The 144,179-nt window shown below is 44.0% G+C and overlaps 1 long non-coding RNA gene and 10 other non-coding genes across 12 annotated transcripts; 8 read left to right on the top strand and 3 right to left on the bottom strand.

Moving 5' to 3' along the window:
* Positions 1–11,033: 11,033 nt before the first annotated feature.
* TRNAA-AGC (transfer RNA alanine (anticodon AGC)) lies at positions 11,034–11,106 on the top strand. Its single transcript has one exon. It is a non-coding gene; the product is annotated as a tRNA-Ala (tRNA).
* A 7,741-nt stretch (positions 11,107–18,847) lies between these two features.
* On the top strand, positions 18,848–18,921 carry TRNAT-AGU (transfer RNA threonine (anticodon AGU)). Its single transcript has one exon. It is a non-coding gene; the product is annotated as a tRNA-Thr (tRNA).
* Positions 18,922–33,274: 14,353 nt separating this feature from the next.
* On the bottom strand, positions 33,275–33,347 carry TRNAA-AGC (transfer RNA alanine (anticodon AGC)). The gene has a single exon. It is a non-coding gene; the product is annotated as a tRNA-Ala (tRNA).
* Positions 33,348–64,103: 30,756 nt separating this feature from the next.
* Positions 64,104–64,177, top strand: TRNAT-AGU (transfer RNA threonine (anticodon AGU)). Its single transcript has one exon. It is a non-coding gene; the product is annotated as a tRNA-Thr (tRNA).
* Positions 64,178–78,519: 14,342 nt separating this feature from the next.
* Positions 78,520–78,592, top strand: TRNAA-AGC (transfer RNA alanine (anticodon AGC)). Its single transcript has one exon. It is a non-coding gene; the product is annotated as a tRNA-Ala (tRNA).
* Positions 78,593–78,734: 142 nt separating this feature from the next.
* On the top strand, positions 78,735–78,807 carry TRNAA-AGC (transfer RNA alanine (anticodon AGC)). The gene has a single exon. It is a non-coding gene; the product is annotated as a tRNA-Ala (tRNA).
* A 142-nt stretch (positions 78,808–78,949) lies between these two features.
* Positions 78,950–79,022, top strand: TRNAA-AGC (transfer RNA alanine (anticodon AGC)). The gene has a single exon. It is a non-coding gene; the product is annotated as a tRNA-Ala (tRNA).
* A 3,896-nt stretch (positions 79,023–82,918) lies between these two features.
* TRNAA-AGC (transfer RNA alanine (anticodon AGC)) lies at positions 82,919–82,991 on the bottom strand. The gene has a single exon. It is a non-coding gene; the product is annotated as a tRNA-Ala (tRNA).
* Positions 82,992–88,620: 5,629 nt separating this feature from the next.
* TRNAT-AGU (transfer RNA threonine (anticodon AGU)) lies at positions 88,621–88,694 on the top strand. The gene has a single exon. It is a non-coding gene; the product is annotated as a tRNA-Thr (tRNA).
* A 21,190-nt stretch (positions 88,695–109,884) lies between these two features.
* Positions 109,885–127,943, top strand: LOC146174733 (uncharacterized). Of its 2 annotated transcripts, none has more exons than XR_014702375.1 (4): positions 109,885–109,922; positions 112,304–112,424; positions 116,536–116,633; positions 127,802–127,943. It is a non-coding gene; the product is annotated as an uncharacterized LOC146174733 (long non-coding RNA). The 2 variants fall into 2 exon arrangements; XR_014702376.1 differs by having other exon boundaries at positions 109,905–109,922; positions 112,337–112,424.
* A 13,154-nt stretch (positions 127,944–141,097) lies between these two features.
* Positions 141,098–141,189, bottom strand: TRNAY-GUA (transfer RNA tyrosine (anticodon GUA)). Its single transcript is given in 2 exon segments — positions 141,098–141,133; positions 141,153–141,189. It is a non-coding gene; the product is annotated as a tRNA-Tyr (tRNA).
* Between the last annotated feature and the right edge of the window lie 2,990 nt (positions 141,190–144,179).

Here is a 144,179-nt window from a genome sequence, read left to right as displayed (position 1 = left end):
AGAATCAAAGAAAGCAGGATCGGATTCAAGATAACAAGGGAAATTGTTTAAAGGGAGACAACGCAGTGAACTACATTACATCAGTTATAGCCGAGTCATTTAAGAGCGACGATAGGGTAATCTCCGCAAATCAGGAAGCAACACAAGGTAGCAGAATAGAAAGCAGCTAAGAACTGACCAATCTAAACTGAGAAAGGCAGCAAAAAATATTCCTAAAAACACATCTACAGAAATATATAAAATTCCGATCAAACTGATTAATGAACTTGGTCCAAAAAGTAAGGAAACGTTGTTAAAAGCTCTGGAAACAGTCATAAAAGCAAATTCCGGACAGCTGGTGGCAGAGTAAAATGAATTTGATTTATAAAGCGAAAGGAGAAAGGATGCACATAGAATCCTACAGGACGATTACCATAACACCTGTTATATATAGGTTGGCCATGCAGGCGGTGAAATTAAAGGTGCAAGCATGGGTAGAAAGTGACAAGATACTCGGAGAACTTAGAACGGCCTAAGAAATGGTAGGCGCTTAGATGATAGCCTGTTCGGGCTTACCCAATGCATCGAAATATCTAGAGTGGAAAATAGACCTTTGTATTTTGCCTTCCTGGACATTAACGGGGCGTACGACAACGTAAACAGGAAACTCCTCTGGAATATAATAAAAGAAGGAGGTATCGGGTATGAGATAATAGAGTTCATACAGGAAATGTACCGGGATAACAAAGTAGAAATTACATGGGAAGGGATAAGAAGTGCTGAAGATGTAAAAGTATGCAAAGGATTAAGACAAGGATGTCCTCTATCACCGCTGCTGTTCATGCTTTATATGATAAACCTGGAACGGAGGATACAAGACAGTAACCTAGGTTTTAACCTGCCATATAGATTAGGTGGAAAGGCGGTAGAGCAGTGCCTCCCCGGTTTTATGTATGCAGACGATATTGTGCTGCTAGCTGGCAGTCTGGAAGAATTGCAAACTCTAGTTAAGTATTGCGGAGACGAAGGGGACGCTCTAGGCTTCAGTTTCAGCGCAGTTAAGTCGGGTCTGATGATTTTCAACGGCTCAACTGATCAGGGTGTTAAAATACAAGGCCATGAAATACCCAGAGTAGCAGAATATAAATATCTGGAGGTATGGCTAAACGAAGGACTGACATACATTGGAAAGCATGAGCAATCACCTAAGGCCCAAAGGGCGAAGGAATGCCGGGATAATGAAGCATAGGGCATTGTGGGGATACAACAGGTGTGAATTTTCGAGGGGTTTTTGGAAAGGAATTATGGTGCCCGAGCTTACTTCTGGAAATGCGGTTTTGTGCCTAAAATCGCCCCGCCGGGTGGTGCAGTGGTAAGACGCCCGACTACTGTGCCGGAGTTCCCGGGATCGAATCCCGGCCTCGGCGGCTGCGTTTCAATGGAGGCGAAACGAAGAGGCGTCCGTGTGCTGTGCGATGTCACCGCACGTTAAAGATCCCCAGGTGGTCGAAATTACTCCGTAGCCCTCCACTACGGCCCCCCTTTCTCTCTATCCACTTTCACTCCCACCTTCATCCCTTCCCTTAAGGCGCGGTTCAGGTGTCCACAGAGCAAGTGTGACAGATACTGCGCCTTTCCCTTGCTATGAACCAACCCCGACCCCCAACCCCCCTAAAATCAGAGGTACAATCGACATTAGAAATAAATAAGAGAGCCGTTGGACACTAAGCACTAGGTGCCCACGGCAAAACCAGAAATGAGGCGGTACAGGTAGATACGGGCTGGGCATCTTTCGAAGTATGGGAAGCTCAGAGTAAAATATTATATGAGGTATGCCTGAGGAAATTGGACAGTAACAGAAGGGCAGCTAAAGTATTTATATACCTGTACATAAAAAGCGCTGACTCACAATGGATGGAAAAAAACTAGGAAACTAACTAGTAAGTAGGTTAGTCACAAGGACGGACAAATAAAGAGCATTAAGTAACAGGTGAAAAACACAGAAGGCAAAAATTGAATAAATTCGATGGAAAAGAAACAGAGTGTGGAATTATACCGAAAGTGGAAAATGCAGATCAGGAAGGAAGCTTTCTTTGATAACTCAAGAAGCAGTGCCCTACTTTTTGAAGCTAGACCAGGGTTCCTTAGAACACGCAGCTACAAAAAAATTTAACAATGAAGATGACGCATGGGCTGTATGTGGAAACTCCAGTGAAACAATTGACCATATTATACTCGAATGTAATGGCATCCATCAGGAAGTTGATGTAGGCGCAGTCACTGTTCCTGAAGCTCTGGAATTTAGAGATACCAGTGGCCGGGTGAATAAAACGGCGGTAGAAACTAGCAAAAAACGACTTGAAGATTATTGGCTTAAAAGCAGAGAAGTGACATGTTAAGAATGTAGAAACGAAAATTTAATAAATAGAATGATGGTTTACTTAACCAACCTAAATCAATAATTAAGATATAGGGAGAAAAATGAGCACGATAGCTGCTGCTACCACCCCGTTTCAATGGGGACGCTCCTGTATTCCATCCATCCATCCAAGGTTCGTATACAGACAACATTAATACCCAAGAAAGTAGCAGGTGGGACAGCGGCCTATGTAGCTCAGTTGTAAGAGCACCGGACGCGATATTTGGAGGACTTGGGTTCGGTTTCCACCATCGACACGTTGTTTCTCCGTCTAGTTTGTGTTTAATTATCTTTCCCCTAAACAGATTACATTACTAATTTATGTGATTACCGAAGCAAAAATTAAAAAAGGAAAAGTACAATCCCCAATGCTTTCCTTGGCCTCGCCGACTGTTGGCATCTTTTCTTCATACATTATAACCAGCACCCTCATTTCCCCTTCATTTACCTGCTTCTAGCTTACGGGGTCTCGGTTCTGGCAGTCTTGAAGCCATAGCCAGCGTAACAGGGTTTTAGCACAGCTTTCGCCCTCGCTCTTGATCACGTTCTACGTGACGCTGGCAGTAAAATAGGACGTTCCACGTCTACACCCATGGTTGAGGGTGGCGCTGGTGAACACTCTCAAGGTTCGTATACAGACAGCAATAATACCCAAGAGAGTAGCAGGTGGGACCGCGGCCGATGTAGCTCAGTTGTAAGAGCAGTTCAGTTCAGTTCAGTCGTTCAGTCGTGTCCGACGCTTCGTGACCCTATGGACTATGCCACGCCACGCTTTCCGGTCTCTCACTCTCTTCCTAACATCACATAACTTCATCTGCAGTGCCTCGAGAATGCCATCTAAACATCGCGTTCGCTGTCTACCCCTTCTCCGGCGACCCTCAACCTTTCCCAACATCAAATCTTTCTCCAGCGACTCCTCTCTTCTCATCAGATGACCAAAGGAGCTGAGCTTTAACTTTAGAATTTGACCCTCCAATGAACAGTCAGGGTTTATGGTCGACAATATCGACTGGTTTGATCTTCTGGCAGTCCAAGGAACTCTCAAGAGTCTTCGCCAGCACCACAATTCAAACGCGTCAATTCTTCGGCGGTCAGCCTTTTTCACAGTCCAACTCTCGCTTCCATACATCACAACTGGAAATACCTTAGCACGAGTTATACGGATCTTGGTTGGCAGACTAATGTCTCTGCTCTTTACTAGGCGGTCGAAGCTAACCATTCCTCTCTTTCCCAGAAGCAGGCGTCTCCTAATTTCATGGCTGCAGTCTCCTTCCGAGGTAATCTTGGAGCCCAAGAACAGAAAATCTGTCATAACTTCCACTTCTTGTCCATTGATGCTCCAGGACTTGATAGGGCAAGACGCCAAGATCTTTGTCTTTTTAATGTTCAGTTTAAGCCCAAACTTCTCACTCTCTTCTTGTACGAGCATCAGAAGTCTCTTGAGTACCGCTTCACTTTCTGCCATTTAAAGTGGTATCATCCGCATATATAAGGTTGTTGATACGTTTTCCAGCAATCTTCACTCCAGCTGAAGACTCTTCCAGACCGGCCTTCCTCATGATGCACTCTGCATATAGGTTAAATAGGCAGGGCGACAGTATGCAGCCTTGCCTCACTCATTTCTCGATCGGAAACCAATCAGTAAGACCATGCCCAGTTCTGACCGTGGCCTCTTACCCGTCATACAGGTTCCTGAGGAGACAGATGAGGTGAATTGGAACTCCCATCTCTTGGAGAGCTTGCCACAATCTGCTGTGATCTACGCAGTCAAACGCTTTCACATAATCAATAAAGCAGAAGTCGATGGGTTTCTGGAACTCTCTTGCTTTTTCCATGATCCACCGAAGGTTGGCAATATGGTATATAGTTCCTCTGCCCTTGCGAAACCCAGCTTGCACGTCCGGAAGCTCCCGATCCACATACTGCTGCAGCCTACCTTGGAGGATTTTCAACATCACCTTGCTAGCATGCGAAATAAGCGCGATCGTGCGGTAGTTGGAACAATCTTTGGCACTGCCTTTCTTTGGAATGGGGATGTAAACTGACCTCCTCCAATCCTGTGGCCACTGCAGGGTTTCCAAATCTTCTGACATAATGTATGCAGAATGTTAACAGCGTTATGGTTGAGGTTTTGAAGCAACTCAGCTGGAATGCCATCAATTCCCCTAGCTTTGTTCTTAGCAAGGCTGGCTAAGGCCCATTCAACTTCACTCTTCAGGATGCCCGGCTCGAAATCAGTAATCACAACCGTCTTATGTTGGGTTTGCACCTCCGGGTCCTTCTTGTAAAGTTCCTCTGTGTATTCCTGCCACCTCTTCTTTATCTCTGAGGCTTCAGTGAGGTCCTTGCCTCGTTTGTCCTTTATCACGCCCAGCTTAGCACAGAAGCTTCCTTTGATATCTTTGATATTCTGATACAGAGCTCTTGTGTTCCTTAATTGGCTAAATTGTCCTCAACTGCTTGGCACTGTATGTTCAGGAAGGCATTCTTATCTCTCCTTGCTATTTTCTGAAAATCTGCATTGAGAACCTTGTATCTTTCTCTTTCCCCCATAACTTTTGCCATCCTTCTTTCCTCAGCTATTTGCAAAACCTCTTCAGATAACCAGTTTGCTTTCTTGCATTTATTTTGCTTTGGAACTACCTTATTAGCAACTTCATTTATTATATCACGAACATCAGTCCACATCTCTTCGGGCTCTCTGTCTTCTAGATCTAATTTATGAAACCGATTCCTTACTTCAACAGCATATTCTAATGGATTTTGATCCAGATCATACCTGAAAGGCCTTCTAGTTTTCTTCGTTTTCCTCAATCAATTTGGGCAACAAGAAGCAGATGATCGGTGCCATAATCGGCCCCAGGCTTTGTTTTTACTGCTTGTATAGCGCTTCTACATCTCTGCCGGAAAAGAATATAATCGATCTGATTCCTGTACAGACCGTCCGGTGAAGTCCATGTGTACAGGCGCCTCTTGTGCTGTTGAAAATGAGTATTCGCTATGGTCAGGTTGTTTTCTTGACAAAACTCTACTAGCCTCTGCCCAGGTTCATTTGGCTCGCCAAGACCGAACTTGCCTATATTTCCGGATATTTTTTCACTCCCTACCTTGTAAGAGCACCGGACGCGATATTCGGAGGTCGTGAGTTTGGTTCCCACCATCGGCACGTTGTTTCTCCTGCTATTTTGTGTTTACTTATCTTTCTCCTAAACAGATTACAATACTAATTTATGTGAATACCGAAGTAAAAATTAAAAAAAAAAGCAAAGTACAGTCCCAAATGCTTTCCTTTGTCTCGCCGATTGTTGGCTTCTTTTCTACTTGTAATGTCCCAGTGAGATACCAGCTATGAGGAACGTCGTTGTGAAAACGTCTTAACTGATTTGGCCTATCCGAGTTACTTCAACGCAAGCTAATGTTTTATTGCGAAGACTACAGAACTGCCAAATTTGGACATTGGCGTGCAGGTTAAATGTGTTTAGGGCATTGCCTCAGACTTGAGGTTCGGGCGAATGGCTGTTTGTTATTGAAAGAGAAATGCTCAAACATTGTATTGCACGGTGTACTTAAGGAGGAAATGGCGAATGCCACTTTTCAGGACTTTTTTCCATGACTACATCGTCATTGTCATAGCTACTATCATCATTACTTTTATCAACAAAATGCACCTTCAACAGCGTCATTTTTGTCGTTATGATCATTTTCTTTCATTTTTCGTATGAACCATGCGTTAAAAAAGGAAGCCGCACATCCAAATCCAATTCCTTCCGCTGGGCAACAAGAATTACGATTTGTTTTTCACAAACTCGGCGCAGAGGGAAGAGATTATTTTCTACCGTGAAGAACGGATTGTGTAACCTGCAAAAAAAAAACAGCGAACAAAAATGCACAATTTTTGTTACATTATCGGGAAGTGGTTTATTTTCGGGGTGTGCGGAGATTACAATACACTAGTATGCGAGCATTCGGTATTCAAGCATACATAGTGAGACAAAACTTTTTGTTGGGCCAGTTAGTCCATTATGATATGAAAACATTCGGTGGAAATGAAGTAGCTCAAAGACGAAAATAATATGGGACAGGAAAGAGCGCTGACTGACAACTAACCTTTATTGAACAAAACGTGCACAATATCTACAAAGGCAGTGGCAGGAGCGATCAGATGGAATCAACGTCACGTGGTGTAAAGGGCCATAAGAGCAATAAACCCAATATGGTTGATAACGCTAAAAGATGTTGGAACTCAAAATAATGGTGGAACATTCCGTTGGTCTGGACGAAGTAAAAAAAACCAAGCGAACGCGGTCGATGAAAGAATCAGACATACGCAAAAGCAGTGTTAGAGAGAGAGAGAGAGAGAGAGAGAGAGAAAGAGAGAGAGAGAGAGATTTTAATGGCAACAGGAGATGTCTGCCTGGTGGTAAGCCTAGCATGCTACTCCTGATGAGGGATGAGGGATGAGGGTGACAGAGTGTTAGGAAAATCAGGTGAGTCAACGCGACATGTTCAATGTTCAATTTATCGCGTAAGAGCGATAAATCAAAGACAGGGTAATAAGCTAGAAGAAGATGGCAACTCAAAATAATTCCGTTATTCTTTACAAAGTATACAACAAAAGCTACATAGACGAAGAATGAGTCAGTCATGAGCAGTCAATAACTAAAATTTAACAAAGTACTTTTAAGAAGGCAAGTTCGCACACATAGAGCGATTTCGACGCGTCACTCACACACGCTGAACTTTTTTGGTTTGTAAAGAAAGCTTCCTTCAGTTCACGAGGTAGGCTGTCTCGACTTCTATCAAGAATCACGGTATCAAGGAACCAAGACATGCATTGACATTTGCTTCAGTGAACCGCTAGATTGAACCAGTTCCTTTTCCGAGCATGTTCCCTCAACCGTTCATTCAGGCATCTTTTCGTTTATGCTATGTGCACTTTGCCACATCTTAGCGGAATCTGGTAGATCACCCCTTCTCTACAACTGCAAATCATATAGGGATGCCTGACGCCACATGTTTGTTCTTAAGCGCGTTCCTTGTTAATCCTGAAACACAATGTAGCCAGCTTACCAGGGGCGCAAAACAATAAATGTACAGCCGTGGTCAAAAGTCCTAAGGCGAAATGCTTTTTGCCTCAGGTGCGAAATAAAGCCATCACGTCGTCTTGATTAGCTAAAGGGCCATGAAATGCTATGAGATAGTTCCTTGTTGTGATAACAGATAATGCCCTAAAATTTCAATAGCATTTGTCATTGAACGATGGCGTGACAGCTCCATTTTGCGGCTGAGCTGAAAATGAAATCTTCTTTGAGGACATTTGACCAAGACCATACCTTGAACTTACTGGCGAGTTTTTTCCTAATTATGAGCTGAACAATGGGTGTACGGAACAACAACTGGCCTCACCCTCTTGTTATTCTCTAAATTGTAATTTATTTTCTTGCCCTTGACCTTCTGAAGCAGGGATTCAGCCACTGCCGAGATTACGGTCTGTGGCAACCCTGCTTCTTTCAGCTGTGCAATCTGCAACTGAAAACATTCCTGCATGCAGTGCTGAGAGGATATTTTTATTGCTGAATCTAATCCCGATGTCGCTATAGCCCGCTAAAATCTCTTGGATTGGGAAGAGTGGTAGGACAAAAGTTTCTTCTGGCTACGAGGGTTCTACATCCAACAGACTCTGCTTTAATTGTTCGAAGAGAAGCTCCGAGTCCAGACAGTGTAGGTTATTATCTTATGGGAATTCGAAGGTGCACTTCAAACATGGTTAAGGTCTTTGAAACCAGCTAAAATTCCTGCAGCAGTGGACTGATAAGTAGTTGTGTCTTGCCTGGTTAACAGTACTAACAATTCGTCGACATAGCCGGAAATTTTGAACTCCTTGCAATTGTCGAACCTACTGTTGAGATTCTTGTCAACGGCCTGCATTGAAAAGAAAGGTGTATTTTGGTTGGAAAGCTTTCTATTCATGTTGGAATTTTACCTTACGACAGCTGTCAGGCCGTTTCACAATGCAATAAACTTCACAGCACTATTCTCGCATTTTTCATTTTAACTTGTTCCTTCTCAACTATCGCCATCTATCGGCGTGTCTCTAAGGATAAGCTCCGCGTGAATAACGCGGCCTTCAAGGTCACTTGGAGGTGCTATGAGAACAGATTTGCTAGCACGAATCGACTGCTATGGAATACCGCAAAGCGTTCGTTTATTCATCTTTGCACTGAGTGAATGCAAGCTCTGTCATTTAGCTCTGCTTGCAGTTGTTCTGGTCACAGGAGTCAGCGTTGCTCATATGCAGTTCTAGCTAACTAGCATTCGTCCAGCGAAACATTCCGAGTCAGCAATCAAAGTTTGTTCCAGGCTACTGGCTATTAGCGTAGAGCGTTGAGGGAATCACTGATTATAATTTGCGTAACATGATAACACAGGTGAACAGAGAGCACAAGAAGTCGCTCAAATACAACTCCGTTATTTATTTCCCAAAACAGAAGCCGAGAAAACGCATTGTAAATAAAGCTAAACATTCCTCTTTTTTTTTACTCTTGCATGAGAGATTAAAATAAAACACAGGATATGTTTTGACTGTGTTTAAAATATTTAGTGTTAGCGCAAAATAGTAGAGTACACGATATAATGCAAAGAACCGTACAAGATGTTTGTAAAATTTATTATGGAAAGTGGGTGGACAGCAGCTGCCAGGTATATTTTATTTTTGTTTAGAACTCTTTTACGTGATATCAAACAAAGGCAATTCAGAACTAGCTGATAGAGTAGGGCAGGAAAAGAAATCGAACTGCTTTAATTAGGACCTACAGTAAGTATTCATGTCCCGATGAAGTCAAATATTTTCGCCTAGCTGTGGTCGATACTACACCTTCTGGTGACACATACTTTCACGTTCTACATCTTGTATGAACATCGTTGGTCAAACTACGTTCGCTGCTTCTCCAAGACACAGGAAAATAGATGAATATACACACTTGCTGTTTTTACGGGCAGTTAGCACATGACACTGTTGTTGCCGCGAACGCCACTATATATTTATCTCTTCGACCGCTGTTCAGGTAGTTTGAAAAGAAAAAAGCTTAATGCATTTCTTAGTTTTGTTCAGGAAATGCATTTCTGTGTAAATTTACAATAAACGTTGCTTGCGTTTTCATGGCGCAAGAAGATTTTGTATAGCATAAAAAATTCCATGCTAAGCGGCATTGAAAAAGCATAATGTTTTATTTCGCTCAGCTCATACAGATGCCTGAAATGAAGCATCAAGAGATTACTCGAGAAAAATAAAGACTTCGTCGAGCCGGATTACAACCAGTGACCTATGGATGTCCGCAGTGAGAGAACCTCTACAGTCCACCGCTCTACCAACTGAGCTATCGACGGGACGCTCACCTCACGCCGAGTGGCCTCTGGCGATGTGCTCTGAATGACTACATTAACTAATGCTGAGCGCTTTTCCTGTGCACCGTTGTTAACGTGTTCAACCGCACCATGACGTGGGCTTTCTGTCGAAGGTAAAGAATTCTGGGGTGCGTGGGATCTTTTCGTAATTGGAGAGTCTGTCTGCCGCTCATTTCCGGTCTTCTTTACAGCTTCAATGTGCACAACTTTTACATTGATAAACATGCATATTGAAATTCATGCCCAAATGGGTTTTTCGCATGTAAACAAAATTCTGCGGGTGAATAAAGAGGCAACTCTATAAAAAATGGTTTCACCACGTGCCAATGTTTCCCCCTAGAAGTACACATCGCTTTCAAGCGGGAGATGATGTATTTTATCGCTCACAGTCTTGAAGCAGTGAAAGTTCACTGTGAAGACTGCAGCTTCGTTGTAGAATGCTACATATGCCTCGCTAGTCCCCTTAACCTGTCCAAGACTTATGACACGTGATAAGACCTCGATAAGCGTAGCAGGGCGAGGCAGCAATATGCTATTTGACTTTGCCGCAAAAGTCAGTGTGAAGTGTTGATGTTTTACGGTAGGACATGTTCAGTGTTGGGAAGGCTTGAATAGAATGGTACACCGATGTAAACAAGCTTTATAAAAGTTTGCATCAATCTGTATCATTCAGAATGCAGCCACTTGAAAACGCTAAGTAGTTTGCAGGAAGTGGTATCCTATATCCATGATAGGTGCTCTGAAACATCGAAAGCTCTCTGATGAAGCGTTCACAGCATGTAGGAATTTAGTTTTTATAGAAAGCCCATAACAAAGAGTACACTAAGGAGGGGTATTTCCTTCTCCTCTAATTACCTTCACCCATGAAATGTTTTGCTAGCTGGAACTAATGTTGGTCAATATTCCTTAAATATCCTTTGTACACTAAAAATGTCTTCAGCTGAAGGGACCACACAATATGACACTTTTATAAAGAAGCTGTTATTTGAAGAAAGTCTCAGCGATATACGAGTGTGTATGAATCTTAAATGATGAAAGTGCGGGAGAGTATGAATGTATGGCGGCTACGTGACTGTGGTCGAGAACGCAGAATCCGCCAGCGAGACGCTTAGGACACAAAGAGAGAGCGAAAAGCGTCTGCATTTCTCGTTCGGGCGCCCTTGATTGTGGCGTAGATTCTTCGCGCAACTCTCACCGCCCAGGCAGGTGCTTTACTGTTGCTGCTTCCAGGGGGGGTGTAGCTCAGATGGTAGAGCGCTCGCTTAGCATGCGAGAGGTACTGGGATCGATACCCAGCACCTCCATATCTTTTGTGCCGTACGGTTATTTTTATGTATACTATTGTCGTCTCAAAATAACTTTCTTGTGAAAAACAAAAAACAAAACTGTGTTACGGTTCTTATGGTACAACACGGTGTAAGTGGAAGCTTTTTCTGCACTGTAAGAGTTCCCTCTCTATGTGCGGTGGGAATCCAAATCAATTATTCCTTATGTGCATAGGGCCCCTAGAAGTTTCATGGATGACAAAATAAATAAAAAAATCAATCCCAACTTGTTTGATCCGAAAACACTGGTTTAAGGGTCCCTAGGATTGTAAACTAAGACAGCCTGGGTTTCACGACAGCATAATGCAACCGTTTTTAAAGAAAACACGTTACAGCAGTAGACAGTGATGAACTATGCAGAGTTTAAGAATGCACATTTATTCACACAGTACGAAAAACAAATCAGAACATAGCGAAATAGAAACTAGGATAAAGCGGTGAGGAAAAGCTGTAATGTTTTTTCTTAAATTCGTAAACATAGTTAAAATTGAGCATTATAGTCAATACTTTTCCACAGGTTTTTTGTAACAGATTGTAGTGTTTGCCGGCCGTAAACTTCTTGGTGTGTGTTTAGTGACGAAAAGATACAGTTGGTAATTCATTACGGCTTACAAGTAATCTTAAAAAGGAAGGAAGTAATATTATGCTACCATGTCGTATATATTGAAGGAATTGAATGCAACATTATTTGATCCATGTTGCCTTTCTGAATATTAGGGTCAAATGTAATGAATACTCGCACACGCAAATAGATCCAGCGGAAAGCACGTGGATCTAATCCATATTGTGCAATGAAAGTTAGGCATTTAGAAAGTGCATGAAGGCTTAATTATGTGTTTATTGACTGAGCGGACGAGAAAACAATATCTAGATTGCTGCCTTTCACAATTCCTAAGGCTTTTCTGATAAGCATGTGCTGATTTCGCTTGCTGTCATAAATTACATTCGAATGATTTAAATAATTGATTTTTCCGAGTATAAGGCCATTAAAATGTTCTGTAAGGAGTTAGTGTCTCTATATTCAGCATTTAATATATATGTTTACTTTGCGTGTTCATGTTTACTGTGTTAAGTCTAATACTCGCCTATTGTAATACACTGACCCGTTTTGTTTCTCTCTTTTATAAATCCGCTACAACAAATTGTCAATAATTGTAGTACTATGCTCAGTCGCTCTCCTAGGCGAGTCAACAAGTCAATTGTAACCTGATCTTCTATAGCGAGAAATATACTTATGAGAGAGTTGGCGTTTCTCCGTAAAGTTAATATCAAAAGCCCCTATAACTTTTACAGATGCACGTTAATCGCACGTTTTATGCATAGCAGAGCGGCCTTGCATTTCGGTATATTCCTGTTTGAGAGACCTAAATACATTTATTAGCGTCCCTTTTAGTGGTAATGTCATCGGGACAGCAATGCGGGATCGTGGTCTGCACAAACAATCAACGAAATCGCCAAATGATTGCCGACAGCGCATGCGGGAAGCAGCGAATGTGGCGGTAATATGTTGCTGCTTCACCGCTTTGCAGTCTATCCTGATTTGATTCGCCTATGAACGTTGTGTGTAAGCCACACAGACTAAGGTCCAATGAAGGACTCCCGAATATGATGCCCATTTTACTTCCTCCACCGTAGTAAACACTTACGCTGGGCAGGCCGCGCCTCCCGCAAGCCCTCCGCGCCAACGATACGGTGGATCTCTTCTGCAGCGCAAGAAGAGAATGATAAAATCTGTTCTTCACTTAAACAATAGGCCGACAACAAAACAAAAATCTTTCTTGCGGATTTGTGACCCATACCGTGTTATTGATAATTGCAATACAAACAAGTTTCGCAACACATTACCGCTGGTGCGGCGCGCGGCTCATCGTCTGCAGGCTGGCTCCGCTGCTCCTTAATAAAATATGCACTGTGGCTTTAGAAACTCCAGTGACTTTATACATTAGACTCATTTGTATGTCTAATGACTTTCTTGTGAGCTTTCCTTATACATTCCTAATGGCATTCAAAACCATATTGGCCACCGCGAGTCTAGTGTGTTCCTAATGCATGCTTTTCTGATGGCAGGCTAATGTGTGCTTGGTGTCATGACGGAGCTTATGCAATTGCATCCTTGATGCTCACGAGTTGCCATCATGATGTCTTGTACGGCTATTTTGCTCCCTGTAAACACTGCCAGTGCAGCAGGACGTTTAACTGTTTGGGTTGTGTAAAGTGGCTACCGATGTTTTGGTCGTGCAAACAAACACGCAAATATAAATACCCATATGTTGTTCGGAAATGTATAATAAATACTTCAAAAGAAAAGCTGGCTGGCAGAGATGGGGGCCCACACATAGTATGTACCCTCTATTTATTTCACGGCTTAACATCGACGACAGGCTATTATTCAGCTGTATCATTGTTGCCGTCGGGAATCGGCGGCAGGTATTGCCTGCAAGAAAGAAAAAAAGTTTGCCACTTAGGCTGTAGTAAAAAAAAAATTCATGCCGCATCGATTCAATTCACAAACCTCATCATATTATTATAGATCTCTGCACAAAGCAGTGAACACTATGAAAGGGTTGAGAGGTTTGTAAAACTGATTCAGTAATCAAAACTGCACTCATGCAAAGATGACTTCAACAGTACCAAACTTCACAAGTACTATATACCAGCAACACACTGCTAAAGAGAGGTAATATACATGAATACACAGCCGCTACACAATACCGCAAAAAGAAGCAAATGCACTAAAGGATGCATACTAAAAAATTTATTTAATGCAAAAATACATTCAATGCATCCATTTATTGTTTGCACTGCACACCTAGCTTTGAGAACCAGCACGACTCAACTAGTGGAGGTAAATATGCCTGCAGGAGTCGCAACCCTATTCCAGAATCCAGTGCCACTGGGTCCCAGTGCCCCAGCGCCATACCTGATTATGGGCCCAGTATGACGCAGAAGACTGGGCGCACTGGGACGCGACATACTGGCACGATCCGCACTGGCGGCATTGGTCGCCCGGAGAAAATGCCTAGGATAAAAATTAAAAGCTAAAAATTAACGAAGCATGTCGAGTACTATAAAAGAAGCTTAAAAAGTAAAAAATAAAGAAAAAGAACGGCACCTAGCGCGTTTCGAACTCGGTACCTCTTAATCTAGCTCGCTAACAACTCGGCCACGCCGAGAACTAGAAGCCTTTGAAAAATTTTTGCATTTGATGTCATGACCGCATTTATAAGGTCGAGACTTCATGTTTTGCAGTCTACAGGCCATTGCTGGCGCTCTAACAATTACAACGTCTTGATCATTGGAGCTTGGTGCCTGCTCTCACGACTGGCAAATAATGTTCTGGATGCCTATGCGCTATATTTTGTGCACTGGAATCATTTTAACATGTGGAGTTTGACATCACTGGCAAATTTACCAGCCCCGACTCTTCGGTGGTGCTCTGCTACCGTGGGCGTAATTTTCAGTGAACACGGAGCTGTGGCACAAACCTTCAAGGAAAAAAGTGCGACCAAGCTGTTACAATGTTGGCCCCTGAGGGAAGCTAACTGGTCGACGCCGCGGGCCGCACCGTTTATACTGGGTAGGAACAGTGCGGCCCCAGCACACATAAAGAGCTTCTCCCAGTGCATCGCGGATGCCAGCGACACACCCAGCGTCCAAAAGCTAATCCCAGAATTTTTCTCCCATCGTACCAGTGCAACCAGTGTCTTCCCGTCACTGCTCCAGTGATTATTGCAGACCTCCAGTGTGCCCAGCAGATCCAGTGCAAAACCAGAGCGAAAATCTTACTGGTTTCGTACTGGAAGACGCTGGGAGACGCTGGTTCTTGCAATAGGAAACTAATACATTAACCAATGCATTACATGTCCGGCGCAGAGCTCCGGAAAAAGAAGTAAAAGTCGGGAATGACACAGGTGCCCCAGGCCCCCAAATGCATACCTAGCACAGCGTTGAGCCGCACAGGGTCCAACGGGTTTTTCTGTGTGCCATCTTTATGAGCGTTGCTGCCCTTCCTATACAGAGACTTACCTTTCATTTCTTCCTCGGTAAACACCTGCCTCAGCAGGCTTCTGGCAAACTTTTTGGGAAGCCCTTGGCTGTGCACAACTAAGCGGTCTATAGTAGACTTTTCTACTTTGATTCCATCCCAGTGGGAAAAAACTACAGAAAATCTTCTGATGTTACAACAGAATTTCTGTGCCGTTTTTGACGGGAAACCTGTTGTGACAACAGAACATTCTGTAGTAACGTCAGAAATTTCTGTACTTACAACAGAAAAGTGCTACAGAACTACAGACAACAGAAATATACTACAGAAAAATCTGATGGTTACGACAGAACTACAGGATATTTTGTCGTATTTTTGACACAGTTCTGTAGTTTTTTTCGACTGGGATTCCCAATGTCAACCTGCATAAACAAAGAAACAAGCACAAAAATGCCGTAGAGACACATCTGCTGTTAATAGGCGAGAAATGCTCAGTACCCTTAGGGGTTTAATCTGGCTTGTAATTCGTTGAACATCAATACGTTTTCATCTGAAGGACTCCACCTGTGGCACACAGTGACAGCCCAGGGACTTGTGAAATGTGGTCATAGGCTAGAAATGATAACACTGCAAAGGTATGAGTAGAACCACTTCCACTCTCCGAGGCTCTGCTTAAAGCAAGGAAACACATCAAGGTGACATTGACCAGCCACGATATTTCATAGGGGTGAAAGCAAAGCACTGACAAGAAAAGTAAAAATTTGGCTTATCTAAACAGCATACAGATAGAAGGCAATTTACCTTTGGCTGTCAAATATGTGTCTGGACTCATGCTCAATAAAAAACTCAACTGCCAGACATATTTTCATTCACAATTACTGGCCTGCTTCTAGAATCTGTCATAAACATAGCTTTTGACATTTTTTTTTAACTTGGTGTGCAGCCACTGGTAAATAGAGGTCAACATTGAGTGCTTCTTAAGCTATGTCTTATTTTCTATATGTAACATCCACTGCAATTCAATAAAAAGGTTTAGCATACAGGAGACCTATACCTGTTCACCACCATGCACACATAAATAAAATTAAATGCACATAAACAAAAGTGCATAAAATTAAACAGCAATGAAGAATCTGCATTGGAGTGATGCGAAAGCACGGATGCCGCTGTTAGTTACTTCTAGTTGCTTCTAGTTGCTTTATTAACTTCTTGTTTACCCATTTTAGTCTTTGGTACTTTCAAAATACACAATTCCTTCCTATGCCCTTCTTCGCCTCTACTTCCGGTTGCGTGACGTCACATCCTCTACCTCACATTAATTCAATTCTTGTTCAGCCATTTTAGTCTTTGGTACTTCCAAATTGCACGCCAATCCCTTCCTGTGTTCTTTTTGGGCTCTACTTTAGGTTGCGTGACGTCATATCCTTGACGTGACATTAATTCATGCCTTGTTTACCCATTTTAATCTTCGGTACTTTCAAATTGTGCGCCAATCCCTTCCTATGCCTTTTTTCGGCTTTACTTCCGGTTGTGTGACGTCACGTCCTTAACGTTACTCAATTGACTGCCTTAACTACTGCAGGCTTTGGTACGCCAATCCCTTCCTGGGCCCTATTTTGGCTCGACTTCAGGTTGAGTGACGTCACATCTTTGATGTCACCTTAACTGACTGATTTAATTAACTATTTCAGTATTTGATACATTCAAATGTGGCATCAATCTATTGGCTAATGAGACCGTTTTCGCCTTTACTTTTACATTTTTGCCTCTATTTATTCACCTAATTAACTTATTTGCCTAATTATTTTTTTCGGACACAACAATACGTCACCCTCTATCGATTGACACTGCTCATTAACCTCTACCATTTCTCAATCACTCACAACTGCTACGGACATGATTTTGCGGACGCGGTCAGAAATCTGAACATAGCCAAGTAATGCTCCCGCAATAATAAATGTACATGTGTGCATGTGCACATATGCACATGCCATGGCTGGAGAGGGGCAAGGTGTGGCCAGTGAGCACGCATAGGAGGAATCCAGTAAAACCAGTACATGTCTCCGCTATGCTATAAGTCTCTAATGCAATCTCGAGAACATGGAACACCAGTCTTGCGGATTGCACTTCATGCCAGTCATCATTTCTACTATCATGACTGCCATAAACACTCAAGTTACAATGAAGCACTATATTTCTCACAGGCACTGCAGCTCTAAGAAGTATGCACTCTTGCAATGCCTCCTTTAGGCAGTGTCTGCAGTAGGAGTTTGAGTTACTGTGAGTAACCCTCCCCCCATCCTCTCCCACAAAACTGGCTTGCAGCCTAGCACTCCTCACTATCACGATGCCAAAATACCCTTTAACAGACATTTTTCAAGGATATGCGCATTTCCTATTAAAACTGGTATTCCAACAGTTAAAGAAGACTGTCTGCAGTAATAACATTTATTAACAGCAATCGTTAAAGATAAAAGTTCAATGGGTAATCGACTAGCGCCCCCAAAGAGTACCTGATATATAGGCAAAACAATTTTAGTACCGTGTAAACAGGCTCAATCTTGCAGGCATTGATTCAAGCTAAAGCAGCGGCCATTTTGGCAAACATGTGGCACACACAGAAACACCAAGTGTAGCTCGCCACTCTGCGGACCTAATTATACTGTTACAGGCTACTACAGCTCACTGTAACTGGCTGAGACACCTCTTTAGTCCTGAAATCAGAATGACTGGCAGATTGGATTACCATGGCTTGGGGACATCTGAAGCAGCTAAACCGAACTGTAGTGAACCAAGGTCTTTAAAGGCTATCACAATACTGTGTAGTGTTCTTTCTCTCTTTTTACTTTTTCTGCGGCTCTGACGAGCATGTGCCAAGAGTCTAAAGGGATCCGACCCTCTCACTTTGTTAACTAAAAATCAATTACTAAAGTTACATTTTTAGAGTCTTTTCCTTTTCCTTTCCAAAACAGTCTTTCTTAAACGCCTCCTGAATATGCAGTACATTACTGGCTTGCTAACAATGACCTAATAACCATTTTACACGCCAATTTTCAAGCCTCCCAAGTTGCTTACGAACACACTGCACTATCTGTCTCTCAAGAAATTGCACACAGGAGAATTGAGAGCAAAACATTAACTCAGTTCGCCGCCGTGAACATAATGCAGCCGCGGCAGCTAGGACCCTAATGTGCAGTTGGAAATTTAGCGCCAAAGATACGACACTGTGAGGCAGTTGCATGTGAAGAATAAGTTTATGAAGGGATTAGTGACACTGTAGACTAAAGCACCTTTGAATTCTTACCACACACGTGTCCATAAACATATTTATTTGCGGCCACCTTTAACGCATCGAAGTAAAGAATGCGAGGCCTGATGAGAAAATTGAGCGAGTAAAACTGCTTTTTAAAACAAAAACACAGCAAGCACTCTGTGAATGCTTACCTGCACAATCAAGCTTCGCCGTCTTTGAGTTACCTTCAGAGTGCTCCTTAATATTCATCACAACGTCTCTCCTTGACTAGGTTGCGCAATATTCGACCGTTGCTTCCATTGTAATTGAGCTTGCCGTAGGGAGTCTCTGGCATCTTTTGCGACTCCTCGCTCTTGCGAAATGGTGCATGATAACGAGTTACAGCGTTGATAAAGCCTGCTTTTGTTGTGATTTTTAAATGTATTTTATTGCTCGTTGAGAGAGAAGGGGAGAAAATTGGAAATTTTCTCACTCCTTCCGTTGGCGCCGTGGCTTAGTTGGTTAAAGCGCCTGTCTAGTAAACAGGAGATCGTGAGTTCGAATCTCGCCGGTGCCTCATTTTTTTTTCTTTGCCATTTTAAGGTTCGATATCACGCTTCTGCATGGGCCACAAGGAAAGATCATAGACAACCGCAGCGCAGGCACCTGTCAAAGGCCTAGCACGAATGTCGGAAAATGTGGTTTGGTCTGCAGCGATAGTCACCCGGTGCGATATAATTATCTCGGTTCGACTATGGCAGAAGACGATAGGTGGCTCACTCGGTTTTTTGGGCTGTTTCCGATGTTCAAGTAAATTGGCTTTCCTCCCCCTTTTCTTGCGGATGAGGCATTGTACGCGCATGCAACGTGCTGTAGTTGTCTTATAGGGAACTTGGACTGGCTCGGCTACGCTGCATTTGCTCCGCAGCGCACCTAAAAAAAGTTGCTGTTAACCGCGTGGTTCGCAATAAACGACCCAGCATCTTCATACTGTTATAGATACTCCTGTGACAGATAACGTCCTTGCCTAGGCGCTCTCGATGTTGCCCAGTTATCTGACACGCCATGCAAAGCTTCGACAGTGCGTGCAATGTGATCCCTGTAAGCTCATGCAAGTGGCTTGAAAACACCTCATAAAAGCGCCTTAAAAGTATTTGCTGCTCCCGCTGGGACATGTGTTACGGCGCGGCGATTGACCAAGCAAACATCACTGCAGGCTGCCTATTGCGGGTGCCCAAGATTGCGCGCAAAGCGGGCCCAGCTCGCGCATTTCAGCCGAGGGCTGCGGATCGAATAAAATTAAAGTCGTTGATAGTGTGGGGCGCCTCCAAGTGAATTCCGCGAGAAGTCACGGGTGCTGTGTCTTAGACAAGAGAGGAACAAACAAGCAGCAATGCAAAAGCGGGCTTGTGCATCCGATAAGTCTTGATAGCAAAATAGAACTGGCACATGAAAGTATGCCAGATTCTTCAAATTTATCTCATCCTTCGACACTCTGCGTCGGCCCGATTTCACACACACACACACAAAAAAAAAACAGAAAACTCGACGTCCAGATCGCTCATTCGGGCGAGATGTGGCTTAAAAGAGCTGCTTATTTTTTTAGCATGGAAACATTTGATAAAAATTGATTTAAACTGAAAAGATAATTTCCACATCGCGAGAAGTGCTAAAAAATAAATATTGCTGCAAAAAATTCAAAATTTTTATTCGACAGCTGCGGCAGCGACCTAATCACTTTGATTCTAGTGCACTGACCGATTTTGTATTCTTTGCTTGTTCATGCTCGTTGTCGCGAGATGCTGCTTTATAATATTCTTTGTCGGGCTAGATAACTTGAGATGCATCTAGAAGATTCCGGTCACTTGAGTGTGTTTCTGCTATGTTTCAGGTTATGCTAGTCACCGTCTGCGGCTTTGTCTAGATGTTTCTTCGCCGCCTTTAAATTGAGCGTTGACGCGTGCGACGGGTGTTCCCAGTTCGATGAACAGAAAGCACGTTGGCTGCTATCGCCGCCACCGAATTGTTTTGTTCTTTCGCGTGCGCCAGTCAGCCCAATAAAGAGTTGATTCAAGTGCGATTGCACCTGTCTTCTCTTTTGGTGCCAAGGGTCTTGTCACCATCACGCGACGATACGTTGTTTGAGTTAAGAATACGCTTGCTATCGATGCGAAGTGTAGAAAGATATATGCTATGGGAGCCTATTGCACTATTGCACTTCGAAATGGTCTACTTAGGTTTTGACGCTCTAGCGATGAGGGTCACGTGTCGCAGAAAAGCCAGCGTCTGCGTTGTGGGGGTAACGTGAAAATAAGAAGAAAGTAAAGAAACAATAAAAGATTTGAGAAAATCCGAGGAAGCGAAGACGGTTCCTTCGAAGTGCTATGCGAGCACGCAACCACTCCGCCAAAAAACCGCATTGCTTCTCTCCGAATAAAGGTGGACTTACTGTATGCATTGTCTTATGGCTTTCAACTAATGTTTAGGTGTGTCGTTAGAAGAAACGAACTACGGAAATAATAGTTAAGCCAGTAGTAAATAACATTTCCGCTCTGCTTGCCTACGATGAGGAGCTCACTGGAAAATTCCTTCGGTAGTACGGCACTGCTGCAACAGATGGGGCGAGCCGTCAACCGATTCAAAGCCTTATGCATTCATCTATCGTCTTCAAAGCAGTGGGTGTAAAACGCTGTCAAGGTGAACTATCAAACGCGAAGCTTAAGCGTCTTCCAATTCGTTTACTGCTGCTTCTATGTCTAGTGCGGGCCAGCTTTAGACAATGTTTAGATAATCTCGTGCATTCCACGACATATTACGCATAGAATAAATGCAAGATATATGCAAGATATAGCTATGGACACCACCGTATTGAAGATGTATTGACTTATTTGGGCTGCCTGAGGGGCTTCAACACAGGTTGAAATCGCAGTGCGAAAACTGCAGAGGTGTCATATGTCCACGTTGGCGTCCAGGTTAAATGCTCAAGGCATTGCTGCAGACGTCAGGCTCGAGCAATGCCTGTTAACCTAACGCCAACCGCCTCTGCGGATGCACGTTATCTTCTTAAATTTAACGTAGTGAGCATACTGGAGCTAAATGTACTATAAACAACGTGTAATAATACGCGTAGTTGATTAATATGTTGCGATACGTCGGTTTATTCTGAGTGATTTTATTTCAAAATCTAGCGGCACGCTTTCGATAGCGCCCTTCGAAGGAAATATATCGCCAGCACCGTGTGTCTGCTATGCAACTCTTTTTGAATACAAGTCTTTTCACGCGATAAAAGACCGCTTTGTGAAAACGTTTTTGCTTGCTCGAATGACAGAGGTATAATTTGCTGAAAGAGAAGTGCCGAAAAATTCCGGGACTGCGCTGTAGTATCGTTAAGAGCGGAAATGGGGAATACAACTTTACAGGGCTGTTTTCAAAAACTGCATCGCTACTATTGTCATTATCGACATTTGCATCGTCATTGTTATCGCTACTGTCATCATGATCACGATCATCAACTTCACCATCAATCTCATTGCTACTATCATCCTCTCTCCTTTTCTTTATTTAGAACCACCCGCCGCAATTAAAGGGAAGCTCCATGTGGAAATGCAAGTCCTTATAATAAACAAGAAGAATTACGATCGGTTTCTCACGAGCCTGGCGTGGGGTAGCGGATTGCACCTCGGCTGGTGATAGTAGTTCCATTCCCAGTTGTGACAGGTTTTTTCTTGAAGTTCCAGTGCGAAGGACGTTTTCTGGTCACTCTTTCTGTGGGCATTTTGTACTCATGAGGCAATGTTTTGACTTTGAGGTCAGTGTTTAGACATTATGGGGCGAGAAAAGGCTTTCGCCTGAAAAAGTTCGATGAAAGAACTGTTCTTTTCAATAAAAGGTGATTCTGGTTCTAAAGCACTATAAATTTTTTCACCAAAAATATCTCACATTTACTATTGCCTCACGTATCGGCATATATGGATCACCATGAATACACTATAGTAGTTCGAAACATTTATTTCGGTTTATCTGGAGCCTTCGAACTGAACACGTAAGTCACGCGAGTTAATATTTGTTTATTTATTTATAACTCGTGAGGCATGCGAGGGGCCGGAGATTAGGGTGCATTTTTTATTTCTGGTGGTAAGAAAACCGCAAGGGGTTTCCCGAGCGTGTGATGCCGCATCCCGCAAGAAAAATACAGACAAAGGCCTGTGTAAGGATCGAACCATCTACATGGCAATCGGGCACACTCTAAAAAGCACACCAGCTATTGTCAGCCACCGCAATCGTACCGAAAGCATTACCTCTGCACCCAATCACTATCGCTTCGCGGTGCACGCGGCAGTCCAAGCCAAGCTTTCCGTCATTAGATTTAAGCGCGCGAGGATAGCGTAGTACATGCTCCCGCCGTCCGTGTAGCATTGTTTACGACCACTGTCATTCCATCCGATACGGCAGTTGACTTTACAGGACCATTCTTTTATTTTTATTTATAACTTTTTCCTCACTGACCATCTCACTCCGCATGCCTCTGAGGATACAACCTCTGCGTGAACAACGTGGTATTCAAGAACATGTGGAGGTGTCGTGGAGAACATCGATGCCAGCAAGAATTGGTTAGTAGTGCGATTCCGTAGAGTGTTTTATTTTTTTTCGAACTCTGTCAATACCAGCTGTCCCGTTTAGCTTTTCTGGTAATTGTTAAGTTTAGTAGATGCAAGTATCCTCATAAGAAGTTCACACGCACCAGCATTCTTTTAGCGACACATTCCGAGTGAGCAATCAATGTTTGTTCTTGGACGCTGCCTTTTAGCGTAGAACGTTGTAAAATTTACTGATTATTCTCTGCATAACACCATCTTTGTGCGAAGCATGGGAAATCGCTAAAATACAACTCCAATATACGTTTCCCGAAATATAAGCCCAGAATACCTAATGTAACTAGCGAAAAAAATCGCTCTGCGTTAATATTCTTCGACAAGATAACAAACTAACCGACAGGAGGAAACAGATTGTGTGCAGAAGTTGCTTGCTAAAAATGACCTATACTAATCTGGCGATGTGCTCTGAATGCCTACGTGAAGGAATGCTGTGCGTTTCTCCCGCGCGCAACTGAAAACGTGTTCAAACCAGAACTGCCGAAGTTGGGGAACCACCCTAGGGCTGACGCCGCACGCGGTCATTTTTCCATAGGCAGAAAATGCGCCGGTTTCGTTTTTCGCGATCTTATCGTTCGCTTGATTTATGCTCACGGACGCTAATCGGCGGGATTTGCATTGAATGTGCATTACATATTTATGTGCACAAGCAGAAAAGAAAGGCTGAGGGAATACATTCCATTTTTAAGTACACTAAAACTAATAAAAACAATGCGTGCTGAAGTTGCTGTCATATTGCACTCAGACTGTCCATGTATAGAGATACGCGGTTTCGTTCACAGATTTTCAAAAAATGAAAAGGTGCGAAGCTTATAGAAGCATCCATTCGAAGAGACCACTGAAAACCAAAAGACTTTGCTTCCAGTGCTTTCGCAGTACCTAATTGCTGTCTTTATTCCGAAAGTAATACAACCCAACCGAGACGCGCAAAATATACCAAGCGTGTTTTCATTTTTGTTGCTGTGGTTGTTAAGCTGTGCATTTCTTGCTTTAATCGCTCAACTTTAGCATTACAGTGCGAAAGTGCGCCTCAAAAATGGAGAACAGGCAGGAACGTTTAAGCGTTTAGTTAAAATTCTGCGGACAGTGCCACCACTCGTTATTGCTTGCGCTCAAGTGGAATTGAAAAATGCTATCTGCAGCTCAGGTGTAAACATTAGCCCAAGCTAACTAATGGGATAAATTTAATTATTTCATTATAATTTATATAAATGTGTATTGTATTTTTGTTTTTCTGTGTGTGATTGTTACCTGGTATGCCCCTCCTGCTTGGGCCATAAGGCCTGCAGTATTTTGAAATAAATAAATAAATAAATAAATACATTATGAATTTCTTGTAGTCAAACAATTGTTTATTTGTAATTCGCTATCATATCTTTCTTCCCAGTGCACAGTAATGGCCGTATACATGTTAGCAGTACTTCATGTATTTGTAGTCTGCATAAGCGATTACGTTGAAACACTAGCTTGCAATCTGTTTATTGGAAGTAAAAAGGAAGAGACCATCATTGACTATGATGGCCTGGACAACTACAACTTCAACTTGAGCAAGAAGATAGTGGAACTGGAGAAGTAAATCATGATGAATGAAAATGAAATATTGGCAGGGGTTTAACCATGGCTGAACCGAGCTAGGGGAATGATAACGATCAGATTTGCAGATTTCGGGTCTGGTCGCGCTTGTTTTTGGATAAATACATTCATATGTTATGAATGATGTGGACTATGCTTTATCGAAAAATTAGGCTATAATTGTATTCACAATAAATATTTCAATATGCAACGTTAATTAATTAGGACATGCATTAAATCCACTACAGTTATACTCGACACGAGGTCTCCAACGTTGTATGAAGATGTAGCGTAGAGTTTATTTTAATCAAAATGAATTAACTGCACGTAATCACACAACTACTCAGTAAAGATATATTCTTTACGTAAGCTAACTATATAACATTTGTACTGCAATTATACTCGACGTATTAAGCTACACAACGATATAAAATTCGTGTTGCTGAAGCTTGACTTGGATGTTCATTATTGTGAAGCAGCAGGTTAAGCTCACTAACAGAGCTGAAATTCATGAAGGGCTGAAATAAACTACGCTTTCGCGACAAAGGTAAACGAGTTTTTTTAGCTTAGGTTGAAACCAATGCGCTAAATATGCTCAGAAGCTAGTACACTGCGTGTTTGTCTCTTTTCCGTCTTTAACTGCTCTGAGCTGAAATTATCACAGATTTTTTAATTTAAGAAAACTTTTCTAGCTCAGCTTTAAGGTCGCCTGTTCTTCTATAGCTAAACATCCACGCTATAAATGCACGGCAATATTTTATTTATAAAAAAAAGAAACCGCCCCCTCTCACTAAAAAATCGCGTCGAGAAACAGCGAAAAAAGCCCATATATTTGAAATAAACGTACTAAATGCAATGCTTGAACAAAATAAACCTACTACTCTTATCACCCTTTCCATGAATCACGCGTAAATCCGCCTGATCACCAACGATAGCCATCACTTCCAAGAATTACCAACAAATCCACTCCTGATCCGCATCAATGACCGCTGAAATAATTCATACGAATGCGCTAAGTATTCTTTCTAGCCTATGGCGAGATGGCGCCGCGTGCTCGAACAGGCTTCACCTCCGAGCGTACGCCAATATAGGCGGCTTGCACTCCAGCAGTTATATTATAACCTCCTTAGTTCAACCGCAGTACTGCGGCATAGTTTTGCGAACGTAAGGAGATTTCTAGGGTATTTCCTAGTGAGAAAGCCAGTCTGCTGCTTACTGCCTGCGTCCTTTTGTACAACCTCAATGTAGAAGTCTTTCCATCGGTCAGTAAAAGCGCATTTGAACTTCGCGCGAAGGTAGCTTCTTCGCAATGCGAACAAAATTCTTTGTTTTAATAAATACAACCATCTATTAAAAGGATCGCACCACCTGTCATTCATTTTTAAAATAACCTACTATAGCAGTTAACCAGCGGCCAACAGAATGAAGCGATTGTATAATCTTGAAGCAGGGAAGTGTAGTGTAAAGCCTGCTTCGTTGTAGAACCGAGTTTACGTATCGCCAGTACACCTAACCTGCGCTAGACTTATGACATCCAGATTTGTACGTTTTATTATAGAAAGGCTCATAAAATAGGCGGATGTAACGATATATTAGGAGGCAACAGTATGAAAATATGTTATTTAATTTTGAGTCAAAAGTCAGATTTTAGCGCTGATGTTTCAAGATAAGACATTTTAAGTGGCTGGAAAGCCTGAGTATAAATGTACATTATTGAAAACAAGCATTACAAACGTTTTCACCAATGCATCATCATTCAGAATGCGGCCGCTGAGTAGTCTACAAGCAACTGTCTCTTTAAGGGTACAGGTGCTCCGAAGCATGGAGGGCTATGTTATGAAGAGGTCACAGCGCCTAGGAGGCTAGCCCTTCATGATAACAAGACAGAGAGGATGCAAAGGTCAGGTAATTCCTTCTCGCATTTTTCTTTGCCAATGGATTGTTTTGCTCAGCCGGAACTAATATTAGTCAGTATTTCTTGAATGACTCTTGTCTTCAGCAGGAAGAGTTTAGAGCACCCCTCACTATCATATGTTAGTCAATAAGCTATTGATTGAAGAATGTTCCGGCCTGGGAAGGCGATATATCATTGTGGAGGAAGCGTGAATGATGAAAGGGCATCCCTGTAGGAAGGTGTATAGCAGAGCAGCTACGTGATCCTGATCGGAAGCGTAGATTGCGCCAACAGACGCTTACGACAGAAGAAGAGAGAGAGCAGTGGGGTGGTTATGAAGAGTGAAAAGCGACGGAAGTTCTCGTGGGAGTGCCCAAAAGCGTTGCGGACTCTTTGCTCAACTCTTCCCGCTCGGCGCGAGGCTTTACTACTGCATTTTCCGTCGTGAGTGTAGCTCACATAGTAGAGCGCTCACTTAGCATGCGAGAGGTTATGGTATCAAAACCCAGCACCTCCACATTTTTGTGAAGTACGGGTACTTTTGCGAAAATATTGTCGTGTCCAAACAGCTTTTCTAGAAAAAAAAACAAATAGTACTGCCGCTGTTATGGTACTACGTGGTGAAGGTGATATGTCCTGTTGCGGTGAAAAAACTCATTATGCGTTTGTATGGTCGGAACATTACGAAATGGTTCCACTGCGTGTGTGTATAAGCCTGCCGAAGTGCACTAAGGACGAGCGAAAACGTATGTAGTAATCGAGCAAAGTTGGTGTGAGGGCACCTGGTCAGGAATAGAGCATCCAAGATAATTGCCACATGCAATGTTCCCTGCAAAGAGTGAGCAAGAAGCCGGTGAATTTTCCATTGTATGAAGTCAAATTAGGAGCACGAAGGCTACATATTAGGCGAAAAGCTGGGGCTCGATCTCGTAAGAGGGCAAAGCAGGAGTTTGGCTTTGCAATGATCTAGTGTTCCATCCTGTGTTGTCCCTAGTTATGCTTGAACTGTCATAACCCAAGAACGAGAAGCAACAGGCCTTTCGTTACACCAGACGAATAGCGGCTACAGTTCAAGGAACGTCGATGGAATCTGCACGAACCTTTTCCACGGCTATGGTCTTTGGGTAGGATTTCGCAAATGTATGTATCCAACCTCCTATGCCTGACCTCGGCTGCGCACCCTAGGCTGCGGCATTGAACAGATTGAAACAAATCCGGAACGCAGTGGCAGAGTGTTAGAGACTGTTTTTTATACATTGCAAATCTGTCAAGCATTTTATTTATTTATTCACACTGCTAACCATCTATATGAGAGTAACTACAGGGAGGAAAACACATACAATACAAGTACAATTCTTTTCACTAAAATACACTCTACAGAACAGAATTACAGATTTGCACCGTAAGGCTCCAAGAACATGTTAACACCTATCTCAAGTTAACACTGGCACACTAATCGCATACTTGAAGGTAACATTGTTCACAGTGGCGCCATTCCATTTTCGTAAAATTGGCCCCTTTTTTTTACAGGCGGGTCTCTCGGATGCGAGCGAGTAGAATGGGGAGGAGCTGGCCCCCCGAAAGACTAAATGAAATAAAACATCATGTTAATTTATCGCATATTTATTTCGTCGTAGAGAAGATTAAACGGTACAAAAGTGTTATAAACAGATGGTTTAAGATGTCGCCTTCTTTCCCAGAGAAACGCAAGAGGGACAAATTCACGTTGAATTGAAGGCTCCTGTGCAGAGCATATGGGGTCAAGTTTACAAAGTATTTTATTGGCGTATTTGGTGGGGCCCGCCCTCGATCCCTTCTTAGGGTTTGGTTAAAACTGGGCTATGTATTTATGTCGTTGGTGGTCCACATAATGTGGTAACTTGAAAACGTATCCTGCTGCCTATGTGTGAGCCAAGGGAGGCCCAGGAGCAATATACATGCATGCGAACAATGTAGCGGAGCCGCAGTTCCACAACCGTCGATTAAATAGAAGTACGCAGAGTATTCTTCTATGAAAAGGATGATTACGTGTCACTCTAAAGCAAACCAGACGTATCTAACATATTGAAACAACAAAAGACACTGAAACACAAGTACACGGGAAGTACTAGCCCAAACGGTTACCATGTTAAACCTGACGCATTTCACCCCCGACTTCCGCTTGCATATTTCGCACCTATATACTAGTGGGCTTTGCAATCTGCTTAAAACACGCATTTTCGTTTTGGCACGAGCCTTCACGCATTTTAAATATCGTTTATTCCAAGCGCCGTATTGATACGTAATGGGCAAATAGGAATATTCGTAGCCTGATAAACAAAACCATAGGCTTTTTCCACAGTATTGCTTGTTTCCTAATCCAAAGTTGCGCTCGGAAATTGAAGATCTTAGTAACAAAACTGATGCGGAAAGCACATGCGCAGGACGCACAGCACATGCCGTTCCTATTTAGAGCACAGACTTAAATCCAACTTGAAGCAAATGCGGCAGTATGTCAAAAGCACCAAGTCAACCATTCCGAATTTTTTTGATGGAAACTCCAATGGCGGTAAAAAGGCCTCTTTATATTAACCTGTAGGCGCTGTTATCGGTTCGCAATGCACTTCCAGCTTCCCTAGGATGAACCATGTATCTCTTTCCGAACGTGGCATCGCATCTTTACTACGGGACATTACTGTCTACTCCGCCCTGGTCCAGATGGGATATCGGGCTTTGCTGTGAAGAACTGCGCTCTATCTGCTGCTATTTTTTACTAAGGTTGTTTGTAATGTCCTTTGAGCAAGGAGCTTTGTTCTCGACTGGAAAAACGCAGCTAGCCCACAAAAACGGCGATAAAACGAAAACATTTGCAACTGCGTGCTTTTCTAATTATTAAGTTCATCATGTCAAATGCTTGAGCATGTCATTTTACCATATCGTAAACAATCACCTACGGAGTAACAACTTGCTTGCTCCAACAGAGCATGAATTTAGGGCTGGCTTTTCTCGCGACATAAAAAGAATGTGAATTATTCGCGATATAGCAACCTCTAATAACACAGTCACATAGATTAAATTCATACTTCTGGACTTTGTCAAGCCGTTTGATTCTGTTTCTGAGACGATTCTTATAAGCAAAGTTTCCCTCCTTAATCAACCGGCAAATCTTTTGACGTGCAGTGTAGCTACCTATCTGAAAAAAAAAAAAAAAGAAGTGCTTTGTTCAGGACGATGAGAGCGCATGAACTGTTTTCGTATAGCGTCCGGGTGTCCCGCATCGGTCCCCGCTTTGGGACTCCTACTTTTCTTCATCTATATAAATGACCTTAATGAACATATCATCAGCCGTGTAATATTGTATGCTAACGGTTGCCGTATTTATAGCGAGATTACTTGTACCGTGGATAGGCAACATTTACAGATTGACATAAACACTGCTTTGTCATGCCAGTACTGGAAGATGAAGCTTGATTTATCCGAAAGTAACCAACGCTCACTATGTCAGGGGCGGAACCTATCTACCGATTGTAACATAATACAAATACTTCGAGACTATTTTCTCTGCCAACCTGTAATGGGATTCTCATGCTCATCACATAACATTGAATGCTAGCCGAACGTTAAATGTTTCCCGATTACATTTTAAGTACACACCGCTTAGTATAAAGAAATGGTGGTACTTTTTAAGTGTACGTCCCATCCATAGTACATAATACAAGAGTACACGAACAGTGCACGCGATCCGTCAACTCAGTCAAACATACCAAAGGTTGAACTCGTGCAATCACGTGTTGCTCACTTCGTCTCAGGCTTTCATGATCTCACGAAAAAGATCTCGCGCTATTTCGAAGCCGCTGTGGTGGCCGTGGCTCCCAATAAGAATGAAGTAGTTCGAATACAAACATTCTAAAAAATTTATAAACTCAAGAATAGACATCTAAAGAAAAGCCAATGCATGTATCTGCGCGCCCCAATCATTCATCGAAGGTACCTAATACACCTGCACAGAAAATATATTCAAGCACAGCTGCTTTCCCAAGACAATACACGAACAGAATGGTTAGCGAGATTCAAGTTTTACAAAGAACCCATCACCTTTCACCTGAGCTATGACAAATTTCTGTTTTAAACGATAGTGACCTTAGCGTTTTTTTTCTGTTATATAAATTCTTGAAGCGCTTTTTTTTTAACTTTTGCAACGTGCATATGATCATTGTGTGTGTGACACTTGCAATCATCATGCTAAGTACTTTTTTGTTGTTATTTCGCGTCGAATCGTATGTGACCTTTACTGCCATGTGTATTATCGTACAGTTTTTTTGCATGCCCCCTAACACTAATGCCCGTAAGCGGGCTATAGTTTTTCGAAGAAATAGCTAAATAATTAAACTTTAAAATTTCATAAAGCGCACAAGCCAATGGCAAAATTCAGTTCTCATTTTTAATCCTCCGTATCTCTTGACGGCACCTAATTTGACAAGACGTCCTACTTTTCCTACAAGCTACGCGCAGCGCCTGCCTGACGGCATGGTATTTTTTTGGCATCAGGGTCAATTTCACAGGAAAAGTTTTTCATTCGTGCATATCAGTCTACGCATGTTTTCACAGCCTATTCACACAATATTGACACCGTAATTTTATTAATTCCAAAATCGTAAAAGAAGATATTAATATCCGAGAATAAAAGTGGAAAGATCCACAAAACACGCAGACAGCCTCACCAACATCCTTTTTGCCATCGACATGCACGCTTTTGCTGAGGCACGGCGTAGTAGAGCTTGGGAAGTGTTCACTCAAGCTCTTACAGGGAGACTAACTATTTCTCTCACACTGCTTTACCATCATCTCGATGATATTATCAAAATTCCTCTTCTCGACGATGTTCTTCTGGCTGACATGATTGCGTGACTGCCTAGATACATACACTTCACAAATTTCACGTTGAGAATTGTCAAGAGGAATTACACGCGAGGGTTGCTCGAAATATTCAGAAAATATTCCACCAGAGTTGTCGTAAAAAATGTGCCCTGAGTATTTTCACAGTTTTCTGCTAGAACAGGAAGTTCAAGATGCCCGCTTTAAAGAAACAAACACGTGTTTCTGCGGCCCTGGAAGGGTAAGGCGCAACTTCTAGCAGCAGGCAAAGAGAAATAAAATGGCGCACTGATTGCCCAAAGCGAACAGGACAAAATGCGGGATGTTATTCATTGTGACCTATTTTGTGACAGCAAATGAAGTAGAATGAAAACATGGATCATTTACTTTGAATTCTTCAAGTGAGATGTGCGAACTATTTATATAGGGGAAGGGAAAGCACGTTGAGTATTTTTTTTCTTTATTGCCTGACATCGGCACAATACACAAAACCACTTACAGGGCACAATGAGCACAATGAACACGTTGAGTATCGTGTTGACGGAAGGAACACTGAGTCGAGCCATACGGCAGCAGCCGCAAAGGCAATGAAAGCCTCAGTATCTGAGACCCTGCAGTTGACGACAATAGCGATGGGTTGTTTTTCTACGCTGACACAATGTTTTGAACCGCTTAGAACGTCCTTTATTGATTAAAATACTTAACTTTTGAGCGAATAAGAAAATTTTCATAAAATGGAGCAATACAAGAATAGATCAGTAGCTCTCACGGACAAAGCAGGTGTCGCATGGGATTTTAAAGATGAATGTTCAACAAAGCACTCTTTCACGCTTCAAGAAAACCTGAACAATGCTTCTATGCTTTTGCGCTAAATCCCACCATTCATCAGAAAGTAGGTAATTGTATCTAGTTCATAAAACATCACCTTTCATTACAAAAGGTGTCAACTCGCTTTGACTCCCACAGTTTCAAAGCCGCTGAGAGGACGTGGGAAAAGATGCAATTTGATTTAACTCGCTACATGAGGCGGTGCTTTTCTAATGAACGCTGTTGAAAGCTTTTAATGCAGAAACCTATTTTCAAGGCTACATCTTCATTTGGTGGGCAAATTTGTTATCCAATATTTTTAATAGCCAGGCTGCAGATTGTACCTTTACACTCATAGCGAAGGTACAATTGCAGTGATAAAGGTAAAAGTGAATTATCGTACATAGCGCTAGTCACGTCACGATTTGTGAGGCAATTTTCGTTTGTTCTAAAACAAGAGTTAAGGTCCTGAACATGTTCCTGTTGAATAGTTCCCAGAAAAAGTGGCGCAACAAACACAGTCACATGAAAAGAAACACAACACAGGAAAAAACAACACTTGGCCCCTTAAGCTTTTATTTTGATGTTTTTTTTACTTACCTTAACAGTGAATAATTGACAGCGACTATGAAAACGCATGGCATCATCGGGACTTATCAGCCGCGTCATATGCTTGCATGTAATCCGGTATTTAACATGCATATTGTTTTCAGAGCTTGTATTGTCATTTTACCATAGTGTGGAGAATGGCCGCGGCCCTTCTCATTTTTATTCCTTCCCTGTACAACCACTGTGGCAAGTTTACCGTAACAGCCTGCATAGAATTAACAATCCAGCTTCAAAAGAAACACTTTGTGTGGCGAACTAAAGCATAGAGCTGGATGGTTAGTCATAATGAAGCAACCTCACGTGTGACTTCATTAGTACAATAAAGAATTGGATGGCGAAAAAAAAACGCTTAGTGCTACTTCGGATGGCGGCAGACATAGACAGTACGTGTATAAAAGACAGTATGGAATATAATACACGACACCCTTTCTATATTGGATGGAAGTGTAACACACCTGTGCACAATGAACTCTCAAGTTTTGAACTGACGGAAATACCTTATTGCCGGACACGAGATCAAAGAAGAAAAACAAAAATATCCGTGGAGGTGCTGGGTATCGATCCCAGTACCTCTCGCATGCTAAGCGAGCGCTCTACCATCTGAGCTACACCCCCAGATACTCTCAGTACGGTAACAAGACAACGCCAAGAGCGGGAAGCAGAGTGGGAAAAAGATCTAGGTCGAATGACACCATCTGAAGAGGTTCGGAGAAACTGGTTGCGACCGGAATCTCGAATAGCGTTCAAACGTAAAAGTATGAGTGTTTACCCTTTTGCTTGCATTTTCCGGCAGTGAGACTGAAAGTCGTGTCCTAAATAGAAAATGTTCAGTAGAAAGGATTTAAGTTAATTATCAACCAAAAGAGCGAATACAGTATACAAAAATGAATGTACTGGCAGCCACCACGAAGTTGTTTAAGGCAAAGCATTTATTAGAAGATTTCCCTAAGAACCTGTATTAAAAACGGAGGTTTTGATTGATAAAAAATCTGGTGTCGCGGATAGTTTCGGCGGTCGTGGCCTTTAAAGGACACTGTGCCTATGGTGCAAACTATCAGGCAGGCCACTGGGCTGCGGGGCTAGGGTATCACCAGTCTCCGAAAAGTTTCAAGAACTAATAAATTTTTCAATGAATCTATGAATCGCAACAGTTTGATAAAAAACTCTGGTTTAATGATCCCTACCAGTAAACTATAACAACTTGTTTTCCGTGACAGCATAATACAGCTGTTTAAAGAAAGAACGTTAGAGCAACAGACGCTGCGAAACGATGTAGACGATATGTAAGCACATTTAGTCATACACAACGAATAACAAATCAGAATACAACAATATAGAAACCAGAGTAAATTGAGCAGGGAAAGGTTTAACTTTTTTTTCTGAAAACTTGTGAAACGTGAGTAAGAAATCGAACCTTTTACTGAAGAGTATTTCTCAGGTTATTTTGAAAGGACTGTAGTGTTTGCCGGTCGTAAACGTATTGGTGCCTGTTTAGGAAAGAAGTGCTGGAGTTGGCAAATATTTATAAGCTGTAAGGGATTTCATAAAAGAAATAACATTATTTTACCAGGTCGTATATATTGAAGGTACTGACTGCGGCATTATTTGATCCATATTGCCTTTTGAATATTAAGGTCGAATGGAATGAATAAATGGATGCTCAAATAGATCTAGCGGAAAGTATGTAAAGCCGTCATCAAAAGGGTAGAGCTTAGGGTGTCGTATTCTGAGCTGTCTAGTAGCGCCGGTTTAGCAATTGTGGAGGTTCTTCCTATTTGAGAGGGTGGGACGAATAAATCTTGACAAGGACTGTACATCAAGTACAAGCAGTACAAAAATTTTGGCATTTAAAAAGTGAATCAAGGCTTTATGACATTTTTAATTACTGAGCGGATGAGCAAGTCGAAATTTAGATGGACACCTTTCACAACCCCTTGAACTTCTCTAATGAACGTGTGCTGAATTCGCCTGTTTTCGTGAAATAGATTCGAATGTTAAAAAACATTTATTTTTTCCTACTGGAAGAGCATTAAAATGTTGTGATAAGATTTAGAGTATTTGCATTCACCAAGCACTGTTTATGTACATTTCGTATGTTTGGTTAAAGCGCCTTTTCAGTAAACAGGAGATCGTAACTTCATATCTCGCCTGTGCCTCATTGCTTTTCCTTTTCCTCTGTATCTGAGTGCCCATTAGACTGCGCGCTCTTTACGTAGATGTTTCTCTGTTGTTTTTTTTTCTTTTTGTCGCGGATATGGCTTCGCACGCCCATGCAACATGTTGCAGTTGTCTTATCGTGGGTGCCTGAGATTGTGAGATTGAGATTGTGTGCGCAGGGAATTCTTTTAAAATGAGCACTTTTCATCGAAATAAATCAGTTGCATGTCCCGCATTGTGGTATGTGCCTTCTTTGCACTGGCCCTGCGTCTGTTTTCCTATCTATATAATATGAATAAACTAGCCAAGTAGTTTACTCTCCGCACTAAGCTTCCGCAGATCTGGAGTTTCATCCGAAGGCTGCGTATCGGAAAAAAAAAAAACATGGGTACTGTGGTGCACTTTTAAGTGAATTCCGCAGGAAGTCACAGGTGATGTGTCTTAGTCAAGGAATGAAGAAACAAACGAGCCGCAAGGCAAAAGCGAGTTGGTGCAGCAGGTAAGACTTGACAGTTAAATAAAACTGTCACTTGAAATTATGTCCCGATTTTCTCACTTATCTTATCCTTCAACAATCTGCGTCGGTGTTGTATAGAAAAAAATATCTCGTCATCCTGCTTGTTCCACGGTGTTCTCGAGACCACTCATTATGTCGAGACGTAGCATAAGAATTGCTCATTTTCGGAGCACGAAAACATTCGCATGCAATTTGTTTAAACTGAGCACGCGACTTCGCAATAGGGACAAGCGGTAACTTGTCACCCGCATAAAAAATAAACATATGGTTTAAGCTAAATGGGAACACTCTTGCTGTCGATGCATCGTGTCGAAAGATACATTCCAAAGAGGGGGATTGATCAGTTCTGTGCGCTATTGCACTTCGTAATATTCTGCTTAATGTTTTCACCACTGCCTCTCGGTCTTTTGGGGGACAGCTTTAGATCATGTCTAAAGTATTGCTCATGCGTGCGATGCCAATTGACGCATGGACTAACGGAAAGTATATGATATGTAATGTCCCAGTGAGACACCGGCTATGAGGGACGTCGTAGTGAAGACGCCTTTACTGATTTGGCCTACCTGAGGCACTTGAACGCAGGCTAATATTTTAATGCGAAGACTGCATAGTTTTCAAATCGGGACATTTTCGTACAGGCTAAATATTTTACGGCATTTCCTCGGTCTTCAGGTTCGGGTAACGGCTGGGAGTTATTCGAAGAGAAATGCTCGAACATTGTATTGCACGCAAGTCTGCTAAAAGCGGAAATGGGGAATGCCCCTTTGCATGACTCATTTCAATGAGATTGACGACTGGGCGACTTGGTAACGGTTAATTTTAAACCAGCCAAAGGACGAGACACAGGGAAGATGAGGACAGGACAAGGCTGGACATGCATTTTCACAACAAATTTCGAAGTTGTTGGCGGCAGGCTTTCCAAATTTCCATCTCGCTCGTCTGTCAGAACGTGTTTTAAAACGTTACAGGAAGAGCAAAATGGGGCAGGTTGATGTTGGTGCGGCGCCGCGGCGAAAGAATGTGGCTGCCATACCTTACCTCCATGGCGTTTCGCACTGACTCAAGAAACCTGTGGCAGGATACGACGTTTACGTTGTATTTACAGCGAAAAATAAGATAGGAAGCTTGTACGCCAGAGTTAGAAAGGGACTCTACAATGCAGCTTGTGATAGTTTTCTTTGCACAGTGTCACATAAGAAAAGGTTCACCACCTGCAGAAAGAAGGTGGTTTATCGCATTCCGCTCAATTGTGGCCGATGCTACTACGGGCAGACAGGTAGATGTCTAAATGTGCGCCTGACGGAGCCCTCTAATTTCCTAGGAGGGAAGGCGAATTCTAATCTGGCGCTACATGTGCAATCCCGGGAGTGTAAATAGGAGGATGACCCGTCTCTTTATACGCCTGATTTCAGTAATACGAGAGTAGTTTACAGCAATGGTAAACAATTCTGTCTAGAGTTGGTTGAAGCGTATTACATTGCTAAGGCTGAGGACAAGTGTGTGGCTAAGGCGTCGGTTAGCCTTCATTGTAAGGAATTCGCTCTATTAGAAAAGTCGTTAGTTAGGACTTGACTTTGCATTTCCTTCTTCTTCTTCTTCTTCACAATTTCCTGCCATTTCACCGGTTGGGTTGTGCGCGTGCTTTTCAGAACGAGTCTTCGTTGTCTTCTTTCGTTCAATTAACATTCAGTTATTAGTCCAGCTTTGTCCTGTCCTCTTCATCCTGGGGTCTCGTCCTTTGGCTGGTTTAAAATGAATCATTTCAATGACTGCATCCTCATTGTCACAGCTACTATCATCATTGCTGTTATCAACGAATGCAAAATGAAACTCATCGCTACCATCATCACTATCACTAACTGCAGCGTCATTTTCATCGTCACTATCTTTCTCTTTCATTGTTTTCGTATGGACCATCAGTTACAAGCAGAAAATTACATATCAAAATCCAATGTCTTACACTGAGTAAGAATAATTACGATCTGCTTTTCACAATCTCAGCGTGCAGGGAAGAAATTTTTTTCTACTTTCAAGAACGGATTGTGTAACCTGCAAGAAAAACGCAAACAAATAGACTATGTTTTTTACATTGTTGGGAAGTGGTTTATTTTTGGAATATTTTGCAACGGACAATTAAGAAGTTTCTAATACACTCGCGCGGCATTCGGTATTCAAGCATATATAATGAGGCAAAACGTTTTATTGGGGCCATGGTCCGTTATGATAAAAAAATAAAATTAATCGAAATGAAGTAGCTCAAAGACGAAAAAAAAAGAAGGGACAGGAAAGAACGCTGACTGGCAACTAACCTTTATTTAGCAAAACATGCACTATATGCACGAAGGCAGTGGCAGGAGCTATCAGATGCAATCAACGTCACATGGCATAAAGGGTCGTAAGAGCGATAAAACCCAAAATAGGTGATAAGGCTAAAAGATGTTGGAACTCAAAATAATAGTGGAATATTCCGTGTGTCTGGATGAAGTATATAACAAACGAACGCGGACGATGAAAGAATCAGACATGCACGAAAGCAATGTTAAGAAAATCAGATGAGGCAACGCGACAATCATGATGCTAAGGGGCATAAGAGCAATAAATAAAAAAAAAAGGGCAAAAGCTAAAAGAAGATGGCTACTTAAAATATCGTCGTTGGTATGTGTAAAGTATACAACAAAAGCTAAATGAGCGATGAATGTTTAAGTCATGCTCGGTAAACTACTAAAATTTAACAAAGGCCTTTTAAGAAGGCATGTTTGCTCTTATAGATCGAATTTTGGCGCGTCACTCACACACGCTGAGCTTTTTTGGTTTCTAAAGAAAACATCCTTCAAATCAGGAACTACGCTGTCTCGACTTCTATAAAGAATCACGGTATCAAGTAACCCAGGCATGCATTGACATTTTCTGTAGTGAGCCGCTAGATTGGACCCAGTTCCTTTTCCCAGCATGTTCTCTCAGACGTTCATTCAGGCATCTTTCTGTTTGCCCTATGCACACTTTTCCACATGTTAGCGGAATCTGGTAGATCACCCGTCTCTACAACTTACAAACATATGAGAATGCCGTAAGCCACAAGTTTCTCTTTAGGGCATTTTTTTTTATCATGGAAAACAAAGTAGCCAGCTTAGGGGGGGGGGGGGGGGGAGGGGGCGAAAATCACTTAAGGTACACCCTTGTTCAATAGTCCGAAGGGCAAAGGAGTTTTGCCTCAGGTGCGAAATGAAGGCATCACGGCATCTTTAAAAGCTAAAGGGCCATGAAATGCTATGAGATATTTCCTTGCTGTGATAACAGATGATATCATAGCGTTTTAAATAATATTTGTCTTTTGACGATGGCGTGACAGCTTCATTTTTCGGCTAAGATGAAAATGCTCTGGCTTATGGACTTTTGACCAAGACTGTACCTTGAAGACACTGGCATCTTTTTTCAAATTATGTGCTGCACAATAGCTGTACGGAACAACAACTGGCCTCACCCTCCTGTTAACCTCTCCGTTCCGTTCAGTCGTTCAGTCATGTCCGACTCTTCGTGACCCTATGGACCATTCACGCCACGCTTTCCGGTCTCTCACTATCTTCCTAACATCACATAACTTCATCTGCAGCGCCTCGAGGATGCCATCTAACCATCGCGTTCACTGCCTACCCTTTCTTCTCTAACCTGTCATTTATTATCTTGCCTTTGACCTTCTGAAGCAGGAATTCAACCACTGCCGAGATTACTGTCTGCGGAAGCCCAGCTTGTATTGGAATTGTAAAACCTGGAACTGAAAACATTCCTGCAGGCAGTACTGACATGATTTCTTTATTGCCTAATGTAATCAGGATGTCGCTATAGCCCATTTAACTCTATTAGATTGGGACGAGTAATGGGACAAAAGTTCCTTCTGGCTTCGAGGTTTGGACATCTAACAGATTGTCCCTGGTTCCAAGAGGAGCTCCATGTCCAGACACTGTAGGTAATTATCTTGTGGCTATTCGCAGGTGCATTCCAAATCGTGGCTGAGGTTTTTTAAAACCAGCTTAAATTTTTTTAGCAGTGGACTGTTATGCAGTTGTTTCTTGCTTGCTTAACAGTACTAAAAATTTATCGAGGTATCTGAAAACCTTTAACACCTTGCTGTTGTCGCACTTACCGTTCAGATTGCTGTCAACGGCCTGCATTGAAAAGAAAGGTGTATTTTTGTTTCAAAATGCAGCCTGTATTTATATGGACAGCTCTCCGGTCTTGTTCGAATTTTACCTTACCACAGCTGTCATGCCACCCAACATTGCAATGAACTTCACAGAACTATTCTTCTATTTTTCATTATAACTTCTTCCTTCTCAACTTTCACCATCCATCCGCGTTTCTCTAAGGCTAAATTCCACCTGAGAAACATGGATTTGAATATCATGGAGGTGCCGCGGATAACAGTGGCAATAGCAAGAATCGACTGCTGGGGGATTCCACAAAGGGTTCCTTTCTGCATCTTTGAACTGAGTGAATGCAAGCTCTGTCATTTAGCTCTGCTGACCATTGTTCCGGCGAGATGATGCAACGATGTTCATATGACGTTCTCACGTACTAGCATTCCTTCAGCGACACATTCCAAGTCAGCAATCGAAGTTTGTCCCATGGTACTGCCTATTAGCGTGGAGCGTTGTAGGATTCAGAGAGTATAATTTGCGTAACATGCTAACACAGGTGTACGGAGCACGGGAAGTCGCCCAAACATAACTCCATTATTTATTTCCCAAAATAGAAGCCGAGAATACCTATTATATATAAAGGTAAACATTCCTTTTTCTTTTTGTTCTTGCATCAGACGATAAAATAAACCACAGGATACATTATTATTGTGTTTAAAATACTTAGTATTAGTGCAATATAATACATCACACGATGCAGGCAATGAACCGGGCAAGATGTCTATAAAATTCAGGAACGAAAGGACATGGCAGGAGCTTATTTTTGTGTAGAACTCTTTTACCTGATATCAAACACAGGCAATTCATAACTGGCTAAGAGACTAGGATGGGAAAAGAAATCGAACGGCTTTAATTAGGATCTACAATAATATCTATGTCTGGATAAAGTCAAATATTTTCGCTTAGCTGTCGTCGCTACCACTCCTTCTGGTGAGAAATAGTTTCAAGTTAGACATCACTCAGGAACATCGTCGGTCAAACTACGTTCTCTGCATCTCAGATACAGAGGCAAACAGACTAATATAAAGGCTTGTGGCTTTTTGGCAACGCAGCACATGACAGTCTTGTTGTCGCGAAAACGTCTTAATGTATTTCTTAATTTTGTTGCGGAAATGAGTTGCTTCGTAAATTTATGAATAAACGTTGCATTCGTTTTCATGGCGTAAAAGGATGTTGCATAGATTATAAACTTCAATACTGAGCGGCATTGAAAAATCATATTGTTTTATTTTGTTGTGATTATGCACATGCAGGAAATGAAGCTTCAAGAGATGGAACTTCCCTCTAGAAAAATAAATGCTAGCCGGATTCAAACCAGCGACCTGTGGATGTTCCCAGTGTTGAACCTGTACACTCCACCGCTTTACCAACTCAGCTTGTATATGCCTCTCGGAATTTCGATGTGTGATCAAAGTGAAAGCTCGATGCTGGTGTAACTGTGTATTAACAGGTTGCTGAATGCGACCTGGTTAAATTGCTCGAAGTACTTCCATGCAATAAAGAAAAAAAATTTGGAGGACGCTTAAGCTTCGCCTTCACGAGTGGAACGCGATAGCGTTATTGCACCTCGTCGAGAAAACTTATTAAACGCAAGGGTATTGGGGCATCCTCGCACCGTTACCCGCGCGGCCCGAAGGGGAGAAGCGGGTGAGCGAAGATAGGGATCTAAAGAAAGGAAAGACGCTTGATTCTGTAGAAGAAATGTAGCGGAAACGTACTTCGCTACTCGTGTAACTGCGACTTCTGTAGGTAACATGCTCATAATTACCGATATACACCGCAGTATAACGTTCTACGGCACGTTTCTAAGGCAACACCGAAATCACTAGAAGCGCTTTTGTACCGATTTCAAGCATCGAACTCGTGGCTGAGTGGTAGCGTCTCCGTCTCGCACACCGGAGACCCTGGTTCGATTCCCACCCAGCCCATCTTGGAAGTTGCTTTTTATTTATGAAGTGCATGTTTATTTATGAAGTGCATGCCGGGATTTATCGCTCACGGCCAACGCCGCCAACGACACCGGCATTTCTGCGACACGAGCTCCTTAACGCTACCGCGTTAAAAACTGAGCTATCGACGGGACGCTCACCTCTCACCGAGTGGCCTCTGGCGATGTGCTCTGAATGCCTACGTTAAAGAGTGCTGGGCGCTTCTCCCGTGCACCGCTGACAACGTGTGTTGCAGATTCGCGCTGTAATCAGCAAGCAGAAGGACGAGGAGGAAGAAGTGGCTTCAGGGAGTGGGGACATCTCGTTTCAACACATAAGCCAGACATAGGGCTCTTACAAGAAACTTAGCTCTCCCCCGCAAAGTCATTTACCTTAATGGAATTTCGTGTTTTCCGCACCGATCGTGTAAACGGTAGGAGCGGTGGCTCATTGACTTTGATATCGTAAAACTTATGTCACCAGGCAAAAACAAGCAAAACAATAATGAATTCCGACTGTGAGCTTTTGGCTGTAGATATCACATTGCCGCAGTGTGGCCCTGTCACAGTCGCTAACGTCTACTGCCCCATAGTTGTACGTACACTGTAAAAACAAAAACACCTTTTTGGGCATTTGTATGATTCAAAACACCCTTACACCCTGAGTCTAGTGTGTTCGTGCCATTGGAAATCACCTCTTGCATGCCAAAGGGGTGCTTTGGTTGGAGAATATGCCTTAGGGTGTTACGGGCAAGCAATATCACCTAACATGCTGGGGGTATATGGCTGCGTAACTTCGTAGCCTTTTATACACAAGCGGCGCTGCTAATATAACCCAACACCTAAACAAAGCACCAAAAGTAACGCTAAAATTAAAATTACACACGACTGTTTTCAAAAAATGAAACAGAAACTGAAACAAAATTTCACCGCCAGGAGGCCGCCGGTAGCTACGAACGCTCTTTTCAAATTTCACAATATGGCCGTTAGCATTGTGGGGTGCGTTTCGACAACGTTTCGGCGAATGCTGAATGTGCTTCTTCGATTGTTTACCCTCGTGAAATGTGTTGCATTTCCATGCATATGTGTTACAGAAGTGTGTACGCTTGTGAAGTGCCTTCTACATGTGGCGTTTAACGCAAACGGGCATTTATCGTGTCGGCAAGTGTCCGGAATTCTTTTTGCTTTGCTCAGGCCGAAGGACTGCTGCACCGCTTTATGTTTGAGATGTTCGAAAGAAGAAGGCATGGACGATTTTTTTTTTCTGCGTGACTAAGAGGTATATGCGCCGACTACATTGCACTCGCGCTGAAATCGCACTGGTTGCTTCGGTGCCGGTGATGCGAAGGCGGACAGCGTACTTTGCGGCTGACGCAATCGTCTGTAAAGGTAAGCATATTCTCACGCATATTGCGCTTGTGGGAACAGTGTCCTATCGGATTGCTGCATTCTGTGTCTTTTTGTGCCGGAACGCACCAGAATGTGCTGAAATGAAAACGTGAGACACGCGCTTGTTTTCACCTGGCTGCCAAAATGACATCGCATATGTGGTAGATGTCGCGGCGAGTTAAGCAGATTTCGCGCAAGAACATCAGTCTCAACTTTCTTGAACAGAAATAATGTATGTGCTACGTTTCCTTGCATTTTGTACGCGCAGGAGGTTCACGAAACGATTTTCGTTTCTTGACAGTTTGATACTTGTGTTCAGTTCGCAACGACTCGGTTTTGTTTTACCGTTTCCGTTCGTGCGGCACTCTCGACTCCCCCCCTCCCCCCTACACTTCGCGCTCGCTGTCCTGAAACCTCCTTCATGCTTCATCTTCTTTCACTCGGAGCGGCGACCCCCCCCCCCCCCCCCCCCCCTTTTTTTTTTATTTGCTCGGAGGATAGGCGCGCGCCGTCCTGCTGCTCGGGGAGCGTCCTCCCGCAGCCCTTCTGTTTAAACTTTTTGTTCGAGGAGGCTATGTTCGTTCTCGGCGGCCGTTCAGCTCGGCACACCTCTGGGCTCGTGCTCTCGGCATCGAAGTGCGCTGGTCGTCCGGCCTGGTTGCATAATAGTTTATTCCAAACTGCGTAAACTATATGCCGCTATCATCAGCCTATGTTAACTTCCCCGCGTCTGGATTTGCCTTTTTTAATCACAATGGGAGCATTTTTCATTTTACGGGGACCATATTTTGCGGTTGCATGCAGTGTGAAGTTGCATTTTTGCTAAGCTGCTTTTGTTATGGCGTTTACTTTCGCTCTCGAAGAATCATTTAGGTACGTATTTTATTTCCAGCAAGACTTCAATTAAGGCACTTGTACACGTGCTAAGTCAGCTGATGTGGTTCAAACCATCCAGTTTTCATTATTTTTGTGGTCACATTTCAACATAACTGTTTGACCGCATTACTTGATTTTTGTAAGGTTTTTAGACTAGAATAAATGGATATTCGATACTGATGCCTCAGCATTCAAGTAGAGGTCGACAGCTTGAATTCTGTGGCCAAATATTGTACCGGATGTTGCTATTACAGAGTTTGATTCTGACCAGATGTTTACTTTTTTTGTCTTTTGCTTAAATGTACTACATATGAAGCGGTTATCATAGCCTTAGTCGCATATGTTTACCTTCTTTGCTCATCACAGTGCGCATATTGCAGGCAAATTTGTAGCTTACTGTTATTAAAAAAATTTTAATGTATGTGTTGAAAGCAGTTTACTGATTTAAAGGGCCCAGAAAAGAATTTGACTTTCATATGCTAACAATGCATGTCTGTAGATTGTCTTTAAGAATTGAAGCCTACTTTTTAAAGCTGAGCGGGGACCCTTAGTTTAGAGATATATTACATATTTTATTGCCATTCAGCCGTGTGCCAAGTTGAGGGAAGGAGGATCATAATTTTTGCTTTGTTACTTTTTATATTAGACTTTCCTTAATATTGCTTGCAGTTTGGTGATGAGTGGCAAAATACTGATGGTTTTTGCAGTTTTCTAACCTTAGTAAATATTTGTATTTGCTGTTTGCTAGTGCCAGTTTTTTTTTTTTCAGATATATACAAAGGCATCAATTGCATTAGCTTTTGTACAATGATTTTTAATATTCAGTTACTTAAAACATTGAGTAAAATGAATTCTTTATGGCTACCATTCACACAAACTTGCAGTTATTACATGACGTCAACATGCTGATCAAGAAGGACGGCAAAGAGGCAGTTGAAATTGGTCTTAACAGGACACTTGTCTTGGTTTTGAAGGACACCATTTGCCCGGGTGCTCGAAGTATATTCTGAAGGAATACGTGAAAGGAGAAAGAAGAGTAAGTATTAAGCTGTTTCCTTTGTGTTTGCTGCATGTGCTATCTAATTGGCAGTTTTTCGCTAAATGCCTACATTTTTGCCATTTTGCATTGCCTTATAGATATACTAAAAACATGACTGAGCATCAGAAAGAATAATGAAACCATAACTAGCCTGTGCATTTCTTCATATGTAACAATTTTTGCGTTAGCTAAATTTAAATTACCTATTGTTCTCCTCCATTTTGATGCTGCAGCCTTTTCGAATCTGTTCAACTAGTAGCAGAGAATTAGGTGATACCTGATTCAAATCTTAACAAGCTTTGCTAATTTTTGCTGTAAGATGTTTGGCTTTTGAGTTTGCATGCCTCTACATGTTTTCAATTTTGTTTATTTGCCTTCCTAAATTAGACAATAAATTATCGCCTCAAAACTCGGCTGTCTCTTTTTACCTGCAAGGAGGTACACCATTGCTGTGTTTCTTATTTCTATTGTAGATGTACAGACAGTATGCATTCTGCAACTCTTGGCAAACATTGGGAACCAACCGGGAGCTCTGGATGTTGTTTGTATCATTTGTAAGCTTTCTCTTTGTCATTTGAGTATTCAGGCAGCCTACTTGAAACCGACATTATTAGCGAATTTTCTTTGTTTCTAAAATGGCTTACAGTCTAACTTGTAATATGTATTAGTGATTCATAATTCAAATAGAAATACTACACAAGTTTTCATCACAACTGTGAATTCTTTGCTGTGAAAGGATTATTTGCACTGTAAGTACAATCAAAAGCACTTTTAAGAGACTCCTGTCATCACATGCTTACCACGTCATTTTGCATACAAGAGTCACCTGATGAAGCACTGGTAATGTCAAGATTGGTGCAGTGTGCCATTTGACTAAGCACTCTGCTGCAGTGGACCAGCAGTGCTTTATCAGATGGCTCTTGCAGGCAGCTTGGTGGGGTTTAGCATTTGCTGGAAAGGGGTCTCTCAACCTGCACATGCATGCTAGTACCTAACATGTTCCTAATGTCTGGAATATATAATCTGAGACTGCTTCAAAAGAAATATTTGCCACATTGTCTTATCCTACAGGCTTCTGAAGGTGGGTAATGCAGTTTAATAGTGGTTTAAAAAAAATGCTGTAATTTGCTAGCCAAGTTTGAAATGAAATGATGTAATAATTTTAATTCTTCCGAGATTAGCTTTACCACATTGGTTGGGAGAAAATACTGCTGTGTTTCAAGGTTCATGCATTATAAATATAATGCCTTCAACTACAGATGCTAACATTTCATGCATTAACCATGTGGCACTGTCATAGATATTCTCATTTATAGTAAACATTCTCAATAAATCCAAATTGGTATTTTTGAATTTCAATTTAGTCAACATATTTTTAGTATTCGAACTTTTAGTATTTCAAAGTGCTCAGACTGCCTGCCGCGATAACGATTACAACTTCTTGAACACTTGAGCTTTCTGCCGCCTCTTGAGGCTCACCACTGATGTTCTGGATGTCTATGCATACAATGTGCTATGCGTGGAAAATGTTTTAACATGCCATGCTTCAGTGTTGACATTTTTTAGAGCCTCTGCTGTTTGGTTGTTTGGTAATGCTCTGCTGTTGCACATGTAATTGTAGCTCAACTCAAAGCTCCAGTGTACACTTTCAATGAATAATGTGTGAAGAAGTTGCAGAACTGCCACATAGAGCAGCGAGAAGACTTTTTCCTTGTTACTAAACCTTAAATGTAAACACTTCAGGAAGCATTGCGATGACCTAGGGCTTGGCTGGTTCATACTTAGCACAAGAAGATGTGCAAAAGTTCAGAAATGCGTTATGTGTTATGTATTGCCGCGAAACCTTCAAACAGTATTTGTTGTTTTTCAACAGCTGCCGGCATACAGGCTTATCACTCTGATTCTGGACCGCGTATCGGTTCCGTAATCTTTGTTTGTTAATGCTCGATGTCGCAAGTCACACTTTTATCAGTTTTGTTGTAGCGAAAGATGCACCGAGATGCACTGTCACCACTGCGTGACAGTATTACATGCACTTTGTTTTTTTTTTTGTAGTGCCCCATCACTAAGTATGCTCTTTCCACGTTTTTTGTTTTTGTTTGGTTCTGCAGTATCTACTTGGCCAGTGCAGGGTATGCTGTAGGCCTTGTGTGAAGCCTTCGATTGAGCCAGCTGTTAATATTTTAGTAGTAAACATCGTGTTCCAGTACTGTTTATTGTTTATTTACATTTTTAACTATCATAATAAGCATTATAGTTCATGTGAAATGAAAAGTTCGTGGGGCAGCATAGAAGTTCTCTAACCCAGGTGCTTTTGATGAGTGTAGCCATTTTTGTTTGATAAAATAGCTTGCATAATCTAAAATTACCATGCAACAGCATGCTGCATGAATAAAAATGGGTTGACCTTACGTGCTCTCATTTATGACTTGATCAGACTGCCGGCTTTGTGCCTCCTGAACCAACCATAGCAGTATACTGTGCATTGTTAATTGTGAGATAACCACCAGTGGTTTCCGATGGGGCCCTTTTCCAGCACACTGCTGTACACTAAAGGGGCATTGGCGTATTTTAAATATAGAGTAGAAAATATGTTGAATGTACTTTTTGCCAGGTGCAGTGCACATTTATACAGCTGCTCTGTTATGCACTTATTTCACAATTTTATCAAGGAACAAGAAGAAAAGCCTGCCACGCCGTGCGTCGGATATACTGGGAGCAGCATCAAAGAAGCTGAAGAGCATTTCCCCTTCATTGAGCAGCGGAAGCTTCTTCGAGTCATCGACTCTACTTAGGGTATTGTTCCAATAATGGGTCGATTTTGGCTGTTCAGTCTGACATATGACAAGGGGTCCGACAATTTGTGCTGCTTTATAGAGCACCTCTTTTTGGGCGTCTGTGTGTCGAAGCCAAGATGCGCTGCACGACGCTTTATTTCATCGCTTAAGGCCCAATTTTATGCAAGCGCACGTGTTGACACTGACAAAGCATAGGATTAATATTGTGTACTGCGATTATTGTTGCATACGACTAAAAGTTTTGTTGTTGTTTTTTAAGAAATGTCACCATGCTGTTGTGTTCATTGTTCGGTTCTGTTTTTGAAAAAAATTGTATACTTTGTTGTCTGCATTTGTTGGAACTGTTTTGCATCTTTCATTTTTTTAGGTATTTACGTACATACCATGTATGTTTTTGCCCGTCTGCTTGGCTCTCGGTGGAGAGTGGCAGTATTGTAAATAAATGAGGTTCCATAGCGTGCATCAATGAAGAAACAGAACACAAGTGCCCCCCTGCCCGCCCCCCCCCTCCACCAGCACCCGAGCCCCCACTAGCCCGAACCCTGACCCTTCTATGCCGAATAAAAGACTTCCAGTTTCTTTCTGTGTGACATTTTTTTGTAACATGCTCTGTGAATTTGAAAAAAACAATCATACTGGCATGGGCCATTCGAGATGTCAAAATAATGGCATGCAGCATCTCTTTACATGCTCATTTGGTATTACAGGTGGTTACCAGGAATACCATTAAGCTTGATTGCAAATGTGCACATAGGAAAAGCATTAAGGAACGTGTAGTGGCAAAAGTATTTCCTAATTAGGGAATGCAATATATGGAGGTTATCCGCACTGATTTTTATCAAGGGGTGTAAGGGTGGAATGCCACTGCTTCCACCCTGCAATAGGGTGTAAAGGTGATTAAAACACCCCAGTGCATTGGCCCCATAGAAGGGTGTTATGACCAACCGAAGTACCATCTTTGAGGGTGTACTGGCACTCTGAAGCCACTTTTTTTCAAGGGTGCATGGGTGTTAGTTATAGACATGCGAAAACACCTAATAAGGTGTTTTTGTTTTTACAGTGTAGCACAGGATATTTTGACAGATTACTGGCAAACTTTAGTAGGGTCGTTATTGCAGGTGATTTCAACTCGCACCACACTCTTTGGGGTAACTACTCTGACTCATGTGGACAGTTCTTATGGACGTGGATGTCGGCAAACGCTGTGCGCTGCTGCAATTCTCGGGCTATAACCTTCATGCGCGGAAATTCGCGATCTGTCATCGATTTATCTCTGGCAGCTGGTGGGAAGGTGGGATAGGTATAAGCGAATGGTCAACAGCAGTATGTGGTACATCTAGTGACCACTTTCCAATAACATTTACCATCATGATGAGCCCTACACGAGATAGCACTTTTCCCCGTAAACTAGTAAACAACGCCACTTATGCAGCTTCGCCACGCTCCTTCCTCACATCTAACCTTTGTTCAGGTAGGACCGACAAAGAAAAACAGATATTTTCCTCGATTGCGAATGCTACTGCAGATTCCCAGTTCACTGTGCGGTCTGCAGTAAACAATAAGTCGCTATCCCCATAGTGGAATGATGCGTGTCAGAAAGCCTTCCGCCGCAGGAAAGCAGCATGGAAAAGTTTTTCTTATAACCAGGGCCCAGTAAATTGAATAAACTACAAATTTTGTTCGGCGTCATAACCATAGCGCAGGCAAAGGACGAGTACAAATAAAATTTAAATACTTATTTGTCAAACCCTAAGCTCAGGAAGGATTTCTATCGTTTCATGGAACGAAATAGGAACTCACACATTGCTCAGTCATTAGGTTCAGTAGTGTTGTCTCCCCAGGAGGTAAAGAATTTGAAGTCAAGAGTTTGAAGGAAGCCCGTCTGGTCGGGATGGGACATGACGAAAAATAAACGACACCGACCAAAAGAAGAAAGATGGAATGACGTTTCGGCTGCCACACGGGAGCCTTGTTCACAATGAGGCGAAACGGGGAACCGTTGCCTTAAATACGGCGCATCACAGAACCCAGACATCTTGCGTATACAAGGGGGCAGATTACCATGATTACGGTTTAGCGTATTTGCTGTAGTCTGAATGATCAGCGAATTAAGATAGAGCCGTGATGCTCTGTTCCTTTCTTTCGCTATCACACGTGCATGTGCCCAGTCAATATTGTGTTTGGCAGATACCGAATGTTCGGCCAGCGCGTTCGAAGCCACCCGCTGTTTCCTCACGCCGTTTTGATGATCGCGCAATCTTCTTTCAAAATTCCCTCACTCGCCAATGTACACAGCTGCGCAGTCGGCACATGGGATTGCGTATACGACGCCTGGGAACTTTTACTTTCTGAGTGGGTCCTTCACTTGCACCAAATCTCCCCTGAGCTTGTGAGCTGGCACATGCGCAGTCTGCACGTCGTAGCGACGCAGTATGCGTGCCAGCGATTCACTAACGCCTGGGACATATGGAATCGATGCCCGCTTTCGGGTGCCTTGGGTCCGATGCAGCGCAGGGCGTGCAAGCTGTCGTTCCACTGAGTCAATAAAATCTCCAGGGTAGCCGCAAGCAGACAAATTATGGCGTATGTGCAAGGTGTCAGCACACCTATCTTCTCTTTTTGTGCAAATTCTTTCGTTTCGATGGAGGAGCGAGGCTACCACGGAACGCTTTTGGGAAACAGGGGGAACAGAAGTGAAATGAAGGTAGTGGCCGGTGTGCGCTGGTTTTCGGTATACGTTGAAGGTTAGTCCAGACGGTTCACGGGAGACCAGTCCATCCAGGAATGGGAGGGGGCCATTGACTTCTTCTTCAACGGTAAACAGTATTGCTGGTTCCATACTGTTAAGGTGTAGGCTAAAAGCGTCCAGCGTTTCTTTCTTCAAGACACAAAAGCAATCGTCCACGTATCTCAGAAAAACTTTGGGGGACGCGTGAACGATGCTAGTGCCCGAGTCTCGAGGTTTTCCATTGTCATATTGGCCACCGTGACCGAAATCGATGCGCCCATTGCGGCTCCGTGAACCTGCTTGTACGGTACTTGCTCAAAAGTGAAGTAAGTGTTTGAGAGGCAGAAGCGAAGAAGTCTAGCCAAATCTTGTACTTCGAAGGGAGACCTTTCTGGTAGCGTGCGGTCAGTTTTGAGGGTGGAGGGGCAGACATCCACAGCAAGGCTTATCGGCACGCTTGTAAACAGGGACATTACATCAAACGAGACCATGATCTCCCCCGTGTGGATTTCAAGGTCTCGGACCTTCTCTATGAAGTCGTAGGTGTTTCGTATGTGCGTGGGGCTCCTGCCGACGAGTGGCGAGTGTCACGAAATCGGCTCACATTTTTATTAAGCCGGCACGGCGCGAGGCTCGCGCGGCGTCGCTTGGAAAGCTCGAGAAAAGCCTCCTTCCCCGCGCGAGAGAGCGCGTAGCTTTGTACGCGTTGCCGCCGCCCTCTTTCCCATCACCCGGCGATCACGCGGACTCATCAAGCTGGAATATGCCAGAAACATCGAGAACCTTCTATGGGACCTAGCCAATGACGACGCGCGGCTCGACGGGAGGAGAAGGGAGCGCTCTAACCAGCGAAACTAAGTGTGTGTGTGTGTGCGCTAGCTTTGGCGCGGGTTAACAGACAGACGCGGCGCGCCCTATTTAAAGAGACCGCGCCGCTTGTGCAGTCAGTCAGTCAGTCAGTCAGTCAGTCAGTCAGTCAGTCAGTCAGTCAGTCAGTCAGTCAGTCAGTCAGTCAGTCAGTCAGTCAGTCAGTCAGTCAGTCAGTCAGTCAGTCAGTCAGTCAGTCAGTCAGTCAGTCAGTCAGTCAGTCAGTCAGTCAGTCAGTCAGTCAGTCAGTCAGTCAGTCAGTCAGTGGTTGCGGCGTGTTCGCCAGTGCTTCGGCTGGACTCCCGGGGATCACCCGCTGCTGGCAAGCCCACAGACCTCCAAGGGAGCGGCGCTCGTCTTCAATGGCGGCTACATCGTGACTCTCGAGGCGTCGGACTGCAACAGTGCCCGGTGGACAATTTGGCGTTTGTTTATGTGACTCTCTCGTGTTTCATCTGTGTTGTAAAGCCTCTATGTTATTGAATACCTCTGTAGTTGCATGCTGAGCGTTTGTTATTCTGTGAACCTCTCGTCTGTGCAATTGTAGTGTTTGTGTATTCCTCTGCATCGACTCTTGCCGTGTATAAAATTTGTTTCGTTTGTTACCTCTGACTCTGAACCTTACTTTGGCTTAAACCGGCGACAGCTGGGCACCAAACGTCCACCCCCTTCTGTCACTACAAGGTACTTGAATTCCGGCTGAGCTTGCCACGCAGGTCGCGGGCATCTCCTTTGCGACCGGAACAGCTACCCCACTCACTCTATGGGTGTCTGGGAGTGTGCACACCGTTAAGGGCGCATCGTTAATAATACCCCCTAATTATTAACGTTTGACAGCGAGATAACTCTGTGCAAAAATTTCGACAGGTTTTGAAGGGGGAACGCGTGAAGTCCAGAATAGGACACAACGGGACATCAGGCTTGTGGATATTTGGTAGGCCGAAGCGTCATTCCATCTTTCTTCTTTTGGACGGTGTCGTTTATTTTTCGTCAGGAGGTAAAAAATGAACAGGAACAAATTGCGCAAGGGCTAGCATTACGTTTCCAGAAGCAGTACAGAGTTCCTTTGCCCACTCCCATTTCCTGCACAGACTATGCTGAGGTTGAAAGGTCAGAACTACTATCAGTGATTTCTTCTATACAATCCTCGGCTCCAGGTTTAGACGGGGTTACGGTAGGTACGCTCAAAAGTTTAGCAAGTGAGTTGACTCAAGATCTCCTGTATCTGGTCAACGAATCATTAGATTCTGCATGCATGGCTGCCGCACGTCTGGAAAGTGGCGGAACTTATATTGCTCTTGAAAGAACCTGATAAAGGATTTTATGTTGAAACGTTCGACCGATAGCTTTGACTTGAATCTGGTAAAATTAATAGAAAGAATGGTGCATGGCCGCCTCTCAAAGCATATTTCAGAGGTTAATGCTTTGAGTTCTGCCCAGATTGGTTTCCGCAATGGATGCTCAATATGGTCTGCACATGTAGATTTAGAAAGCTGAATTCGCCTTGCAATGTGTAACAAGGGGGTATCAGCGTTAGTGACGTTCGATATTGCTAAGGCCTATGACAGCATTGAACATTCCATTCTACTAAACAAGTTATCATTATTACGTCCCCCATTCTACATTTATGAGTGGATCAAGGAACTTTTGAAATGATAATTTTTTTGCACTGATGGCTCATTAATCTCAGATACCTATGCACGTACAGACAAGAAGGGTGCCCCAGGGCTCTGTGCTCTCACCACTCCTTTTTAATATATTAACGTGCGATATTCTAGTTCATCCTGATGTCACTGATATGTATATGCAGAAGACATAGCATTCTTCGTCTCTGCAAAAAATATTCGTGACCTCTATCGTTCACTACAGGCTTACCTAAATGCACTTGAGGTCTGGTTGGAGAAAATAATTAGTTTTAAATGTGCGCAAAACTAGTGTGCTAGATTTTAAAACCAAACCCCCTTATATGTTCCGTTAAACTATCGCTCCGATGTCATAGTTCAAGTGAAGTCTGTGCGGTATTTAGTCATTACTTATGATGCTAGTATGGATCGGAGGCCTCACATCAAGTCTAATGTTCGGAAAGGTGAGAGTGCCCTTGGTAGGCTCATAAGGATAAGTAACAGGATATTTAGAATGCGTCGAGATACTCTTCTACTTCTGTACAAAGCTTATGTGAGACCAATTCTGGAATTTGACTGCAGTCTTTTTTCTGGTTGTCCAAGATATAAACTGCATCCTTTGCTACCTTTAGAGCGACGTGCGCTGCGCCTCTGCCTAGGGCTTCCACAGTAAGTCTCTACCACTGTTCTGTACTTGGAGGGCCGCATTCCGGACCTTAACTCCCGTTTCCGCTTTCTAACAGTTATAACATTATTGCGGTCATTTGAGGCTACTCCCGGTGTGGCTATACCTATTTTTTCGTCAAACCCAGCCTTCTTTCTCACTCACCAGTAGCCAAGGTTCTTCATGCCCCAGTTTGTTTTCACCCAGGTCATTTTAGCAAACATTGGCGTGGACCTCGGTTCTATATGTCCTATTGGTTGCTCAACGTCCATTGTGGATATCAATTATGATTCTATATTTCCATCCTATGCGAAGCACTTACCTTCAAGTGTAATATCTAATCTCTTATGTGATCACTTTGAAAAGTTCTCTGATCACACTGCATTTGCCACTGATGCGTCTGTGACTGCGCAGAAAGCAGCGATTGAAATTTTTTCAGTCTCTTTCCTGGAGTTTTTCGGTGCGTGTCCCGGATTACACACCTATCTTTTTAGCAGAGTTTATGGCGATTGGGCTAGCACTATTAAATGTTCCCTGCAATCAGTCAAAATAATTATTCTATCAGACTCTCTTTCTGTTTTGTTATCACTGGAGTCAATACGGGATGCTCTTTTGAGCCATTCACTAAAGTATTTCATACCGGGGTGGGTGAAAGAAATACGCTTCTTTTGGATCCCCGGTCACTGCAGTATTTTCCAGAAAGAAGCGGCAGATGTCTTGGCTAAATCAGCTCTTGATGCATCTGTTTCATGTACTATCCCTAATATCCCGATTTTTGGAATGTCCCGTTTTCAGCGTTATCAATACCTAGCCGCTTCATGCAATGACCCCTTGCTATCTACAGCCGAATACCAACATCTCGTATATTCATGAAAATTTCGTTGATGTAAATCACGGCAGTGTGAGGTAACGATCACTGTCATGAGATACAGGATTCCCCGCCTAAGTCTTTATTTATGTAGATGCGGGATCAGCCCCACAAACCTTTGTGAGGCTTGCGGTAAGATTGAAAATATTGATCATTTCCTTCTCGCTTGCCGAAGGTTTTCACATCAGAGCAGGGTGCCTTTAGAAATTCCAATAGCACGCTTAGGACTTACGTTGTTGGTTCTGCTTTTGCTCTCCTTCGGTGCAAATGCGAAAGGATTTGCGTTGCCTCAAATTTGCCAATATTTACATAACTACACCACTGCTACGGACAGACAGATTCCCTTGCTGATTATATTCCAAATCTACAAGCTTCGAATTTTTGCTCCGTATTTTTTCCTTTCAGTCAATTTTGTGATCTTAAATATTAGGGTTTTCTTTTGTTATTAATTAATTTATGGCACTAATTCAGTATGTGTAGGACATTTGGCAGTCAACACTGAACCCCGGCCAATCCCCCTTCGTGGGTATGTGCCATTTATCAAGGCAGACGAAGAAGAGACAGAGACTGATCACCAGGTTGGCATATCAATAGCTAGGGAACAGTCGGGTATTAAAGATAGCTAGAGGCGGCCTGGTGTCGGCCCTGTTTCTTCTATACATTTGGTGCCATCCCGGGAGGGTAATGTGAGCTCCTCCAACGATCCTTCCTGGAATGCCAACAATCCTCCAGGAACGCCAACGACCCTCCAGGAAGATACCAGGAGCTCAGCCATCGAACCCCACCAGACAGAGAGAAGAGGGCTTCAGCGATATGCCATGGACCGCATCAGAAGGAAACGCGATATCCAACGAGCTTTTCTAACCCGGCTGTTACATCAGGGAAGAGAACTCGAATTAGAAAGCAGTAAATATTCTTACGCTAAGGCTTATTCAAGCGAGACTAGAAGCATGCAACGGCGGCTTGCGCGTACTAAACGAGAAGCTGCAGGCTTTTAAATTCGACGCTTGCGCAGAAGACGCCGCAGCTGCACTAGAGTATGAGCAAACTGCCTCGCAGACAATGACGCTTTTCTATCACCACATCGAGACCCTTCAGGCGCCTGCTCATGCTGCCGACAGCCATCGTTCTACAAACACAGCAGTTCTACCGGAGAAGTTCGCCGAATCACCTTTGGACTTAACCGTTGATTCTGTCACCGAGCTTAAAAAAAAAAAAAAAAAAAACTAATCCAAAGTTCCATCGCGGTCCCATCGATGCCGGACTTTCATTTTGCAGAGTCCGCCTCAAAGACTTTATTGGAGGAACCTGATTATATCGAGACATCGCTCAGACTCATGGATAAGAATAATAACTTTAAGTGTGCACTGCTTCTACAACGTGTTTGACAGCAGCACGACCTAGGCTTTCTGTAGAAGGAAAATAAATTTTTGGGCGTGGGTTCTTTTCGTAATTGGAGAGTCAGTCTGCTGCTTAGTTTTGGTCTTTTATACAATTTCAATGTATACAACGTTTACATAGTTTGGTAAACATGCATATTGAACGCGCCAAAATCCATTTTTTTTTTTTTCATGTGAGCAATATTGAGCGGGTGAATAAAGAGGCTTATCTATAGAAAGGATTCCACCACATGCCCCTGTTTCTCTCAAGAAGTGAACATTGTTTGCAAGCAGCAGCTGATGTAATCAATCTCTTATGGTCTTGAAGCAGTGGAAGCTTATTCTGAGACTGGAGCCTCTTTGTAGAAGGCTACGTGTGCCTCGCTAGTCCCCTTAACCTGTCTAAGACTTATGACACATGAAAAGACCTAGATAAGCGTAGCTATGGTAGGGGGAGGCTGCTATATACTAATATGTTATTTGACTTTGCAGCACAAGTCAGTGTGAAGTGTTGATATTTTACGATAGGACATGCTCAGTGTTGAGAATTCTTGAGTAGAATTCCACACCTCTGAAAACAACTTTATAAAAGTTTGTATAATTCTGTATCATTCAGAATGGAGCCACTTGAAAACACCGAGTAGTTTATAAGAAGGGGCGTCCTTTAAGCAGTATAGGAGTTCTGAAACATCGAAATTTCTCTTATGAGGTGGTCACGGTGCCTGGCAGGCTAATTTTTATGGAAGGCGCGAAACAAAAGGTATGTCAAGGCAAGGAAATTGCTTCTCGTAATTACCTTTACCCATGGAATGTTTTGCTAAGCAGGAACTAATGTTGGTCATTTTGCCTGAAATATCTTTGGTACATTAAATATGTCTTCAGATGGAAGCGTTCAAAACACCACCCAGTCTAATATTTTTATGACTAAGTTATATTTGAAGACAGTTTCAGCGATATACGAGTGTGGATGAATCTTGAATAATGAAAGGGCGGGAGTGTATGAGGATGTGGTGGCTATGTGACTGCAATCGGTTAAGCAGGTTCCGCCAGCGAGACGCCTACAACAAAAAGCGACAGCGAGCGCCGGGGAGGTTAGGGAGAGCGAAAAGTGACTGCATTTCTCGTTCAGGTGCCCTTGAGTGTGGCGTAGATCCTTTGCGCAACTCTCTCCGTACAGTGAGGTGTTTTGCTATTAAGTACCCCGTCGGGGGCGCAGCTAAGATGGTAGAGCGCTCGTTTAGCATGCGAGAGGTACTGGAATCGGCACCCAGCACCTCCACTTCTTTTTTTGTGCCGTACGTTTATTTTTATGCATACTATTGTCTTCTGAAAGTAATTTTTGGTACAACACGGTGTAGATGGGAGATCTTGCCGTACTGTAAGGGTTCAGTCTGTGTGTGTGGTAGGAACTCAAAACATTTCCTTATGGGCGTGAATGTGCGAGGCAAAGTGCGCTCGAGGCGAGAGAAAAGTTTTGTAGTAGTCGAGGAAAGCAGGTGTTAGGGAAACTGGCAGTGAGAAAGTATCAGAAATAATTGTCACGTGTAGTGTTGCCGGTCAAGGGGGGGAGGGGGGAGAAACCAGTGAATAATCCATGGTAAGGGGTCATAAAGTGAGGGGGCAGCTTGTTAGGCGAAGGGTCAAAGCTAGTACCATTAGGAGGCCCAAGGAGAAGTTACAAGGATCTTTGATTGAATTCCATGCTTATACCAAGTTATGCCTGACCTCTCAAAACCCAATACAGTTCAACTTTACATCGATTCTCTCACTACTTTTAAACAGCTTAAGGCCGTTCGACGCACATTCCAAATGACACAGTCTATTAATTTGCTCTGTTCAAAGTACCCATGTCCTGTGCGCATACACTGGATTCGCGGCCATGCTCGCCATCCACATAATATTCAAGCGAATGCTATGACGCACATAAACACATCAGGCGATCCACCACCTTCCCCTCTTCCCCCAGATACGTTCCTGTCCCACGTTTCCGATTCTCAAGTTCTGCGCCAGCGAACACGCGCTCTCATTCCTCCGTTTTCGCACCCTCTCCCCCGTAATCTTACTCGGAAGGAGGAGGCTCAGTGCGCCGGATTCGGGCAAGGGCGGCTCTACCCCGTCTGTATGTCATCGTTGACGTGATAAAGATCTGCCAGTGACTGACAGGTGGCCTCACTGTGACACTGCACCTGAAATCTGTGATGTGCGTCACTTGTTGTGGACATGTCCAGCAACGGCTACAGTTCGACAATGGCTACTCATGAAGGTGGGCCTGCGGTGGAACCGCGATTGTGATTAAGAGAAGTGGACAATGGACAATCACTACACCGCCAACCGCTGCGAATACCTAAATGCAACTGGACTTCACTCCTTCTTTTAGCTTTCTATCTCCTGCATCCCATTCCCCCTTTCTGAACCTATGCCTTGTGACAAACTTAAAAAAAGAAACAAAAAAAAAAAGAACGACAAGCAACACCCCTATCGTTTCACCAGACCCTGAAGCGGCTGGAATTCAGAAAAGATTGAAGGAGTCTGCCCGTTCAGCTCTATGGTCATAGGGTAGAGTTTCACAAATGTATATCTCCAAACTCGGATGCGTAATCTGGGCTGCGCACTGCAGTCTGCGTCATTTCATAGATAAGAATAAACAACAAATGCAACACTGTAGTGAGGAAGACGCTATGTTTTTTTAACATATTCCTCTGCAATAAACTGCACGTCATTTTGGCACACTAAACATAGGTTTGGAGGCAACTTTACTTACACAGTGGCGCCATCCGGTTTTCTACAATTCGTCCGTTTTTTATACAGTCGGGCGTCTGTCAGATGCTGGGGGTGTACAGAGTGTCGGGCAGCTAGCGTACGGTCAAATGAAATGAAACATAGCGCAAATATACCACATATTTATTTTGCCATAGGGAACCATGATCATCGTCATCATCAGCCTGACCATACCCACTCTACGGCGAAGGCCTCTCCCATATTCTTCGAATTAACCCGGTCCAGTGCTAGCTGCATCCACTTGACCCCTGCGAACTTCTTAACCTCATCCGCCCACCTAACCTTCTGCCACCCCCTGCTATGCTTTCCTTTCGTTGCAATTCAGTTTGTTATTCTAAGCGATCATCGGTTATCCTTTCTTCGCACTACATGTCCTGCCCATGCCCATTTCTTCTTCTTTATTTTCACTAGAATATCAGTAACTTGAGTTATTTCTCTGACGCACTCTGCACGTTTCCTATCTCTTAACGTTATCCCTATCATTTTTCTTTCTATAGCTCTCTGCGTTGTTCTCAACTTAAGTAGAACCCCCTGTGTTATCCTCCACGTTTCAGTCCCATAGAGAAGTACAGGTCAGATGCAACTGTTGTATACCTTCCTCTTGAGCGATACCGGTAAGCTGCTAGTCATAATCTGCGAGTGCTTGCCAAATGCGCTCCATTCCAATCTTATTCTCCTTGTTATTTGCCTTTCATGGCCCGGATCTGCGGTTACTATTTATCCTAAGTAGACATATTCTCCTACTACTTCCAGTACTTCGCTACCTAATGTAAACTGCTATTCTTTTCCCGAGGCTGTTGAACATTATCTTAGTCTTCTGCATACTGATTTTCAAGGCTACATTCCTACTTCTCCTGTCGAGGTCATCAATCATTCTTTGCAGTTCATCCCCTGAGTTTCTTAGCAAGACAATGTCATCAGCAAATCACAGATTACTGAGGTATTCTCTATTTACCCTTATCCCTATCTGTTCCCATTCCAAGTCTCTGAATACTTCTTTGCAAGCTGTTAATAGTACTGGGGAGATTGTGTCTCCTTGCCTAACACATTTCTTTATAGGAATTTTGTTACTTTCTTTATGCAGAACTATGGTTGCTGTGTAGCCCCTATATATATCCTCCAGCACTTTCACGTACGGCTCGTCTAAACCCTGATTTCGCAATGCTTGCATGACCGCCGATGTTTCTACTGAGCCAAATGATTTTTCGTAATCAATGAATGCTATGTATAAGGAAATGCTATGTATAAAACAATATTTGATGAAGCAAAATCCCGATAGCCCGGTTTCTGATGGTGTCCCTCTTTTTCCGAGAGGACGCATAAGAAGGGCAATTAAAGCTGAATTCATTGCACTGGTTTAGGCCGTGTCGCCATTTTGTGAAGCCGCTTTTCGTCTGTAAGGTGAAGCCCTCCTAACGACCGTTTTTGGGCTTAGTTTAAGCTGGGCTGTATATTTATGTAGACGGCTTTTCACTAATTCGGTAACTTGCGGCCTTATGCTATCGGTTGTGTGCGATATATTTCAGGCACAACAGCAATGTGCATGCATGCATGCGAACAATGTTAAGGAAGTTAGAGCTCCAAATATTCTCTCTGTGTGGGTTTTTTTTTTGTGTGTGTTTTTGAGCAGATATTGCGCGCGTATATTAAACTCGTAAAATGTGCACATATTCATGATAATATACTTAGTGTTTCCATAGGTGTTGAAACCGAATTCTGCGAAATATTGTGATGTAAGATTTTGCAAAAAATTTGTCATTTTTGCCAGTTGGCTATTTTTACAGAGCACCATTTCTAGCTGTGGGCACCCTCTCTTTCATTGAATAGAGATTGGGTCACTGGGTAGAGTTTCCCAAGTTTATATCCACAAATTCTGATCTGCAGCCACGGCTATTTGCTTTAGGCTATGTGATTTCATAGATTTGATTAGACCCGTAGTGCAGTGGTAGTTTAGAAGAGGCAGAATTTTTTTATACATGTTTTCTTCTGTCATAAACTTCACGTCACATTAGCGCACTAAACGAACATTTGAAACGAACTTTATTCACATGGGCGCCATTCGGGTTTAATGGAATTAAGCCCTTTTTTATGCAGTACGACAGCGGGAGGTGGGCGGGGTCTGAGGTGTAGAGTGGTGGCCGGCTGGCGAACAGTCAAATCAAAAGAAACATGACAAAATTTATCGCACATTTATTTTGTCGTAGGCAACATTTGACGCAGCAAAAGCCTATAGCCTGGGGCCGTATCCTTGACAACCACGGCCGCCATTTGGCGCCATTATGTTTCTCTGATTGGTTCTCAGAATAGTCACATGTTTCATATTTGTGGAGTGATATTGTGAGCTTTCGATAAGAGAGGGTGGAGAAAGAAGCAGTACAAGGAGTATAAGAATGTTTTCTTGCCTTTCGTTAGCATAGAAACAGACTTTCACGCCTTGTCCTGCTTCATTCTCCCCTTTACATCCTTTCTCTTTCTCATCTTTTTGCATACAACGCAAGCGCAGTATGCAAAAACCCTCCTTATTCGTCACAGTGAAGCCACTTATATAGGGAATCATATTGAATGACGATGACGATATGTACGCTGAAAGAAACGAAACTGAAACAAGAAATAAGGATAAAACATCGTCTCCCGCTTGAAAAATACAACATAGTAATTTGCAACAACCAAAATAACACGAACTAAACACCGCGCCAGTGTTGATCATCCTGTCCAGGCGAAAACAAGTCCCCTACTCGAAACGTTGGCTAAGTTTGCGAACTGAGGTTCCCCCTCAACGAATGGCCAAGCATTGTGTTACTTGTGTTAGTTGACGAGTGAGATATGGCGCCAGATATTTCTCGCCGCTTTTCAACTCGTAATATGTGCACATTTGTTAAAGTTGATAATGGCTACTTTCTTCTTTTAAATGGCTGAAACGTAATGTTAAATTGCGGCCCTTGGTTTGTATAAACATCACATATTTAGTGCATAAAATCTGGCCCCTATTACTGATATTAGCATCGGACTGTAAACTACGAAAATAAAGACCTTGACGAGGCCTTATAAGTAACTTTATAGTAGTGTTAGGGTCGGCCATTCATGTCATCACCAACTGCATCTTCTTTAGCTTACGATAGTTGAAAAAATTGAAAACCTATGCAACGTTGAAGAATATGGCAGCTGCAGGGCTACCTGAATCCAAGAGTTTTAAAACTATATATTTGCGGGAAGGCCGAACTTGCGTATGCTTGGAATATCCTTTTTTAAAACCCTACTGCTCAGGAGACTGCACAATATGGTTTTCTAGATTGTTATTCAATCTTGGCGCCAATCTTGGTTTCTATAAAAATCACATATTTAGTGCATAAAATCTGGCCTCTATTACTGATATTAGCATCGGACTGTAAACTACGAAAAGAAAGACCTTGACGAGGCCTTATAAGTAACTTTATAGTAGTGTTAAGGTCGGCCATTCATGTCATCACCAACTGCATCTCCTTTAACTTACGATAGTTGAAAAAATTGAAAACCTATGCAACGTTGAAGAATATGGCAGCTGCAGGGCTACCTGAATCCAAGAGTTTTAAAACTATATATTTGCGGGAAGGCCGAACTTGCGTATGCTTGGAATATCCTTTTTTAAAACCCTACTGCTCAGGAGACTGCACAATATGGTTTTCTAGATTGTTATTCAATCTTGGCGCCAATCTTGGTTTCTATAAAAATCACATATTTAGTGCATAAAATCTGGCCCCTATTACTGATATTAGCATCGGACTGTAAACTACGAAAATAAAGACCTTGACGAGGCCTTATAAGTAACTTTATAGTAGTGTTAAGGTCGGCCATTCATGTCATCACCAACTGCATCTCCTTTAACTTACGATAGTTGAAAAAATTGAAAACCTATGCAACGTTGAAGAATATGGCAGCTGCAGGGCTACCTGAATCCAAGAGTTTTAAAACTATATATTTGCGGGAAGGCCGAACTTGCGTATGCTTGGAATATCCTTTTTTAAAACCATACTGCTCAGGAGACAGCACAATATGGTTTTCAAGATTGTTATTCAATCTTGGCGCCAACAATTTATCAATGAATTCTCAAAAAACGGCCATACTGGTATCTGCCTGTAGTTCTCAATCTTTTCTTCGTCTGTTTACATAAATTACCAGATAACGTTTGCTGCTTTCCTTTATTTGACGAAAACGCCAGAATAAAAATTTAACTGAGAATGTGAGCTAGAGCTGAATATATTATCTCAGCGACAAGCTACATTATAAATAACGTCAAGAGTCGTACGCACACCAAATATTTCGGACGTTATCTCACTGCACTCTGTACGATAAAGCCAGCCCATTGGTAGAAAAAGGCACTAGTTGCAAGTTACGGTCAAATTAACAGTTTCAATTGAAGAAAAGTAGACGGTAAAGATGTTGGAGATATCATCTAGTGACGTATCTGTCATATGTTACTTTATCAACATACTTTGTTTCCTCTCCGTGTCAAGGTATTAATGCACAAGGCTCCACTTTTCAAGAATTCTTTTCCATTCATGGGTAGCTCATAACCGAAAGATGTTTCTCACCGGCACTCGAATACGCATGCTTCAATGATGCATTAAACTGTTGCTCCTTTTTCTAAATTTTCTTACATATTTCACATCCTTTTAAAGAAACATAAGAAGAAATTCCAGTTCCAAGGATTTCATGGAGTCCTGCGCTTGGCAGTACCTAAGTAAAAGGAGGCTTCGGATGTGATTGCTTTTTTGAACAGCTCAAAGGATTGGTTACTACCCTCAAATCGCAGCTATACATGAACGTGGTAAAGATGATCTGTCTATAGGTAGTGCATAATATTCAAATCGTACGTGACAAAAAACTGCGATTGCAATGCCTAATAGGCCCCTTTTATGGAGCTTCTCATTGTGAATAGCACTGGATAATGACCTGTAATGTCAGCCTCTCAACAAATTGTACAGAGAAGATTTGAGAACCAAAAATTAACTTAATTCGCAGCCGCGAATATAATGCGGTCGCGGCAGCTAGGCAGCTGATGTGCAGTTAGAAATTTAGCGGCAAACATACGACGCTGTGAGGCAGTTGCATGTGATGTCTAAGTTTACTTAGGGATTAAAGACACTGCAGACAAAATTGCCTTTGAATTCTTACTACGCACGTGTCCATAAACACATTTATTTGCTGCTACATTTAAGTCATCAAAGTAAATAATGTACGCCTGAAGAGAAAATTGAACAAGTAAAACTGCTTTTCTGAAACACTGCAAGCAGTTTGTGAATGCTATAGTACCTGCAAAGTCAAGCTTCAACGTTTTTGATTTCCCTTCAGAGCGCACCTTTAATATTAATCGCAACGTTTCTCGCCGATTATGTTGCGCAATGTTCGAGAGTTGCTTGAATTGAGCTTGCCGTCGGCAGTCTCTAGCATTTTTCGTGTCTCCTCGCTCTTGCGAAGTTGTGCATGAAAACCAGTTTAAAGCCTGCACTTTGTTACAACTTTTAGAATGTATTTTATGCTCTTTTGAGGGGAAGTGGAGACAAATGAAAATGTTATCTCTCTTTCCAGCGGCACCGTGGCTTAGTTGGTTAAAGCGCCTGTCTAGTAAACAGGAGATCGTGAGTTCGAATCTCGCCGGTGCCTCGTTCTTCTTTTTCTTTGCAACTTCACTGTTCGATTATCACGCCTCTGTACTGGCCGCAAGAAACTATTATAGAGAACCATAGCGCAGGCACCTGTCACAGACTTAGCACCAATGTCGAAAAACGCGTTTTGGACAGCTGCAAGTGCCGCGAAGCGATAGGCATCTGGTGGGATATAATTGTCTCGATACGACTACGGCAGCTGACGATAGGTGGCATGCAGTTCACTCTGCTTTAACCATTAACCATTCTAAATCAATAATTAAGATATCTGGAGAAAAATGAGCATGCTAGCTACTGCTACCACCCCGTTTCAAAGGGGACACTCCTATATTCCATCCATCCATCCATTTCGAAGTACGGGAAGCTCAGAGTAAAATATTATATGAGGAACGCCTGAGGAAATTGGACAGTAACAGATGGGCAGCTAATGTATTTAAATACCTGTACTTAAAATGCCTTGACTCACAATGGAGGAAAGAACTAGGAAACTAACTAGTAAGTATGCTAGTCACGAGGACGGAGAAATAAAGAGCATTAAGCGACAGGTGAAAAACACAAAATGTAAAAATTGGATAAATTCGATGGAAAAGAAACAGAGTGTGGAATTATACCGAAAATGGAAAATTCAGATCTTGAAGGAAGATTTCTTTGATAACTCAAGAGAGGCAGTGCCCTACTTTTTGAAGCTAGATCAGGGTGCCTTAGAACACGCAGCTACAAAAAGAAATTTAAGAATGAAGATGACGCATGTGCTGTATGTGGTAACTCCAGTGAAACAATTGACCATATTATACTCGAATGTAATGGTATCCATCCGGAAGTTGATGCAGGCGCTATCACTGTTCCTGAAGCTCTGGGGTTTAGAGATAACAGTGGCCGGGTGAATAAACCGGCGGTGGAAACTAGCAAAAAGTTACTGAAAGATTGGTGGCTTAAAAGCAGAGAAGTGACATAATGTTAGTAATGTAGGAACAAAAATTTAATAAATAGAATGATGGTTTAGTTAACCATTCTAAATCAATAATTAAGATATAGGGAGAAAAATGAGCATGATAGCTACTGCTACCCCCCCCCCCCCCCCCCCCCGTTTCAAAGGAGATGCTCCTATATTCCATTCATACATCCATCCATCCATTTTAGGACTGTGCTCGATTGTCAAGTAACAGGGAGTTCGTTACGTAGGCCTTCCTCCGCCTTTTTCTCGAAGATGAGGCGTTTGCGCATGCAATGTATTGTAGTTGTCTTACCGAAGTTCCCAAGATTGCGCGCTAAGCGGGCCCAACTCGTTAGTTTCAACAGAAAGCTGCGGATCTAACAAAATCAGGGTCATTTATAGTGTGGGGTGCTTCCAACTGAATTCTGTGGAAACTCACGGGTGCTGTATCTTAGACAAGGGAGGAACAAACATGCCAGAAGAGAAAAGCGAGCTAGTGCAGCCGATAAGGCTTGATAGCAAAATACCACTGGCACATGAAAGTATGCCAGATTCTTCAAATTTATCTTATCCTTCGATACTGTGCGTCGGCTCGCTTTCGTCAAAAAAATCTCGGCCTCCAGATTTTCCGCACTTTTCTGGACATCGCTCATTCTGGAGAGACGTGGCAAAAGGGCTGCTTATTTTCTTACTATGGAAACATTTCCATAAAATTGATTAAACTCAGAAACTAATTTCACAATCACGAAAAGTGTTAAAAAATAAATATTGCAGCTAATGATTCAAATGTTTATTTGCTGTTTTTTCAACCGTCGAAGGCATGCGGCTTCACCACTTTGATTCTGAAGCGTGGACCGATTTTCAATTTTTTTTTGTTCGTACTCGTTGTCACGAGATGCTGCTTTGTAATTTTCTTTGTCGGGCAAGATACCTTGAGATGTATCTAGAAGATTCCGGCCACTCGCGTGTGTTTCTGCAATGTTCCAGGTTATGCTAGTCACCGTTTTGCGGCTTTGCTTAGATGTTTTTTCGCCGCCTTTAAATTGAACGTTGGCGCGTGCGACGGGTAATGCCAGGTTCATGACCAGAAAGCACGCTGGTTACTTTAACCGCTGCCAAGTTGTTTAGTTGTTTTGCGGGCGCAAGTCAGCCTAATAAAGAGTTGATTCCAGTGCGATTACGCCTATCTTCTTTATTGGTGCCAACCGCATTGTCACCACCACGTGACAATACGTTGTTTGAACTAAGTAGGAGTACACTTGCTTTCGATGTAAAGTGTTGAAGGATACATGCTACGGAAGCTGCTTGACCAGTTCTATGCACTATAGTCTACTTAGTTTTTAGCGCTATAACGTTAAAGGCCCCGTGCCGCAGAAAAGCCAGTGTCGGCGTTCTGGTTGTAGTGTTAAGATTAGAAGAAAGTAAAAAACAATAAATGATTTGAGGAAATCTAAGGAAAAGAAGACGGTTCCTTCGAAGTGCTAGGTGAGCACGCAACCACGCCGCCACAAAACCGCATTGTTTCTCTCCGAATAAAGATGGACTTACTGTGTGCATTGCCTTATGACTGTCAGGCAATGTTCAGGTGCGTCGTTAGAAAGAAACTAACTGCGGAAGTAATAGTTCAGCGAGTAACAATAACATTTCCGCCCTGCTTGCCTGCGATGAGGAGCTCACTGGAAAATTCGTTCGATAGTACGGCACTGCTGCAACAGGTGGCGCGAGCCGCCGCCTAATTCAAAGCATAATACATCCATTCATCGTCTTCTAAACATTGAGTTTTAAACGCTTTCGCGTTGAAATATTATAGGCGAATCCTTTATTAAATGAAGTGCGCTTAAGGCCTCCACATATTTTTACTGCTGCTTCTATGTCTAGTATGGGCCAGCTTTAGACAATGTTCAGAAAAGGCGACTGCAAACGTATACATATCCGCACCCGGTTATGGCGAACCACATGTTTTCTGAGGCCAGGAGTGATAAGTGGGATCTTTGTGGGGTGAGAGGGACCCTCGGCCACATATTATGCGAATGCCCGTATTCTCCCAGGGGGAGGCACAGTATAGGCAGTACAGACAATTGGGAGACCCTGCTGCACAGCTCGGACCCTGAGTGCAGCTCCTGTTCGTCCAACTGGCTGAAGTGGCTGCTGGGACACAAGATCTTCCAGCCTGCATCTGAGGTGGCAGCACCCGCCCCCCTGACCTGCGTGTCGGGGGGAGGTAGATCACCTTATCCGTTGATATTAAAGTTTAGTCTATCTATCTATGCTACCCATTAAATTTGACACATGAATTAAATGCAAGATAAATGCGTTGCACAGTCCCAATGGGATGATAGCTATGGAGATCATCGTATTGAAGATGTATTGACGTATTTGGGCTACTATAGGTGCTTCATATTTGCAATCTTAATGCGAAAACTGCACAGTTGTCATAGTTCGACGTTGATGTGCAGGTCAAATGTTTAAGGCGTTGCCGCAGATGTCCGGCTCGTACAATGCCTCTTAACCTAAGGCTAACCGACTGTGTGGAAGCGCGCCATCTTCTTTAAATTAACATTTGTGAACATACTGTTGCTGAATTTACTATAAGCAACGTGTAAAAGCACGCGTATTTGATTTATATGTTGCGATACGTCGGTCTACTCTCAGATGTTTTATTTCAACATCAAGCGCTACGCTTTCGATAGCGTCCTCCGAAGGAAACGCTAAAAAGAGATCGCCAGCACCGTGTGTCTGCTATGCAACTCATTTTGAATACAAGCTTTTCAACACCATAAAAGACCGCTTAGGTGAAAACTTTTTTGCTCTCTAAGAGAAGTGCTCAAAAGTTACGGGACTGCGCTTTAGTATCTTTAAGAGGGGAAATGGCGAATGCAACTTTACAGGGCTGTTCTCATTGACTGCATCGCTACTATTATCATTATCGACATCAGCATCGTGATTGTAATCGCTGCTACCATCATGATCACGATAATCAACTTCAGCATCACTCTCATTGCTGCTATCATTCTTTTTCCTTTTCCTCTTTAGATCCACCCGTGACAATTAAAGGGAAGCTCCATGTAAAAATGCAAGTCCTCAATCTAGAAAAGGAGAGTTACGATCGGTTTCTCATGAGTCTGGTGGGGGGTAGCGGATTGCACCCTCGGCTGGTGATAGTAGTTCAATTCTCAGTAGTGAAAGATGTTTTCTTGAAGTTCCAGTTCGAAGGACGTTTTCTGTCACTGTGTGCGCTCTTTCTACTCATGAGGCACTCTTTTCACTTTGAGATCAGTATTTGGATATTATGGGATAAGAAAGGATTTCGCCTTAAAACTTTCGGCGAAAAAACTGTTTTCCTTAGTAAAAATGATTATGGCTCTGAAGCACTATAAATGTTCGCAGCGAAAATATCTTATTTTCACCATTGCCTCATGTATCGGCATATATGAACCATGGATACGCTATAATAATTCGAAATATTTATTTCGGTTTATCTGCATCCTTCGAACAAGAGTCGTCAGTCACGCGAGTTATTATTTATTTATATATTTATTTTTAACTCTTCAGGCACGCGAGCTGCCGGAGATTCGCTTGCATTTTCGGTTTCCGGCAACAAGAGAACCGCAAGGTGTTTCCCGACCGCGTGATGCCGCAACCCGCAAGCAAAATGCCGACAAAGGCCTGTGCAATGATCGAACTGTGTAGTACATGGCAATAGGGCACAATCTAAAAAGCACTCAAAGTGAGCTGCACACCAAGTATCGTCAGCCACCGCAATCGTACCGAAAGCATTGCCTCTGCACCCAATGACTATCGCTTCGCAGCGCTCGCGGCAGTCCAAGCTAAGCTTTCCGTCATTCGTTTTAAGTCCACGAGGGCAATGTAGTACGCGCACCCGCCGTCCGTGTGGCATTTTTTACGAAAGCTGTCATTCCATCCGATTTGGCAGCTGACTTTACAAGGCCATTCTTTTCTTTTTAAATAAAACTTGTTCCTTACCGACTATGTCACTGCGCATGGCTGTGATGATATAAGCTCCGCGTGAACAACGGTGTCTTCAAGAACCATGTGGAGGTGTCATGGAGAACAGCGATGCTAGCAAGAATCGATTGCTAGTGCGATAGCGTAGAGTGTGCTTCTATTCTTTTTCGAACTCAGCTAATACCAGCTGTGCCGTTTAGCTTTTCTGATAATTGTAATGTTGAGTAGATGCAACAATTCTCATACGAAGTTCGCGCGTACGAGGATTCGTCCAGCGACGCATTTCGAGTGAGCAATCAACGTTTGTCCCAGGACGCCGCCTGTTAGCGTAGAACGTTGCAGGATTCACTGATATTATGCTCTGCACAACAAATACAGATCTCTGTGCGAAGCACAGGAAGTCTCTCATATGCTACTGCAATATTCATTTCTCAAAATATAAGCTGAGAATACGTATAATACCTAGTGGTAAAAATCCCTCGGCCTCTTTAATTTTGGAAAAGACAATAAACAAGACCACAGCATATGTTTGATTGTGTGCAGAATTTTTCAGCTAATAGTTGCTTCAACGGACGAGCGTCAAGTACGAAGACAAGTGAACAATGCTACAGAATGAAAAATATATTCGGAGAACTTGAAGAGTGAGAAGGAACGCTTACATGGGCAGTGATAGATATATGATGTTTAAATTTTTAGTTTCTCTTGGACTAGTACAAATGATACGGTACACAATATATATGCAATGAATAATAACGGTCTATAATATTTGAAAAAGAAGGGGCAGGCTAGGATTTTTAGCCTTTTTATTTTTGGGTAGAACTCTAGCACTTGTTACCAAAAACAGGCGCTTCGCAATGAGTTAGAGGCCGAGATAAGGAATTCAGCAGCTTCAATTAGCATTTACTGTGAGGTTTAGTTTTGGGCAAAAAGAAATATTTTCGCTCACTTGTCGTCGCTATCACTCCTTCTCGTGACACAGTACTTAGAACATCATCACATTTGCTGTCAGTGGAACTACGTTCGCTGCATCTCAGAGACAGGAAAACTGACGAATATTCATATCTGGGGATGGCACCTTTTGTAGCCGTGAACCCCCACTATACAAATTTATCGCTTCGAGTGCTGCTGGATTAGTGTGATGAAAATAAAGCCTTTACGAATTTTGTAATGTTTTTTTTTTTTGGGGGGGGGGGGAGGGGGGGAGGAAATATGTTTCTTTTTGAATTAATAAGTAAACGGCGGGTATTGCTTGCCTTTTCGGGGCGCAACATAATGAAGGTTGTACCGCGTTCAAAATTCGAGACAAAGCGCCGTTAAAGAATCTTAATTCTAAGTTCGGTAGGGCTTCTGTAAAGCCGCAGATAGAAGTATCATGAGACGTCAGTGCACGAAGGAAAAATATAATAACTCCATCGAGCCGGATTCGAACCAGCGACCTATGGATATCCACAGCCGGGGAGCCTCTACAGTCTACCGCTCTGCCAACTGAGTTATCGGCTTTTTTTTTCTTTATTGCATGAATTGGTACAAATACATCAGTAAAAGATCGTGATTGCGATGCCCCTTGGCTGACAACAAGATGTGCTCAAACGAGTTAAAAAGAAGAAAGAAGAAGACGTGTCGCTGAGCACCGTGGCTACATCGTGTCCAGTAAGATTTCGAACTACGTCTGCAGTCCGCGCCCACACAGCGGCAATCAAACTCTTGAAGAAGATCATAAAGGCCAAACAACCCGTGCGTGGCAAGAAGAGCATCAAGGACACAGCCCTCCGGGTAGACGCTGCAGAATGCCGACGCGGCCATGCTGCTAGGCCTACTGGGACTCGGCGGAGCCGCAGCTCTGATAATATGGCAAGAATGGGGACGCCAATGGACCCTCCGGTAGTCGCTGTGACTTCTGCAAGCACAACGGCAGGCTGCGGTAACGAGCCTTTACCTGGAGCTAGCACTTGGCCACAGAGCAACGTAGACATTACTTCGAATACGAGGACAACGCTCGGGCCGCTACCCGAGCTAAACGATACACATCAGGCTATGGATGTGCAACAGGAAGTCGTCACTAACGCTTCTCAACCGACACCCCGGCTGGTCAAACTACCTGGGCCACCAGTCAACACACCACCGGCAAAGAAGGTAAGGGCCGCCCCTGATAAGCTAGCATCCGCTTATCCAACACCAGCCTTGCAGAAATCCTTCAGAGTGCATATCAGACCTACAGTGCAGTTTGATATCACTAAGATACCCACCAGAACAATGCAGAGAGTAATAGACGCAGCGCTTGGTACCACAAGTTACCAGGGGTTTGTAAGCCACAGGGCATCTAATACTGTCACAGTACATTTAGCCACCATTGAGGATGCACGCAAAATGACCACAGTAACACAGATTCCAATCACGACAGAGGAGTATCTTCCTGTCCAGACGTATTTTGCGTCAGGTCCAAATACTCAGCGATGTGTCCTCTATGACCTAGACCTACAAGATTCCCCGGAGACGGTGGCCAGAGACCTAATATCAGGAACACATACTGTGTTAGCCGCACGTCGTATGGGGAACAGAGGCACTTTTCTCATCACATTACAGGGACCAGATACTCTTCCGGACAGATTCTACTACAATGGCCGCATAGTGCGACCCAAAACGTACAAACCTAGACCGGTTCACTGTTACAGGTGCTACAGAGAAGGTCATATGCAGAAATTTTGTCCATAACTGAATCTGGAGAAGCGAAATTCAAATGCGGCCTATGCAAATCTGATGATCACGATATCACTTCATCTCAGTGTCCGACAAAAAAGCGAAAGCTCGAGTTAGCAAGGGCTGGACGACATAAACAATATGCACCGTTAATGGTTAAAAACAGATTTGCAACTCTGGCCGAAGAGCTGTTTGATGACCCGCTAGAAGAAGAAGAGCCTGTTGAGGTGGTTGCACAGAACAGTGCATCTTTTGCTTCTACGCTAAAACATGAACGACGCACAAAACGGAGCACAGTGGCATTCACTACTGATGATTTTCCGGACCTTAAAGACTGCACAAGCCAGCAGGATGCAATAGAAAAAGAAATTGCGATGCTTTCAGCACAAATTGCACAGCTGCGACAAAAGAAAGCACATATAGCGCAACGACGAAAGGAGAGCTCAGAAAAACAGAAAGAAACGCTTGCAGGCAGTACGACAGCAAGGTTAGTGGATGCTCCGAATTGTAAACCTGCCGATAACATACCTATTTGGAAGGCGGTACTGGACACGCTTACGCAACTGACACACCTCATTCAGAGCAGCTTACATCATGGATAGAAGTAGCCGAAACAAGTGGCAACAGATTACACAATGGAACTGCAGAGGGCTCTGTAATAAAGTTGGGGAAATAAATACAAAATTATTGTACGGTAAGCTACAATCATGGGCGTTCTTGATACAGGAGCACAATAGGTTATATTCAATAACAGGATATATAGGGTACCATTGTCCTTCTATCCCTGATAAACGAGCATGAGCAGAGGCCGAAACACCAGGAAAAGCTGCCGTTTACATTAGGGCCAACATTCCCCAAACGCCACTTGACTTGAGCAAGTGGTGCAACACTCAGCAGGAAGTAGTTGCTGTACTCACGCGTCCGAACAAAACGCCCCTTATATTAGTGTCCATGTACGCTAGGCCAAGAAACACAGTGCTTAATCTTGGATGGGTTAAGCATATTCGCCATTCATACCCTGGAATTGCGATACTAATCGGTGGAGATTTTAACGCTCCGCACACCTTATGGGGATATGATTATGATTCTAAAAGGGGTGATCAAGTTCATACTGCCTTCACAGAAATGAAATTTACACTGCTAAATCATCCAGGAGTCGCAACACTACCTGCAACACAAACACGCTCACCAGACTTGACGTGGTGGAAGGGCCCTGGTGCACCACTATGACAGGCGGAATTAGATGCGTGGGGTAGTGATCATGTCCCCATTGGTATTGGTCTTAATTTGGGACATATGAAATAAATTCGAAAGAAAGCGTCTGTTACACATTGGGATGGTGTACGGCAGGATACTCGAACGCATTCAGTTAGCCCGAATACTCTCGTTACTACCCTTCAAACGGTACTCAAGGATCACACCATTACAACTACAGTGAACGAAGATCAGCCAACTCCCGACCTGCACCTACTAAAACTTTGGGCACGCCGAAAGCGGGCCGAGATACAGGCTGGTCGCCATCCTGAAGACGTGCAAAGAAGAATTGAGGTAAACAGAGTGACGGCACAGGCACGCCGATATGAAAAACAGCTGGCTCATAGGAGATGGGATGAGTGGTGCAGTCGTTTGGGCTCAGGAACGAATAACAAGGCCCTCTGGAGGACTTTCCATGGCATGGAAAAGAGGCGGCAGGTTAAAGATCATGCAGAAAGTATTAGACTCGCATTACAGCTTACACCAGAAGAGTTTGCAGATCAGGCTGCTGCCCTTTTCTTCCCGAACCACGCACATTATCCGGCGCCTTCACCGACAGTGGATGCGGTTGATAAAACAGGAATAACATTACCATTTACCAAATTGGAGTTATTGGCTGCTATAGAAGAAGCGAATGGTAAAACTGCGCCTGGACATGACGATATTCCTTATGAAGTATTCAAGAATTTAGAAGGAGCCGCAGTTGACGGCTTGTTGGATGTGGTAAATGAGGTATGGCAAGGAGGAGACATTCCACTCGGCTGGAAACACTCGGTGGTGGTAACAATACCAAAGGCTGGGAAACCTCCCACAAGTCTAGAATCTTTGCGGCCTATCTCGCTAACACCCACAATTTGCAAAATCTATGAAAAGATGATAGCCACCCGCCTGTCATGGTGGTTGGAAAGTAATAAAAAATACCATGCTCGACAAATTGGGTTCCGAACAAACCTTGGGACAGAAAATGGACTGGCTGTGCTCGCTGAAGAGGTCATACACGTGTCGCCTTATAGCCACCTAGTGCGCACTGTAGTGGCTACCGACATGGCGAAGGCATACGACAACGTGTTACATGCCAAGATTCTTAGCAACATGGAATGTATGGGCATTCCCTTGCAGGTCATAAAAGCAGTACATAATCTGCTTAAGGACAGGACGTTTTCTATCCGGATAAACGGAAAACAAATTGGCAATTACACCTCGAACAGAGGCGTGCCACAAGGGTCAGTGTTAGCACCTTTATTATTTAATATCGCACTGATCCCATTGGCGTGGAAATTAGCTAAAATACCAGAAGTGGGGTTCATGATATACGCAGATGATGTTACGATTTGGTCTGTTCATAAACAAATTGACAGACAGATTCGGCATCTGCAAGAGGCTTTAAATACCATAGATGAGTACGTGCAAAGTGCAGGCCTGGAATTATCACCTCAAAAGTCCAGTTACATTCATGTTGCCAACAAGAATGGAAGAAAACAATTGGCAACGCAAAGAGTCTCCCTAAAGATTGGAAATCAGGCACTGGAAGAGGTGGACGAGTTGAGAGTTCTTGGCCTAGAAATTCACAAATCCGGCAAAGGAACACAATGGCTTCATAAAGTGAAAAAAGTAGCTGCGACTTCCTTAAACTTGATAAAACGCATTTCGTCTAGGGGAGGAGGAGCTCGAGCGGACATGGCAAGACGTCTTGTACAATCAGTGTTACAGCCGAGGATACTATACCAGGCCCAATTCCAAAGACTCACGAGGCGGCAATGGGCAAAATTGGAAACAATAAATAGAAACGCAATGCGCACTATCACGGCCTTACCAAAACTTACCCCTATCCCTATTCTCCAAGAGTTTGCACAGATAAATACGTTGACAGAATTAATTGAGCAACGAGAGGCAACAAGGGATATGAAGCGAAAGTACGTTACGCCCATAGCATCCTTGTACAACGAAGTGGCAGTTCGAACACCACCAATGGCTGACCCCCCTCCTTGGGAATTCACTACTATCACGACAAACAAGACCACTCGGCTTCGTCGCAAAGAAAAGCTGGCATCTCGACCTCTGGTTGATGCACTTCCAGGTACCTTAATTGCATATACGGACGCATCAATTATAGAAAATGGCGGTAGAACAGCAGCTACTAGTCCTACACACAGCGAACTAAAGGTACATAAAGAATATCTTTTAGAATACCCGGACCCGCTTGTGATGGAACTCTATGCAATCCGCAATGCTATGGAGGCCATAAATAAAATAGATTCGATCACAGAAGCCCACATCTATACAGACTCCTTAGCCGCCATAAAACAACTAAAGAAAGTGACGAAGACGCTATTTGTTACCCAGGAAATCCACGCACTCAATAAAAAAACAAAGATAAGCATCCAGATACATTGGACACAAGACAATGCTGAGAACGCTGAGCAGAGAAAAGTTGACCACCTCACACACGAAGTTCCACACACTAATGCGCCCCCCACCAGGCTCCCTTTCGATGCCCGCTCCGCTGTTTCCATTTTAGCATCCTCTTTAAGGAAAAGTACACGTGCCCTCATTCCCCCGTGTACATTCCCACTCCCTCGTAACTTAACGAGATTGGAGGAGGTTTCCCTTAGAAGGATAAGAGCTGGGGCGGCCCTTACCCCGTCGGTAAAATGCCGATGGGAATCGCAAGCTGAAATCGGACCAACAACATGCCCAAAGTGTTCCACACCAGCTGCAGAAGTGGATGTCCGCCACCTGCTATGGACTTGTGCAGGGACAAGGGAATCAAGGACAAAGATTCTGCGCGAAGTGGGTCTAACCACAACAAGGGAAGATGACTTTTCTAAATGGCTCACCGACAACGCTAAGAGCGGGAGCCTGCTCCGGTTCCTCACGGAAAACCATTTACATGAGTTTATATAATATGTCTTATGGCAAGTTTGCGTACAAAAAAAGAAAAAAAAAAAAACGAGTTAAAAACATGACTGTTGCACCGGGCGTAAAAACATTCTTTTTTAAATTGCATACAGGAATCCTCCCAGTCAAAACATGAATGGAAGAAAAGGGTCTTTTGTACCTTGGGGCTCAAACTGTCTACTATGCAGGAAACCTGAAACAGTTGAGTACGTGTTCCTGGATTGTTGGGATGCGGTGTTTTACTGCGATGTGTTACAAAGGATACTTAAAAAAGACGCCATTGACGCCACGTGGAATTCGGTACTTAACTGTTAATGATGATTTTCAGTATGACCTCATCATGCTACTGGGCCTTCACAGTATTTGGAGTAGGATGGCTTATAGACACTGTGATGTCGATGCACGATCTGTATGTGATTATTTTGTTGAACAAGTGTACAAACTAAAATAAATTTTGAAGCAGCAAGACGCTGCGGAGGAGGTCTTGAGTCTGATGAGCGAACTTGTGACAATGAAAGTCCATTAGACACGGTTGTCAGCCAAGGGGCATCGCAATAACTGAGTTATCGGCTTTTTTCTTTCTTTATTGCCTAATTTATTATCAGATTTTACATATAAAGAACATTACTCCACACACGCACACACACTGATTTGGGCTGCGTGATCCATTACAAATCAGGCATTTGCACCAACACTTTCATTCTCGAAAGCCACTCAGGCACTTCGTCTTGTGTCTTGAATACTTCAATAACAACCACAACGGCTTCGCGAAAGTACCAGGGGCAGCAAAAACTTTCTTTTTCAAGCTCCATAGTAATACACTAGAAGTTAAGAGTTATTTAGAAATGAAAGATTTTTTTTGTTTGTACCTTGGGGAAAACTGTTTCATATGCCCCAAACTGGAAACTACCGAACACGTTTTCTTAGACTGTTGGGAAACATTCTTCTTCTGGGACAGTCTACAACGAACAATTTAAAAAGACCTACCTGTGGATGCATTCGAAATTTGATTTTTACCTATTGAAGATGATGATGGGCAACCGCTGGACATGATCATTTTATTGGGCCTGCACAGTATCTCACGATTCAGAACGGCTTTCAGGCATGTAGACGTTGATGCGAAGAAAATACGGCAGTATTTTCGCGAAGCCAACTGAGCTATCGACGGGACGTGCACCGCTGAAAACCTATCGAACCGCACCATGGCGTCATAATTCTGTCGAACATAAGGAAATTTCTGGGGTGCAATTTCTTTTCGCAATGATAAAGCCATTCTGCTGCTCTTAATCGGCCTTATCTACAACTAAAATGTACGAACTTCGTACGAAGATAGATTGTTCGCATGCAAATAAAATTCATCGCATGGATAAATAGACCGATCTGTAAAAAGTGCCGCGCCATCTGTCCTCTTTTTCTGAAGAAGCCCCTTTAGGTTTTAATCAGCAGGCAATGGAATCAAACACCTGAAGCGGTGGAAGTATTGTGCTAAGCCAGCTTCATTGTAGAACGCTAGTTATGTCTCACCAGTGCGCCTAACCTGTACAAGACTTATGATATCCTGTCTTATACGTGATAAACTATAGATACGGGCTCATAAGGTAAGTGGATGTAGCAATATACAACGAGAGGAGATAACAATATAGAAATATAATATCTAGTTTTGCGTCAAAAGTAAGCTTTAAGTGTGGATGTTTTAAGATAGAACATGTTAAGAGTCTAGAAGGCCTGAGTATAAATGCACAGTCTTTATCAAAAGTGTACAGCCCAGGGGGTCTGCTTCTAAGCCCCTTCGTGTGGCTTGTAATGCATTTGCTGTACTCCGAATCTCTTTATAGTGAGACGATTTCTTTTCCTACCCTGTCCAATAGGAATGTTTTCCCCTAACGCTAAATTAGCGCCACTACATGGTTTATAAGCCCACCCCCCTGTGCTCTGCTCTACACTTTTGACAAAGACTGTACATTATTGAAAACAAGCATTACACAATTTTGCGCCAATGCACCATTCAGAATGCGGCTGCTTGAAAAAAAACTGAGTATGCTACAAGAAACGGTCTCTTAAAAGGATATACGTTCTCTGAAGCATCGAGGGCTATGTGATGAGGAGGTCATGGTGCGTAGCCCTCCTACAGAGCACAAGACGGAGATGTCGCAAAGGCCAGGAAATTCTTTCTCGTAATTTTCTTTGTGTTTTGCTCCGCTGGAACTAATTCTGGTCATTATTTACATAATGACATTTGTACACTAAACATATCTTAAGCAGAAAGTGTTTAGAACACCACTGATTATGGTATGGTAATTATTAACCTATTAATGGAAGATTAATTAAGATTAGTGGAAGTTAAGAAGTAAAGTGAATGATGAAAGGACTGCCTGGTAGGAAGGTGCAGCGGAACGCTCAGCTACGTGACTGTGATCGGAAAGACAGATCGCCCCAGCGAGGCGCTGGCGACAAAAAGCGAGAGCCAGCACCGGAGTGGTAATGGAGAGTGCAAAGCGCCTGCATTTCTAGTTCGGGTGCTGACTGGTGCGTAGACTCTTTGCGCAACTCTTCACGCTCATTAGGAGGCTTTGCTATTACACTTGTGTGTCGGGGGTGTAGCTCAGATGGTAGAGCGCTCGCTTAGCATGCGAGAGGTACTGGGATCGATACCCAGCACCTCCACAGACATTTTTGTTTTTCATCGTCGGCTTCATGTATTTTATTTCATGCGGTGTTTCATATACGAAGTGTCAATACATACCACTACCTGACCCAATCTACTTCCCGCTATTGACGTGGTCTCGTTACCATGTCAATAGTGTCTGGGGGTGTAGCTCAGATGGTAGAGCGCTCGCTTAGCATGCGAGAGGTACTGGGATCGATACCCAGCACCTCCACAGACATTTTTGTTTTTCATCGTCGGCTTCATGTGTTTTATTTCATGCAGTGTTTCATATACGAAGTGTCAATACATACCACTACCCGACCCAATCTACTTCCCGCTATTGACGTGGTCTCGTTACCATGTCAAGAGTGTCTGGGGGTGTAGCTCAGGTGGTAGAGCGCTCGCTTAGCATGCGAGAGGTACTGGGATCGATACCCAGCACCTCCACAGACATTTTTGTTTTTCATCGTCGGCCTCATGTATTTTATTTCAGGCGGTATTTCATATACGAAGTGTCAATACATACCACTACCCGACCCAATCTACTTCCCGCTATTGACGTGGTCTCGTTACCATGTCAAGAGTGTCTGCCTCTCTGCCGGTCTATCATAAACAATGAACGTATAACTGGTTTTATGCTGCAGTCAGCACAGGTCAAAATGCTGGCATATGCAGATGACATCGCTGTATTCTGTTCAAGCAGAGAAAGCATTCAAGAAGTTACTGCCCTTGTTGAAAAATTCTGCCGACAGACAGGCTGTGAAGTAAATTGGGAAAAAAGTGCCGGTTTCTGGCATGGAGACTGGGATGTTACGCCTGAATACTTTTCTCGTTTGCAATGGTCAAAATTGCCGACCCAGTATTTAGGCGTGCCGCTTGAATCGTACCAAGATCCCACCCCATTCTGGGCTGGCCAAGCAGAGAGAGCGAGAGAGAAAGCTGATTCATGGCAGGGCAAGCCGTTGTCAATGTTCTCACGCGCTTATGTGTGCAATGTTTTCCTTGTGGCAAAGATATGGTACGTAATGAATGTGCTTTCGGCGACGCGTGTTAGCATTCAAAAAATTCATCGTGTCTTTGCCGTTTTCATGTGGTCATCAACATGGGAAAAGTGCAGCAGAACCAACCTCTTTCTGCCTGTTAAGGCGGGGGGCTTGGGCCTTGTGCATCTCTTTTTGCGACAGGTTGTCTCGCGTTTTTTTTTCCTTCGTGATCAAAACGACAAATTCTTGAGGACGGTCATGCAAGTACGACTGTGTAAAATGCTTCCAGAATACGTTGTCTGTTCTGGTGAGAATATGAGTGGCGCTTTAAAAGGGTACATGCGCGAAGTTGTCTTGTCTTTCAGAATGTTGCATGCGCGTTTTTCAATGGAATACTTGAGCAAAGTGTGTAAGAAGAAGCTGTACAAAGATCTTCTGGATGTGATGATACCGTTGCCGATTTACCGTGCACCACACCGTGGAGGCCCCGGACAGGATGTCTTAAAGCGTGTGAAAAAGATGCCAGTTAGGCCTTCAGTTAAAACGTTCTTCTTTAAGCTACATTCCAACACATTACCTGTTAAAACCTGGTTACATGAAAGAGGCTTATTCGTTCCCTGGACAACAGACTGTCTCCTTTGCAAAAAACCAGAGACAATCGAGCACGTCTTTCTGGATTGCTGGGACCCAGTCTTTCACTGGGATGTTCTCCAGAGAACACTAAAGAAAGACCTTCCGTTAGATCCGTATGGCATACGGTTCCTTCCAGTCGAGAGTGAGGGTATTCCTTTGGATTTAGTCATGGTCCTGAGCCTCCACAGCCTGTGGAAAACAAGGATGCAGGTGCAACATGCAGATGTCAACACGCGTTCTGTACGCGAGAACTTTATCGAGAGTGTGCTGCTCCTTAGAGAAACGTATCGGATGCTTTCTGATCCACCTGACTGGATCAGTGTGCTTGATGAACTGGCTGTCCTAAAAAAATTTTAAACCTTTCGTGACAGCCGAAGTCTGGTTGTTGCGAGTTTTACCATTATCGTGGATCTTTTTTGAATTGATGTGAACTCAAAACAGGCAATAAAGAAAAAAAAAAAAAGTGTAGCTCAGATGGTAGAGCGCTCGCTTAGCATGCGAGAGGTACTGGGATCGATACCCAGCACCTCCACAGACATTTTTGTTTTTCATCGTCGGCTTCATGTATTTTATTTCATGCGGTGTTTCATATACGAAGTGTCAATACATACCACTACCCGACCCAATCTATTTCCCGCTATTGACGTGGTCTCGTTACCATGTCAAGAGTGTCTGGGGGTGTAGCTCAGGTGGTAGAGCGCTCGCTTAGCATGCGAGCGCTGTACTCCTGTACTCCACTTTTCGTGGAGTACAGTTATCTTAATGCAAATTACTGACTTGTGATAACTTTTTTGTTAAAAAGCAAATATTATTGCGGCTTTTATGGTACTACACGCTGTAGTTGGGTGGTCGCGTTGTACTGAAATAATCAATTGTGTGTGAATATGATCGGAACACTACGCAATGATTCCCCTATGTGCGTAAATGTAGTACGTGCTGTAGTGCACTTGTGATGAGGGACATCTTATGCACTACTGAGCAAAGTTGGTGTGAGGGAACCTGGTCAGGAAGAGTACTGGAGATAATTGCCACATGTAGTCTTTCTTGTGAGGAGGGGGGCAGAAAACCGGTGAAAATTCCATGGTATCGAGTTACGCTCGACGTGGCAGGGCCGCTTATAAGTCCAAGACCGAAAGCTCGCTCAGTGCCATGTTAACCCCTGTCATGCCAGAACTCTCATAACCCAAACACCACAAGCAACAGTCATTCGTTACAGCTTATCTCTATCGTCTGCAATTTAGAAAAGCTCGAGGGAGTCTGCACGGGCCGCCTCCACGGCTGTGGTCATTGAATAGAATTTCACAAATGTATATCTTCAACTTCCGATGCGCAATTTTGGCTGCGCCCTCTAAGTTACGTCATCTCGCATGTTGTAATAGACTCGCAATGCAGTAGTACTTTGGAACATATTTTCTAACATATTTTACGCCGCCACACACTTTGCAGCGCATTGGGACACTGAATGCAGATGTCGCGGCAATTTTATTCACAGTCGCGATATATGGTTTTTCCTAGAATTAGCCCTTTCTGATACGGGCGGTCTGTCTGATGTGCGATGCAGCTGCCGAATGGTCAAAAAAAAAAAAGCAAACACGGCGTAAACCTGGCGCATATTTATTTTGCAGTAGGCAAAATTGGACGTTTCAAAAGTTCTGTACCCAGATGGTATCAGAGGACGTCTCGCACATCCCAAGAGAAACGCAGAAGATGAGAAAATTCACGCTCAAATGAAGGCTCCTGTTCTGAGCACGTCGCCGTGTTTACAAAGCGCTTTTATTGCCGTATACGGTGCGGCCGAACCGAAACGTTTTTGGGGCTTGTTTAATAATGGATTATATACTTATGTCGTTGGTCTTTCACATAATGCGGTGACTTGAGGTCGTATGCTACTGGTTATGGTGAGATATAAAGGAGGCAGTAGAAAGTGAACAAGGTGGCGGAACCGCCGATCCTCAACCGTTGGGTAAATAGAACCAAGCAGGCTATTGCTCTATGAAAAGGGTGGCTATGCTTCACTCTCAAGAGAACTTGACGCATTTTCCCTCACTTCCGCTCCCGTACTTTGAGCATAGATACCAGTGGGCTGTGGAATGCGTTTAAAACAAACATTTTGTCGTTAATAGAAGCCTTCATTCCTTTGTGTCATTTATTCCAAGCGAGGTAGTGATATGCAATGGGTATATAGAGTACTTTGTACCGAATAAACAAACGTAACTGGCTGTTTAGAACGTGTTGATTGTTTTCTAATCCAAAAGTTGCGGTCAGAAATGAAAGACCTCGGCAAGTGGAACGAGAGAACGGAGATGGCTACGCAGTACGAAAGAACACTGAAAAAGGGTTGAGGGGCAGCCTGAGTTCGCAAGCGACACAACGCGTCGACGAATGGACTTCTCTTTGTTTGGGCCCTGATAAAGACAAGTCCACTTGTCGAAACGTTGGGCTGGCTTATGAACTGAGGCTCCCGCTCCACCCTTGTTTTGTGCTATTTCATACTGGATTAGATCTGAGGTGTGCTGGGCGGCAGAGAGAGATCACTATGTACCATGTCGGGTAGGAGTAAATAGAATGTATAGCACCGCACTAAAAAGAAAAAGATAACGCTACACCTTTTCTTATTTTCATGGCCGTAGAACACACGTGTATACAGTGAATTTGATATATTATGTTTTGAACTGACAGAAACACCTTGTTGCCGGACATGCCATCGAAGAAGAAGAAAAAGATTCGTGGAGGTGCTGGGTATCGATCCCAGTACCTCTCGCATGCTAAGCGAGCGCTCTACCATCTGAGCTACACCCCCAGACACTCTCGACAAGGTAACGAGACCACTGGGAGAGCGAGGAAACAGAGCGGAAAATATCTAGGTCGAACGACGGCCACTGGAGAAGCTCGGATAAACCGGTTGCGACCGCAATCTTTTCAACACGACCGCAGTCGTGTTGAAACGCTTTTCTGTGAACGTGTAGTCTTTTGCTTGTAAGTGCGGGAAATGGGACTAAAAGTTAAGTCCTGTATTGAAAAGTTGTGATAAAAAGGAGGAAGGTTCAACTGATCAACCAAAGGATGAATATATAAAAACGCAACTGCAGGGGTCTGCCATAAGTAACAAATAAACAAGATGGTCGAAAGTTTCGGATTCCTCCAGTTAGGGCCCGATTAACAATGATAACGGTCCGGTTAAAATCATTAGGAGGGCCCCTATAACTCCCTCACCACTCGACCCCGCCCCATGTTGTGATATTTAATACTTGACGCGTTTTGGAATTTTCTACCGGGAAAACACGGAAGCGCGGAACTTCTGATTTCATTACACAGATGCGACACATATATAGACCGTCGCAATCGTATAGGGACCTAACACGCAACCATCTCCGAACGCTGGCACGCTGGTATGTACGAGACAGCATTTTATACAGATATGAAAACTCATTATCTGATAAGGAGACCGATGTTTTGCTGATACGAGAATCTTGAAAAAATTCGCGTCACTACTAAGGAAAGAAGTCTACGAAGCCTACTGCTAGAGTAAGGTGCCTGTCTCTTGTATCAGCAAAGTGCTCATTAAAACACCTGTCTAGCAAACAGGGGACCGTGTGTTCGAATGTCGCCTGTGCCTAATTATTTCTCTTTTTGTTTGCATCAAGCGGCTCGTTAATATGCTTCTGTGTCGGACTGGCTGTAAAAAAGAGTACGGAGAACAGTAGTACAGACACCCCCATACTTAACACGAATGATGCTATGCGTGGATGGGACTGTCGCCAGGGTAGCTAAGCGATAGTTATCTGCTGCGAGATATATACGAGGCTGACGACCGCCTAATTTGACAGCTTTTTCTGCTGTGTCTGATTGCGAAATAGACGGCGCGCTCTTGACATAAGCCTTCCTTCGTGTTTTGCTCGCGGATGCGGCCTCTCAAGCCCATACAACGTGGGTAGGCGACATTGCATGCTAAGCTCCTGGAGCCCACGAGGTTCATCCTAAGGCTGTGGTTCTAATAAAGTGAATGTCATGGGTAGCGTGCAGTGCCTTTGAGTAGATACTGAAGGAAGCCACATGTGCTGTGTCGCTTCAAGGAAGGAAGGAAGAAACAAGCAAGCAGCAATGCAAAAGCGAGCTGGTGCATCCGGTTACGCTTGATAGCAAATTAAACCGCCGAATAAATTATCCCACGCTAGTAAATAGTAATTTGTCAAATACTTCATAAACATCTACAAATATAACATCAACCTGGGCTCCAATATCCAGGGTTTTTTTCGTGCGAAAAGTTAATTAGTTGTGTGAAGGTGCTGAAGCCTTGTCAGAAGTAGCGCTGAAAATGAGACACGTTATTACAATTCCAAAATTTAATTATATGTTTGTGGAATATGGGCTCGAATATTTTATATCAATACGAGGTCAATGAGATACGTATGAAATGAGGTAAAAGCTGTTTTTACTGGATTGGAAAAATAGAAGCACTTTCGCCAGCTTCCAGGACGATGGTACGACGCCAGAGATTATCGACTCCAAGATGATTGTTAGATATCGAGCAGTCTATAACGAATATCGAATGATTAATAGGTTTTTTACACCACCAGGCGCCGATGATTTTTTATGTTCAGCCTATGTGTTAGGTTAGGCACACCCTCTTCGCTAATTGTAATATCACCAATCGAGTTTTTAATACCAGGAGGGCCAAAGGAAAGATTTTCGTCAGCGGCAGATAGCAATACAATGCTAAGGTATTGCATTAAAATACATTAGCATTAGGTAAAATGCATTAGCAATTTTTTCCGGATCATTAGGAGCTTCATTATTAACGATGAAATATAAAGATGTGGACTGTTTTAGCAACACTGACAGCCAAAATTTGGGGGGATCGGTTTCTAGATGATCACCAAGCTATATAGCAGAAAAAAAAAAACGGTATTTCGCCACATTAACATAAGAAGCTCCTCTTTTGCAATATTTTATTTGACAAACATTGCACGATCACGAAGGCGCTTATCGCGCCCCAGGCGTCGAACCCGGAGTGATGCATGCAAAATGTTCCGAGTCATCCAAGGAGCCTTAACGTTTTTTTCTTAGATTTGGAAGGAAAAAAACGTTGTATGCAATTTTTACCGACGTTTACAAACTAGGAGACTAAAGTCGATGTCGTCTCTATGGCTGAGTGTGAGTAACTGTTTGAAGGCATCTGCAAGAGATTCGGTGATAGAATCGTCATCGGCTCGTGTAAAGTCAGGAATTGCAGTGAAAGTGAAATGCCATCGACAACGTTGCATTCATAACAATTCCAACAAGCTCTGGATCCCGCAAACAATTAGGCCAAGAAGCGAATTATCCCTTGTAGCTTCATCAACTATTTCGTTGAGGTTAGAGAACAGGTAAAAATTTATAAGCTCATTTCAAACCCTGGCTTGCCGAGCAGAGAAGGAAAGCCGTGTTAATGGATGCCCGGAGCGTTACAATCGACCATCAAAATTTGATTAGACAAATTGAAGTTTTTTTTGCTCGAATATTCGTTGAGGGCGTGCAACAATTCGACAGCAGAACCAGGACGACAGTAAACGACACTAATGACAATGAAATGATTGTTAAAAGACCGTCTACACAGAATAAATTCAACTTCTGCAGTGGCAGACTGGACTGCGAACTTGCGTTGAGAGCAAAAGAGCGAAAGACTGCAACTCATCCCCTTTTGCCGTACTGCCTGTCTGTCCGCATCACCACGTAACCAGGAGGTGTAAATCCGGTACCATCGATGCCCTCGTGAAGCCATGTTTCCGTTATGCTTACGACATGCAGAAAATAAGAAATAATGAAGGACAGGAAATCAGTATATTTATTTGTTATACTCTAAGCATTATTGTTCAAAACAGACAACTTTTCATGTCCGCATTTAGGCAGTCAGGGAGCGGGATTTTGACAGTGCTGATAGCGGCGGAGAGGTGGCAGACGCCGAGCCAGTGGGTCCGGTTGAGTAGCTTAGGTTCTTCTCAAGAAAATGCGAGGAAGTGTTCCAGAGATTAGGAACCCTGTCAACCAAAATGGGATCGAAAGGCAGCTTTACAGTAGAACCACCATCACAAAATGGCTGTGAAGCCTCCTAACGTTTTTGAGGAGTAAGTGAACTTTAATAGAGTGGTCCTCGGTTACATGACAGCCAGGGGTTTTGAAATGATAAGCATTTTTTAGTGACGTGATTTTCTAGGAATAATCCAAGATTTCTTAGGATGACAGGACGCGTATGATCATCGCGTAGGCTATCGATCCTATGGCACCGCTCAATTTATGGCCAATAAATCTTTAATGTTTCAGAAATTAGATTTGAAACTTTGCTCATTGCACTGCGCTTTTATTTGGTTCTTCAGCAACGGTACGAAGAAGGGTGTTATTTCGCAGATATCGGTTTTCGATGTCATAATTATTTTCATTTAACTGTGCCAATGCATTGCTTAAAGAACCAATCTTAGAACGCAGTTTGCCGCACAGTTCGGCTTGTGAAGAATGAAGCGCTGCCACATGAGATTCAAGACCTTCTAACCGATAATCTACAAATTGCTGAAAAGATGTTATGTCTGCAATATCACGTGCCAACTGCTTCTGGCCCTCTAGTTATAATTGTTGCATTTATAATTGCTGTTATAATTGCTGCATTTCAGCAATTATAACATTGTCAGAAGTATCAGCTGCATGAGAACTTGTCTGAGCCCGTGTTTGAGCGTGTGCCGGTATATTATCCGGATTATGAGTTTTTCTAGGCTCATAATCGAGCCGGATTATTTTTGGGAGGAACGCGGTTGCGCTCGGTGTCCCTGCTGAAAAGAAGCCGATTTAAGCAATACACCATTCGCGACAACCAAGAAACCGTAAACTCTGGGTACAATAACAGCAGTAAAAAACAGACGTCTGAACTAATGCAGTGAGCACCCTTTCGCTAACATACCTGCCCAAAGAAGAGTGGACAGGTAAGTATATTGCCGGCGCTGCTGCTCTAAAGCCCGCTGAATAAATACTGCAGGTTCTCCTCTATATCTTGCATATCCGATGCCATATCCTTGAGTTGTGATAAAATCTGGGTCTTCAGGGCCTGGGTTCGATTCAATGCCTCCTCGACCCAATTAAAAATTCCTAAGAAAGCGTACTAGTTAATGGGGCAACCAACAAAGCTGCGACCACGGTAGCAACAACAGGAACAGGCCATTAAAGCAAAACCATTTTCAATTTATTTTCTTCACCTGCACGAGGTAGATAAACAGAATAGTGTTCCGCAATCTGTTGATGATGCCATAACAAGCCGCCGCGAAGCGAGTGTTGATCTCATTTATAGCTTGAGAGAGCTTTGCCACCCCACGCAGTCTAGACGCCCGGTAATCAGCACGTGTTGCCGCAGATTGAAGATACAGATAGTGCCAGTATTCCAAAGCTGGCAGGCGCATTTCGTGATCCATGCCTCAATGGCATGAAAGGTGGAAATGCGCCAGATAGGGTCAGCATGTGAATGTCCGGACAGCTAATGGGGAAAAATTCGAGAAGGCCACAAAGCTACCCAAGGCAGACAAACGGATCAGTGTTGCCCATTTTGTCGATGCTGCCATGCTATTATCATATTATAGGTTAATATTAAGATTGCCCATTGTAACAACAGATGTTATGGCGCCTAAATATAACAAAGCATGCGGTCAACTCCGCAAAAATCTTCAGTATTGGAATATCTACTTTCACGTATCAGAGTAAGAGAGGATCGGTGAGACACAGTACTCTTGGAAAGATTAGGAGGAATTCAGACTACTTGGGCCTAATGTCATTAACCCTCGCGCCGACATTGCGCAACTTGCCCTTGTTTATGATTTTCACCTGATTAGTAATGCAGAAGCCGCGACTAAGAAGCATCAGTAATGTTGGAATTTAAGAGGTAGTCAAAGATGTGGCATTGTGAAGCAGTGGGAATAGACATTTAACTTTAGCAAGCAATTAAGAACTCCTTAGTCTCCTCCACTCTTGTGTCCCATCTTAACACTTGTACATACACATTGCTTTACGGTTACCTTTTGAGGCGGCAATGCAACGATTGTAAGCTTCAAAAGAAAAGTAACCAGGTAGCATCGCTTCTGTTAATCTACTAAAATAATTATATGAATACTGTGCGTCCTGCCTAAAATATCAAGGTTTCCATGGTGCTACCGGTGCGTGTCGTTAATATTCACCTCAACGTTTCTTGCCGTCCATTTGAGGTGATCATCGTGCATGACTTCCATCGCAAATGGGCTTTTCTTAGAGAGGCTTTATTCGACTTTTTTCGTACCTCCTTCCTCTTACGAAATGTTGCACAAAACCAGTTACATCGTTGGCAAAATCTCTGTTTTTTTTTTTTGCTTTTAAGATGTACTGGAACCCTGTCTGAGAACAAGCTCGCGAAAATTGGAAACGTCTCCTTTCCTACCGTCGGCGCCGTGGCTTAGATGGTTAAAGCGCCTGTCTAGTAAACAGGAGATCGTGAGTTTGAATCTCGCCGGTGCCTGATTATTTTTGCTTTTTTTGTGCGTCTTGAGTCACGTTCAAGCGCCTTGTGTCGGACTGCTACTGGAGAGTACAGAGTTCAGTAGTAGCACGCACACGCCGTCCGTGTAGCCTTTGCGACATTTGTTATACCATCTGATTTGACATGGTCTTCACAGCACTAGTTTTGTGCTTTTAATTATAACCTCTTTCTTGATCTCCACCAGTTTCATCCGCATGCTTCTAAGGCTAAGCTCCGCCTAAATAACGCGATCATCAACAGCATGTGTGGAGCGGTGCTATTGAGAACAGTACTTCTAGAAAGAATAATTTGGTGTGGTAATGCCGCAGTGCTCCTTAATTTATCATTTAAGGGATTCAATGCCTGCTGTGTCTTTCTGCACTGCTGCAAACGTTCTGCTGTTTGGTTGCACCTATTCCGGCTGTCGTCAAGCGGCACATTACCAGTGAGCAATCTACATTCCTTCGAGAACACCGCCTATTAGGTTACGGCGATGTAGAATTGTGTAATTGTTCGGCACACAATGCACAAAAACACCGCTGTATGAAGCACGCAAAGAAGCTGAAATGTAAATCCAATTTTGGTTAATTAAAACAGAAGCCAAGGATATATACTAAACAGGTGCAAAACATTTCTCGTCCTTTTGATTCTTTTATAAGACAACAAATTAAACCTCAGGTTATATTTCGCTCTGTTCAGTAGTTTCTAGTTATAAGATGATTCAAACTGAATCACTATTCGTGCCAAGGGAAATGAAGACAGGTTTACAGAACGGGAAACCTAGTCGGCGAGTTTGAGAATCTTGGTGAAGCCCTCACATGGGCGGCGCTAGATTAGTTATGTTTGAAATAAAGAGTGCTTCGTGATCCAGCGCAGAATAGAACCACCGCTTTGGCTGACAGAGTAGGAATTTTAGGTTAAATCCATGAAAAGAACACGCGTTTGGTAATCCTCATAAATGCTATTGTCTATAAAGGTGCGTTCACTGCATGTCAGACATTGAAATATAGAATATCCCTATCTCTGGCATCACAACAACGTCGCACATGAGAGTGGGTTTAACTGCGAACAGCTCTATGTATTAATTTGTACCAGAGCGTTGCTGAAGTTGTATGCTGAGGAAACGTGTTCAGACATTTCTTGAATTTTTCAACATGTGCGTTTCATCATAAATTTATGAATAAAGGGCAGACAGTGGCTGCGTTTTTGTGGCTCAAAAGAATGAAGGTTCTACAGTGTTCTGCAACTTTATCGGAATTGTCTTGGAAACTTTTCCCGCCTCGACCGGTGGGAAATTTTCCAAGACGGTTCCGATAAAGTTGCTGAACACTGTATAGTGAATCAGATTTCTGAGTGACCACGCAGTTTTAAAAATTTTACTGTTTTGTCTTGTAGTACTCCTGCAGCGTCAGAAAATGAAATTTCAAGAGATGGTACTTAATTAAAAGTAATAAAACTCCGTCCTGCCGGATTTTAACCAGCGTTCTATGAAAGTTCGCAGTAAAGCAACATGTATAGTACATCGCTCTACCAAATTAGCTATCGACTGCTCTCTTTTTATCACCATTGCCAGCACTGAGTGGCCTTTGGGAACGTCTTTGAATGCCTACAATAACAAATATACTGGGCGTTGCTACCGTGCGCCGCTGAAAACTAGTTCGACCGCACAGTGGCGTCATCTTTCTGTCGAACGTTAGGCCATCTCTGCGGTGTAGTTTCGTTTCGTAATGGGAAAGCAAGTCTGCAGCTCATTTTCGGCGTTCTTAGCAACATCTAGTGTATAAAGCTTTCCATCGTTCTGTAAAAGCGGGTTTCAATTTCGCGTAAAGTTAGATTTTTCGTGTGCGAAAAAAATTCAGCGAGTGAATAAGGAACTGATCTGTAAAGACGATTGCACCCCCTGTATTCTTACCCAAAAGAAGTGCTATAGCTTGTGGTAGCGGCTAAAAGAATAAATCGCCAATATATTCTTGAAACAGTGGAAGTATAGTGGGAAGCGAGGTCCTTGTAATCAGCTGCTTATAGCTCACCAGTCTTCCTGACCTGTGTAAGTCTTATGATATCGGGTCTCGTGCATGATGATGCATAGATAAGCGCAGCTAGATCAAGTGTAGACAATAATGTACTAAGGTAGAATTTCGCGGTCTAGAAGATTGAAGAGCACCGGACTAGTGCTATGGATTCTATGCAGGCTGCTACATTACAGGTATACGGTCGCTTTAGACAGATGCTACCCACTTGGAAAACGCACTGCTTATCATTATTTCATGACTATTTAATTGTGCGGCAGCATTCGGCGATAAGATTTGATGTTTTACGATAGAGTTTGTTAAGTATTGAGAAGGCCACAGTAGAACAGAACACTATTGAAAATAAGCACTGTATTAGTAGGCTATGAGTTTCTATGTAGCCGCCTGAAAAACACTGAGCAGGTTAAGAGAAATGCTCTCCTACAAAGATGCGAGGTGCTCTGAGGGATGGTAGGTTCTGTGGAGATGAATTCACAGGGTCTACGGGCCCATAGAGATCACTTGACAGACGCTATGCCAAGCAGAAGAACTTTCTTGTAATTACGTTTATGCATGGAATGCTTGGCTATGCTGGAACCACCGTTCGTCATTATTTCTCTCCGTTCGTCCAATATGTTTTAAGAAGGAAATGTTTAAAGCACACTTGATATGATATGTTAATCAATAAACCATTATTTAAAGAAACTCTCCATATTGATAGGCGATATGTGAGTGTGAAGAAAATTCGAAGGAGGATAGGTTTATCGTCAAGTGCCAATATGTTATCCTAACTGAAACATTGCTCTCAGACAGTGTCTCAAACGCAGATTTCTCATTTTGTTAAATTTTAAACTTTACCGAAATGACCGAAAAAGGTCTCGAAGTGGAGGTGTTGTTATTGCATGGGACAATGATGCGAGGCTAATTTATCAACACTCCAACTAGTCTTAAACTGTTATGGTAGCTTTACCATTTCGTCGAGGTACAACTGTTAATTGGTGTCTGTTATCGTGTGCCTAATAATAGCCCCAACAATTCCGATTGCCTCAATGAAGCTTAACATCTACTAACTATCAAATATCCGAGCACGCATATTCTTTTGGTTGGGAATTCAACTACCCTGAAACGAAGAGGGATAACCAGGCTAACCCAACTGATCGTCAGGAAGAACCTGTGCCTTTACAGGTGTTTGCACGATTTAACTCTAACTCAGATTTTAACCTAGCCCCCGCGTATCACCAAAGGCGGTGCAAATATTATCGACCTCATCCTAACTTCATATCCCGAGCCTTTATCTTGTATTTTGTGCCCGAATGAATCCAGTTTTTAAAACAATCAATGCTGTTTTCAGCTGCAAGCGACTGATAAGCTATGCTCTAAAGAAAACCATCACCCTTTACCATAGGGGCAATTGCAATGTCATTATTAACCGAACTAAGCACACTCTTTCCGATTTTCAATCTTCTTTTAGTCACCGCGCCAATCAGAAGAACTGGCTTCTTTTTGAACAAAAAGTTAGCCAACTAACAGAGATTTATACCGAAATCCTTTAATCAGCAAAAACAATGGTTGACTAATAATCTGAAAAAACGATTTCGATAACAAGAGAAGGCGTATTTTTCTTGCTGCGAAAGAAACATCCAACCATAATATGCAACCAATGTACTAAGAAGTTCAGTTGCATATAGTCCTTCAGCTGAGAATGTCGAAAACTTCTTTTTTTCATATTGATCTACCCAGGATGCTAATTGCAAATTCTACTAACTTCTGGCAGGCGATAAACCCATAGTTTACGTGTACTAACTCTCTAACAAATGATCGCGACGAACCGGTCACTGATAATGAATGCGCGAACATATTTAATGCAGCTTTATCTTCCATTATGACGTCTCTCATAGCCTGAGTCGATTTAGGACGTTAAACACAACTAACCAACATTTATCATCCGTTTTCAACACGAAAACTGACGAATCACATCACATTCTGATCCCTAGCGTGTGTCCTGCTATACCATTCGTTACTTTTACTTATTCTGGTACTGAACGTCTAATGAAAAGCCTAAAGCCATGTTCATCAGCTGGACCGGGCGAAATTAACCAGAAGATTTTAATGAACACAAAAAAACATGTTTTGATAAATACGTATGTTTGCCCTTCACAGTAACCTAAGACAGGTTTGCTACCAGATAAATGGAGGATGGGAAAGGTGATCCCCGTACACAAATCAGGTAACAAAGATTCCCCTCTCAACTACCAACCCAATTTCCTTACCAGTGTACCTTGCAAATCACGGAACATGTCATGTATTCTTCGATCATGTTGTTCTCAGATTCAAATAAATTCTTCCATTCACCACAATATGGATTTAGCACATACATGTCATACGAGAGCTCATGGCCGTTCTTCTTCGTTATTTGCACACCGAACTAAATATTAACACGCAAACCAATGCCATCTTTCTCGACGTTGCGAAAGCATTCGATAAGATTCCGCATAATCGTTTGGTCCTGAAACTTTCCAATTTAAACTTGCACCCAAATGTACTAGCCAGGATGAAATCATTTTTTAGTAATCGGTTTGGCTTATGGCGTTCTACGCCAGAGCGACTCAGACTGTGAGATACGCCGTAAGGAAGGGCTCCGGCAATTTCGACCACCTGGGGTTCTTTAGTAATTGTTTTCAGCTCGTTTCCCTCAGCAGTACTCATTACAAGAAACGTCAGGCTTCCCCAAGCATCTGTTCTTGGGCCCTTACTGTTCTTAATTTACATCAACAGCTTATCCCTCCAAGTGTCATGCCATACTCGTTTGTTTGCTGACAGTTGTGTTACCTACCAATATGTGACTTACCCGTCAGAGCAGGAATCTTTTCAGACTATCCTAAACAACGTACAAGTGATATGCAATCAATGACTAATAACTCTTTTTTCTACTAAATGTAAAACTATGACGTATCATCACCGGCTTAATCCTATTGTATTTTAGTATAACGTCTCTGTAGTCGCCATTGATCTAGTACCATCGTATAAATATTTGGGGGTACCCCTGTCCTTCAATTTAACCTGACATGCGCATAACGAACATTATCTCATTCGCTAACAAATCATTACGTGTCTTAAAGCGTCGCCTCCGTAGTGCCTCTCATTATGTAACACAACTTGCTAACAGAGCGCTGGAACGACCGAAATTAGAATAATAACCTGCAGTTTGGATCTTCACCAATTACATCTTTCTAATGCACTCGAGTGGGTTGAAAACAGAGACATTAGATTCACTCATCCATGATACTGATGTGAAATCAACATTTCATCGCTAAAAACAATCAGATATACAGCATCGCCGCCGCATCAGCAGTCACGGTCTTATTTACAAGTTTTACTAATCTGCACTTTACCAGGAACTGTGCACCTACACACCTGATTCACGCTTTCATAACTGTACCAGTCACCCTCTTCAAGTCTCAAGTCCACGCGCCCGTGCTACCAACTTTTTAACACCAATGTTTCCAAGAAAAGCAGCCGACTAAAACGACCTTTTTCACCACATAGAATGCCATTCCGTGTCCGTTGATGCTCTGTCAAAGTGTTGCTGTGCATCATGTACGAACAAAACGTTTATTGTATTTTATTTTTGTCCCCCTCTTATACAGTAACCCTAACAGGGTCTTTAAATCAATAATATGAAATTAAATGAAAATTGGTTTTAACGTCACAGAGCGACCCAAATTATATATAATGAATGCCGTGGTGGAAGGTTCAGGAAATTTCGACCACGTAGGGTCCTTAATATGCAGTGAGGTTGCACTATACAAAGGCGCCTGTTTTTGAAGCGAAAAGCTTCACTACGAGGGTCGAAGCCTAGCCTCGCGTATGCCGTATGCCGCGATCGAGTGACGTCACAGGCAAGCCTAGCTGCGTAGCTCAATCGCCAAGCTCTGGCGGCGTTGTCTAGCAACGCTTAAGAGCTGTGCGGCTCCTCCTCATTAAAGAAAAACGACATAGATCCCATCCGGGAAACGAACCTCCATACCCTGGATCCCCAGCCGAGCACTTTAAAATTGCGCCACGCCCTTTTTTTCGTTATTTCCTGTTAATGAAATTTACAGTGAGCGAAGTCAACGTTTAATACCACGAAAAGCTCCAGCAAAAGTAAGACTTCAAAAAGTTTCAAAAACGCTTTAGATTAACCAGTTCGCTCAAATCTGGCATCCATTCATATTTCTCACTTTGGGTATTATACGTGGCGATCAGGTTTTGACACTTTAAATAAAATACTCCCTCGCGGAGCGAACAACCACATCCGCGTGTTTCACAGCCCTTCCCGTTTTCCATACACTGTGGAGGCAAAGCAACATGAGTAAGTCGAATGGCACACCCCCTTGATTATGGACCGGCAGGAGCCGTATATCATATGGTGTAATTAGCAAGCCCATATTTTAAGTCCTCTGCATGATATCCCACAGAAAGACTCCATCCCAGCAATCAAGGAAAATATGGTCTATGGTTTCCGGCTTATGGCAAATCAAGCAGTCCACCGAATACGGGACGAAGACACCTTTTTCCCTCAAACAAGGTTTAACAGGTAATTTACCACTGTGCAAGAGCAAGAAAACATGTTTTGCTGACGACCGTACTGGCATCTTTTTAACCCTTTTTAAGACATCCTTACCTTCCCCACTGCAGTGTAATGATCGATACAACGGCACTGGCATCCTTATATCAAGCAGGTCCTTATACAATTTCTTTTGGATTACAGCGCTTAGGTATTCCATTGAGATTCGGACTTTTAAAATGATAAAGGAAGCCACAACCTCGTGCAAAAAAACACTCAGTCTTCTGTGTTTAAAGTTGCTAACTGCAAAAATTCAGGTAAATCTCGGCTGTGTCTAAATTGAAAAGCCGTATGCAGAAAAGGGTCGGTTTGGTTCCGTAAGAACATAAACCTGGATAATATATTTGTCGTAAAAACAAATGGGCCAATATAAGGCCTCCACCTTTTACCGAACAAAACAAATTTGTACGTCTTCTCTCCCAAACCGAACCCCTGACGAAACCCAATAGCAATCCGTGAAACGTCTGGACCCGAACCCTTGACACGGACAATGCTTGCAATACATACAAGACTTTCGCAACAATGAAGAAATTGCATACAGTTGAACGCGCAAGCATTGATAAATGAAGGCCCCCCCACTTTGTTGTTTCGACTGGACAGGTTTGCGTCCAGCATTCCAGCAATCTTTCGTATCTTTGTAGTGTTCCAGTGGTACTCCAAGGTACCTCATAGGTGTGACACACCAAGAAACATATTCGAAAATGGAAGGTGCGTTGCATCAAACCCCATGCCACAGCCCCGAATATGTCCCGGTTGACTTCGCTGGCCGTTTGCTTAAAATATCGAGTAGCATCTTTGATTGCTTCTGATACGCTGTCTCGATCTTGACAGAAAACGGTTATGTGGTCAGCATTAGACAATATCTTTACTTCCTTTTCCATAAGTCTAAATCCTCGAATCCGTTCATTTTTATTCACCGTTTAGCAAAAAGGTTCTATATATATATATATATATATATATATATATATATATATATATATATATATATATATATATTGTGAGCCCTCCACGGATCTTCTTTCATTTGTACATACCATGATCTTCTTCATCTTGTACATACCATCATCATCGCCCCGCGGCGCCGGCTCCGGCGCGCGCTTGGGTTTTCTCCATTAGATTAAACGCTCACACGGCATACCTTGCCTTGCCTTCAGGACCTCGCAGTCTGGATCTGGCCTTTTTTCACAAGTGGTGGAGGTGCGGGGTAGTGAGCACCACCATGGATATAGGGTGAGCATCCACTATGCATGGCAGGGAAGTTCCTTTAGTCAGCACGAGGGATTCACGGGAAGTGTTCGTGGCAGCTACTATTGCTGAGCTGCTGCGGAATCGTACAAGACTTGATGGGAAGGCGATTCCACGTGCAAGGTGACGATGATATGGTGCGATGAGTACATCCCCGTCACTGATGTGTTCGGAAACAACGGTAATAAGTATTTCGCACTGTGGAGGCAATACAGTATCAGCTGCGGCAATGAGGAAATGATGCCGTGCAGAAATGTCAGATGAAAAATCACTGTCTGTCATATGGATGACATGGTCGCCTCAAGAAATTAACGCTGGAGTGGTTGACAAAAAATCCCATCAAAATATCATCAAATGCGCACACGGGGAAAGCACAGCAAACTGCACATGGTGGCGGACGCCGTCTATAACAACTCGAACTGTACACTTTGCTGAAGGGTGCAGAGGGACGCCATTTGCTCCACGAAGTTCAGGTCCATCATATTGTCACGATATTGGCGACTAGGGCTAGGTTGTCAGAGCCGGTGCAGGTGGAATTACACGGTTCAAGCTTTAGGTACGTCCTTCTAGTCCGGAGCCGATTCACTTCGTTCTTTTTCCCCGAGCGCCACTTCGTCTTTCGCTCCGAGCGCCCCCTGGCATTCCTCCCTCCTTAAGCGTGACGCACACGGCACACGTGCCCACAGGTGGACAACAGCAAACGAAAAAAAAAGTGCAGATGCCGTCTTTCAGTTACCGCCTAAAATACGGCTTCATGCGTAGGACATGAACTGTCTCTGGACGAGGTAGCCGACGGTCTCTCTGCTCTGGGCCATCTGGGAGGACCTCATAGTTAACGTCGCTGAGGCGCCGCAAGACTTTATATGGTCCGAAGTAACGGCAAATCCGCTTTTCTGATAGGCCACTGCGTCGAACAGGAGTCCACACCCACACCTGGTCCCCGATGTTGTAGGAAGCTTGTTTGTGGCGGAGGTTGTACCGGCGTGAATCCTTGTCCTGTTGCTGGGCGATGTGGACGCGTGCTAGTTGGCGTGCTTGCTCAGCATGTTGGGCACAGTGTTCGGCGTCTGTAGAAAGCTCGGTATCTGTTTCGCAAGGGAGCATTGCGTCCAGCATCGTCCGAACCTCCCTGCCATAAACTAGGCAAAATGGTGTGAAGCGTGTCGTCTCTTGGACTGCCGTATTGTACGCGAATGTCACATATGGTAGAATAGCATCCCAAGTCTTGTGCTGGGCATCGACATACATCGCCAGCATGTCCGCAATGGTCTTATTAAGCCTTTCCGTCAGCCCGTTGGTCTGCGGATGGTAAGCAGTAGCTTTTCGATGCGCCGTACCGCTGAGATGAAAAACTTCGGCCATCATTTGTGAAGTAAAGGCAGTCCCTCTGTCAGTAATAATACAGGTCGGAGCACCGTGCCGCAGCATGATCTAGTGTACAAAGAAATGGGCAATCTCCGATGCTGTACCACTAGGTAACGCTTTGGTCTCGGCATATCGAGTCAGGTAGTCTGTGGCGATGATTATCCAGCGGTTGCCCCCGGAGGATCGAGGGAAAGGACCGAGAAGGTCCATGCCGACTTGATCAAACGGTGCGCGTGGTGGTATTATGGGCACGAGAAGGCCTGCAGGCTTTGATTGACATTGCCGACAGGTCTTAACATAGCACTTAACGACAGTGGCAAGGTTGGGCCAGTAGAATGTCTTTCGTATTCTAGCAAGTGTGCGAGTATAGCCCAAGTGGCCAGAAGTTGGTTCATCGTGGCACGCTGAAAGGATTTCCTCTCGCAGAGCTGCGGGTACCACGAGGAGGTAGGTTCTCGAATCGGATCTAGAGCTGTGCTTATAGAGTACACCACTTCTCAGGCCGAAAGTTGAGAGGCTCCGAGAAAAGCACTTAGGTATTGTGGCTGGCTGACCTTCTAAATAATCGATCAGGGCTCGTAACTCTGGATCAGCACGCTGCTGATGAGACATATCTGAAGCATCAACAGCTCCGAGAAAACTGCCAGAGTCACCCGTGTGTGGTGAAGCGAGCTCGACGGGCGCACGAGAGAGCGCGTCAGCATCTTCATGCTTATGTCCGGACATATAGACTATAGTGAGGTCAAACTCCTGTAGGCGAAGGCTCCATCGCGCCAGGCGGCCGCATGGGTCACGCAGGTTGGCCAGCCAACACAAGGAATGGTGGTCAGTGATCACTTTAAAAGGGCGACCATAAAGGTCGGAGCGAAATTTTGTAGCAGCCCAAATAATGGCGAGGCATTCCTTCTCAGTAGCTGAATAGTTCATCTCGGCGCGGGATAAAGCACGGCTGGCATAGGCGACGACTCGTTCCACACCATCTTGACGTTGCACGAGAACCGCCCCAAGGCCAATGTTACTGGCGTCAGTGTGGATTTCTGTCTCACCGTGCTCATCGAAATGGGCTAGAATAGGCGGCGATTGGAGACGGGGACGCAACTCGGTTAAAGCAGCTTCTTGCTCGTGACTCCAAACAAAAGGGGTGTCTCCCCGGGTGAGCCGAGTCAGCGGTTCAGCAAGATCAGCGAAGTTATCGATAAAACGGAGGTAATAACTGCACAAGCCGAGAAATCTGCGAACAGCTTTCTTGTCACGTGGAATCGGAAATTCCGCAACAGCAGTAAGCTTGTCAGGGTCGGGCTTCACGCCGGGAGCGCTTACGACATGACCGAGCAATTTAAGCTCTTGGTAGCCAAAGTGACATTTCTGTGACTTAAGTGTCAAGTTAGCGGATCGAAGGGCTTCTAGTACTGACCGCAGGCGCTTAAGATGTCAAACGATTCTGCGAAGACCACCACGTCATCTAAATAGAGTAGGCAACACTGCCATTTAAGCCCGGCGAGGACAGTGTCCATCATCCGCTGAAATATGGCCGGCGTGGAACAAAGTCCGAAAGGCAGAACTTTAAATTCGTAAAGTCCGTCGGGTGTGACAAAGGCCGTTTTTTCACGATCTCGCTCATCTACCTCAATCTGCCAGTAGTCACTTTTCAGATCGATTGACGAAAAGTACTTCGCACGCCGAAGGCGGTCGAGAGAGGGGTCAATACGCGGCAAGGGGTAAACATCCTTCTTGGTTACGGCGTTCAGCTTGCGGTAATCGACGCAAAAACGTAACGTGCCGTCTTTCTTTTTAATTAGAACGACTGGGGAGGACCATGGGCTATTTGAAGGCTAGATAACATCATCTTCGAGCATTTGTTTAACTTGTGACTTAACTTCGCGCTCGGTCGAAGAGACGCGGTAGGGTTGCTGGTGAATTGGGCGCACATCATCGAACGTCACGATCTGATGCTTGGCAATGGGAGTCTGATGCACTTTTGACGATGATGCAAAACACTCTCTGAATTCGAGTAACAATGAAAACAGCTGTTCACGCTGGCTCACCGATAGCCCTGGGCTAATATCGAGGTTGTCGAGGGATGTGGGCGGTGGCACGGTTTCTGTGGACAAGCTCTCGGAGTCTTCAGATATGCGTTCCGCGAAAGCTACGGAAGTATTCCGGAAAAGGTGTCGATACACGTGCGAAAAATTGGTAACAAGTACCTTGGACTGATCACAGTTAAGATGGATCAAACTGCGAGCCACGTAGACTCCCTGCGTCAACAGTAACGAGAGGTTAGCTTCGGCTATTGCATCACCATCGTGAAGTGCATTGCATTTGACATTAACGTAGGTGCTGGTTCGGGGTGGCAGCGTGACACTGTCCGCATAAACTCGAAGCACATTGAGTGGTCGCTGTGTACTGCTGAGGGCCACTGCTTTCTCAGTTGAAAACGAGACCTTAAAATCCCGGAGCTCAATAATTGCGCCATATTCACGAAGAAAGTCTACGCCCAGAATTAGGTCACGTGAGCAGCTTTTCAGAACAAGGCAGCTTACCACAAATGTCGACTCTTGAATTTGAACTCTGGCCGTGCACATGCCTAGAGGAGTAACCAGATGACCACCCGCAGTGCGAACTTGTGTGCCAGCCCACGGAGTCAAAACCTTCTTGAGAATCGCGGCAAACTGGCTGCTCAAAATAGAATAATCAGCGCCAGTATCCAACAAAGCTCGAACATGGCGACCATCCAGTATTACTAGTATGTCCAACGACAGCTTCTCGCGATTATCAGGCTTCTGAGTGTTTGAGTGCTCTGCGTCGGTGTACGCGGTATGCTTCACTTGCAATTCGTCGTTGTTGCAGGCGCGTTGTTGCGGTATCCGTTCCACCGGCAATTCGTCGTTCTTGCGGGTGCGTTGTCGCGTCATCTGTTCCACCGGCAATTCGTCGTTGTTGCGGGTGCATTGTTGCGTCGTCTGTTTCACCGGCAATTCGTCGTTGTTGCGGGTGCTTTGGTGCGTTGTCGGTTCCACCGGCAATTCGTCGTCGTTGCGGGTGCGTCGTGGTGGCGTCGAGATAGCGTTATAATCGGCAACCGCGGACCTTTCCAATGTCGATTCGTAGAGTTTCCCTGTCGGCGTCGATGGGGGGATCTCCCGCGCAGCGATGTTCAGCGAGCCTACCCCCGAAGGTCGCTGGTTTCAGTTTTCCCGCTGGGGGCTGGGCAATCGGCCCTGCGCTGCCCATGAGGACCTCGCAGCAGATGGCGAAGGGCGAGCTCTGGGCGACGGTGATCGAGATTGCCGCAGACGAGACGGAACACCACGGCGCTGGTCATTGAGGAAATCTTCAACGGCTCGGGTCCGTTCGCCGTAGCGAGGCCGCGGAGAATCGGCGAAAAAACCTTCGAGGCCCAGTCGACGGTAGGGACAGCGCCGATAGACATGACCCGGTTCGCCGCAGTGAAAGCATAAAGGCCGTCGGTCGGGGGTACGCCACTCGTCTGCTTTCCGTCTAGACGGTCGGGAATCTGTTACGTATTGGATCACGGGGGCCGGTGTTGTTGGTGCAGCTACGTTAGCAGGAATAAGGGTCGGCGACTGGGGTGGCGAGTATTGTAGCACCTCGGGATGCTGGCACTCAGGTGGCGTGAGAGGATGAGCAGGGTGAGATTCACCGCTTGGAAACGGAGGCCGGAGCGCTTGCTGCACTTCGTCGAGGACAACGCTTGCAATGGAGGTAGAAGCTGGTTGATGTGCGCCATACAGCAGTCTGAGTTCGTCGCGCACAATCGAACGTACGAGCTCACGTAGCGCCGATGCGTCCATGCCATGCGATGGTAACTCGGCAGAGACGGAGGTGACATGGACGGTACGATTCTGTGCCGAAGCTCGCTGCTGAAGCACTTTTTCTATTGTGGATGTTTCCGCAAGGAATTCTGCGACAGTTTTCGGTGGGCTGCGCACCAGGCCAGCAAAAAGCTGCTCTTTAACGCTAAGCATGATGTAGCGCAGCTTTTCGTCCTCGGACATTGTAGGGTCTGCCCGCTTGAAGAGGCGTGTCATGTCTTCGATATATGCCGCGACGGTTTCGTTAGGCATTTGAACTCGAGATTGGAGAGCGCGTTCGGCTAACACCACCTAGAAGACTGAAGACCCCCACACGGCGGCGTGACGTCACGCAAGTCAGATCATCCTGGAAGTGGACTTCACCACACTCGCTCTCTCCCTATAAGCTGCATGTTGGCGTGAAATAAATTAGATTCGCTCGCTCGTGTTACCAGAAGGAACTAATATGCTGCGTCTACAGTTATTTACGAAACTTGGCCGGGAATTCTCACCCCAGTTTGTAGCTTCGTGCATTAAGGAGTCGGTTTGCATGCTTACACATATAAGAACCGTTTTCTGACTGATTGGAAGCGAATGATGTAAAATTTTGTCATCACTGCGGTGCATAAACTCTATTTCATCTAGTAATAAGCTATTCACGTTGCAAGCTAGCGCCATGATTATATTACATATATTTAACACTTCGGGGCTTTTTTTTTACTTTCAAAAGCCCTATCAGGCAAGTTTCAAAAATGGCAAGAAATTGGCATTACATGAAAGTAAAATGTCAATAGTTCAAAGAGGAATAAATCAACACTCATAAAATGCACAAACTCATTTTTCCTCAGCAGCAATACAGGATCATTTATTATACAATTCGTCGAAAATAAATAAAAGTACAATGCTTGAGAGTCTCTTCTTTGTACAAGAACACATTCTTCGTAAAAGTGCACATAAATGCGATGCATGTCAGTGCCAGGAAAAAAAGTTGGTAGAGTAAATTTTCTGCGAATACACTTTACTGCTTTGGCACACAGGACTGCTTCAAGTAAAGAAATCCAGGCGTGCACGAGTTTCCGTGACACAAACAGACAGAGATTACAACATCAGAAGCCTTCTTGAGAATGAAGGTAGGATGAAGGACATTTTATTTGACATTGATGAAAGAAAAAGTTATTTTCTTTTTACAAACAATACTGTGGAAGCAAAACTGCACAAATGACACCTCAACTTTTAACAGTTGCAAGTTTTCGCTTTGCCTTTGTGGCAGACAACTTGTCGCTTGCTAACTTGTTATTTGCTGCTTTGCACAAGTTGTTCAAAAGGGTGTTTGCTGCTGCACTCAAAATGTAATGTATGACTTGTTGAGGAGTATGGCCATTCACACAAACATCCAGGTCATCATTATCATTGATGATGCCATGCACAAGGGCCACTAGCACTTCTTTCTGCTTAGGAAGTGCAAAGAACTGTTTTGCAAAGCGTGGACTCCTAAGCTTGTCCAGTACTATTTCTGTGGTAAGGACAGCATTCACAACAAGTTCGCGTGGGAACTTCAGGCCACCTCTTGTCATGCTGGAAATAAGGACATTTCTAGCAATGTCTATCTCTGTATCATCCATTATCAGATTTTCTTTACATGACTGGCACAACAGTTTCTTTACAGCTGCATGAGCACAGTAACCGGCAACATATGTCACAGCTGGTAGCCTTGCCACTTTCTTCTCAATATCGCTGTCCCAAACTGCGACATCAAACTGGCTCAGCAATGAGTTGGAGCTAATGACAGGAACATCGCACACCACATCAATGTCTGGTAACTCGAACACTTTCTGTACCGCAGCTTTGTCTCAGACTCGTAAATCTGCCTAATCGACACATGATAGTTGGCACCAGACAACTGACGGTACCGACCAAAGCGATCCTCAAGGGAATCTGTTTGAAATTTGCCTAGCAAAACATACTGCATACCAAGTTCTTCGAGGCAGTAGATAGCGACCTCATGGAGCGCATGAGTTGTGTGACATAAAGCTGAGTGAGTTTCTTTTGTTAAATGTCCTGCATCGTGCCTCAAACTTTCCCAGTAGTCGAGCCACTGCATCATTTTCCCCAAAAACTCTAACTGGGGACAAGATGTCGAGGTTATGGGTTTTTGCAAGTCATCTGAAAGCCGTTGGCCCTTTCGGGGAGTTTTAACGTTAACAACATTCCACCCCGTTAGCACCATGCTGATATACTGAGCAGTACCGTCAGCATGCTGAATGTTGCTATTATGAAGTGCTGCCACAGTTGATAAATTGAATATTCTCAGTGCTAACTTTACATTTTGCCTCTCCATGTTTGAAGGATTCAGTGCCTTCAATGACAATGTCGGAGCAATCTTCAAAAGCTCATTTTGTTCGGATTCATGCAGCTCACATAAAGTGTTAAATGATGCTGCCAAGATTTTGGGTTTGGGGTCTTTACTTTTTGGATCTTGGAAGTACATGCACCTTCCTGCATTGCGTCGATTTAACCAGTTATTTCTGACACATTTCAACACGTGGACAGGGTCTATGACAAAAAACAAAGGTCGTGATTTGTCAGCTGGATGCTGATAAACTATTTTTAGTCTCGGAGGGTCTGAAAACAATGACATTTTCTTTCTGTTGATGGAATTATTGTCAGAGATGATGGCAATTACTTTAAATCCTGTATCTTCAAGCTTCATGACTAGCATTCGCAGAAAATCATGCAAACATTTTGCATCAATTGTAGCCACTGGCAATATATGCACAACATCTTTGTTATTTGAAAGCAGACTCTGAGTCATAAAGACAAACGCTGTTTTTGCCGGGCTTGCAGGTTGACTGCTGCACCGGCAACTGACCCAGCTTTAAAATCAAAGTATGACTGAATGTGGATTTCATCCATCATTAAAGTTACTGTCTTTTCATGCTCTTTCAATGTGGTAGCAACTTTCTTAGCATATGACAGGAAACAGGAGCCTTGCTGTTCTATGGCCGGGCTTACTTGCTGAGCAGTGCAGAGACGTCTTATTGTCTCTGGATGAGGCAACTTTACCTTCAGTGAACCTCTGAGGAATTTGTATGCATGCGGTGAAATGGTGTAAAGGACGCTTGCAAATACGAGAAGGTCCGACGAGTAGCGTGCAGCGTTGTTGAGGATTAGGTCTACTTGGGATTTTATAAACTTCACGACTTCGAGGTGCCATTCATGTAACTGGGGCTGATGATTGCATATTAACTCTTCTAACAGCTCCTCCACAGTTTCAAGCAGATGGTGAGCCCGCTGGTCATTGTAGGGAGAATGAGCACTACGCAGAGACTCAACATGTTGAAGGATGTCACTTAGTTGTCTTAAGTCCTGCAACACTGCAGGCACACTGACACCATGAAGGTCCACGATGCGTGTTTCCCCGTAATACACTTCTACACACATGTTGTCACAAACTACCACTGATGAACGTACAGAGGCGCCCTGATCAACAGTCAAATCCAGGAATAGAACTTTGGACTCCATTGTGATCACAGACCAAAACGGCGAGGTGTTAAAGCTTGGCAGAGCATGAAGAAATTCAGAAAAGCTTGTTACTTCGTTATGCTTGTCTTCTTGTTGTTTTTCTTCTAGAGATTTTTCCATGGCAATGCGGAGTGATTCGTCCTCAACACGTTTTCTTTTATCCTCCGGAGCCTCCCGAGTGCACGCATGTTGCCGTGAAAGGTACTGGGGACAATTCGGGAACACACTTGGTACCGCATCCGGCTTCAGCCTGGAGACTTTCAGCGGCACTTCAATAACGTTTCCCGTCTTCACATCTATGTACTTAGATGTTTTTACGTAATCGCTTGCCACAAAACGTTTCTCGCAAAGCTGAAATGAAAAAAAAGACATTCTGTACAAATACGTTTTATACTACCAGAAAGATAAACGGCTCGGTTCGGCTTTCGATACTACAAAAAGAATGAGCACGTTTCAGGCTCCGGCAACGCAAGCAACCCGATTCGGCTGTTGCTGAAAAACGCACATTGCTTTAATAAAAAAGCCGCGAATCGACTCATAAGCCATAGCTTACCACTGTGTTTTTCGTAGGAGTAAAATCCTTCCGGGGAACCGCTCTTGTCCATGCCGCTCGCCGCACAAGGTCACAAGGAAACACGTGCACACGCACACGTGACTCTCCAGCATAGTTGGACTTGCAATTGGGAGCGCAACAGCAGCCCGGCATTCTAGCAATTTTTTTAGGAGCACAACCACAGCACAAAATCGAAAATATGCAGCTTGCAGACGAAAAACGACGCACAATCATGCCTGTTGTACGGACAGGCGGCATCCGATGCAAACGACTGCAAGCAGCTCCGATCACTGTGGCCAGCACAAGTGAAACAAACTCCGCTAGAAGCGCATGAAAATGTGGCTGCCTAACTAGGCCAAACGATGCTGTGTGCCATTCTTTAAGAATATAGCTGTCGAAAGAAAACCGAATAGCTCAATACTGCGGCCTTTGGTATTATTTGGGCTCTAATTATACTAAAAACTAAAAAAAATGACTTGTTTTGGTTGTAGTAAAAGTCACCGCTGAAGCCATTGCGAGCCATTCATAGCTGTTCTTGTCCGGCTTGTCCATGTTGCCCCCTCACCCCCTACCCTCGCCACGTGGACTTTCGGAGAGGTTGTCGCCGTCCGTCCGAGCGGCGATCTGAGTGTGATGACGTAGGCGCTTGGGCGAGGAGGCGGCGCGGGGGCCTTAAGTCTTCTAGGTGGTGTTGATTCGGCCCGTTCGCGGCGATCTGAGCTACCGTAAGCAGCCGCAAGATGACGCTTGAACTCACTCCAGGAAGACAGCTGGTCTTCATGGTTCTCGAACCATGTCCGAGCGCCATCTTCAAGGCTGAAGTACACGTTGCGAAGCCGGGCGGCGTAATCCCAGAGGTTGAAGGTAGCTACCCTTTCGTAGTGCTGCAACCAGTCGTCGACGTCTTCATAGGTGTCCCCGTGAAAGGTCTTTGGGAGGCGGGGGTTCTGAAATGTCACGTAAGTAGGGGCCGCTCCAGGCATTGCGACGACGTCGTGGCTGCCGGAAGTCATAGCCGATGGAGAAAACTCAGCTGGTAGGCCTCATTGCCTGCGGCTGGTGCGGTGAACAGGCGTTTCCTCGAATATATGACCATCACTCCTGCTTAGCGGAGGGGTACGGGACATCAGACCTGACCTCCACCAGATTTGTCACGATATTGGCGACTAGGGCTAGGTTATCAGAGCCGGTGCAGGTGGAATTACACTGTCCAAGCTTTAGGCACGTCCTTCTAGTCCGGAGCCGATTCACTTCGTTCTTTTTCCCCGAGCGCCACTTCAAAGTCTTTCGCTCCGAGCGCCCCCTGGCAATATGGTGTCGTAACTTTTCGCAAACGGTGGCACAAATCAGCATGAATAACAGAAAGTGCAGCTCTTCCTTACTGAAAAAACGGTATGTGAGCTGTACAAGAAAGTGTGAGAGTGAATGAGAATGTATAATAATATGTGAGTTCTTGGGAGATTAAACGTGGATTTATGAGAGCACGTAGAGCCACTGTGCAGGAACGCATGAGATTGTACAAGTTCTTGTGAGTTTGAATGAGCCCATGAGCGAGCTCACAGAAGCACGCACAGCCACTGTGCAATATTGAATGAGAATGAGCTGGTCACGTATTTGTGCGAGCTTGTAGAAGCCCATGGAGCCAGTGCGTGAACAGATGCTCTAAGAGAGCATGCAAACTACGTGGCCATGTACATGCTTGCATGCTAAAAAATTTGTCGTTGAGACTGTGTAGGTCCTTCCAATATGAAAGAGGTCAAAGTTAGAGCTTTCATATAATGATTACTTCATGATTATTTGCGACAGGTACACTTTTTCATATTTCACAATTTTGGTCTTGGCTTGCAGCACATTTTCAACATTAGTAGAAAAGTGCTTGCTTCCTTTCATTATGCAGAAATCTTTATATGACAACATGCACGCTGAGCAACAACTACTCGACATATCGAACTCACTGTAAAACAATGTAAAAAGCGAGATACTTCAACTAGATCTAATAGCATCATTTGCTTCTCTTTCAACCATTCGTTTCTGAAAGTTGGACGAAGCCATAGATGCACGACAAAGGCTGTGTGCACAACACTGATGTGTTGCCTGCCAAGTAGATGACGGTCAAACTGGCGATCAAAATCTCCCTTACATTGTGTTTTGCATATTAATGGAGGCAACTCACTATAACTGCACACTATTAACACCATTAGGCATCACAAGTTTGTATGAAGAACTGGCTTCGAGTTTTATCTGTAGAAGGAAAAGCAAATGTGATAGCAGAAATGTGAAAGCCAACTCCAGTACTAAACTTCACGAGCTCATATTCACTTGTAAAGACTACAGAAAGACAATTCTTAAACGACTGAACAGCACTAACAGATGGGATGGGAGAGAAGATGACAACAATTCTGCTTCTTTATCTCCCTTACTATCTTAGAGCACTGTCTCAATCGACTCATTATAACCAACCAGCCTGACTCTCTTTTTCAGCACAAGGATAGGCTGAGCAAAAGAGCTCCTACAGCCTTTTGAGTTTTGACTTGCACATCTACACCTATATACACCATTTTTAAGTTTCCTGAGACTATAGCAAAAATTTGCTAACTGCACAACTCTGAATTGAAGCTTTCTGCTGCGTAATGACACTTGCAAATGTTGTCCGTCTCAATGTCAAATAAAAAGAAAAAAAAAAGAAAGGATTGAATCGGTGATCTTAGACTAATGAAGAGATACACAAATCCTAGTACTTTATGAGAGGTGATACTAACAGTATGTGTTGCATCTTGAAGCTATGCTCACTATACACATATATGCTGAATCATCATATTGCAAGGAAATGTATTTTAGATGGCATATTTTTCAGTGTAACTGTAGGCTGCGTCACGCGAGATGCATTGAGGAAAGCTGCACGTGCAACTACACGAATATATTTTGTGCAGTTTCCACCAGCAGTGCATAATCAGTATGCTGCATGGAAAGAGCAGCTTGATTGCTTTAGCTTCTTTACTGTATGCTGTAGGCCACAGAGATAAGTTGAAATATTTGTATGGTCAGTTTCTTAATTGAAGTAAAGAGCGTGCAAACACCCCACACTGCCTTCACTTGAAGCTTGACCGGTAAGTTATTTTTGCATATCGCATATCTTTCCTGATTGAGAGTTCAGGCTTTCACCCCACTGTCCTTGCTTTTGCTATAAGCTACAGGCATTAAAAAATTTCGTCACCATTCAAGGGTTAAACACTGAAGTAGTGAGGCACATATCACACAAGAAATGATCGCTCTCAGGTGACCAGTTGGAGCTGACAGCCATAGATGTGGCGCCTATAAAGGAACAGCGGGCGAGCCGAATTGGGCTCGCCCACTGTTTTTTTTGAGCGAGCACAATTCAGCATCTTCTGTTTCCAAACAAATCACTTGATCTGTAAAACGCCGTATATTCTTTCAATATTAACAAACAAACAGTTGCCACTGTAACTGTTTATGAACAGGAGTTTTCGCAAGGAACATGGCAATGAATTTGGGCCAAAGCTCCGATTCACCGAACCACAGACCGCCGTCAACCTAACGTCCATGACAAGCAAAGCACGCAGTTAGTTTGTCCAGCATCGCGAGAAAAGAAGCGAAACTCATGGTGGTCTTTCGCTAGCACTGCTAATTTTTGAATGTACAAACTACAGGCGCGTATACACGACAAGCATGCAGCGTTAGCGCGTAGACGCCCGACATCGTGCTTGCCACTGTTCGGCGAGCAGCAAAGTCGTTAGGTCAGCGACTTCCGAAACCGAAACAAGTCGAAACCAGACGAGGCAGCCGAAGCGGATCGAAGTGCTAGCCGTAGCCATTATGAGTTGGTGGCGTCGCGCCTTTTTCTCTTGTGGGCTGTTGGGGCGCCTTGCTGCTTGCGGCTTCATTATTTCGAGATATACGAGGCACAGAGCGCAACAAAATAGCTCGTGCGATGTGCAGAAGCGTGGTAAGGTTGTGTGAATACCTGTGCAAAAAGTGTGCTCGCGTGCCCGACAGGTAGTGCGTTTCCTTTGTGCGCTCTCACTGCAAACACTACGCTGACAACGGGACTATTGAAGGGCGGCCACCACCCGGCATACATATGACATCTCGGAGGTAAGTTAATTTCCATCTTCCCTGTACATTCTCCTAAAAACTTCGCGCAGAACTGATGATGCATGCCAACACAGCGCTAGTTCGTAAACATCAAGACGCGCATGTCATTATAACATACGGTAGTTTGCTTTTGACGAGGGAAGGGTGAATGCGTTTGCTGTGTCTAGGAAAAGAGACAGTTAGTGCCAGGGGCTGCACGCTCAGAGTAGAATATGCCGTACAAATCATCACTCGTAAGACCATTGCGGGGTGCACGATGCTCGCGCCTACTGCAATTCAGCCTTCGGCAAGAATTTAGAATGGGCCAGTTCCAAGTGCCTTGACCCGGGCCTTATGTTGCGCTGCAGTTGAAGATCCGGCGCTTGTGCAGTTGCAACTACACGGATTGAATAAGCGGTAAAACCTACCTGCGTTACTACAGGGCTAGAATTATTCTTATGTTCCATAAATATTGCGGATTACGAGGTATGGAGCCGGCGAACATGCGACGGCAGTATGATTCAGCACCAACCGTACTTAAACTCCATTGTCGAGCCTTGGGTAGTAGAAGGGAAAAAAAAACGTTTTTAGCTATTTTGAATTTTTTCGCCTGTATTGGGCTTGATATTTTCTTTTTCATACTTTGGTCGTGAGTGAAGTAATCCCCAAAAACTACTAAGCGCATATAAATGACAGACACCAAACTCAGACTTTCAGTCCAGACATGTCAGTAAGGTGTAAAGGCAATTATGCATTCAACAGTACCAATAGTATTGATTTTCTTGTTTAATTAATTACAAATGAAGCGAAAAAAAATCTGACTTAGTGCTGAGATGCCCCATTGGCATCTTCTCTAATATGAAATGTGAATCAAAATGTGCAGTTTTTCCGTACTCAGTATACCACTGATTCATCACAGATGTGAGAATATGAAATTCATGCAAGTTTCAAAATGAAGAGTGCATGCAGAATTCCAAGCAAAACAAGCCTTTGATTAAAGTATCATTCAGTTGTGGTGTTTTTGTTTAAATTTATGCATGTTTTGTAGAAGCAACGGTAGAGTTGATATGGAATTAGTGTTGTGTCTGGATCTAGATTATGAATGGCAACCACATTTATGAATTGCTTGGTTGCCACATGCACTTCCAGACATTGTTTGAACAGTCACATCACATTCTGCATTTGGCTTCTTTTTACTTTTTTGCATGGAACTGTTTCCACTTTAGAGTGTGTAGCCTTTCACAATTGATCGGGTGAGCATGTTTTGGCATGATAAAAGGTTTGGAAGTTCGAGAGCATTGGCCCTTCATGATGCACAAGGGGCAGACTGCTTACTGCACTGGTACCACTATCTTCCTAGATTCCTAGATATCACTCATATTTCTATACAGAATACATGTTTTCAGAAATCTATATTTCTTGTCCGACTTTGCACATTCTTCAGTTGACATAATGGGAGCTAGGGACGAACTTTTGCCTTTCTTGGTGCACTGCTCCTATTTCGTTTAAAGAGCCGCCACATTTTGTGTAACCCGAGTTGGGGTGCAAACACTGCATGTTCATAGGGTGGTCAGGGAGCAAACTTGGTGGCACTGTGAAGGCCATGAACAATATGCTGATGTTTGGCTGCCTTTAGACTGACTGGCTTCCATTTCTCGGTGTGTTTTGTATCTGCGAGGGTTCCATAAGCTGCCACATATATTGCTTTTATTTGATGTTGAGGTGACTGGCATGATTAAAAAGTCAATGTGATGATCGATGTCTTCAGAACATTCAGAACATGCTGGGATTGTACTCCTGGCTTAAGTTGCAGACATTGTTTGCTGGTTATACCTTTGAGAGGAAATCTAGTAGATGAAGCTATGGGCAGAGTGCTTGCTTGGTATTCCAACCTAACCACCCAAACGTCACTGTTTACTGGAAACAGATTGTTCAAGCTTCCAGCCTTCCACTTGTTTACTCGTACATTGCAGTGAAGTGCATTTATGCCTTGGCACATGGCAGGCTCAGGGGCTCGTTCATCGCCACTGTACTAGGTTAGACCTCCAGTTGACTCGAAATGCCTTTTGCCATTGCCATGAAATAGTGTTTAAAAGAAGGTTCGATGACAGAAATACTGTTTGCTCTCTTAGTAGGTAAAGAAGAGTTTGCATAACATTTCTTTCGAGTTACATTACCTGGCATCTCTAGATGCGCGTTGTGCCTGTTATGGGCACTGAATTCTTGGTGTGAGATCAGAGGTTCATGCAGAATCGTAGACTTTTATAATGCTACTCAAATTATGAGCAGATCGAGGTGATAGATGACAAGACTTTACTAATGGTCAATTCCAATCACAGGGTTTAGTGACTTACAGAACATTATTTTCTGCTCTTTTTGGAGTAACTGCATTCCAAATGCAGATCCGGAACACAAGTCCCATCTTCCCAATGCAGATGGGGAGCGATTGCTGAGCCAAGATCGGTCCCTGGAGCAGTGGATTGTTCTTCCGAAATCAACAGAACCGGCTAGAAGTTTGCTTGAGTATTTGTTCAGCTGCACCTTCTATTTCCAGTAGCATGCTCTGCTGTGCTGACTGTGCCCTCTGTGCTCCATAATAGATGATCATTACTTGCCACTGCTATGAATGCAAATTGCTGTCATGAACTAGTGCTTACCCTTGAGGACAGCAAGTCTAAGAGTAGCAGTATTATGCAATAATCTTTTTTAAATTCCTCAGCTCGGAGTATGACTAGAAGATTTTGTGCAGAAATCATCTTTATGTGCTATTCATGATCTTAAAGTCATTCCTGAACTCTGAAACAGTGAAAATGGTGAACTGCGACTTCCTTTTATTTGAGAATAGTGTCAAAGAAATTTTACCCTGTTTGCCCGCACTCGGCTATACGAAAGAATGGCATAAACTGTTGATGTTATTGCCATCCTAAGAAGCAGCGGGAGAAATGCAGACCTATTACAGGTTTAAAAGCAGCTGGCACGTGTAGACGAAGCATGGGCTAGCACACAGAATAACAGGCAATTCTTCTGTCAGTTCATGGGCACCACCTACTTGCGCTGGCATGAGTTCCAAACGCAATCGGGACACAATCTGTACTGGATGCAGGTGCTCTTTTGCGGAGCAGGCAGACCACTTCACTTCTGGGATTATAATTCACTGTATGTGCAGAGGAAAAGCAGGTGAACGTGTCTCTGCTGGCATATGTCGCATTGCCTGCTGTCATCCTTTTTACTTTCAATATGTGCTAATGACAGGAATGCTCATAGCACAAGTAGAGTGAAGACACTGATCTGCGCCATTATGGAAATGCCGAGATGTTAGCATGGGCAAACATCTCTTTGCATCACCGCGAAGCTTGCTAAGGCTCAGTTCAATGTACGAGCAAGCTAATACAATGCGGGCATATGTCAGACAGCTCTTTAGCTATGGGCCTACATAACTGCTGCCATACCTTTAATGAGAACTCTTGACTAATAAGGCAACATTTTACAAAGAGCAAAGTAAATGATAAGAATGACTTTTTTTTTTCATTTAACAAAGCTGGTGGTCACAGTGAAGAACTCATGCCACGATTGTTAATATGCCTCTACTGCCCCATTTGTAAAGCAAGCATATTGAAATTCTCGAATGAGCACGGTTACAGTCGTGAGCAGCTCTGTTAGATATATGTCCATAAGGGTGGCATATTGTTTCGTTGTTCAAAAGAATTCTAAACAATAGGTGGTTTGGAACTTAAAGGAGAAAGAACAGAGAAGCTGGCTGTAGAGGCAGAAATACTTCAAATGATGGGTGGTGGACAGGTGCCAAGCTGTCGGGATCTGCACTTTGCAAGGAGCCTCGTGCTACTCACTAGCCGCAGCTTGGCCATACCCAGCTTATATAAGCTTGGCTTGTACAAAACATGCCTGCAAATGTAACCCTCTTCAAGGCTGCCTGCACCCTACTGTGGTGGTTTCAGTGTTTAGGGCATTTGACTAGTGAGCTGGGTGACCCTGGCTCGGTCCGAGCCAGGGTGGTTACATTTCGGTGGTAGCAAAACGCTAAGTCCCCATGTGCTGTACAGTGTCAGTGCACATTGAAGAAGTGCAGATAGTCAAAATTATCCAGAGCTACCTACTATTGCTGACCCTCATTGTCTAAGTTTCTTTGGCATGTTGAACCCTGTCATCAAATCAAGGTTGCCTACTGTTAGCGTTAGTAGATGACCTTCGTAATGCCACAAAGTCTGCCCCTCACCACTCTCCGAAATTTCGTTGTTTGCAACTCAACTCAGGTTACAGCTTGATGACCCCGTTTTCTGAAACACTAGCAGTTGACGAACTCACTCCCATGCAGTGAACTCTGAGAAAAGTGCTGATTTGGTCATAAACATTTTTTTTTCATGAGAATTTGGTCAGTCATATTACCATTGAAAAGTCATCTGTTTATATGTTCATGTGACAAGCTAGGTAGCTTTATAGATGGCTTGTATATGATATCAGAAGTGCTATGATGGTGAACTATGCTTAGTGTCTGCAATACCTTCATGATGATTGTGGTGAATGCAGATGACATTTTGCTCCACTTTTATTTCACCAGTGGGTGCCTGGTGAGTTGTCAGTGCAAGCTATTGATAGTTTCACTTTCTTCATGCAGTTTACATAGCTGTGGAATCCTCACAATAGCAGAAGTATTATATTTATGGTTCACTAACTACTGTTGTTTTTTTTTAAATATAAAATAAGTAAATGCGCCGTCAGCAACCCTGGAGTGCAGCGTGCTATTCACCTGGACACCATAGATATTTTAATCATGCCATACCCCCTTGTTACTTTCAGTTTTCAGTTCTACAAGTCTTGATCACGGTAGCACATCACTATACTCGGGGATAACTGTGGCTACGCAGCTGAAGTTAGGCAGAAAGGAAGAGGCAACATACCTCTTTCCCCTTGCCATGTAGAGTGGGTTACTTCAGCCCGTGACCTTGCAATAACTCTCCAACTATCTCCCTTCACTTCAGCCCAGTACACTCCTAGCCCAAATAGTGAGCAAACCACTCTTCACGGCAAGGGGACAGAAACTTTTCTCCTTTTCTTTCGTACCTAGACCCGGCTGCATAGCCCCAAAACATTGTCCCCATGTACAGCAATATTCAATGCCACATTTCTTCTCAGTGTCAGAGCACCCTCTGCTTGCTCTGTACCACCCTTGCAGCAGCCCAGTGTTTTGTTTACCACAGAAAATCATGTCTGTGCAAGCTGTGTTGGCATGGAGAGCTGCATATCTGAGCCAACTTTCATGCTTTATGATGAGGCTCTCATTGATTGGCTTTACGTTCCATGAAACGTGGTCATGTGTGTTGATTAGTGTCACATGAAGTAAAATTTCACTGACTAAAATACAATCATAAGGATGTAATTTGGGTGAGTTGGTAAGGTGTCATCTTGAAAGTAGCAGCACGAAAAAACAAGGACGTGAAAAGAAGCAAGCAGATGCTAACTCGCAACTAATGTTTATTGATGCAAATAAGAAATATATAATGCCAAGCAACACTGCAAACCGCTCAATCACCAATAAGCAGACAGCAAAACATGAATCACTAAAACTTCCGAACGGTTCCATTTGAGTAGATATAGGTAGAGGTCAACTTGGCTGTGCATTGTAAGAATGCACTGGTTGCTTTCATTTTCTTTCTGCTGTACACATTCTGGCTGTCATCCATTGCAAATCAGCTGGGAAATCATTGAAGCTAGACATATTTTACAACTAGGTAATGGATGTGTTAGTGAGCCATCCATCATGTTACCATGCAGTGAGTTGGGTTACCTAGATAGGGAACTGTTCTTAAATTTTAGTGATTCATGTCTTGCTTTTTCCTTATCAGTGATTGAGTGGTTTGCGTTGTTGCTCGTCTTCTTTATATATTTCATGTGTGCTTCAATAAACACTAGTTGTAAGCTAGTGCCCGTATTGTCTCCTTTCATACCCTTGTTTTTTCTTGCTGCTTATTTCAAGATAAAATACAATCTTTGCTACTTCGGTCATAAATGAATTTTAATGAAGTTCCACATCTCTTAAAAAAGTAGTATTGTAGTTGCAGGCATGTATGAGGCCCTGCAGTGCCCATTAAGGTGCTCGCTCGATGTAAAGCATAAAGAAAGGGAGGGCTTGTCTGATCTCGAACCTAGTGGGAACTGGTGGATTATGGATAGGCTGTTAAAATGCACTTGCAGTTAAAGTCAAGTAAATGCTTTTTTATTTGTAACTAGGGGCACTGTGATGGCTGACTTGCTCTTTTGCCAGGCTGGCGACGAGATGTAGTGAAAGGAGTTATTTTATTTCACTGTTGGTATGTCTCGGGTGATGTCAACATTGTTTCTTCTCTGGCATTGTAGGCAATCGCCCTTGAACTAACTGAATCCCACAGTGAAATTTTGAATTAAAAAAATAATAATTTAAGATTATTTAGCAGGCAGAGGCAAATTTCATGCAGTGACCTGCACCAGCATGTCGTGCATCATTTCAAGGAAAAAAAACAGTATTGTGGTGTTCCTACTCTGTGCCTTTATTTCTTGCTCACAAAGCCTCTGCATGTACTTGTTGCACCATATTAAATTTTCACTAATTTGTTGGGTCATGGTACTTTTTACCTTGCAGCAAGTTCCATGTGACTTCGTAAGCAATGGCTCCTTCAAGCTCTATACCCTTTGCCGGAATTGTGCTGTGCTGTGGTGGGCAAGAAGCAGGACATTGATGTAAGTACTGAAGACATCTTTCAGTATGTGTAGTTTTTTATTTGCCTAACCCACTACTGCATTTGTGATCCCTCATGTTTATTTTGACATTTAGGTTTCTTCAGTGTTTTCTTTGCTTGCTGCCGTTGCTTACTGGCTATGACATTTGGCTGTTGAGTTTGAGAATGTGGAGTGGAATGGTGCCTGTGGCCTGTTGATAGAGGCAAAATGAAAATTTGCCTGCCCACATTTGGTGCCACTGCATAGCTTGAAGAACTTTTGTGGAAGAGGGCTCTGGAAATTGACCCAGAGCCCTCCTTCATGATGTCTCTCATAGCTCATGTTCAGCTTTAGAGTAATAAAAGGACATTGAGGACAAGCTGAAGCTGTCTTTTATTATAAATTACTGCATTCTATCCACTAATGTGCTACTTACTGAAAATGCGAGCTTACTTTAAGATAGGAAAAGCCAGAAGTTTTGAAACAGATGTCATTACCAGCTGATTTCATAAGTTCTACATGATGCATCCATACTTTATTGGGCACAGGCCCCAGAGGATGGGCTGGTAAGGCATTCCCTTCAATATGATGATCATGGAGTGTGGTTTACACAGGCCTTTGATATCATTGAGTACCCTTGGTTTTCAGGAACTATTTCAAGGAGCTTTGGAACTCCTGAAATTATATGCTTCTTAAAATTCTCAAAAAAACTGCATGGTTTTTCTCTAAAAGCGAGCCTACATGAAAACTAAAAGTGCACTTCAGAGGGAACAATCGAAGAGAGCATGAGCCTATATACTATAAACCCAAAGTGACAGCCTGGCATGTGTCCAGACCATGGTTATAGGTGGCTCTCTTTTTCGCAGTAGAGCATAAGCCTATATAATATAAACCCAAAGTGACAGCCTGGCATGCGTCCAGACCATGGTTACAGGTGGCTCTCTTTTTCGCAGTTGCCACCTTTCTTGTCCCTATTTAATTTTTCTTTTTTTCAGCATGTTTGTCTTTGTTTTGCTAAATTTCACACATTTATGCAAAACTGCTGTGAATAAATTTTTCTCAAATTGGAACTCCTTGAAGACCTTTCTGGAGGGTTATTTTTCTGGTCTTCCTGTCTTCAACTAGACCCGTTGATGGCTGCTTTCTTATAAATCAGCTCTGACAAATTTCCTCTCTAAAAGGCCCCCCTGCACTTTTTTTGGTAGCTAAACTGAGTGCGAATATAATTTGTATGTAAAGTGAAAAGAGAAAACAGGGGAGTGTTATTGATAATACTATGCCATATGTAATCATAGACCATGAATGAAGTATAGGGTTTTTCTGGCAGAATATTTCTGCAATGCTTCTCTGCTCAGCGCAAACCCCTTCACTGTGGCGGCCAAACCTGTTTTGGGGGCAGAAATAGGTGGCTGCCAGGAGACATTTCTTGTGACAATGACCACATTCATTACCTGCTCCACTCAGTAACAAAATTCATAACCCCCCCCCCCCACTTCCGCCCTTCTGGTTTTCAATAGTGAAGGCATGCTCGTCGTCAGATTCGTGCATAACATGAGGTTTGATACAGAAATATTCAGCATTGCACCCAACTTCTGCCCCAAAGGGAATTGGGAGGATATTTTTGCATGTCTTCAGTGCACAATCACGTGATACATCAGTGACATAGCCTATGTGTTACGTACACATATCTTGTGGAGTTTGTATTCTTTTTTTCCTTGAGAGAGAAGCGCTGCTCAGTCAAAAAGCATGATGCAAGGGAATTTAGAGTGAGCGCCGATTCTGTGCGTTTGCTATCTTTTGCTTAGCTTTCATTCTTTTTCTTCCGGTGGTTTAGTGGCGTTGGTGGTATTCGCGCAATGCAAAGACACGGAGTCAAGAGTCTGCTTCTTCACAGTTCACTGCAGGGATTGTGCATTTGTTTTCCTCATTGTAATGAAAACATGCAAGGGTAGTACATGAGTTACTTGCACACACGCACGCCACACACATGCTGTTTTGCATTGGCAGAAAAGAAATAACTGTCAAGACTGAGAGCATCTTCTAAGGGCACATAAACGTTGGTGTTTGAAGTTAAGCTGTAAATTCATAAAAAATGTGGCTTAGCTTATGAACCAACAATTTTCTGGCACTATCGTTTCACACAACGGGTTTAACTTAAGGTACAAAGGTGGCCAATCGAGCCCTGTGCTCTAACGCGCTGCGCACAGAAGCAATCAAATCTTGAGCGCTCCCTATACTGCTGCTCAGGTCAAAGCAGCCCAAACCTTCTTGAAACAAAAGTGACGTGGCTATGTCACTCCTGCATGTCCTGCATGGGCTTTTTTTTTTTTCATTCCACTGGGAGGGAGTGAGAAAATGGTTGCCTGGTCTGCGCGGGAAGGACGCAAGGGTGATGGGATGTTGGCTGTCCTTTAAAATGAGTGGCGGGTGGGAAGGGGGAGTGGAGGTAATGGGAGGGGAGTCTAGCTGTCCTGCGAGCTAAACGACAAGCAGTATGCATGCTTTCTTTTTTTTTATTTAGCAGTGCGGAAAAAATGAATGAACGAGGGGGGGGGGGAGGGAGGAGGGCAGGCTGGCCAACGCAGGCAGCACAGTTTCAAGTGAGTGATAGCTTGGAGCTACCTCGGCAAAGCACAGAGCAGTGTGCATGCTTGCCTTTTTTTTTTGTTGTAGCACCGAAGGTTTGACTGCTCTGTGTCCGGACATGGGCCGGTTTTGTACCTTGAGTTAAGCCCCCCATGTGATACAAGCCTGAGTCGCTTTGGGGCGTTAAACCCCATAAAGCAAACCTTATGTGAAACATCATGTATAATTCTATTGCTTAATCCAAACGTCAAAGCTTACGTGCCCTTTAGAAGATGCTCTGTCTTGACAGAATTACTTTTTTTTGCGCCACTACAAAACTGCATGTTATGGGCACGTATGGGCATGCGTGTGTGCAAATAACTCTCACTCTGGTACTCAATATATATGCAGCCCCGCACACAGCAAGTACTCTTGCACATTTTTTTTAGACGGCAGAAAGCAAACGCACCATCCCGGCGACATGCTGCGAAAAAACAGACTCACGACTCCAGAATCCCGCATCGCATTGCATATCAGCCGTTCCACCAAACTATCGGAAGAAACAGAACGAAAACAAAAAATTGCAAACGCACAGAATCGGTGCGCACTACACTCCCGCGCATCGCGTCTTTTGACTGAGCAGCATGCCTCTGTAAAAAAAAAAATCTAGGAGATATGTGTATGTGACATATAGACCTCCTTCATGTTTGCAAACAAACAAGACGATCGAGGTGGCGCTGCTTTCGTCAGCGATCCCACGGTAGGCAAAAAGCACGACCGCGGCCGCGGCACTGTGGCTAAGCTTGCCAAAGCCTTGGTATTGTGATCTGTATAGGCGCCTTCTTGGCAGACGAAATGACCATGTGCTAGTATTTCGTGAGCCTCAGCGGTGAGGACAAATACGATACATTGAAACGTACACGGTGTGCAGCGTACGCACCCGCACGCCGTACCGATGTAGATTGGGTTCAAGGCGCCCAAGAGAAGCGTTGCTGCCAGCCAGAGAAAATGACCGACGTTGACATCTATTTGCTGTTTTCTCCCAGAAAATTAGGCGCAGAACGTATAGAGAATTACAAAGCTTCGGATGCTTACAACTACTTTGAGTCGAGTAAGCTGACGGTGATTTTTCTCGCCATAAATAGCGCGCGCAAACCGCGTACGAAATAGTCCGCTCGAAGCATCATTGCGTTATCGGATGATTCTTCACACCGAGCGGCAAATGAGCGTTCTTGATAAGCACGAAGCACCTCGCTAGCGTCGAGTGGCTGTATAGTTAGGATGACTTAGGTCAGCACGACAACAGTAGCCTTGACACCGCACGGATTTGCGTACCAATTAGTTGAAATCACAAAGCGGCGCTTCTTTTATATCTGCTCTGTTCGTGGGCGGCTGTCGTCGTTAGGCTAGCAATTTTATCCCGGGTAGTCCCGCTTAAAGCTTCCATTACCATTACAAGCTGCAGCGGCCGCTGTGGTTCCGTGGTATCCGGCAAAATCGTCCCAGGAAAAAATGGTCCCGGAAAAAATGGCCCCAGATAAAACGTCCCCAAACAGATGGAATCAAACGTACTGCAAAGTCGAGCTTTCGCCTTGCCTGGTGCTTGGCTTATCAGCGATGAATAGCGCTCATTCTAATCAACTTTTACTGTTCTTATCTTACATCTGCGTTTGTGATTTTAGCTTGAACATTATTTACTCCGCCATTTTATTTTTTTTTCACGTTTTGTAGTTCTGTTTACTAAAGGCGTAGACTGAGTTTCCTCGTGTCTATAGCCGCAGTAACGTATGCTACAGTGATTCTTTCTACCCGTCCGCTTGAAATTTGCAAAACATGGTACTGATGCCATGCGTTCACAAAAAAAAAATCATTATGGCGCCGAAATTTGTGCGGTAGAGGACAAGCACGTCTCTCGAATGTGTAATATTACCCGGGTGATTAGACCTATAATAAAGAGAGATATTTCCCAGCTTGGAAACTGACAACTTATGCACTGCATAATAGTACTCGCTGGATGTTATATAGTAGTGGGGTTCTTTTTTTTTTTTCGCAATGCTTTCTCGCCAAGCCTTCTCCAGTTCCTGTAAATGTGTAAAGCACCCAGATGACCCAGTGGCCCGACAATGGTTATATCTATTCTAAAAAAAAAAAGGCATCCAATAAGATGTTCAGTTTTTTGCGAAGTGAGTTCCGGGCAGATTTTCAGTCAGTTTCTTCGGTGACATTTTTTCCTAGAGGCCGCTTCCTGAGGGGACCTTTCTGCACGTTTTTTCCGGGGCCGTATATTCCACGGACCTTCTTTTTCGGGGCTGTATCTTCTGGGGACCTCTTTTCTGGGGCCGTTTTTACTTTCACCCGTGGTTCCGTAGTTAAGGCGGCCCAGTTCGGTCTCGGCCACTGTGGCCGCGTTAATGTAGGATAAGCCCTCCCAACTCGCATTCACAATCAACCGCTGTGAATACAAATAAAAGCACTCAGCATAAATAAAAAAATGCAGCTCCAACCCAATTGATTAGTAGCTGCCAACGTGAAGTGGGAATGTTCATCAGGAAGTAGATTAAAATAATTTGACGTGAACGCGGCCAAGGTTATGCAACATATATATATACCACGGATCGAGGAGTGCAACACTGATCTCTCGCGTAGCAGCTCACTGCGCCTACATACAATTACCAAAGTAAAAAAAAAAACGGGCTTGAGGAACAGTTTACATAGGTAAAACATCTATGCATGCTCCAACAAAGAAACAGGCCTACGCATTAAAACATATATATATATATATATATATATATATATATATATATATATATATATATATATATATATATATATATATGACGGCCTCGTCTACATATGTTACCTGCGCACCCGCACCCGCGCCCGCACCCGCGCCCGCACCGGCACTAAAACAGTACCAAGATCCCATCACGCGTCGTAAGAAGGCCAAACCCGAGTTATTCGCGACCTTTAATCCGGTAGACCGCTCTGGCGTAAAGATGAATAAGCTCCAGCTTAGCCGTGACGAAGTGTTTGCCGCATATTCGATGAGCAGGCATCGGTAGCCAGCCTTGGCGCTTCACCACGGCGGCCCACCACTGTTTACGGCGACCATTGTTGGGCAAGAAACCTGTGCAAGCTTACTAAACTTCCTCTAGTGTACCTTTCAGCACATGTTATAGCGACGCGATAAGTCGGCATGGTGCTCTGCATTTCCCGGCAGCAGCAAGCCATCGCGTAATCACGGTAGGCAAAGCGACAGAAGTGTTGTTTTGCCTACCAGGCGAAAGTCACTAACGACGACAGCACCACCGCATTTTCGTGACGTAGCCGTGAAGGAGGTCTATAGGCTACATCACCCATGTGTCACGTGACTGTGCACCCAAGATGTGGAAAAATATCCTCCCACAAGGATTTTGCTATATAATATAGGTGACGCATTGAGTTTTGCAAAGGGTCCCAGTAGGTCATTGTGCTCCTACTTTGACCCTGGCCAATTCAAGGGGTGAGAGGCACTTAAGAGCACAACTACCTACTATAATCTATATGATCTCGAAAGAGCCAGGTGCAGCAGACAGCTTGTGAGATTGAGTATAGTGACATGAAATCTTCACTTCATAAGAATACATTGACTTCAACTCCACGTAGCCCTGAATGCCTGCTTTTCATTTATTGGCAGTTATGTGACCTTGAGGGCTCATAGACTGGCACTCAACTTGTAAACACTTGTCATCTTATCATTTGCTCTCTCTGTGGGCTTTGTTCTGCGGGTTTACAAGCTTTTTACTAAAGTGGATACAGTGAGCATGCACAGATCTGTTCTCTGAAGCATTGGCTGAGTGACAGCCCAGGTCAACCCTGGTTAACTTAGAACTTCTAGCACATTATTTTATCTGGGTATGGCTTTGGCATCCCTCCTGACATCCCAGCTTCTGACACCAAGTATGCATAATCCTGGTCTATCACTAACTCCAGTGCTGTAGTTGATCATCACATACTTCTGTGGTGCTGCACATTTTAAGTTGTCGCTGTATATGAGCAGTGTTTCAGAACCTACTTAGTGCTGAGCTACGGTACAAATTTGAGGACTAATAGTAAGTTTGCTCTGCTTGGTGGCTTCCACAGACAAGGACACACTTGTGGGGAAGGCATGTTGCGTACATACCTGCAGCCAACCCTTCCGACTTTTTAGAAGACTTCAGATGTTTGACCAAACTTTCTGATTGCACGATCACTGCCCTAAATCTTCCGATAAGGGGCTTCTGCCTGCAAAGAATGGCTTTTGCGGAACCAGCACCGAGAAATCAGCAGCGGCATTATAATTTCAAGCATCTCCATCAGAGGCCACACTAGCACCATCGGCATCATTGGCTAAGCAGGAAATCAATCAAAGCAGACTTTAGCCGAGCAAGAGTAGGTGTCGCTGGCTGCGAAAACAGTTGGTGTACTGCGTTTCTTGTAGGCAGCGATGTACAGCTAATGCAGCCACAGTAGATATAGATGCTGTGCTGGCTTCGCTTTCGATCTCAGCTAAGGGCAGCCACTCAGTGTACTTGAGGTTAAAGGCTTTGCCCAAATGTCATGTTATCTGACCCTTCTTATTGAGCTCAGCCACATGCCTTATGTTACTAAGCTGCTCTATGCTCAGCAATGGCGTGATTGCTCTTTTTTCGGAACCAACGCAGCCAACGACGGTCACGGATGAAATTACGTGTAAAAGGGCTAGTTATGGTTTTGCATTAAAACATTTAAACAGCGCTCCGATGGTACTGAGAGAAAACTGGTGGTGGGCATGCAGATCAGTTTTGCGTTGGCTACAGAGACGCAGTGAGAACATTTGCTGGCGGCCTGCAGATATCTCGACGGACGCACACCTTTAAACATGCATTGCATGCTTGCTGCTGCATGTGTTTATGCTTACGATGTTTAGATTAGGACGCATCCGACACTGCCTGAAAGTAGCAGCCACCTCCCCCTTTTGTACACAAATGCTGCCTCCCCCCCCCCTTTTTGCAGTCTTCCCATTTTTGGTCTTAGCAAGTACGTATAAAGGAAGCTGGGGCCACTAGTAGCGCGATTGAGCCTTGTGAACAATGTCAACATCTGTGCTACAGGCATCAATGGCTTGCTTGTCACATCAGGGTACTATGTACTCTTCGGACACACGGTGCTGTCAAAGTGGTTGGTTCACTTGTTCTGTGGAGAGATATTCACGGTAGGCAGAAGGCATGGCTTTTCAAGTGCAGTGACCATTGTGGCTCCAAGCTTTGTTTGGAAACTGAAATCAGCGAGTTGAATTTGTTGGTTTGGGTGTATATGTAGCGAAGAAGCACGCATACTTTCTTCCCTCTCCCCTGAGCCCTGCAAGTTCAAAGATCAAGTGTAGCAGCAACTTCAAATCAAATCTTAATAAACAAATTTGGTAACTAAATTTCACAGCATTTCTCAATGCATATGTCATGTTCTACATGAACAATATAACAGCAGCAGCGACATTTTGCCTAACATTAAGCGTTTTCAGCTGTTTTTCACAGCTGCCTTTTCATGCAGCCTGAGAAACATGTTCTGTTAGCCTGTGAATATCGAGTTTGCTTCTGAATGTTCAGAGGACTTGACATTAGGACATGAGTGTTTTGCGTGTGGAATAGTTAATTCAAATTTTACCCTTGTGGCGAATTCAAAAACATGTCTCCACTCGACGCTACCTCAGCTCCATAAAGTGTAGAAAAGTCTTTTCTCTACTTAAGGTTCAGTTCAGATTCTTGAATGCTTTTCAGCATTTCCTCCGACTTACCCTTCAGAAATATTTCTCCACTCCAGACAGCACAAGTGGCATACGGGGCAAGACTTATGGCGAATTTGAGTTGGAAAGTAGGCGCCCTCGAGAGCACTTAGAAAGTGCTCTCAGACAAGCGGGTGCCCTCCAGTGGTAGAGCAGGAGTAGCATCACTGGCTTCCAATGGTAGAGGAGGAGGTCTTTTCCTTTGCTGAGAGCACCTGAATGCACTCCCGGCTGCTCCCTCATCTAAAGCGAGTGTAGAGGAAGTCACATGACATAAAGCGGTGTATCCGCACCATCTTTTTTCTTTTCTCGAGTCGGTGACGCTCTAAATGGTGGCTGCAAAGCATTGCTCAGGTTTGAGAGTCACTGCTGGCATCGAAAGGGCCAAAGGAGGCAGATCGCCGCGCTGTGAGAACAAAGACATGCAAAGCAGTTCTACATGGAGTGTTTGCTTCTCCTCGGGTTGCAACTGCTGCTACAGCGGGTAGGCGGAGAATGCTGGGGAGGGAAGCGTGGTCACAATGGTCGTGGCGTACGGCTCTCAACACGCAGAGAGCGTTCCCGTGGGAGGAAAATTACACCCTCGCTCGGCGTGCTCCTGTACTTCTCTGTACTGCTCGGCACCTCTGCTCTCGTGCCCCCCAACTGAATGGGCCATAAGGCCAAAATTTGGCCCGGAAAGTGCATGCCACTACGTGTACCATGCTCATTTTCTAATGTCAAGTCCTTGTGAACAGCATCCACAAGCTGCCTCAAGAGTCACAGGCTAATAGGCTGTGGCGGCCGCTTTTCGATGGAGACTAAAAGCAAGGCGCCCATGTGCGGTGCGACATCAGTGCTCATTAAAGAACTCCAGGTGGTTGAAATTTCTGAAGTCTTCCACTACAGCATTTCTCATAGCCTGAGTCGCTTTTGGACGTTAAAAAAAAAGTCACAGCCTAGTAAAATATGTTTTGCAGACTGCATGAACAAGGCAGCTGTGAAAAATGGCTGAAAACAATTCACATCTACCAACATTCACTGCCAGTGACATATGGCTCATGTAGAACAGGATTTAGGCATTGAGAACTGCTCGAACTGCTGTGAACTCTAGTGACCTAGTTGCATATTTGCCCTCTGAGTGCTCAGCGGCGAGCGTAGAGCACATGTGAGGTTCAAAGAAGCATGTTATAGCGAATGCACCCAAGCCAACAAATTTGTCTTTCCAGAAGCAAATGCCGCTTCTGTTTCCAAGCAAGCTAGGAGCTTTAATTTTAAGTGCACTTGAAAAGCCATGCGTTCCACCAACTGCAAATATCTCTCCACAGCTAAAAAGACAAAATTGACCCTCCCCCCCCCCCCTTCAACACTACATCTAGACATACAAGTATATTTGAGGCAATCAGAAAGCCATTGAGATGTGCAGCACAGGTGTTCCATGGCACAACTGCACCTCCGGTACCTCGCTGTCTTCCTATTTACAATATGACATTCCCCACGATTGCACCACTGTCCACAGTGGTTCACAGAAACCACCACTGCACATGTTTCATTTGCTGTTAGCCATCAAATGCTTTCTGCAACTTGGCACTCGGCGTGCTCTGAAATGTTGCTAAGGTATCTGGTGATGACTTGAAATGTGTTTACACCACAGTAGCGTAATGCGATGATCAACTACAGCATTGAAATCTGCAACTGACGATTGTTATCCATGCTCAACGTCAGCCGCAGAAACTTAGGAGGCTTTTCTTGGTCGTACTTGAAACAATGTTTCAGTATTTTCGCGTCAGATTGAGGTTCTCGGAGCCAATGCTTCAGAGAGTGGGTCTGTGAATCCTTATTATATCCACTTTCATGAAAGGCTTGGTATGCAGTAGAACGAAGTCTGCACAGTGTGTGAAAGCTGCGATGCCCCATGTTTGCAAGTGGAAGTCTAGGTGTCCCCGTAGTAGTGCCATTGCCACTTATAGATGCTCTGTTTTCTCATGCACTCGAGGAGCAATTCAAGTGGAGCTTCATTTAAAAAAAAAAGGGCCTCGAGGACCGCTTGGAGTAAAGGTGTTAGTCAAGGCATGTTTGTGAATATCAGTTAACCTGATCCCTATGCACTGTTTCCACTGCCTCGGATGGTTAGGGTATTTCTCGACCTTATTGGAAGGAAGGCTGAGGGGCCGTCATGAATCCTAACCAAGCTTTTAGTAAACTTGGGGAGAGTTGTGCCACTTCTACATGGCATTCTCGATCACCATTGAAAGATTCCATCATCTCACTAAGCTCTTGTACCCCGCCATTGCCATTGATAATTCGCTGCTGGGCTCAAGTAATACTCGTGCACTTTTGAAGATGTGTTATCAACTGTTTTTGTACAAGTTGCAATGATGATATACTTTCCATACTGTTCTGTGTGAAATTTTGTTTTTCTTCTATGATCATATATGTAGAATTGCATAATCTTTCATTTCAGGTTTGGTTTTATTCCTAGCCCTGTGTGCTAAGCCATATCCTAGAATGCACACTTCTATTTCTCAAAGTCCATTTAAATCTCTGGTTTTGCACTGCTCTGTTCACTCTAGTTATTGTAGCTTTCCATGAAGCAGTGTTCAGATGTCTTTGATTGATAGGATATGGTTCAAAGACCCTTGAAATATCTGTTCGACTAAGGTATTAGATTTTGTGATGGACTGATGCTGAACGCCTGTATTCTTGTGTCAGTTCGTTATATTTCTGTAGTTCAGAATCGAAACTTTTTGAATTGTTATCAATTAAAAATAGAGCACCTAATTACCCCTTTCTCAGAATGTCTTGTAAAGACAGCTGAATTTTCGGATTTTGGAATATAGTCCGGCTTTTTTTTTGCATTTTGCAGACGTCGCACAGTGAAAACCTGTATCCAAGCTCGAATCCAACAGGCCAAGAGCAGCTGAAGAAGGAAACCTGCATCCAAGCTCGAACCTGGTGGACCGAAAGCAGATGTTTTGTGACCACAGTGTATCAGCCAATAAATCCAATCCAGGTGCCCACATGTATCTTTTGGAAGCTTGCATTCTTTGCACTTGAGACTCATCTCATGGAGAGCATCATTTCTGCAAAACATTTTGTGTCATAACTGTAGCAGAAACTGATTGAGGCCTTGCACAAGGCCTAAAGCTGGCATATTAGTATTATGCACAACACAAACATGAGGTGTGATGTAGGAGCCTTGCAACCATGCAGAGTATCACCATAGCATGGTAGCATTCCCATGCTGAATGTCTCATCGTCTGAGATCAGACTAATGTCTTGCACCTTCAGAGTGCACTCATTCCTTGCACTAAAGGACTTAATATAGTCCGACGTTTTCAACGCGACTGGCTAAGTCTGCGACGTTAGCCACGGCACGTCGGCTACGACGGGCGCGTCAAAAAACTGCCGCTTCTACAGTCTGGCGCGGCTGGCGTGCCCGATGCCACGGCACGCATGCGCACAAGACGCCCTCGAGGGCTGGTACGTTTTCGGGGTGCATTTTCGAGCAGACGACAGGGCACCTACAGGGACCTGGCTGCAGCCTATCAAGGCACTAAATACTGTTGTGATCAAAGCAATGACGCGATGTGTTTACTGCGAATGTTCAAATGGCACAAGGCATTTACAGCCAGCTGTGGAGACGTCCAGCCCAGAAACGGCCTGAGCCTGCGCCGCCGCCGGCTACAGATGGAACGATGATTGTATATGTGCGTGTTTTACTGAAAACTAATCAAAATTTAAGTATATGTACGATTACAGAGGAGTTAGAGATTACACAGTAATGAGGATCACTTTCTCGGCTGGCCGCAGTTCCTGTAGAATTCCATAAATTTCGCGAATTCCCTGGTTGTTGAGCCACTGACGTTCCGTGAGGCCAAATCGAGTACGACCTTCGATTCCGGCGTGTACCGGTCACAACTCTATGCGAAGCCGCTTCCACAGTTTTTGGTATTCTTCCTATGAATGTACTGCAGATAAGTGAAACAACATCATTGTTACACCACCTAGAGCAATGCATTAAAACGAGCATGGCACACGCACCGCAGCGAAGAACGCAGCTGTGCCCAGCCGCACTACTGACAGTTTGCATCGCAGGCATTTTTCTTTCCTCTGAACGTCTCTGTAGAGTCAATCCGCTTGGTATCATAGATGCAGGGCCGCCCTCGAATTCCTTAAATTAAATTAAATTGGTTCACAGGAAGGGAAAGGCGCAGTAACTGTCACACTTGCTCTGTGGACACCCGAACCGCGCCGTAAGGGAAGGGAGGAAGGTGGGAATGAAAGTGGAAAGAGAGAAAGAGGAGCCGTAGTGGAGGGCTACGGATTAATTTCGACCACCTGGGGATCTTTAACGTGCGCTGACATCGCACAGCACACGGACGCCTCTTCGTTTCGCCTCCATCGAAACGCAGCCGCCGCGTTCGGGTTCGAACCCGGGAACTCCGGCACAGTAGTCGGGCGTCTTACCACTGCACCACCCCGGCGGGGCCCCTCGAATTCCTTCTAGCAGCTTTTCAGCAACAGTGTCTGAAATGCGCGCGTGGTTATAGCATGGTCTCTGTCTACATGCAAGCCGCCATCTTCACTGCGCGTGAGGAATGCTAGAATGTGTGGCCGACGCGGCTGACGCGGTCGGCGAGAAATAGGCGAGATTCTATTTGCGCGTCGGCGACGTTAGGCCGCGTCGGCTCGCGCTCGCTACGTCCATCACGTCGTGCCGTTGGACTATAGACCTCGGTTTTTCGCCGACGTGCGCACGCGCGCGTTACATGGGACTATATTGGGGCCTTGAGTGCCCACATCCATGCACTCTGAATGTTGATAGCTATGCACAAATTTTGACGCACACACACGGGTACAAAAGTCCTCATAGTGTGCACGCCTTCGCGCCGTGAGCACGTTGCACGTTCTCCCACCGTGCACACATCGCGCGTCCTCTTATCGCACATCCTCGTTCGTACATCTTCGTTCGCACATTCTCGTTCGCTCATTCTCGTTCGCTCATTCTCGTTCGCTCATTCTCGTTCTCTCATTCTCGCGCTGTGCGGGTCGATAACCACGCACAGATAACCACGCAGAGCCTCGTACAATATTTTCAGTAGGGCTGTGTCAATCAAAGCTTCGACCGGTAATCCTTCAGCTAAAACGGAAATCATATTATATGGGCGATGAGGAGGAGTTTTTGTAAGTTCGCAAAGTGCAGTTTCTCCTCCGGAAACTGCATCGCTTAGTTTTCCGAATTACGGACAGGAACAGTTGTTGCTGGTCAAGTGGCGAAATAGAGCGGCGGTATGGGGAAGGGGACCGGCGTCGGGATACATGAGCCCCACTTGGTTCAGACGAGGATACCGGTGGTGGAGAAAATCGACGAGGTTGGCTGGAAATTGGTCATCGCTGATAATATGCAGGTATGTCACTTTCGAAGGCGTCATAACCACGTCGCTCCTTCTGAATGCGTCGGCGACAAAATCGAGATATATGTCCTCGAATTCCACAATAATAGCACACTGGGCGAGAGGGGCGCCAAGGTGCGTAATAGGGTGGCGTCGGTTGAGCCGTCGTCATGGCGTTGATGTGGTTGTAGGGTGGTGCTTGGGGTGGGGGAACAAAAGGAGGAGGGGATGCAGCGACGTGAGCGTAAGTCGGTGCAGGGCGAGGTGCAGGAGGATCAGGTGTAACAGGGTGGTTGATAGTGGCCAACTCTTCTTTAATGATGAGGCGGAGGCCGGCGTCGTTAGAAGAAGGAGACGAATGATCGCACCCGTGCCGGCAGAAAGGGCTGAGGGCTTGGAGCTCCTCGCGGATTATCGCTCGAATCATGGCTCGTAGATCGAGGTCAGTAGAGGTCGGGGCAGTAGTGAAGCCGGGCTGCAATCGGGAGGACTGTAGCTGGTCGAGGCGTTGGCAGGTCGTTATAATGGAATCTACACTTGATGGGTTTTGGGCAACTAGGGTGTTATAAGCCATTGAATTGATTCCCTTCAAGTCATGGTGTACACGTTCAGATTCCGGCATGGTGGGACTGACACGCCGACAGAGTGCCAGCAGGGCCTCTATGTATGACGCATAGGACTCATCGGGACCTTGACGGCGGGTAGCGAGCTTGTTCCTTGCGATCTCCGTCCGAACAGCCGGGTCGGCGAAGTACTGTCGGAACTGCTGCTTGAAGGTGGGCCAGTTTGTGGTGTGGAGCTCGAGGTTAATAAACCAATTTCTGGCGACCTCAATAAGGTAGAAAGGTACGTTCAGAAATTTCAAAGCATCATCCCAGCGGTTGTAGGCACTGCAGCGTTCATAAGTGTCAAGCCAGTCATCGACGTCTTCGTCGCGACGACCAGCGAACAGCGGCGGGTCGCGTTGTCGTGTGGGCATCATCGGAGGCGGCGGTGTAGCCGAGGTAGAGGGTCCGGCCGGGTCGGGACAGCTCTCGGTTGACATGACGATGGTAGTGGTTAAACGGCGACCGGAACGTAGCTCCAGCGAGAGGCAGGGCACAAGGCCGTATGGGGATCGAATTTCACCTCCACCACTTGTGAAAGAAGGCCAGGTCCTCCCCAGTAGTATTAGTTAAAAAAAGGAGGGATCGGTACGATTGTGTGTTGATTATCGCGCACTTAACAAAATTACCCGCAAAGACGTCTACCCGTTGCCGCGTATTGATGACGCCCTTGACTCTCTCCAAGGTGCCGAATATTTCTCGACCTTGGACCTCCGCTCAGGTTATTGGCAAATACTTATGCATGAGAACGACAAAGAAAAAACCGCTTTCGCAACTCCCGACGGACTTTACGAGTTTAATGTTATGCCCTTCGGCCTTTGTAACGCACCCGCAACATTTGAAAGAATGATCGATACTGTAAATGGAGAACCTGTTTATGTTACTTGGATGTCATTGGTATCTTTTCGTCAACTTTTACCAACCATCTCACGCGCCTGAATGAAGTCCTCACGTGTCTTGCTTCAGCAGGCCTTCAGCTCAACACCAAGAAGTGCCACTTTGCAGAGAAGGAAATTAAAATATTAGGACATCTGGTTAGCCATGACGGCATTCGCCCAGACCCTGAAAAAATAACCGCGGTCTGGAACTTTCCTCGTCCGCAACAGACTACAGATTTGCGCAGTTTGCTCGGCCTAGCGTCCTATTTCCGGCGATTTATAAGACATTTTGCAACTATTGCTGCGCCACTTCATGAACTACTTAAAGCGCGCAGCCCTTTCGAGTGGACTGAACAGTGCAAGACTGCTTTTAACGACCTAAGGCACGCCCTCACATCAGATCTAGTTCTTGGCCACTTCAGCGACAGCGCTCCTACCATCCTGCACACTGATGCCAGTGGTCACGGTCTTGGCGCTGTACTTCTGCAGCGCGATGCAACTTCACGTGAGAAAGTGATTGCCTTCGCCAGTCGGACCATGACTCCAGTTGAGAAAAACTACACCGTTACCGAGCAGGAATGTCTCGCTGTCGTCTGGGCTGTTCAAAAGTTTCGCCTTTACCTATACGGTCGGCACTTCACAGTTGTGACCGATCACCATGCTCTTTGCTGGTTATCTTCACTGAAAAATTTGACAGGCAGACTTGGCCGTTGGATTCTACGCCTGCAAGAATACCATTTTGACGTCGTTTATAAATCGGGCCGCCAACACCAAGACGCCGACGCTCTTTCTCGCTGCCCGGTTTCGGAATCAGCCTGCTGTTTTTCTCCACAATGCATTTCCACCTCTGACCACAGTCGAACATCGCTTCCACCGACGCATATCATTGCAGTTTCTTTTGACGACTCTGAGAACAAGCACGCTCTCCGCTCACAGCAATTAGCTGATGCCTACTGTCGGCCCATCATCGACCGCCTTATCGGCGCTTCGAGCCCACCCAACGCTAGGCTTCGCCGACACCTTCGCAATTTCAAGCTTGAAGATGGCATACTACGCCGCTACGTGTATTATCCTGATAGAACTCGCTGGCTCCCAGACGTAGCGCGTGTGCTTCGCCCACGTATACTAGCGGCTTTCCACGATGACGCTACTGCAGGTGACCTTGGTTTTAACAAAACATACGACCGCGTGAAAAGACGATTCGTTTGGCCTGGCCTGTCTACCACCGTAGCTAAATACGTTGCTTCCTGCCACCGGTGCTAACGTCGCAAGCGGCCGACTTCTTCCCCCGCTGGTCTCCTACAGCCCCTTCCCTGTCCCGCCACACCATTCGACGTAGTCGGCATCGACTTATATGGTCCCCTACCTCTCTCCAATGGGGGTAACCATTGGATTATAACAGCTGTCGAACACCTTACACGCTATGCTGAGACGGCCCCTGTACCGACTGGTTCCGCTGAAGAGGTAGCTAATTTCTTTTTGCGGTCAATTGTATTGCGTCATGGCGCTCCTCGGGTGCTTCTAAGTGACCGCGGGACGGCCTTCTTATCGACAGTCGTATCCGAAGTTCTTCGTGCGTCATCCACCCTCCATAAGACAACCTCGAGCTACCATCCCCAGACTAACGGTCTGACTGAGCGATTTCACCGCACCCTATCGGATATGCTATCCATGTACATCACACCGGATCATCGAAATTGGGATACCGTTCTACCATTCATCACATTCGCCTATAATACTGCAGTACAGCGGACTACCGGTTACTCCCCATTTTACCTCGTTTTCGGCCATCCTCCCACTACAATCCTCGACACTTCCTTCTTCTCTAAGCCCGACTACTCCTCATCATTACCAGCCCAGTTCTTATCCTGTGTGACCAGATGCCGTCATCTTGCCCGCCTCAACACACAAGCGTGCCAGCAAGACCGCAAGAGTCGCTACGATTCGAAGCATTGCGTCGTCTCTTTTCGTCCTGGTGACGAAGTACTGCTCTATACACTACTGCGCACCTCTGGCCTTAGTGATAAATTTCAGCACCGCTATCGTGGTCCCTACAAGGTAATCAACCAAACTTCCCCAGTAAACTACCAAGTCACACCTGTTGATCCCCCAGCTGACCGACGCCACCGTAGAACTGAAATCGTTCATGTATCTCGCTTGAAGCCGTTTGTGCGCCTCGGTTGGTTAGGAGCGGCCAGGCTGGCCGCTTCCGACCCCTCGGGCAGATTGTGTGAGCCCTCCACGGATCTTCTTTCATATGTACATACCATGATCTTCTTCTTCATCTTGTACATACCATCATCATCGTCCCGCGGCGCCGGCTCCGGCGCGCGCTTGGGTTTTCTCCATCAGATTAAAAGCTGACACATCATAGCTCGCCTTACCTTCATGACCTTGCCGTCTGGACCTGGCCTTCTTTCACAATATATATATATATATATATATATATATATATATATATATATATATATATATATATATATATATATATAGCAAATAACAGAAAAGAAAGCGGGCGTCCTTCTCTTACGGAGGATCTTATCTGAAAGATTGCTGTGACTTCCTTCTTTACAATAATGCTAGTGAAACAACTTGCATAAGACATTTGAACTCCCTCTTACATGACTGCGCCTACATTTACATGTTCCTGTGTAGTGAATTCTTTTTCGACATGATATTTATTACACGTGGTTATGTACAGAAAGGGTTATGCACACAGACTATTTTGAAAGCACTCAGCCGTTGCTGAGCTGCACAACAGAAAACTTAACTAAAAGTCAGGCAAAGAAACACACCGTGTCACCAGAGAAAACCAGACGAGTTAAAAGTCATTTGCTTCATAAATGTCCTCCAGTTACAGCATCATTCTGCTTAAATGGAGTCTACGTAGAAACAGGTTCAGTGTTGCGATCGAACATGCGTTTGTTGTTGTTGTTGTAGCTGTAGGAAAAAGGAAAAGAAAATTTGGAGGACGCTTAAGCTTCGCCTTCAAGAGTGGAACGCGATAGCGTTATTGCACCTCGTCGAGAAAACTTACTAAACGCAAGGGTATTGGGGCATCCTCGCAACAGTACCCGCGCGGCCCGAAGGGGAGAAGCAGGTGAGCGAAGGTAGTGATCTGAAGAAAGGAAAGACGCTTGATTCTACAACCTGTGAGGGTGCACGGCGAAACGTCAGGGGCGAGTGGCGCGCCACGTGTCGGGGCAGCGCCGCACATTGCGAGCAGGGATTCTTCTGTGTTTGCCGCAAGATGGCTCTGCATGTGCGCAGAGCGCAGTAGAAATGTAGCGGAAACGTACTTCGCTACTCGTGTAACTGCGACTTATGTAAGTAACACGCTCATAATTACCGATATACACTGCAGTATAACGTCCTATGGCATGTTTCTAAGGCAACACCGCATTCACTAGAAGCGCTTTTGTACTGCTTTCAAAAAAAAAAAAGGACTCGTGGCTGAGTGGTAGCGTCTCCGTCTCACACTCCAGAAACCCTAGTTCGATTCCCACCCAGCCCATCTTGGAACTTGCTTTTTATTTATGAAGTGCATGCCGGGATTTATCGCTCACTGGACGCCGACGACATCGGCTTTTCTGCGACACGAGCTCCTTAACGCTACCGCGTTAAAATGCACGGGCCTGCTACTGGCTCTGTAGCTGAGCCACCTCCGCTGCCTCGTACAGACAGAAGAAAAAAGATAAGAAAAGGAAGAGGGATAGAAAGACGCCCGCCGTTACAACAGCCGTCGTCCGCCACCGAAGAGGTGGCGGGTGCAATGACAGCCTACAACACATAAAAATTCGGTGGCAGGCTAGTCTCCACCGCAAGCGGTGGTGACCTACCTGCCCCAGCCCGTTTCTTCCACAAGCTATGAAGTTCAATAAGGAAAAACATGTCCTATGATTCGTAATCAGATTGTGTAACAGCAAAATACCACACACTGTACGAGTTTAGAATAAAGTCTTTGTTTAGAGTTCTTTGCCGTACATCTCAAAATATAATTGCGCCTTTGCAATTATTGAAACAGTGCTCTGTTGTTTCAGGCACATCACACAGACGGCAGTTTACAGAAGATACAAGAAACGGAATTATGAAGAGCGTGTCACGATACGGCGCAAAATAAAAAAAGGAAATATTTTTGCCCTGGGTCGTGAAACGCTCTTCATAACTCCGCTTCTCTACCCGGAGGACGATAGCGGGATTCCGCGAGTGATAATACGATTGGCGTGCAATTTGAAAGTACCAAATACTAACATAGTTAAGTCACGCAATTAGGGTGACATCAAGGTGTCACGTCACCCATCTGCCGTCAGCTATGAGGACCAAGTGGAAACGAGTGCTCTCCAACGCCGCCGGCAGCGTTTCTTGACTTCCGCGAGTAACAGATGCTCTGCCTTTCCTTTCCTGTAAACAAATTGTAGAACGCCGGTGAACTTAGACACGCTCGACATGGAAGCCAAGGATAGTTTAGCTTCTGGCGAACGACGCAGAACACTGAAGAAATTAACTTCTGATCCTGAGATAGTCACTGCTTTTCGCTACGTATATCCAGGCATAGCAGAGCTAAGCCATCTTTCATTTTCTCCTAAATCGAAAAACGAAGTCCCCGCGATGAGGAAACCAGAGGAAAGGGCGGCAGTATACAAAGGTATATCGCTACTTGACTTTGTAAGAGCTAGGCACCCGTGGGCTGTGCGATGTCAGTGCACGCTAAAAACCCCAGGTGATCGAAATGTCCGGAGTCCTCCACTACGGCGTCTCGCATAGCCTGAGTCACTTTGGGACGTTAAACCCCAAAACCAAATCAAACCAAACCAGACTCTGATAAGAAGCGCAGATTGCGCCAGCAAAGCGCGAGTCTAAAGGCGGGAGTGAACACCACAGGCATTAGAGAGAGCGAAATACTATTTCGTTTTTGTTAGGGTGTCCTTAGCTGCAGCCTACGTCCTTTGCGCAACTTTCTCCGCAGAATGTGTGTCATTCGCTCTCATGTCTTTCCTTAGGGAGGGGGGGTGGGGGGTAGCTCAGATAGCAGAGCGCTCGCTTAGCATGCGAGACGTACGGACCGACACCCGGTACCTTTACAGTTTTTTTTTTCAGTGCGAAACCACCAGCGGTAGTGTTTCGTGTAAAGGGTGTGATACACACAGATGAACCTTTCATGGTATCGAGCTGGTCTGGAATGCATGGATGGAAGATCAGAAGCTCGCACGATTAGGAAGCCGTACGAGTAGTTCGGTTTAATAAGGATATACCATTCAGTTTTTTTGTTATTCTCTGTCATGCCTGCATGAACTCACATGTCCCCATTCCTTGCACCAGATCACAAGCGGCTGCAATTTATGGAAGACCAAGGAATTTTCTTCGGGCCTTTTCGCCGGTTATGGTCATTGTGGGAGAAATTTAAAGATTTATATCTCAAATTTAGCATGTGCAATTCCGACTTCGCACTCTGGGTATGGTATTTACATCACATATTGCACTAAACCGGCACTTAGTGAGAGTTTAACAGGCTTCATTTTTATATATCATATACTATACGTGAGATGGGCGCATATAGCTTAGTATGACAAATGTAGGCTTAAAGATAACTTCATTTACAAGAGCGGCATCTAGGTTTCATCAAAATCAACCATTTCACTCTAGAGTTGGGTGTCCCTCGTTAAGCCTATTATGCAATTGACACGCGGTCAAATTAAATACAAATTGGGAAGTACTCGTACATGTATTTTTTTCATAAACAACATTACATGGAGCAGAACCTCAATAGCGTGAATTCAGGTGGTGTCCTTCCCCACCCAAGATAAACGCCTACCAGGGGAAAATTTACGTTAGAATGAATGCAGTAGTTTAGAATATGTCGCCATGTTTGCAGAGTCTATTTTTTGCTGGATCTGGTGCAGCCCGCCGCATGACTATTCTAAGGCAGGAATAAAAGCCTGGTTTTGTATTTTTTTTTTGTACGCAAACTTGCCATAAGGCATATTATATAAACTCATGTAAATGGTTTTCCGTGAGGAACCGGAGCAGGCTCCCGCTCTTAGCGTTGTCGGTGAGCCATTTAGAAAAGTCCTCTTCCCTTGTTGTGGTTAGCCCCACTTCGCGCATAATCTGTGTCCTTGATGCCCTTGTCCCTGCACAAGTCCATAGCAGGTGGCGAACATCCACTTCTGCAGCTGGTGTGGAACACTTCGGGCATGTGGTTGGTCCGATGTCAGTTTGCGATTCCCATCGGCATTTTACCGACGGGGTAAGGGCCTCCCCAGCTCTTATCCTTCTAAGGGAAACCTCCTCCAATCTCGTTAAGTTACGAGGGAGTGGGAATGTACACGGGGGAATGAGGGCACGTGTACTTTTCCTTAAAGAGGATGCTATAATGGAGACAGCGGAGCGGGCATCTAAAGGGAGCCTGGTGGGGGGCGCATTAGTGTGTGGAACTTCGTGTGTGAGGTGGTCAACTTTTCTCTGCTCAACGTTCTTAGCATTGTCCTGTGTCCAATGTATCTGGGTGCTTATCTTTGTTTTTTTATTGAGTGCGTGGATTTCCTGGGTAACACATAGCGTCTTCGTCACTTCACGTGTTTTATGGCGGCTAAGGAGTCTGTATAGATGTGGGCTTCTGTTATCGAATCTATTTTATTTATGGCCTCCATAGCATCGCGGATTGCATAGAGTTCCATCACAAGCGGGTCCGGGTATTCTAAAAGATATTCTTTATGTACCTTTAGTTCGCTGTGTGTTGGACTAGTAGCTGCTGTTCTACCGCCATTTTCTATAATTGATGCGTCCGTATATGCAATTAAGGTACCTGGAAGTGCATCAACAAGAGGTCGAGATGCCAGCTTTTCTTTGCGACGAAGCCGAGTGGTCTTGTTGGCCGTAATAGTAGTGAATTCCCACGGAGGGGGGTCAGCCATTGGTGGTGTTCGAACTGCCACCTCGTTGTACAAGGATGCTATGGGCGTAACGTACTTTCGCTTCATATCCCTTCATATCCCATATCATATTTACGCCGGTGGGTCTTTTACATAATGCGGTGACTTTGTATCATACGGTGCCGGTTATATGTGAGGGTATTGAGGAACACAATTAGGGACGTATGATTAAAGAACAAGCGGTGTGCATGCATGGAAACGAAGATTCGATGGTTGAAATCCCGTGTCATCCTTCCTGTCATTTGTTTTGTTTGTTTTTCTGCAGGTATTGGACGCCGCTGTTCAAATAGTAAAAAACGTGTATATTAAATAACGTTGACAGTGTTTATTTCCCTATTTCGATGCCAATAAGCATTTTTAAATACCAATTCTTGGGGCGCAATTTCTACGTTTAGTGCCTGACGCCATATCCAAGTAATGTTTCTTTAAGGTGCAATGTTTTAAGACATCAGGATACTTTTTCAGATTGTTATTAAATCTTGCCACCGATATAAATTCTTTATTTCACATAAAAGCGACCATATTAATTTCGGCCTGTAATTCCTAATGTTTTCTTCGCAATTTGACAAATGCTAAATATTTTTTGCTGCTTTCATTTGTTTTTGTAAAAGGCCAGAAGAAAAATGAAACTCACGACGTGAGCTAAACCTTGAGATATAAACTGTAAGAAAGGTTTAACTTTTTGATATGAAATGTTATCAATTCCATAGAAAGTAGTACAAAAGCCGAATATCGGTTACATCATCTCATTGCTATCTTATAAGGCAAAGATAGGCGAGGATATTAGTCGAACAAGGCACACGTTTGCAAGGTTCGCCCGACATAATGCATCTTATTAAGTAAAAGTAGCAGCTAAACATTGAAGGTATGTTGCGATATGATGTGTTACTGGGAAAAAAGTGTTTTACTTTCTCTCCTGGTCGAGTTACTTATATACAAGACTCGAATTTCTCTTGAAGTCCTCTCCGTTTATGCGCGACGGACCACTAAAGGAAGCTATTTTCTCTGCAGAAACAACATTGTTTAATAACCTTTAGTACTCAGAATACGGTAGTATCCACGATACGCTAAACCGATGTTTTTTTTTGTTTTTTTTTTGTTCTTTATGCATTTCGGATTCAGTTTTGCAACATAAGAAATTCGAGATCCAAGGATTTCATGGTGTCTCGCGCTTGGCAGTGGCTGAGTAAAAGGAGCTTGCTCATATGATTGCTCTTGTGCCCGGTTAAACAATTCGTTATAACTCTCACACCTCAGCTTGAAGAATATACATACGAGTCGTGTGGGCACAGGCACTATATACAAATTCTGTGTAATAAAAACACTTGATTGCAATGCTTATTAGCTGCTTTTAAAGAGGTCGTCGGTGTGAACAGCACAGGAAAATGATCCCTAATGTGCACCTCTGTAAACAATGAACCTGTATCTGTATCTGTTAACGAATGGTAAATATATGTAGTAGTATGTTCAATCACTTTCAGCGGTGAGTCAACAAAGTTCTATGGCCACATCTCGTAACGGAGGAAAAATGCTCATACGAGGTTGGGCAGTTATCCTATTATTAGTGGGTATTAAAATCCTGATTGTATTTATTGATGACATGGTGTGAAAATGACAGGAAGCATGCGGTGAAAATCAACACAAACAACCGGATTACTCATATATCGGCTTCAGCATACACGTGTAAGGGATGGTCTACGATAGACGGTGTTCTTGGAGGGGCCATGAGTAATTCAGGGTACTTGGACCAGGGGTCAATAACATCTGCACTAATATTGCCCAAGAGAACTGTGCTTATTTGTTTCGTCTGATCAGTAATTCAGGAGCCATGGCTAGGAAACATCAGTGTGTTTGGAATTTGAAAAGCAGTCGAATATATGGCATTGTGAATTAGTGGGATGTGACGCCTATATTTATCAAAAGATTAAATATCAGGTTATCGTCGGGAATGGCTTCCATTGTAAATGGCCTCGCCACAGGGAATCTTCATTACGTATTTTTCGTCCGGCAGCCTTAATTCATGTAACTGCGCGGCAATGTCAGCTGCCAGCAAATGCCTGCACTGGCCCAATCGACACGTATATCGACAATCACGCTGTAGGCTCGAGCTGGCAGCTTCAAAAGACTTAAGAGAACTCCTACTTTTTCCAGTATGTACGTTTCTTCGGAAATATATTAATAAAGGGCGGACGTGGATTGCGTTTTCGTGGCGCGAAGAATTAAGGTTGCAGAGCGTGCATATTTGTTTGTTACCGTGTTTAAAAGAGCATACTCTAAGGTTGTGTTGTGCTCTGCAGCTTCAGAAAATGAAGTTTCAAGCGATGGCAGTTCTGACAAGAAATAATAAAAGCTCCGTCGAGCCGGATTCGAACCAGCGACCTATGGATGTCCGCAGTTAGGAAACCTCTACAGTCCACCGCTCTACCAACTGAGCTATCGACGGGACGCATGCACCCAGCCTAGAGGCCTTTGCTGATGTGCTTTGAATGCCTACGTTACCAAATGCTGGGCGTTCCTTCCGTCCGCCGCTGAAAACTAGGTCGACCATAGGATGGCGTCATCTTGCTGCCGAACGTAAGGAGGAGTTGGGGTGTAGTTTCCTCTCGCAAGGGGAAAGTCTCTGCTGCTCATTGTCGGCCTTCTCTGCAACCTTCATCTACAAACCTTTCCATCGTTTGGTAAAAGCGTATTTAGAATTCCTCGCCAAGGTAGGTTCTTCACATGTGAGCAAAATTCAGCGGGTGAATAAAGAGGGTGACGTATAAAAATATTACACCACGTATCCTTCTTTTACAAATGAAGTTCTATAGCTTTTGGCAGCGTTCAATAGAATCATCGCCTATATATTCTTGAAACACAAAAAGTATAGTGGGAAGAGCGAGTCCAGTCGTCATTCATGATAAGGTTTTGATAATCGTAGGTAGGTAGGCGCAGGCAATAATATAAGGTAAAGTTTGTTGGCTGGAAGATTGAAGACCGCCATGTTAGTACTAAGAATTCTGTGTACATTGCTACCATGAAGGTATAAGGCTGCTTTTGTACAGATGCTGGACAAGGTTGGAAAACACATGCCTAATAATTATGTCGTGGATATTTAACTTGGCGACAAAAAACGGCGTTAAGACTTGGTGCTCTACGATAGGGCATGATAAGTTTTGGGAAGGCATCAGTAGAACTGTAATATATTGAAAACAACTATTACAATGGTTTGAACACTATGATTTAAAATGCGGCTGCAAGAAAAACGTTCGTTACAAGAAATGTTCCTCTACAAGAATGCGAGGTGCAATGAAGAATGGTAGTCTATATGACAACGAGTTCACAGCTAGGACCTAGAGCTCCGCATGTTCAAGATGTATGTTGTAATCACTTTTATTCGTGCAATGTTTTCTTTCGCTGGGACCACCGTTTGGGATTATTTCTGGACTATTGTACACTAAATATATCTTTAGAAGGAAGTGCTTTAAACACACAGAATATAATATATGTTTGATTTTTATGACAGCAGTTACAAGGCTGTGCAGAAAAGCAAAGAGAAAACGTTGCACACGAGGAACCAAAGTCCAGTTAACTAATGGCAGAAGCACGGGGAAGGTAAATGTATTGAAGCAGACAATCAAAAGGAGAAATAAGAAAACAATAACAAAATGGTAATGCACAAAAGAAATAAAGATAAAAAAGAATTAACTATGGAGAGAAAATAGCAATGTACAGCAGTACTTATTCATAAGCACAAAAACACTTCATACAGACTACAACTAGCAAGAGCAATGATTAAACAGGAAAAACGATGGCACATGATTTGCAGAGCATAACTAATACGCGTGTGAGGAACACACCGAGACTATGGAGCACGAGTTGTGTTAGGGGCTGCGCATTTTGTGAGATTGGCGGGGGAACTGAGAAGGCCAGTGTTTTCACATATCTTCTGTAACATGACTGCTAAAGGTGGTTTATTCATGCGGGCAATTTGAGGGTTCTAAGCGAACTATAAAGAGGGGCGCAATGCATGTAGTGCGGTTTGTTGCATACGACAATTAAAATGTTCTTTTCTTTTTTGTGGAGAACAAGCTGCCTTTGAATGTTAGTATTTGTGGTTGCTTCCAAGCAAGGCAACTGTAATGAATATGACTGCGAAAGAGTACATTAAAACTTCGCCGTTTTATGGATTGTGGCACATAGCTGAGGGAAGGGACAATACCCAACAGCTTAGACAGCTTTTAGGTGAGGAAATGTATGTGGAATGGCCAGGATATATCGTGATCGAAGTTCATACGCAAACATTTGATTGGTCGTACCTTTGGATAGTAAACATATTCAGTAGTATATATTCAGGCAACGCGACAATCAAAGAGCGACAATGAATAAACAATTTAATGAAGAAACTCTCCATCTTGGTAGGCGATAAATGAGTGTGGGGAAAATCTGAATGAGGAAAAGCTTATATGGTTTCAACGTCCCAAACCAACCCAGTCTATGTATGATAGATGCCGTGGTAAAGGCGATGGAAATTTCGACCAACTGGGTTCCTTAGCGTGCACTAATATTGTTCAGTAGACATGAGCACTTGCTTTCCGCCTTCATGAAAGAATGGCCGCCGCGATCAGGAGGCCAAAGGAAAGGGTGACAGTGTATGAATGTACAGCGCTACGTGACTCTGATCGGAAATGCAGATTTCGCTCTAGAGGTGCGTGCGTCCAAAACCAGGATGTTATAGGGAAAAAAAAAAAGAAACTGCTCGAGTGGAACGAGCGCCCACCGAGTAACGTCTCCGCGACGCCATCTTGCGAGGGCTGAAAGCGATCCGGTTTCCGCTAAGTGCATGGAGAAGTAGAGGTTGTTTGAATGCGCGGCGTGTAACACGATCAAGACAAACATTGTGGGTTCATGCGTGGCTTATGGCTGTACACAATCTTGCGGAAACGACACCAGGAGTCAAATTCACAAATTGCGCTCATTAAACCTCCTTCTGAACAGGCTGTGCGGCGCGTACGTGCTGGCATAAAACAGTTTTTTTTTTCTGCCAGGTTTCCAAAGCACCCTGAGACGTGAACACTTTGAGAACGAGCTGTTTGCCGCGACGGCTGAAAAATGCAAGGCGGCGACAGCTTGTATTCGGTTTACTTTACCCCCGAATACTTTAGCTGGACTAGACAAGCGGCACGGTTGCGCATGCTCTCGGTGCCGGCTCTGTCAACCCAGAGCTGCTACAGGCGCCGGTAATAATGATATACGCTTGGCATAGTTTATTCTCTGTACGCGATTATTGTGGGAAGCGTACACAAGTATCTTTGAGGTAGTAAAGTGTATACGTTTGCCAAAATTAAAACTGTGCGACATTCGTATTCATGTTGTTGGAAATGCTACCTAACTGTGTAACCCGCAAGAATCAGAGCCCCTCCTTGATCCTTTGCTGTTTGTTACTTTGTTAGC

This window comes from Amblyomma maculatum, chromosome 11 (genome assembly GCF_055883805.1).
Source record: "Amblyomma maculatum isolate TAMU_Amacu chromosome 11, ASM5588380v1, whole genome shotgun sequence".
NCBI classification, from domain to species: Eukaryota; Metazoa; Arthropoda; class Arachnida; order Ixodida; family Ixodidae; genus Amblyomma; species Amblyomma maculatum.
Note: the sequence above shows the minus strand (reverse complement) of the source record. Positions and strands in the feature narration are given on the sequence as shown.